Source organism: Coregonus clupeaformis, chromosome 16 (assembly GCF_020615455.1).
Source record: "Coregonus clupeaformis isolate EN_2021a chromosome 16, ASM2061545v1, whole genome shotgun sequence".
Taxonomy (NCBI): Eukaryota; Metazoa; Chordata; class Actinopteri; order Salmoniformes; family Salmonidae; genus Coregonus; species Coregonus clupeaformis.
This window is the reverse complement of record NC_059207.1, coordinates 27,155,097-27,299,275: the sequence shown is the minus strand read 5'-3', so window position 1 is coordinate 27,299,275 and position 144,179 is coordinate 27,155,097. Positions and strand designations below refer to the sequence as shown.

At 43.8% G+C, this 144,179-nt stretch overlaps 4 protein-coding genes across 8 annotated transcripts; 2 read left to right on the top strand and 2 right to left on the bottom strand.

The window, feature by feature from the left end:
- Window positions 1-35,528: 35,528 nt before the first annotated feature.
- LOC121584637 (cell surface hyaluronidase-like) lies at window positions 35,529-78,212 on the bottom strand. The gene is made up of 24 exons (XM_041900637.2): window positions 78,020-78,212; window positions 75,679-76,008; window positions 75,328-75,468; window positions 74,568-75,135; window positions 66,729-66,898; window positions 65,762-65,950; window positions 62,465-62,634; window positions 61,160-61,369; window positions 60,531-60,736; window positions 60,032-60,101; window positions 58,937-59,065; window positions 57,294-57,382; window positions 54,756-54,887; window positions 54,338-54,373; window positions 54,051-54,206; window positions 49,613-49,790; window positions 39,658-39,873; window positions 39,324-39,535; window positions 38,665-38,847; window positions 38,222-38,444; window positions 37,995-38,096; window positions 37,551-37,696; window positions 37,344-37,450; window positions 35,529-37,118 (listed from the first exon to the last, which is right to left on the bottom strand). Exons 2-24 carry the CDS (start codon window positions 76,001-76,003, stop codon window positions 36,925-36,927), a joined length of 4,152 nt encoding a protein of 1,383 aa, XP_041756571.2. The 5' UTR covers window positions 76,004-76,008; window positions 78,020-78,212; the 3' UTR covers window positions 35,529-36,924.
- Window positions 78,213-87,016: 8,804 nt separating this feature from the next.
- Window positions 87,017-105,744, bottom strand: LOC121584634 (alpha/beta hydrolase domain-containing protein 17B). Of its 5 annotated transcripts, none has more exons than XM_041900634.2 (5): window positions 105,352-105,744; window positions 99,839-100,317; window positions 89,646-89,825; window positions 88,628-88,885; window positions 87,017-88,421 (listed from the first exon to the last, which is right to left on the bottom strand). In XM_041900634.2, exons 2-4 carry the CDS (start codon window positions 100,303-100,305, stop codon window positions 88,660-88,662), a joined length of 873 nt encoding a protein of 290 aa, XP_041756568.1. In that variant the 5' UTR covers window positions 100,306-100,317; window positions 105,352-105,744; the 3' UTR covers window positions 87,017-88,421; window positions 88,628-88,659. The 5 variants fall into 5 exon arrangements, with proteins under 5 accessions (XP_041756568.1, XP_041756569.1, XP_041756570.1 ...); XM_041900635.2 differs by having other exon boundaries at window positions 87,017-88,418; XM_041900636.2 differs by having other exon boundaries at window positions 88,825-88,885.
- A 302-nt stretch (window positions 105,745-106,046) lies between these two features.
- On the top strand, window positions 106,047-111,894 carry LOC121584101 (uncharacterized protein C9orf85 homolog). The gene is made up of 4 exons (XM_041899932.2): window positions 106,047-106,230; window positions 106,445-106,551; window positions 106,855-106,968; window positions 111,367-111,894. Exons 1-4 carry the CDS (start codon window positions 106,129-106,131, stop codon window positions 111,575-111,577), a joined length of 534 nt encoding a protein of 177 aa, XP_041755866.2. The 5' UTR covers window positions 106,047-106,128; the 3' UTR covers window positions 111,578-111,894.
- A 5,402-nt stretch (window positions 111,895-117,296) lies between these two features.
- Window positions 117,297-142,015, top strand: LOC121584633 (guanine deaminase). Its single transcript, XM_041900631.2, has 14 exons — window positions 117,297-117,480; window positions 118,152-118,240; window positions 118,355-118,526; window positions 122,086-122,173; window positions 123,650-123,755; window positions 131,447-131,474; window positions 131,688-131,795; window positions 131,971-132,078; window positions 133,961-134,058; window positions 134,528-134,595; window positions 140,248-140,394; window positions 140,817-140,938; window positions 141,165-141,192; window positions 141,436-142,015. Exons 1-14 carry the CDS (start codon window positions 117,352-117,354, stop codon window positions 141,504-141,506), a joined length of 1,362 nt encoding a protein of 453 aa, XP_041756565.1. The 5' UTR covers window positions 117,297-117,351; the 3' UTR covers window positions 141,507-142,015.
- Window positions 142,016-144,179: the final 2,164 nt, after the last annotated feature.

The window sequence follows — 144,179 nt, the reverse complement described above, 5'->3', positions numbered from 1 at the left end:
ACAGCTAGCAGGGAGCACAGTTGTAGTTTGCGTGTGCTAGCGGGCCGGGGCTGGCAGATGGATCTTCGTGGTCATCGCAACGGGAAGCCTGTTGAAACCACATCAGACGATTTCGTCGGCAAACCAGTCGTGTTGGATCGGCGGGGCTCAGTGTCAACACTAGGAGGTCCCGTCCTGTTGACAGAGAGTTAGATAGCCGGGAGATGGGCCTGAGGCTAGCTCAAGGCTAACTGGTGCTTGCTATAGGGCAATGGTAATTAGCCAACAACAGGTTGCAGCTAGCTAGCTGGTTGCGATGATCCGGCGCTAGGGTCCAGTGATTCCGGCAGAAAGTCCAATAAGCTCTGGGTCGATAGCACACTGTGCAGACTGGCCGACTAATTGTCCAGGCTAGAGCTAGAGCTGGCTGGTGGATAGTGTAGGCCACGGACAATGGTGAAGACGCTAACGGTGACTAATAGCAAGTAGCCATTCAGTTGCAGCTACACTAGTTTCAGCTTAAGGTTCTTGATGAAAGTTATAAAGAAATAATAGAATCCTTTCCACGTTGGGTGAGGCGGGTTGCAGGAAAGTATATTTAGTTAAAGAATGAAAAGTAAAAATTGAGAAATATATACAAAATAGACAAAAAAACAAGAAACGGGATATTTACACAAGGACAATGAATAAAACCGCGACCGCACTGCTACGCCATCTTGGATTTCAGTCTTACATTGAAGCAACTGTACATTCCAGACAATATGCTACACCATATGTTGATGTACATGTAGATGTACTGCACACAGAGACTAATGGCGGAATTATATGTAGGGAATGCAAGAGATTGCATTTATCTCATTCCATTAATGAGTAATGTTATTTTCCCCTAGAAGAAATTCAATTGGCTCCCTGATTAATAGGATACTGTTTCCAGGTCCATGATTACTTCCTCAACCTGAAATCTAAATGAGATTCTGAGAGAAGAAGAAACATGTAGCCTACAATGAGTTGTAGGCAATACTGGCAGTATAACAAAACACTTCAGAAATTGCTTTCATGCTTTCTAATTTTTAAAAAGAAGTACAGAGATATTATTATATTTTTGCATATTGAGTGTTGTGGATTCACTTAGCAACAAGCATCTATTAATGTCATCAGCAACGTGAAACAACACAACAGTTACAATATCCAATAACAATCCAATTACGTATTGTGATACTGGTGCAATTTATATTACAGCACAGAATGACTCTGGAACAGTAATGATCAGGCCTTTGAAACAGGAATAACAACAAGCTTTCATGTCTAAAATTGTGCTACTGTGCACAACACAATTTTTACATGTTAATAATGTATCGCAATACGATTTATAACCAGATCCTGCCTGACAGCAGAATTATTATAGCCCAAATCCGTCTCACACCTACAAGGTAACCGCTTACCACTTGGCCCAGTTACCACTTGGGTTTATGGTAGTAATACACCAGCTCTGGTTGCCATACCTAAACCAGATCTTCGTCATGTAAAGACTTTCCCTGGCAAGGTAGATGTGGCCCACAGTCATACCTCAAGCCAGAGCTGGCCCATAAGCTAAGTGCCAACCCTCCCCCAGTACGCATCTCCCACATTCGGACAAGATCTGGGCTATATGACGTGATGCGATGCCAGATCTGGCCATTAGTCATCTGCTGTCTAGGCTAAAGAGTATGAATGGCTAAAAACCAGGGGATTTGTACAGTCTTCTTACAGCAGTGTATCATCAGAGTGGTTGGTGATGGGGCAGGAAATACACAGTGAGAAACAGGAACTGTGTTCCTACCTTCATCTCTGTGCACAGTGGCGTCAAAACTCTTCTGCTGTGGGTTTTCCTCGTCATGGTCCTCTGAAAGACAACAATAGATATCAACAGAAGGTGGGGTTGAAATAAAGAAATTAGCAGTGACTCATCAGCTATAAACCATTTGGTCATTTTTCCTCACAGCATTTTTCTACAGTAAATAGCTGTTGAAAACAAGTCAGTTGTTTAAAAACGGGTCTAAAATAGCCCTCATCTCAATATCACTGACCAATTTGATCTCTTTAAGACTTTTAAAACTTGACTTCACATACTTGAAGAGACAAAGCAAGAGAGGGAGAAAATACTAGTTTTCAGTAGACACGCCACTCAAGTCAACAGTCAGAACCTGTTCAAAAGTTTGGGTAAAAAGTTCTGGCTCTTAAACTAAAAACTTTACTCTGCAGCACGACTCATTCATGCTTATTTAACTCAGAAGGCAGTCTATGGAATCTCATAACCTGTCTTAGTGCCACTGTGCATCACAGGGGTTTATCTGAGCTACCAGCATTAGAAGGTAAACATTGTATGTTGTAAACAGAGCATTTGAGTCAAGTCATAACCTACACACAAAAAACAGATCATATACAACTTATTAGTCAACTATAAAACCTCTGTACCATCTAAATGTCATGAAACTGAAGTTTTGAACGGCATTGTACTTGCATTATAAGGAGAACGAATGACTGGGCATACATTTGTGAGTTTATGGCTATGCTAATAATGTGTGTGCGCCTTGACAATGAGGCCTCCCTCACCTGAAACTGATCTAATCCTGACTTGACTTGATGACGACACTGAATGGATTTCATTGTATCGTTGATTTCATTATGTGTGCTTGGCTTTCCTGCCGAGGTAGGCTTTATTGACAGCTCAGAGGTCATATCTCTGACACTGGGGCACTGATCACAGGGTGTTCTGGTGGAAGAGATTGCCCACGCCACATCTCTTCTCTTCTGATCTCAGTATTCATGAGTCATGCCCACACCAAAGAAGAGAGAGATGTATGGACATTTCTTAGAAATGTTATTTATTTAGCAGTCATTCTTATCCAGAGCAATTAGGGTTAAGTGCCTTGCTCAAGGACACATCGGCAGATTTTCCACTTAGTCTGCTCAGGGATTTGAACCAGCAACCTTTCGGTTACTGGCACAACGCTCTTAACCACTAGGCTACCTGCCGTATGAAAAGACAGGCGCTCATACGGCAATTAGTAATAATATTATACCATATTAATATTGGGCTAACTCTGAGTAGTGATGCTGAGGGGGCGTTTTCAAACCTCAAAAGTAGTCTAATGTTACGAGAAATCCACGTCCCATGCAATCAGTTGTGCAGATCCAGCTATATTACTCAGCCCCGAATAGATGGAAAAGTATTACAACTAAATAAAATCAGGATTGTGCCATATAGTTGGATCCACACAACACATGGCCTGGAATGTGTATGCATCTCAACAGAGGTCTGAAAATGGACGAACTTTGATTTTGGAGTGAACTGTCCCTTCAATTTCAAGTAGGCCTAATCATTGTATACATTTTGATAACATTCATCCTCTTCTTGATCACATCCTCTTTCCCTGTCTTCTGTATTTTGTTATATTATCCATCCTCTCCCTCTGAGTGTTAGCTCTCTCCTTTGGCTGAAATTGTCTTATAACCAAGACCCAATTAATGCTCTGCCCCTCACCCAAATGCTCAGGTATTCCAAGGAGGAAGGGAGATGGAGATTACTATATGCAAATACCTGTTCAATAAATTCAGAGGCATGTTCCGTTTCAGAAGCCAATGCATTGTGTTAAATGGTTGTATTTCATTAAGATGGGCTTTCTCTCATGCTGCCTATTTCACTTTCTTCTTTCTCCTGGTTACTCACCTTGTCTGACAATTTTTCTTCTCTCTCACTCACCCCATATTATTGACCCTCTCCCTCCCTCTCCCCCTCCCCTCCTCTAAATTCATAAAACCAGCAGATTGTTATTCTCCTCATTCATCACCGGTAGGAATTTAAGAAGAGAGAAAAATACAATCTAGAGGAATTAGGGACATCATTTGACAAGGTGTGTGTGTGTGTGTGTGTGTGTGTGTGTGTGTGTGTGTGTGTGTGTGTGTGTGTGTGTGTCTGTGTGTGTGTGTGTGTGTGTGTGTGTGTCAGAGAGAGTTGACTCATGTATTTACACAAGGATAATTACCCTCTGTCTCCTCTTATACACCAGGTTTAATTGGCACTTCCTCTCCCTACATGATAAAAAGGTTGTGGATGCATTTTTAAGCAGGCTGTAGCCATCAATAATTCACATGAAGCATCGACAGACGACAGAAGTGTGTGTGTGTGTGTGTGTACATGTAATTAATATTGAGAAAAAAAATCAAGGACGTTTAGCGGTGGAATCATCATTATTTCTCATTTAAAGGAGAAACAGACAAAAAGGCAAAAACCCTGTTTCCTAGGTTTCCAACCACCACATATTGAGACATCCCTTCTCTTTGTCCATCAAGATGGCATTGAGGTCTAGACACACACAAGAGCAAATTGTCACGGTTTCGGCCGAGGCTGCCTCTCTTCCTTGCTCGGGCAGGCTTCGGCGTTCGTCGTCTCCGGAATACTAGCTGCCACCGTTGTATGTTTCATGTTCGTTTGGTCTGGTCTGGTTTTGTACACCTGTTATCGTTTAGTGTCATTAGTGTCCTATAAGTTCTCGTTGGGTTTGTCTAGTGTTGTGTGTGATTGTTTTCACTGTCGTGCGTTTTGCTAGTGTATATACATTTTGCTCGGTTGAGCTGTTCTCCATTGTATTGGAGTATTTTGTCGCACATGTGTAGTGCGCCCGTTTTATTTTCGCCTGCGTGCGGAGTTCTCGCCTCAGGGCATTTATTTCGTGCTTGTGTTTTGTGCAAACCACTAAAGTCTTTTGGACTTACTTTTTGCGTCCTGCGCCTGATTCCACCACCACACCCACCTACAGCAACACTGACAGAATCACACACCTGCTCGAATGGAATCAGCAGGAGCCGCAGCAGCACAGGAGACGTTGGAGGACAGGGTCCGGGAGCAGAATGACCAGATCCTGCGGATGGGGGCCGCACTGCAGGAGGTGATCACCACCCTCCAACGATGGGAGACCCGAGGGACACCCCCAACGCCATTTTCCCTGCCCTCACCATCGGCAAGCCAGCCCATTCCCGCTCCGGAACCCAGAGGAGTTCGACTCTCGCTCCCGAGGGCCTACGATGGGACCGCTGCCGGGTGTCAGGGCTTCCTTCTCCAGGTGGAGCTTTACCTGGCCACCGTGCACCCGGTGCCCTCGGGCACGAGAGCGTGTCCGCCCTGATCTCCTGCCTTTCCGGCAAGGCGTTAGAATGGGCCAACGCCGAGTGGAGGAGAATAGACGCTACCACCATCACGTACGACGAGTTCTCCCGCCGCTTCAGGGCGGTGTTTGACCATCCCCCGGAGGGGAAAGCGGCGGGGGAGCGTCTGTTCTGCCTCCCGGCAGGGGAGAAGGAGTGCCCAGGAGTTCGCTTTGGAATTCCGTACTCTAGCGGCGGATGCAGGGTGGAATGAACGTGCCCTCATTGATCACTACCGCTGTAGTCTACGTGAGGACGTCCGTAGGAGCTGGCCTGTCGGGACACCAGCCTCTCGTTCGACCAGTTAGTCGACATGTCCATCAGGCTGGATACCCTGCTAGCTACCCGCGGACGTCCCGAGGGGGTCCGTCCATTTCACCCTCCAGCGCCTCCGAGCCGTGCCCCATGGAGCTCGGGGCGCTGGGCGCTAGAGAGAGGAAGGTCGGAGTACGAGGGGGTCCATCTCCTGCACCAACTCTGGTCGGGGAGGACACACCGCGGCTAGGTGCTGGGGATGGCCTCCTAGGGGAGAAGACGACAGGCCCCGCACTGGGGAGCCCTTCCAGGTGAGTAGGCGCCCCACTCACCCAGAGCTCTCTGTTGCGCACTTTTGTATACCTGTGCGTTTTCCACAGGTCGCACCTCATTCCCAGCATAAGGCGCTGGTAGATTCAGGCGCGGCTGGGAATTTTGTTGATAAGAGATTTTGTTTAGCCTTAGGGATTCCCCTTCTCCCTGTTGACGTCCCCTTCCCCGTTCATGCCCTAGATAGCCGTCCGTTGGGTGCGGGCTTGATCAGGGAGGTCACGGCGCCACTTAGGATGTGTGCGCAGGGGGGTCATCAGGAGATGATCCAGCTATTTCTGATCGACTCGCCTGCGTATCCGGTGGTGCTGGGCATGCCCTGGTTGAGTACCCAGAACCCGTCTATTTCGTGGCAGGAGAGGGCTCTGATGGAGTGGTCTGCCCAGTGTGTGGGTCGATGTTTAGGCGTTTCCGTAGGGGCTACCTCGGTGGAGAGTCCAAACCAGGTGCCCGCACTGCACGTTCCCCCTGAGTATGGGGATTTGGCTATTGTGTTCAGTAAGTCGAGGGCGACGCAGTTGCCTCCCCATAGGCAGGGAGATTGTGCGATAGACCTCCAGGCAGGAGCTGCGCTCCCACGGAGCCATGTGTATCCTCTGTCTCAGGAGGAGAAGAGAGCTATGGAGACTTACATAGATGAATCTCTAAAACAAGGATACATACGGCCCTCCACTTCCCCTGCGTCCTCGAGTTTCTTTTTTGTGAAGAAAAAGGATGGTGGGTTACGCCCGTGCATAGATTACCGTGGTCTCAATCAGATCACGGTGAAGTACAGTTATCCACTCCCGCTGATTGCGACCATGACGGAGTCATTGCACGGGGCGCGTTTCTTCACTAAATTAGATCTCAGGAGCGCGTACAACTTGGTGCGCATTAGGGGGGCGATGAATGGAAGACAGCCTTTAGTACCACCTCGGGCCATTACGCAGTATCTTGTCATGCCATACGGGTTGATGAACGCTCCTTCAGTTTTCCAATCATTCGTGGATGAGATCTTCAGGGACATGCAGGGGCAGGGGGGTGGTCGTGTACATAGATGACATTCTCGTGTACTCGTCTACCCGAGTCGAGCATGTGGCCCTGGTGCGCCGAGTGTTGCGGAGGCTGTTGGAGCACGACCTGTATGTTAAGGCAGAGAAGTGTCTGTTTTTCCAGGAATCGGTCTCCTTTTTGGGTTATCAGTTGTCTGCGTCAGGGGTGAAGATGGAGGTAGACCGGGTGTCAGCCGTGCGTAATTGGCAAACGCCAACCACTGTGAAGGAGGTGCAGCAGTTTTTGGGGTTTGCGAATTACTACCGGAGGTTTATCCGGGGTTTTGGACAGGTGGCAGCTCCCATAACGTCTCTTTTGAAGGGGGGTCCGGTGCGTCTGCAGTGGTCAGCCGAGGCAAACAGGGCGTTTGGGAGGCTGAAGGACCTGTTTACCTCGGCCCCGGTGCTGGCGCATCCGGATCCCTCTTTACCATTTCAGGTAGAGGTGGACGCGTCAGAGGCCGGTATAGGAGCCGTGCTTTCGCAACGGTCCGGCGCGCCACCTAAACTCCGACCCTGTGCTTTTTATTCCAAGAAGCTCAGTCCGGCGGAGCGAAATTATGACGTAGGGGACAGGGAGCTGTTAGCCGTGGTACAGGCCCTAAAGGTGTGGAGGCACTGGCTTGAGGGGGCTCAACACCCTTTCCTCATTTTGACGGACCACCGTAACCTGGAGTACATCCGGGCAGTGAGGAGACTGAACCCTCGCCAGGCGCGGTGGAATATGTTTTTGACCCGGTTCGTATTTAAGATCACGTACATCCCTGGGTCACAGAACGGTAAGGCAGATGCACTGTCTCGGCGGTATGACACAGAGGAGAGGTCCGTGGAGCCCACTCCCATACTGCCGGAATCTTGTCTGGTGGCACCGGTAGTGTGGGAGGTCGATGCTGAACTCGAGCGGGCGTTATGCACCGACCCTAGTCCACCTCAATGCCCGGAGGGTCGGAAGTACGTTCCGCTCGAGGTTCGGGATCGATTGATCTATTGGGCTCACACGTCACCCTCCTCTGGACACCCTGGTATCGGCCGGACAGTGCACTGTCTTAGTGCTAAGTACTGGTGGCCCACGTTGGCGAGGGATGTGAGGGTTTATGTTTCCTCCTGCTCGGTGTGCGCCCAGTGTAAGGCGCCTAGACATCTGCCTAGGGGTAAGTTACTACCCCTGCCCGTTCCACAACGACCATGGTCTCACCTCTCTGTGGATTTCATCACTGACCTTCCTCCTTCACAGGGGAATACCACTATACTGGTCGTTGTGGACCGGTTCTCTAAGGCCTGTCGTTTGCTCCCTATGCCGGGCCTTCCTACTGCCCTGCAGACCGCCGAAGCGCTATTCACCCATGTGTTCCGGCACTAAGGGGTACCCGAGGATATTGTGTCTGATCGAGGTCCCCAATTTACCTCCAGAGTCTGGAGAGCTTTTTATAGAGCGGTTGGGGGTCTCGGTGAGCCTCACCTCGGGTTACCACCCGGAGAGTAATGGGCAGGTGGAACGTGTGAACCAGGATGTGGGTAGGTTTCTTAGAACATACTGCCAGGACCGGCCGGAGGAGTGGGCAAGGTACGTTCCCTGGGCCGAAATGGCCCAGAATTCCCTACGCCATTCCTCCACTAACCTAACCCCTTTCCAATGTGTGTTAGGTTACCAGCCGGTTCTGGCACCTTGGCAGCAGAGCCAGATCGAGGCTCCTGCGGTGGATGAGTGGGTGCGGCGCTCGGAGGAGACATGGAACGCTGCACATGTCCACCTGCAGCGGGCCCTCCCGTCGTCAAAAAGGCGAGCGCCGATCTCCACCGCAGTGAGGGACTGGTGTACGCACCTGGTGATCGAGTCTGGCTCTCTACCAGAAACCTGCCCCTCCGCCTGCCCTGTCGGAAACTGGGTCGGCGGTTTGTAGGGCCATTTAAAGTCCTGAGAAGATTGAACGAGGTGTGTTACAGATTACAACTACCTGTTGAGTATAAAAGTATTAACCCCTCGTTCCATGTGTCTCTTCTCAGGCCGGTGGTAGCTGGCCCACTCCAAGAAAATGAGATCAGGGAGACTCCTCCGCCCCCATTGGACATCGAGGGGGCACCGGCGTACTCCGTGCGGTCCATCTTGGATTCGAGACGTCGGATGGGGGGTCTCCAATATCTAGTGGAGTGGGAGGGGTACGGCCCGGAGGAGCGGTGCTGGGTGCCGAGGAGAGACATTTTGGACCCGTCTCTCCTGACGGAATTCCATCGTGGTCACCCGACGCACCCTGCTCCGCGTCCTCCTGGTCGTCCCCCGAGGCCGAGTCGGCGCACGTCTGGAGCCGCGCGTCAAGGGGGGGGTACTGTCACGGTTTCGGCCGAGGCTGCCTCTCTTCCTTGCTCGGGCAGGCTTCGGCGTTCGTCGTCTCCGGAATACTAGCTGCCACCGTTGTATGTTTCATGTTCGTTTGGTCTGGTCTGGTTTTGTACACCTGTTATCGTTTAGTGTCATTAGTGTCCTATAAGTTCTCGTTGGGTTTGTCTAGTGTTGTGTGTGATTGTTTTCACTGTCGTGCGTTTTGCTAGTGTATATACATTTTGCTCGGTTGAGCTGTTCTCCATTGTATTGGAGTATTTTGTCGCACATGTGTAGTGCGCCCGTTTTATTTTCGCCTGCGTGCGGAGTTCTCGCCTCAGGGCATTTATTTCGTGCTTGTGTTTTGTGCAAACCACTAAAGTCTTTTGGACTTACTTTCTGCGTCCTGCGCCTGATTCCACCACCACACCCACCTACAGCAACACTGACACAAATATGTTTATTTTTATATACACTGAGTCTTATATGTTCAATAATGCTTTGTTTAATTGATTGAACAAACTGTTTTGTACATATATTGTGTACATATATACAGTACCAGTCAAAAATGTTGACACACCTACTCATTCCAGGGTTTTTCTTTATTTTTTACTATGTTCTACATTGTAGAATAATAGTGAAGACATCAAAACTACGAAATAACACATAGGGAAACATGTAGTAACCAAAAAAGTGTTAAACAAAATATATTTTATATTTGAGATTCTTTGCCTTGATGACAGCTTTGCACACTGGGCTCCCGAGTGGCGCAGTGGTCTATGGCACTGCATCTCAGTGCTTGAGGCGTCACTACAGACCCCCTGGTTCGATTCCAGGCTGTATTACAACCGGCCGTGATTGGGAGTCCCATAGGACGGCGCACAATTGGCCCAGCGTCGTCTGGGTTTGGCCGGTGTAGGCGGTCATTGTAAATGAGAATTTGTTCTTAACTGACTTGCCTAGTTAAATAAAGGTAAAATAAAAACACTTGACATTCTCTCAACCAGCTTCATGAAGTAGTCACCTGGTATGCATTTAAATTAACAGGGGTGCCTTCTTAAAAGTTAATTTGTGGAATTTCTTTCCTTCTTAATGCGTTTGAGCCAATTAGTTGTGTTCTGACAAGGTAGGGGTGGTATACAGAATATAGCCCTATTTGGTTTAAGACCAAGTCCATATTATGGCAAGAACAGCTCAAATAAGCAAAGAGAAATGACAGTCCATCATTACTTTAAGACATGAAGGTCAGTCAATACAGAACATTTCAAGAACTTTGAATGTTTCTTCAAGTGCAGTCGCAAAAACCATCAAGCGCTATGATGAAACTGGCTCTCATGAGGACCGCCACAGGAAAGGAAGACCCAGAGTTACCTCTGCTGCAGAGGATAAGTTCATTAGAGTTACCAGCCTCAGAAATTGCAGCCCAAATAAATGCTTCACAGAGTTCAAGTAACAGACACATCTCAACATCAACTGTTCAGAGGAGACTACGTGAATCAGGCCTTCATGGTCGAATTGCTGCAATGAAACCACTACTAAAGGACACCAATAAGAAGAAGAGACGAGCAATGGAAATTAGACCGGTGGAAATCTGTCCTTTGGTCTGATGAGTCCAACCGCCGTGTCTTTGTGAGACGCAGAGTAGTTGAATGGATGATCTCCGCATGTGTGGTTCCCACGTGAAGCATGGAGGAGGAGGTGTGATGGTGTGGGTGTGCTTTGCTGTCAGTGATTTATTTAGAATTCAAGGCACACTTAACCAGCATGGCTACCACAGCATTCTGCAGCGATACGCCATCCCATCTGGTTTGCTCTTAGCGGGACTATCATTTGTTTTTCAACAGGACAATGACCCAACACACCTCCAGGCTGTGTAAGGGCTATAATTAGAACATCACCTGCACACCCTTTTTTTACCTTGCTTTTATCTGCTCTGTTTTGTCTTTCACGTCTTAGTTGGTGTGAATAACATGTATTTAATAAAACCTAAAACCTCTCTCCCTCTCCCCTCCTTCTATTGATATTGCCATTTCTCTGAAATAACTTTTGAAAGTAACTTTCTCTGAAAAACCGTTTGTGACAAAACATCTCTAAAGTGACTTTACAATAGAAGGAAGAGGCTCATTAGACCCATGAAGCTAAATTTGATTACATTTCACTGCGTTGAACTGAAAGCTAACTAGCTGTCACACTTGATGTTTGTTATGAGGAGCCACCAGAGTATTTTTTACCAGTGACACTACTCTCTTATCCTCCAGCAATACTGTGAGAGTTGGTCTGTTTGACAAGATCCCTAATTACAGCTAGCTGATGACACATTAAATAGTTTTAAACTCAGAGATTGTGGGTGTGTCTATATGTCGGTGTGTGTACATGTATATGCGTGCATGCAACTCACTGTCACTATGAGAGACACTAACAAGGGATTGCTCATCTGTATCGAGGCAGCCAGAGACATGTACCCTAACTAATTAATAAAAGGGAATTGAGAAACGTTGCAGATGTACTTTATATTGGACTGGAATTTATCATTAGGGTTCATGTCAATACACTGACAACTAGGCTTAGGTTTCATGTCATCACAACAAAAAACCTTGTTCCTAAAAATTAGGGAGGTCTTCTCTGTTTCTCTTTTTAAAAAGCATACCCACTGTTAACTTTTTGCATTGCAAAATAAATTTGACACCAATGCCATAATGTATAAACCTTGTTATGGGTGAGGACTCACAAGGACGGGTGAGGACATTGCTACCATAACAAATCAGTATAAAATGTGCTTTCATGAAATAGATAAACACTTTATATCAATGTTTGGTCTAATGCATGATGGTCACCTGCACCGTGACACACGTTTATAGCAATCTAACCTAATGTAGCAGGCATAAAAGAAACGCCTGAGCAGCGTTTGTTTCTTTCTGGTCCTAACAAGAATAGAAAACAGTCAGGGTAGGTTCTGTTATGCACTGTTGAACCAATACAGTACATATGGAGGAGGAGTTAAGTTGGAGTGTCACCTTGTTACCGTCCAAAAGGGGAAGTCGCGTCACAGGCTCTCTTTCCATTTCCATTGAAAACCGGTTATAACCGACCCCACTGAGGGTGATAACAATCAAACTCAGCAGAGCCAATATACCTCTCAAATTGAAAAATGAAAATTTCAAGGAAAAAAGAGAGATGATTCCTAAGGAAACAGAGGAAAGAGAATAGTGAAAATTGCAGCATGACAAAAAGTCACTCTCACTGGATGTTAATAGGAAGATTACTTTTAGATCGTGAAAATGTCGACCATACATGTCAAATTTCAATACTGGCCGATGTCATAACGTGGGAGGATGTCTTCTCTCGAATGAGCCATTGATCATATTTTTGTGATATTCCTACCTTGAGAAATGTATAATTTACAGTGTAACAGAGGGTTCACCACATTTCTCCTATTTTTCTGCTTCTTCAGTCCAGGGAGCATTTCGTTGCAAACTTCTGACTCCACTCTGTGAAGCACACAATCTGCAGGTTGAACATGGTTGTAGATTGTAGACTATTAGTCGTATGTACATTATACACCATCCAACGAAATGCTTACTTGCAGGTCCCTTCTAGAACAATGCAACAACAATAACAAATAATAAAATATAGTAATACGAACATAAAGTCAATGGCTCAGTAGAATAAAATACATTTTCTTTCAAGTATAATACAGGAAGGCACAATTTATATGTACCAGGGAAGGGGCTATTGGGGGGGCAAGTGTTTACATTGTGCAGTATTAGCAATAGTAAATAAGAGTCTGTAAGCAGCACTTGTGATGTGTGTGTAAGTGTGAGTCAGTGTGTGTGTGTGTGTGTGTGTGTGTGTGTGTGTGTGTGTGTGTGTGTGTGTGTGTGTGTGTGTGTGTGTGTGTGCGTAAACGATGGCATGTGTGCTAAGGTGCGGGGAGTCAGTGCAGGTGGTCAGTCCCGTTCAAGTGTTCAGCATTACTGTTCCGTACTGTTCCGTTTTCACCATCCACTGGAGGGCCTTGCGGTCTAGGGTGGAGCAATTCCCATACCAGGCATTGATGCAACTGGTCAGGACGCAGTAGTATTTGGTGAGAAGCTGGGGTGGCATGCCACATTTTTTCAGCCACCTTAGGAAGTAGAGGCACTGTTGCGCCCTCTTGACAAGAGTGGTGGTGTTGTTGGTCCATGTCAAATCATCAGTGATGTGGACTCTGAGGAAATGAAAACTACCGACTCTCTCTACTGCAGTCCCGTTGATGTGGATCAGGCGTGTTCCCTCCTCTGCTTCCTGAAGTCAACAATCAACTCCTTTCTTTTGCTGACACTGTGGGGAAGAGGTTGTTGTCCTTGCACCACAATGCCCATTCACATACAGTGAGGGAAAAAAGTATTTGATCCCCTGCTGATTTTGTACGTTTGCCCACTGACAAAGACATGATCAGTCTATAATTTTAATGGTAGGTTTATTTGAACATTGAGAGACAGAATAACAAAACAAAAATCCAGAAAGACGCATGTCAAAAATGTTATAAATTGATTTGCATTTTAATTAGGGAAATAAGTATTTGACCCCTCTGCAAAACATGACTTAGTACTTGATGGCAAAACCCTTGTTGGCAATCACAGAGGTCAGATGTTTCTTGTAGTTGGCCACCAGGTTTGCACACATCTCAGGAGGGATTTTGTCCCATTCCTCTTTGCAGATCTTCTCCAAGTCATTAAGGTTTCGAGGCTGAAGTTTGGCAACTCGAACTTTCAGCTCCCTCCACAGATCTTCTATGGGATTAAGGTCTGGAGACTGGCTAGGCCACTCCAGGACCTTAATGTGCCTCTTCTTGAGCCACTCCTTTGTTGCCTTGGCCGTGTGTTTTGGGTCATTGTCATGCTGGAATACCCATCCACGACCCATTTTCAATGCCCTGGCTGAGGGAAGGAGGTTCTCACCCAAGATTTGACGGTACATGGCCCAGTCCATCGTCGCTTTGATGCAGTGCAGTTGTCCTGTCCCCTTAGCAGAAAAACACCCCCAAAGCAAAATGTTTCCACCTCCATGTTTGACGGTGGGGATGGTGTTCTTGGGGTCATAGGCAGAATTCCTCCTCCTCCAAACACGGCGAGTTGAGTTGATGCCAAAGAGCTCGATTTTGGTCTCATCTGACCACAACACTTTCACCCAGTTCTCCTCTGAATCATTCAGATGTTCATTGGCAAACTTCAGACGGCCCTGTATATGTGCTTTCTTGAGCAGGGGGACCTTGCGGGCGCTGCAGGATTTCAGTCCTTCACGGCGTAGTGTGTTACCAATTGTTTTCTTGGTGACTATGGTCCCACCTGCCTTGAGATCCCTGACATCCTTGGAGAGCTCTTTGGTCTTGGCCATGGTGGAGAGTTTGGAATCTGATTGATTGATTGCTTCTGTGGACAGGTGTCTTTTATACAGGTAACAAACTGAGATTAGGAGCACTCCCTTTAAGAGTGTGCTCCTAATCTCAGCTCGTTACCTGTATAAAAGACACCTGGGAGCCAGAAATCTTTCTGATTGAGAGGGGGTCAAACACTTATTTCCGTCATTAAAATGCAAATCAATTTATAAAATTTTCGACATGCATTTTTCTGGATTTTTTTGTTGTTATTCATTCTCTCACTGTTCAAATAAACCTACCATTAAAATTATAGACTGATCATTTCTTTGTCAGTGGGCAAACGTACAAAATCAGCAGGGGATCAAATACTTTTTTCCCTCACTGTACCTCCTCCCTATTGGCTGACTCGTCGTTGTTGGTTATCAGACTTACAACCATGGTGTCGTCAGCAAACTTGATGGAGTTGGTGTCGTGCAAAGCCACGTTGTCGGGGGTGAACAAGGAATTCAGCAAGGAGCTGAGGACACACTCCTGGTGGGCCCCTGTGTTAAGAGTCAGTGTGGAGGAGGTGTTGTAGCCAATCCTAACAGCCTGTGGTTTGCCCGTCAGGAAGTACAGGATCCAGTTGCAGAGGGTACTGTCCAGACCCAGGGCTCTGAGCTTGGTGATGAGCTCAGAGAGAACAATAGTGTTGAATGCTGAACTGTAGTCAATGAACAGCATTCTCACATAAGAGTTCTTCTTGTCCAGATGTGTTAGACTGTGTGAATAGCAATGGAAATGGCATCTTCCATGAATCTGTTGGAACATTAGGAAAATTGGAGTGGGTCTAGTGTGCCTGGCATGCTAGCCTTGATGTGGGCCATGACCAGCCTCTCGAAGCCCTTCATGATGACAGGGGTGAGTGTGACGGGGCGACAGTCACACTCACCCACCTTGGTTTTCTTGGGCACTGGAACGATGGTGGTGGAGACAACGGCCTGGGACAGGGACAGGTTAAAGATGTCCCTCAGCTGGTCAGTGCACACTGAGGACACGGCCAGGGATGCCATCTGGTCCGGTGGCTTCATGAATATTCACTCTTTTGAGAGTTTTCCTCACGTCAGCCTTGGAGAGTGAAAGCACCTGGTTGTCTGGAGCAGCGAAAGCCTTCCTGGATGGCTCGGTATTGTCTGCCTCGAAGCGAGCCTAGAATTTGTTAAGCAGGTCTGGGAGGGAGGCTTCGGTGGGCACCACTCAGCTAGATTTGCCTTTGTAGTCCGTGATAGCCTGTAGTCCTTGCCACATGTGTTGTGAGTCTGTGTTGTCGAATATCGATTCAAGTTTGAGTTTGCATCGTCTTTTTGCGTCCCTAATGGATTTGCGGAGCTCGTACCTGCTTGCCTTGTACGCACTGCGCACCAACGAGTCGTCGGGGTTCGTTCTGCTGACATTGAATTTTGCAGTATGGGCTCTCAGCATGGTACAGATTTCTCTGGGTTTTTGGTTGAGGTATGTCCAGTTTATTATTGTGGGTACAACATCATCAACACATTTAATAATGAAGCCTGTCACTAGCGATGTACAGGATATTCCTCAATGTTGATGGATGAGTCCTGGGTGGATGAATCTTTGAACATATTTCAAGCAGTATTCTCAAATATGTCGTGCAGCATTGAGTCTGCCTCCTCTGTCCAGCGCCTCACTATTCTCTGTGTTGGCTCCATCTTGAGTTGCTGCTTGTAGGCTGGGAGTAGGAAGAAAGAGACTTGATCTGATTGGCCAAAGTGGGGGGGAAGGAAGGCTTTGTATACGTCACAGATGTTTGTGTACACATGGTCCAGAATTTTTTTTCCTCTCGTAGGGCAGGATACATGTTGGTGATACTTTGGAATAATTTGTTTTAAATTTGTTTGGTTAAAATCTCCTGCAAGATTTAGGCAATTTTACAGCTAACTAGCTACTTCACATACTGATATTGACTTTGGTATTATTGTGTGTAGCTACGTTTGCTAGCTAGCCAGCCTATAGAGAGAGCATTGCATTGTTTGCGGAGTTGTGGGTTGTGGGTTTTGTGGGCATTGTGGGTTTTGTAGTCGACAACAAAATGAAACACATTTTTCCCAAATATTGTTCTCACATATTAGTGTTATTTAACATTGTAAATTATAGGAATTAGTGGTTTAGGTGGATTTTTCCTTTTACTTAAGGGCTTGTTATAGAAAATGATTGTGAAATAATATATATATATATATATATATATATATATATATATATATATATATATATATATATATATATATATATATAGAGAGAGAGAGAGAGAGAGAGAGAGAGAGAGAGAGAGAGAGAGAGAGAGAGAGAGAGAGAGAGAGAACTGTATGCTGTTTGGAAGAAACACTCACAAGGGGGATCTTGGTGGCTTGATAGGTACATGTACAGTGAGGGAAAAAAGTATTGAGAGAGGAACAAAAAAAGATTGAGAGAGGGGAGGAGGATTGTCAATGATTTATACAGACAGAGCATATGTTGTTGGCCACCTCACCATCCAACAGCCAACAGATGGAAAATTAGATAAAGCTATAATTTATTCACCAGTCTTACCATGACCTGCTTGGTATCATTATCACTATCTAGTACACACAGGCTAGGCCAGTACCTACACTCTTAGAGAAAAGGGTACCAAAAGGGTTATTTGGCTGTCCCCATAGGAGAACCCTTTGTGGTTCCAGATAGAACCCTCTGTAGAAAGGGTTCTACATGGAAACCAGAAGGGTTCTACCTGTAACAAAAAAGAGTTCTTCAAAGGGTTCTCCTATGGGGACAGTCGAAGAACCCTTTAAGGTTCTAGACAGCACCTTTTTTTTCTAAGAGTGTACAGCTATTAAGTCAACTTTATTCAACCGTCAACTGTCAATTTTTTTACCAGTCCATCACAACAACAAAGTACAGTACAGCTAAATACAATGATCATTTAACAGACCGTCATATCCAGCAAGGATAGTTCGCTACAGCATCAACTTACGGCTAGGTGCAGCTATTCATGTCCACACACCATCTCTGACCTTTTAAGCAGTTATAAACAGATCCAACAGCCACGGCAAGTTAGTGTAACCTATACTGTACACAGTATGGCTAGCCAATATCCTTGAATTACTGTATCAGTCCAAGCAACCAAAGAGATTCTCTTGCCAAATTCCACCATGACCTCCTAAACTACCCAAAAAGCCAAGTCACAATCACAACAGATGAACACGATCTTGAATTATTTATGAGAAAGCCTAATAAACTAAAACGAATAAGCCTACTGAAAATATATCAATGTGGTTATTCGCAGAGAAATATTTTTCTCTAACACAATAGCAAATTAACAGTAGTCTAATGTTCGACCACTTTGTATTTTCCTCTTCCTTTGTCCATCCAAAATGGCACATCTCTTACCGTTTCAATGGTCTGTGAGTGACCGCTGACTTTTCTTCCTGCTTTTCTTGAGTGACCTCTGAATATTATTGTCAAAGAATACTTTCTTTGCTGAAGGAAATGCCCCCCCTCCTGCCCCCCAAAAATGCCACTCTACAATTTCAATGGAGAGAGTGGCTCAGTGAGAAGATGTCTTTGTCCAGGAGCCACAGGTAAGTAGTCCCTCGATTTCCTCTCTTCTACTGGGAAAGTGCTGGAGAACGAGGCATGACGCACATGTGTGTAAGATAGCAACACTGTCAACCTGGACTTGTACCCCCTCCTTCGGGGTCACGACACCACACTGGGGCCCAGGAGACTAGAACCCAAACACCTTCACACACCCCGTGCACACCTCTCCACAGAAAACAGCTTATCACTTCACCTCAAATGATGATGAAAACAATGCCCAGGAGGATGATGGTGGTGATGATGACGATGATGATCCTGTCACTCTTCCTCAAATGATACGATAAATCTCCTCTGTTCTCCCTCATTGGTCAAATTGAACCGTTTGTCTGAAGATAAAAATGACAAAGGTCAAAGAATTCAGAGAAAGATAATAAAATAAAGAGAGGGAGACAGAGAACACTTCTCCTGTCTGTCTATCTGTCTGTTGGACCTCACTGGCGTGTGACCCGCAGAACGTCATTGGGGGAGGCACCTGAGTCACCAGCGGTGGCACCACTCTGTTCTGGGGAATGTTGAGCAGGGTGGGGGGGCGGGGTGATGTGATGTGAGGACCAGAAGAGTCCGGATCCTTTGAGCATCTCCCCGGTGCAGGTTGCTAGGTGAGGGAGTTATAAAGCTCCCCCCTGATTGGGTGGGTAATGACGGCAAATAAAATAAAGTAAACAGCAGGAGGCTAATGAGTGCTAATTTAGCCTGCGTTCCGTTATGAATTAATGACGAGATCCCACTGACGCCAGGGCAACATCGGGATGGGGGTCTGCTGGGGCGACTGAAGGGCCCATGTGATCACTTTAAGGCCAGGGGGGTAGAGCTCTGTTGTCTGGATACTGAGGAATGATGGCCCCCCTCTCTCTTCTCCTCTAGTCAATATATCTCCATCTCTTCCCTCAACCCCTTGTCAATATCCACCACCTCTCCGAATTCCTGTCCTGTACTCTCTCTTCTACTAACTCTGAAGTTTTCAGTTGCTTCTCATTGCCCCCAACATTTCAATCATCCTATGTCATTCTTATTCGGTCTCCCTCTTTCCTTTCCACCCTCGACCCACTCCTTCTGTCTCCCCCCCCCCCTCCGTTGTCACGGCCTGTCCGTTCTCTGACAGGTCCACAGCAGACTGATTTGGCACGCCTGTCACAACCAGAACCCAGACTTAGGCCCATTCACTGCCACACTACTTCTTTAGAGCCATTACTCATCCTCAAGTCAAATGGACCACACACTAAAACCCCACAACTTTACTCTTATCTGTGATACCTTAACCAAAGAACTGACAGTCAGTCTCCACTCGCCTTTGCACAAGTAGACTTAGATGCAATCAAGCAAGGTAAGTGTGTATGTGTGTGTGTGTGTGTGTGTGTGTGTGTGTGTGTGTGTGTGTGTGTGTGTGTGTGTGTGTGTGTGTGAAATAGAGGTTTGAGAACAGACCTGAAAATCTCTCCCTTAATTAATGTCTAAACATTTTGACGAGGTTAGTTATTCGCCCAAGAACCTCAGAACCATGAAGAAATCTTAAGGAACAGACAACACTACATTGAAGTGTAACAATTAGGCCTATACCATTCAATTATGCCCCAACCGGCAGTGAGGGGGTGGCTCTCTCCAACGTCATGATTACAGTTTCCTCCATACAACACGGAGGAGAGATAATGAGAATCCTTACACAACCCACCATTTTACCACTTTAAACTGCTGGCTGATTGGGTCCTGAGTTTGAGGGGGTAAATAATTGCCAAACAGCCTTGTAGCACACCACACACATTATTACAGAACACAGTTTCCCTTCTCACAACTGACTCATTTTAATCTAGTTTCACTAGTGGGCTCAATGATGTGACAGCCTGCGGGACTCTTGTGAATGAATGACCAGGGAGTGTCGCGAGTACTCAAGTACTCGATTCAAGGTTTGTATTCGATAGCTAATACGACTCCAACACCATCATTAAGTTTGCCGACGACACAACAGTAGTAGGCCTGATCACCGACAACGATGAGACAGCCTATAGGGAGGAGGTCAGAGACCTGGCCGTGTGGTGCCAGGATAACAACCTCTCCCTCAACGTGACCAAGACAAAGGAGATGATTGTGGACTACAGGAAAAAAAAGAGGACTGAGCACGCCCCCATTCTCATCGACGGGGCTGTAGTGGAACAGATTGAGAGCTTCAAGTTCCCTGGTGTCCACATCACCAACAAACTATCATGGTCCAAACACACCAAGACAGTCGTGAAGAGGGCACGACAAAGCCTATTCCCCCTCAGGAGACTGAAAAGACTTGGCATTGGTCCTCAGATCCTCAAAAGGTTCTACAGCTGCACCATCGAGAGCATCCTGACTGGTTGCATCACCGCCTGGTATGGCAACTGCTCGGCCTCCGACCGCAAGGCACTACAGAGGGTAGTGCGTACAGCCCAGTACATCACTGGGGCCAAGCTTCCTGCCATCCAGGACCTCTATACCAGGCGGTGTCAGAGGAAGGCCCCCAAAATTGTCAAAGACTCCAGCCACCCTAGTCATAGACTGTTCTCTCTGCTACGACATGGCAAGCGGTACCGGAGCGCCAAGTCTAGGTCCAAAAGGCTTCTCAACAGCTTCTACCTCCAAGCCATAAGACTCCTGAACAGCTAATCATGGCTACCCGGACTATTTGCACCCCCACCCCATTTTTTTACGCTGCTGCTACTCTGTTAATTATTTATGCATACAGTAGTCACTTTAACTCTACCCACATGTACATATTACCTCAACTACCTCAACTAGCCGGTGCCCCCGCACATTGACTCCGCACCGGTACCCCCCTGTATATAGCCTCCCTACTGTTCTTTTATTTTACTTCTGCTCTTTTTTTCTCAACACTTTTTTGTTGTTGTTGTTTTATTTTACTTTTTTATTAAGAAATAAATGCATTGTTGGTTAAGGGCTGTAAGTATGCATTTCACGGTAATGTCTACACCTGTTGTATTCGGCGCATGTGGCAAATATATTTTGATTTTATTTTATTTAATAATCGAATACAAGTACTACACAATTTAAAATGTGCAAATATTTAGGAGATTTAAGTCTAACAGTGTTTGTGGAGTATGTAAAGTGCCGTGAAAATATGTAAATGCTGTTTCAGTTGTCAGAACAACCAGTAATTTGAACAACCGATGGCATTATGCAAACTTTTTGCCTTCAACCCTATTTCACGCTAACATGCAAGTACTCAAAATTATTTTCATGACAGTACTCGAACACAAGACATTCTTTAAAATGCCCATCCCTAGTAATGGCATCATACCTGTGATGGCTGGTGTTTTGCCAGTGTGTGTCACACACTGTACGTGGCTCTTCAGTTGGTGAGGGAGCAGCCATATCTGATGCTTCTGAGTATCTGGAGGTGGAGGGTAGTTGTTGTGGAGACGTGTGGATGAAGTCCCTTGATGAAGAGCCATGCTGAATCTATGCTGCTGTTCACTCCCACTCCCCTGAACACCTGGTGCAGAGAAAGAAACCAGGGTCATTAGCACTGGTGAGGACTAAAGCCAAGGTTTAAAAGGAATGGTGAGAAAAAGACCAACAAACTCCTAAATTCAGCGACTTTATGACTGTGGCCAGGTTTGTTTTAGACATCCCACTGGGCACAGACGTCAATTCAACATCTATTCCACGTTGGTTCAATGTAATTTTGTTGAAATTACGTGGAATCAATGTTGATTCAACCAGTGTGTGCCCAGTGGGATGTCTAATCTACTGTAGTCGGCAGTTAATAATAGTCAGGGGTAGGGTTGCAAAATTCCGGTAACTTTCCTAAAATCTTCAGGTTTCCCAGAAATCCCGGGATTTCCTGCAAGATTTGGGGAATCTTCCAACCAGGATTTCTGGAAAACCTTGTAATTTTCAGAAAGTTACCAGAATTTTACAACCTAGTCAGTGGGACATATCTTAGAATGAGGGAACCTACAGCTTCAGTTGGTTATATCACTGGAAATAGAAAGACACAATTATTTAGATAGACATGCCTAGATCTAGCCTAGATGCCGAGACATCCCATCCATTAAAGACATATTAACTATAAGATAGACGGTACTCCTTACATCTTTGGATCAATACATGGATAGCTACATGAGCTACTGATTCTGTACTCTTTCTTCAATCATAGTCATAAAAAAAATATTCCCAGGGTTGTATAAATGGCCTATTCCAGAGAACCTGGCCAATCGTGGCTCTGTGTGTGAGAACAGTCAAATGGCCGTTAGCCATAGCAAAATGATGAGATAATATTAGGAATAATGAGATGATTAAATGGCTGAATTGCCTTTGCTCTGGGAGCTGATTGGGGCCGTGAGAGGGAGGGCCTGATGGAGACCCCAAGACTGCAGGAGAGCCTGGTCACTGTTCTGACTGGCTCTGGAACCTATAATCAACACCATGTGTAGGCTCTTTTCTCTTTCTCGGTTACACGTGGTCTGCGGTTGTGAGGCCATTTGGAGGTACTGCCAAATTCTCTAAAACGACGTTGGAGGCAGCTTATGGTAGAGAAATTAACATTCAATTCTCTGGCAACAGCTCTGGTGGACATTCCTGCAGTCAGCATGACAATTGCATGCTCCATCAAAACTGGCATTGTGTTGTGTGACAAAACTGCACGTTTTAAAGTGGCCTTTTATTGTCCCTAGCACCTGTGTAATGATCATGCTGTTTAAGCTTTTTGTGCATATGGAACATTTCTGGGATTTTTTATTTCAGCTCATTAAACATGGGACCAACACTTTACATGTTGCTTTTATATTTTTGTTCAGTGTTTGTTTGGGATAAACATAGTGCAGCTAATGGTGGTCTCTATCAGAGGGCTGGGAAAGGGATTCGGCTGACAGGTAGATTGGGACATTGATTGGATGGTTTGCTGTTTCAAATTTCAGATTGGATTTACAGATCTGATGTCTGAGTTGGTAGAATACATTATTCACACAAAATAGTGACATACTGTAGATGTCCTTATGGAGAAAATCACAAAAACCCTTCTTTCAGCATTGTCGACAAAGAGCAATGACAAATACTAACATTTTTATTCAGTTACTGCTGGCCTAATAAACTGGTCTCATCATGTTTAAGGACAGGGTAAAGTATTTAACACCCTGAGCACCTTTCAGCTACACTGGCTGTGCTATAAGTGTCTAATGCCTCTCCATTAGCAGGTAGATAAGGTTAATGCACTGGCTAATGGGGTAGGGGAACTGATGAGGCATTTGAAGTTAAAGGGTAATTGAGTAGCCCTGTCTCTCTCGCTCTCACACACTGTGTGTGGGTTTGTGTGTGTGTGTGTGTGTGTGTGCTTGCGGGCTCTGAAGAGCAAATGTGAGTGTAAATCGTACAAGATTTGTATTTCTTTTTTTTTATTGAATTAAATGTATTTAACACAACTACAATATAATACAAAGACAACATGAATGTCTGCTCCCATCAGTGGGTGCGTTTGCCCCCACCCGCCCCGAGACGCTGGCAATTAGTCAACACTCAACCCCTCTGACGTCCAAAACTACAAAAACTGAGTCTCTCTCCTCTGTTCTCATCCTCCTAGCTGCCTTCGACCCCGTGAACTATCAGATCCTCCTCTCCACCCTCTCTTGGATTGCATCCTACCTGGCAGGCCGCTCCTACCAGGTGACGTGGAGAGGATATGTGTCTGCACCATGCACTCTCACTACTGGTGTCCCCCAGGGCTCGGTTCTTGGCCCTCTTCTCTTCTGTCTATACACCAAGTCACTCGGCTCCATCATATCTTCACATGGTCTTTCCTATCATTGCTATGTGGATGACACTCAACTACTTCTCTCCTTCCTCCCTTCTGACACCCAGGTGGCGACACACATCTCTGCGTGCCTGGCAGAGGTCTCAGCTTGGGTGTCGGCCCACCACCTCAAGCTCAACCTCGACAAGACGGAGCTGCTCTTCCTCCTGGGATAGGCCTGCCCGCTCCAATACATCTCCATCACGGTTGACAACTCAACGGTGTCCCCCTCCCAGAGTGCAAAGAACCTTGGCATGATCCTGGACAATACCCTGTCATTCTCTGCAAACATCAAAGCAGTGACTCGCTCCTGCAGGTTCATGCTCTACAACATCCGTAGAGTACGATCCTACCTCACACAGGAAGTGCCGCAGGTCCTAATCCAGGCACTTGTCATCTCCCGTCTGGACTACTGCAACTCGCTGTTGGCTGGGCTCCCCGCTTGTGCCATCAAACCCCTGCAACTTATCCAGAACGCTGCAGCCCGCCTGGTGTTCAACCTTCCCAAGTTTTCCAACATGCCACTGGCTTCCAGTCGAAGCTCGCTACAAGACCATGGTACTTGCCTACGAAGTAGAAAGAGGAACAGCCCCTCCCTACCTTCAGGCTATGCTCAAACACTACACCCCAACCCGAGTACTCTGTTCTGCCACCTCTGGTCTCTTGGCCCTCCACCCCAACGGGAGGGCAGCTCCCGCTCAGCCCAGTCCAAGCTTTTCTCTGTCCTGGCACCCCAATCCTGGAACCAACTTCCCTCTGAAGCTAGGACAGCAGAGTCCCTGCCCATCTTCCGAAACCCTACCTCTTCAAAGAGTATCTTTAAAAAAGCCCCTCTCACAGCACCTCCCCTCACTTACTTTTTTTCCCCCTTACTAGCTCGGACTTTGCTGATAGCTACATTATTTAAGATAAAATGTACATACTATGACTGTGATATGTGGTTGTCCCACCTACAGTGGGGGAAAAAAGTATTTAGTCAGCCACCAATTGTGCAAGTTCTCCCACTTAAAAAGATGAGAGAGGCCTGTAATTTTCATCATAGGTACACGTCAACTATGACAGACAAAATGAGGAAAAAAAATCCAGAAAATCACATTGTAGGATTTTTAATTTATTTATTTGCAAATTATGGTGGAAAATAAGTATTTGGTCAATAACAAAAGTTTCTCAATACTTTGTTATATACCCTTTGTTGGCAATGACACAGGTCAAACATTTTCTGTAAGTCTTAACAAGGTTTTCACACACTGTTGCTGGTATTTTGGCCCATTCCTCCATGCAGATCTCCTCTAGAGCAGTGATGTTTTGGGGCTGTCGCTGGGCAACACAGACTTTCAACTCCCTCCAAAGATTTTCTATGGGGTTGAGATCTGGAGACTGGCTAGGATACTCCAGGACCTTGAAATGCTTCTTACGAAGCCACTCCTTCGTTGCCCGGGCGGTGTGTTTGGGATCATTGTCATGCTGAAAGACCCAGCCACGTTTCATCTTCAATGCCCTTGCTGATGGAAGGAGGTTTTCACTCAAAATCTCACGATACATGGCCCCATTCATTCTTTCCTTTACACGGTTCAGTCGTCCTGGTCCCTTTGCAGAGAAACAGCCCCAAAGCATGATGTTTCCACCCCCATGCTTCACAGTAGGTATGGTGTTCTTTGGATGCAACTCAGCATTCTTTGTCCTCCAAACACGACGAGTTGAGTTTTTACCAAAAAGTTCTATTTTGGTTTCATCTGACCATATGACATTCTCCCAATCCTCTTCTGGATCATCCAAATGCACTCTAGCAAACTTCAGACGGGCCTGGACATGTACTGGCTTAAGCAGGGGGACACGTCTGGCACTGCAGGATTTGAGTCCCTGGCGGCGTAGTGTGTTACTGATGGTAGGCTTTGTTACTTTGGTCCCAGCTCTCTGCAGGTCATTCACTAGGTCCCCCCGTGTGGTTCTGGGATTTTTGCTCACCGTTCTTGTGATCATTTTGACCCCACGGGGTGAGATCTTGCGTGGAGCCCCAGATCGAGGGAGATTATCAGTGGTCTTGTATGTCTTCCATTTCCTAATAATTGCTCCCACAGTTGATTTCTTCAAACCAAGCTGCTTACCTATTGCAGATTCAGTCTTCCGAGCCTGGTGCAGGTCTACAATTTTGTTTCTGGTGTCCTTTGACAGCTCTTTGGTCTTGGCCATAGTGGAGTTTGGAGTGTGACTGTTTGAGGTTGTGGACAGGTGTCTTTTATACTGATAACAAGTTCAAACAGGTGCCATTAATACAGGTAACGAGTGGAGGACAGAGGAGCCTCTTACAGAAGAAGTTACAGGTCTGTGAGAGCCAGAAATCTTGCTTGTTTGTAGGTGACCAAATACTTATTTTCCACCATAATTTGCAAATACATTCATTAGAAATCCTACAATGTGATTTTCTGGATTTGTATATCTTTTTTGTGTACCTATGATGAAAATTACAGGCTTTTTAAGTGGGAGAACTTGCACAATTGGTGGCTGACTAAATACTTTTTTTCCCCACTGTAGCTATCTTAAGATGAATGCACTAACTCTAAGTCACTCTGGATAAGAGCGTCTGCTAAACGACTAAAATGTAAATGTAAGTCTCCTTTGAAAGTTTGAAACATTCTTCACATTACGTGTTTACAAAGAACTCAATAGACTAATATTATTTAGTATTTTGTTGATGTTTCTTTGATTTGAGCTAAGACAGTTCGATAAATTATCAACTGTAGCCCTTTCCCGCAGGCCCCGTGTAGCTCAGTTGGTAGAGCATGGCGCTTGCAACGCCAGGGTTGTGGGTTCGATTCCCACGGGGGGCCAGTATGAAAATGTATGCACTCACTAACTGTATGTCGCTCTGGATAAGAGCGTCTGCTAAATGACTAAAATGTCAAATGAATGACCAAAGCACCCTCTAGTGGCCTCATGGGTAAAATGTTATTAATATTTTCCATAATTTCATAATGAATAAACATAATTTTTTTCGGGAAAATCTGGTGTTTCTATGTCAAACGGTTTTGTTATATTTCAGTCTTCTGGGATGTATATAACGTGTAATATTGGGATGCAAATTAAAAATTGTATAAATGTCAACTCTATATCCAGTGTTTGAGGTGTATACTTTTGTTTCAAAGTAGATTTGTTTAAGACCACAAAGAAACTGATTTAGCCCACTGGAGTAAAAGGTAATGGCTGTGTGACTTTGATGTTCCATTTTGCTCCCAGTGCAGATATACTTCCTGAAGAATCAATCTTGAGATTCATGACATCACTGTTTTATAGTTATTTATTTTAGCCTAATCTGTGTAATGGGATAAGAGGATTTCTGCTTTGACCATATGACAAGTCTTACAACATTGTACACTGCTTTGTGTGGGTTGGCTACAGCAGGTTCTCTGACTACCATAATCATAATGCCATTATGTGCCCTGTTCCAGAGAACAACCCTTCACTGACATTAAGCAGAGAAGAGATTTACATTACCCCTCAGTGTGGCATGTCCACGGGTGAGGGGGTGCCATGGAAACGCACCCCTGTGTTGCTGTCAGAACCATTTAATTATTCAGGACCTCACACATCAGCTAGGAAACTCGTAACCCACTGCCTGATGCACTCACAAATATGCATACATCAAATCAAATTGTATTTGTCACATGCGCCGAATACAACAGGTGTAGACCTTACAGTGAAATGCTTACTTACAAGCCTTTAACCAACAACACAGTTTTAAGAAAAATAAGTGTTAAGTAAACAATAGATCAAAACAATATTAAAATAACAAATAATTAAAGAGCAGCAGTAAAATAACAGTAGTGAGGTTATATACAGGGGGTACCGGTACAGAGTCAATGTGCTGGGGCACAGGTTAGTCGAGGTAATTGGGGTAATATGTACATGTAGGTAGAGTTAAAGTGACTATGCATAGATAATAAACAGAGAGTAGCAGCAGCGTAAAAGAAGGGGTGGGGGGGTGGGGGGGAACAATGCAAATAGTCCGGGTAGCCATTTGATTAGCTGTTCAGGAGTCTTATGGCTCGGGGGTAGAAGCTGTTAAGAAGCTTGGCCCCAGTGATGTACTGGGCCGTATGCACTACCCTCTGTAGTGCCTTGCGGTCGGAGGCCGAGCAGTTGCCATACCAGGCAGTGATGCAACCAGTCAGGATGCTCTCGATGGTGCAGCTGTAGAACTTTTTGAGGATCTGAGGACCCATGCCACATTTTTTCAGTCACCTGAGGGGGAATAGGCTTTGTCGTGCCCTCTTCACGACTGTCTTGGTGTGTTTGGACCATGATAGTTTGTTGGTAATGTGGACACCAAGGAACTTGAAGCTCTCAACCTGCTCCACTACAGCCCCGTCAATGAGAATGGGGGCGTGCTCGGTCCTCTTAACAACCTAGCAACAAATACAGACACTATTAGCAGCCTACAGGAGTGTTTCCCAACAGTATATATTTTTGTTGTGGCCCCGGACAAGCGCACCTGATTCTACTTGTTGAATCAGGTATATGAATCAGGTATTTTGAATCAGTTGAATCAGGTATTTTTGGCTACAAAAAAAATTGTGCTGTTGGGGGTACCCGAGGACCAGAGTTGAGAAACACTGGCCTACAGTATAGAAATAGCTTAGCTATGAATACCATCACATTGTCTGGACCTGGCAGTCTCTATGGGGGTGCCACAGGGTTTAATTCTCGGGCCGACTCTATTCTCTGTGTATATCAATGATGTCGCTCTTGCTGCTGGTGACTCTCAGATCCACCTCTACGCAGACGACACCATTTTGTATACATCTGGCCCTTCATTGGACACTGTGTTAACAAACCTCCAAATGAGCTTCAATGCCATACAGCACTCCTTCCGTAGCCTCCAACTGCTCTTAAACGCTAGTAAAACTAAATGCATGCTCTTCAATCGAACGCTGCTTGCACCCGCCCACCCGACTAGAATCACTACTCTCGGCGGGTCTGACTTAGAATATGTGGACAACTGCAAAAACCTAGGTGTCTGGTTAGACCGTAAACTCTCCTTCCAGACTCACATTAAGCCTCTCCAATCCAAAGTTAAATCTAGAATCGGCTTCCTATTTCGCAACAAAGCCTCCTTCACTCATGCTGCCAAACATGCCCTCGTAAAACTGACTATCCTACCGATCCTTGACTTCGGCAATGTCATTTACAAAATAGCCTCCAACACTCTACTCAGCAAATTGGATGTAGTCTATCACAGTGCCATCCGTTTTGTCACCAAAGCCCCATATACTACCCACCATTGTGACCTGTACGCTCTTGTTGGCTGGCCCTCACTACATATTTGTCGCCAAACCCACTGGCTCCAGGTCATCTATAAATCACTGCTAGGCAAATCCCTGCCTTATCTTAGCTCATTGGTCACCATAGCAACACCCACCTGTAGTATGCGCTCCAGCAGGTATATCTCACTGGTCATCCCCAAAGCCAACACCTCCTTTGGCCGCCATTCCTTCCAGTTCTCTGCTGCCAATGAATGGAACGAACTGCAAAAATCTCTGAAGCTGGAGACTTATCTCCCTCACTAACTTTAAGCATTAGTTGTCAGAGCAGCTTACCGATCACTGCACCTGTACACAGCCCATCTGTAATTAGCCCACCCAACTACCTCATCCCCATATTGTTATTTATTTTGCTCATTTGCACCCAAGTATCTCTATTTGCACATCATCTTCTGTACATCTATCATTCCAGTGTTAATACTAAATTGTAATTATTTTGCACTATGGCCTATTTATTGCCTTACCTCCATAACTTACTACATTTGCACACACTGTATATAGATTTTCTATTGTGTTCTTGACTGTACGTATTGTTTATCCCATATGTAACTCTGTGTTGTTGTTTTTATCACACTGTTTTGCTTTATCTTGGCCAGGTCACAGTTGTAAATTAGAACTTGTTCTCAACTGGCTTACCTGGTTAAATAAAGGTGAAAAAATAAAAAGTAAATAAAAAACATATGAGTGGAGATATATCAGTGTTTCCATGATAGTCTAAAGGAGAATGAAATGTCCAATAAATGGATGAAAATGTATGTAAATTAGGTATCTAGTAGTTTACCGGTAATTACAATAATATACAGTCGTAGTCAAAAGTTTTGAGAATGACACAAGTATTGGTCTTCACAAAGTTCGCTGCTTCAGTGTTATGAGATATTTTTGTCAGATGTTACTATGGTATACTGAAGTATAATTACAAGCATTCCATAAGTGTCAAAGGCTTTTATTGACAATTACATTAAGTTTATGCAGAGTCAATATTTGCAGTGTTGACCCTTCTTTTTCAAGACCTCTGCAATCCGTCCTGACATGCTGTCAATTAACTTCTGGGCCACATCATGACTGATGGCAGCCCATTCTTGCATAATCAATGCTTGGAGTTTGTCAGAATTTGTGGGGTTTTGTTTGTCCACCCGCCTCTTGAGGATCGACCACAAGTTCTCAATGGAATTAAGGTCTGGGAAGTTTCCTGGCCATGGACCCAAAATGTCGATGTTTGTTCCCCGAGCCACTTAGTTATCACTTTTGCCTCATGGCAAGGTGCTCCATCATGCTGGAAAAGGCAAACTGTTCTTGCATGGTTGGGAGAAGTTGCTCTCGGAGGATGTGTTGGTACCATTCTTTATTCATGGCTATGTTCTTAGGCAAAATTGTGAGTGAGCCCACTCCCTAGGCTGAGAAGCAACCCCACACATTAATGGTCTCAGGATGCTTTACTGTTGGCATGACACAGAACTGATGGTAGCGCTCACCTTGTCTTCTCCGGACAAGGTGTTTTCTGAATGCCCCAAACAATCGGAAAGGGGATTCATCAGAGAAAATGACTTTACCCCAGTCCTCAGCAGTCCAATCCCTGTACCTTTTGTAGAATATCAGTCGGTCCCTGATGTTTTTCCTGGAGAGAAGTGGCTTCTTTGCTGCCCTTCTTGACACCAGGCCATCCTCCAAAAGTCTTCGCCTCACTGTGCGTGCAGATGCACTCGCACCTGCCTGCTGCCGTTCCTGAGCAAGCTCTGCACTGGTGGTGCCCTGATCCCGCAGCTTAATCAAATTTAGGAGACGGTCCTGGCGCTTGCTGGACTTTCTTGGGCGCCCTGACACCTTCTTCAGAACAGTTGAACCACTCTCCTTGAAGTTCTTGATGATCCGATAAATGGTTGATTTAGGTGCAATCTTACTAGCAGAAATATCCTTGCCTGTGAAGCCCTTTTTGTGCAAAGCAATGATGACGGCACGTGTTTCCTTGCAGGTAACCATGGTTAACAGAGGAAGAACAATGATTTCAAGCACCACCCTCCTTTTAAAGCTTCCAGTCTGTTATTTTAACTCAATCAGCATGACAGAGTGATCTCCAGCCTTGTCCTCGTCAACACTCTCACCTGTGTTAACGAGAGAATCACTGACATGATGGCAGCTGGTCCTTTTGTGGCAGGGCTGAAATGCAGTGGAAATGTTTTTTGGGGATCATTTTCATGGCAAAGAGGGACTTTTCATCTTATCACTCTTCATGACATTCTGGAGTATATGCAAATTGCCATCATCAAAACTGAGGCAGCAGACTTTGTGAAAATTAGTATTTGTGTCATTCTCAAAACTTTTGACCACGACTGTACACTACATGAGCAAAAGTATGTGGACACGTGCTCGTAAAACATCTCAATCCAAAATCATGGGCATTAATATGGAATTGGTCCCCCCTTTGCTGCTATAACAGCCTCCACTCCTCTGGGAAGGCTTTCCATTCGATGTTGGAACATTGCAGTGGGGACTTGCTTCCATTCAGCCACAAGAGCATTAGTGAGGTCGGGCACTGATGTTGGGCGATTTGGCCTGGCTCACAGTCGGCTTTCCAATTCATCCCAAAGGTGTTCGATGGGGTTGAGGTCAGGGTTCTGTGCAGGCCAGTCAAGTTCTTCCACAACAATCTCGACAAACTATTTCTGTATAGACCTCACTTTGTGCACGGGGGCATTGTCATGCTGAAACAGGAAAGAGCCTTCCCCAAACTGTTGCCACAAAGTCTAGATTGTGTAACATTAAGATTTCCCTTCACTGGAACTAAGGGGGCTAGCCTGAACCATGAAAAACAGCCGCAGACCATTATTCCTCCTCCACCAAACTTTACAGTTGGCACTATGCATTCGGGCAGGTAGCATTCTCCTGGCATCCACCAAACCCAGATTCGTTCCGTCAGACTGCTAGATGGTGAAGCGTGATTCATCACTCCAGAGAACGCGTTTCCACTGCTTCAGAGTCCAATGGCGGCGAGCTTTACACGACTCCAGCCGACGCTTGGCACTGCATGCGGCTACTGGGCCATGGAAACCCATTTCATTAAGCTCCTGACGAACAGTTCCTATGACGGTGCCACGTTGAAAGTCACTGAGCTCTTCAATAAGGCCATCCTACTGCCTGTGTTTGTCTATGGAGATTGCATGGCTGTGTACTCGATTTTATATACCTGTTGATGAAATAGCCAAATCCACTAACTTGAAGGGGAGTCCACATACGTTTGTATATATGGTGTAGTTTCTATATGACTAAAATACTGTATTCATCAGTGTATAGTCTAATATAAAACATGTGGTTGCCTTTCTTACTGGCAAAGACAAAAGATAACCCCATGTTGCCACAAGGTACACTCTGATGCTATCTAGAACCTAAAAGGATTCTTCGGCTCTCTCCATAGTTGAACCCTTTGAAGAACCCTTTTTGGTTCCAGGTATAACCCCTTTGATTTCCTTTCCACAGAGGGTTCTACATGGAACCCAAAAGAGTTCTACCTGGAACCAAAAAGGGATCTCCTATGGGGACAGAAAAAGAACACTTTTGGAACCCTTTTTTCTAAGAGTGTAGGTATAGGCCTAGCCTGTGTGTGTGTGTGTGTGTGTGTGTGTTACAGTATTCTACATGGCATAATCTTCAGTGCAAATGTGTTGTTGTGGGCAGGGGCTGCTGCCCACAACAACACACACTTAAACTTGCACGTGACATGACTACCATGTAGTATTTTTCTCTAATTATATTCACACTGAATTTAAAAGCCTAATTGGAACCTTAGCAACAGAACATTCACGATTAGGAGGGCAATTAGACTACAAATGATTTGATCTACCTCATTTACATTTTCAAAAAAGTAAGTAAAAACACAATTGTAGGCATAGAGCCTACTAGCTGTATTGGAAATGTCAAAATATAGCCTGCCTATGAAATGTTTAGGCCTACACCTGCGCTCAACTCACAGGTTTAGCGCTTATTGTAATGGAAGACCGAATTATCAGCAGCTAGGTGTTGCTTCTGTGAATGGTGGCCATTTTGACAGTTACGGAGAACTGCAATACTTCAAAAGCCCTACTACAGAGAAAAGAACCAGTAAGTACATAGCTGCCTAGCTAAATTACATATTTTCACCTTTCCAGAGGTTGTTGGTCTTCTCCTCTCAGCTCCCCAGTCTTCCTACAATTCAGTGCTCAAATTCTTCATGCAATCAGAGGTTCGCGCTAAACTATAGATGATGTAGGTGTGCGGATGGGCGGACAGAAATTACGAATTACGTGACAAAAAGGCCATTTGGCGCTAGATTGACCTCAGTTTGTTCCTATTAAAAAAAAGCTAGTAATGATTTAAAAAAATACTTATAAAAAACTATGATGGCATCATTGCAGGGCCAGATTAGCGAACGGGCATGGACCTCCAGAGGTGCCCCTAAAGAACGGGCACAGACCTCCAGACACCCCCCCACCCCACAAATCATGTGTAGGCCTACCGTAATTTAAATTGTAGGCTAAACCTCAGGAGTTATTTTCAATTGAAGTAGACTGCCTTACACATCCAAAGCATAGACCTATGGGGATCCAAAGCCAGTTACAAACTTTCTAAAAGCATAACACATTTTTCTCAATGTTTATTTCAGACTAATGCATGAAGCGAAACCAATTCTCAATGCTTTGTATGTTTTCTTTTATAGTGCTCATTCTGTAGAGGCCACCTCGCCTGTTTGTAGACGGATAGGTTTATCATCTTTTAATTGGCTAATGTTTTTCTCCTAAAATGATTTCGAGATGTTATCTAGTCTATTTTATATAATAATAATATTTTATCATATACCTAGAGGCTCAAAACATATCTGTACAATCATAACGTCTGCCAGTCCAATTGTCACATTTTCACTGAGATTCTTTGAGTAAATTTAAGATAATATGACAACTCTGTCTTGACTACACAGTCACAGTAGTAGCACGGCTCCTGTGTGACAAGTTGATAGAGCATGGCGCTTGCAATGCTGGGGTTGTGGGTTCGGTTCCCACGGGGGACAAGTACAAAACTGTAAGTCACTCTGGATAAGAGCTTCTGATAAATGCTTGAAATATAGCAGGACCCATCAATCACAAATTAAGCTTATTTATGGATTGGCAGCCATGACCAGTTCAGCCAGAGATCCTCTCTCTCTGTGTGCCACACTTATGCAGGTCAAATGACTGTGACTTGTGAACCAATGCAGGTATATAGCATTGATTTCAATGGTCTAGTGGTAGCGCTGGCGACGGGGGAGTTCAAGCCCCGTCTCGGCCTCTTGCCGCTCTACCACGTTTCTTCCTCTCTCCTTTCCTACTATCATTAAAATATTAAAACTTTGGCCTCCTGAGTGGTGCAGTGCTAGAGGCGTCACTACAGACCTGGGTTCAATCCCAGGCTGTATCACAACCGGCTGTGATTGGGAGTCCTATAGGGTGGCGCACAATTGGCCCAGCGTCGGGGGGGTTTACCTGGCTCATCGCACTCTAGCGACTTCCTGTGGCGGGCCAGGTGCCTGCAGGCTGACCTCGGTCGTCAGTTGAACAGTGTTGGCTCCGACACATTGGTGCGGGTGTTAAGAAGCGCGGTTTGGCGGGTAATGTTTCGGAGGATGTGTGACTCAACCTTCGCCTCGTGAGACGTTGGGGAGTTGCAGCAATGAGACAAGATCGAAAAAGGGGGTAAAAATAAAGACATTTAAAATACATATATATATGAAACCTTCAAAAATAATTGGCCAATATGTATTCAAAGGTTCAGAATACTGCTTTGAACAATGAATGATCCCACAATAAGTCTTTATGTCAGTTCTCATAGGAATTTCATATTACATCTGCAGCATGAAAACACATGTTACAGATTGATGGCATGGTAGGTCCCGTGTAGCTCAGTTGGTAGAGCATGGCACTTGCAACGCCAGGGTTGTGGGTTCGATTCCCACGGGGGGCCAGTATGAGAAGAAAAAAAATGTATGCACTCACTAACTGTAAGTCGCTCTGGGTAAGAGCTTCTGCTAAATGACTCAAATGTAAAATGTAATGGGTTTAGGCTAGATAGGACTTCCTAACTATTGGTACAAGCCTACCCCCAAGTGGTAAGATTGTAAAATAGCAGTACATCTTTAGAAATGCACTGTTCTTGATCGTCTCCCTACCAAACCTTTCTTGCCATCTATAACCCAAGTCTACTCTATACAGCTGCCCCATTAGTCTCATTGGCTAGATCCGAGATTTCAGTAATCTGATTCCTTTGTGCATAACATTAAGTCATCCTAGAGGCATCCTTGATTTTGTTGAATACATCAGCAAAAATAATGACAAGACAATGATGACAGGACACTTCATCACAAAGTTATCATCTCTGCAATTTCAGAAGAGCACTGACGATGTGAGAATTCAAATATAAAAGGTTTGATTAAAGAAATAAACTGTCATGAGTATAGTGATTCAACATTTCAAATACAACTCACCCCAAATTGAAAGGCACTCTCACACAGTATACACACACACACCATTGACTGCTTCTCAATATTTTCATCCACACCACCAACACTTTTAAAACACTAATTCCTTTTCAAAGAGCTCAATTTGGAGAGTGAATCTTAAAAGCATTGAGGGAGAATTTTTTTTTGCATAACAAAGAAACTCTTATTTACAACAGTACAGTGGTTAAAAAGCAAATCCTTTTCTTTGGAGGATCTCTCACAATGGTTGCATTAATTTTAGCTCGTCCAGGGCACTGTGTAGGTGGAGTTTGCACATTTTTGTCTATTTCTTAGATCCTAAAGTGAAATCTTCACCGGGCGAGCTGAAATGAATGCACCCAATCACATACAGAAAGTTACTAATCACCAGCACAGTGGGGGAGCCCTGCTCAAATCACCTGCTGAGGCCACAGAGGTACAGTAAGCCTTGGTTTTGGTATGGACTACTAATCTGTGTTCGTGTTAAGGCTATGTTCACCTTGTAAAATGTCCCCCTGAAACACATACTTTTGGCATTTATATGTAATAAACAACATACATGGCCATACTAAAAGGTAAATTAGTAGAAAAAGAGAAACAATCCATCTCTGCTACACACATAGCCAGCCCTAGGGGAAAGTGGCACTGTGTAGAGATCAAATAAATATGGAACAAAAAAGGACACATCCTGGGAAAAAAGGTTTGTTGGAAACACAACAATCTCAACGGAATCCCATACAAAATGTTTTCATTATAATACAGCTGCCCTTAACAGATCAAGTCGCTGAACAAAATGCCCCCTGGGACGTGCAAAAACAGCAGAAAAAAGTGAGCGAGGAAACAGACAGAAGAAAAAAAAAGAAAGTGTGTAATAGTGAGTGTTTTTCCTTTGGTTTGCTTTTTCAGTTTCCTTCTTAATTATGTGTTTCATCTATGGATGTGGTGAGCAGCAGACAGGTCAAACGCTGGCCTGAGCCAAAAACCCATCAGGGGGAACTGGATAGAAGTGACAGACCACACAAGTTTGATGTGGTTACTTAATTTGTTAATTTGCTCGTATAGTTCCATTCTGGGTCCATCCCCGTTTATTCCCAGTTCTAATTTGTTCAAATATAACTCACACACACACACACACACACACACACACACACACACACACACTTAATTAACCCCCAAAATAGTAAATATCTTTGCCAATAAAATAATAAATAAAAGTTCAGCAGTTCACATTCATTTGCTGGTTGGTTGTGTTTTGGGTAAATTGTGTTCACATTTGTCATTGTGGTCCTGTGGCGGCCCTCAGTAGCTCCAGGTCTCTGCGTGTGCTGGGCTGTGTGCAGCCGTAGGCCTCCAGGCCCAAGGGGAGGTAGCGCTCCTGCAGCCCCAGCCCCTCCTCACCCTGCCCAACCAGGATGGAGGCCCACGGAGGGGGGGCAGAGCCACCCTGGAACCCCCAAAACACCAGGCTCTCTGTGAGAGAAACACAGTGTCATGTGGAAAATACTGTAATGAGGTGAGCAGAGAAAGAAGAAAAAGTATACGTCGCAGAGAAAATACATAGTTAAGAGAGACAGCAGGAAGAGGAATGAAAGAGGAAAAAAACTGTCACGAGATACAGAGAATTGTATAGAAAAACCAGACCTGGCCTACGGTAATAGCAACCGCGAGAGGGAACCATTTGAGAGTGACACCTACCTTTACCCTGCAGATCTGCTGCCTTAGCCATGCCCAGGGGGACAAGATATCGTGCAACACTGACCAAGCCATCGGGCTGCCCTCGTGTTCCCAGAAGCACTATAGACCTAGTCATGAGAAAATATAACCAATTATGATTCATCGATTCACCATCAAGTCAAACGCCTGATCAAACCAACCAGCAAGGGCCTAATTCTTCCCCCTCACCTCTTTGGTAATCCAGTTTTAAGATACTGCTCCATTTTGGGGTCCATTTTGGGGAAAGATGACTTCTTTGTGACTTTTCCAGAGCAGGCGTCAACAGAGACCAGGAAGATGCCTGGCTGTGTGAAGGAGAATGTCTCACTGTTCACCTGAGAGAAGGTGTTGTAGAAAAGTGGGTAAGAGATACGCTGGCGTGCTACAACCACAAACCGATTAAAAACATGGGTGGTGCTTTTGTATTTATCAATAGTGTGCATACTATTAATAAATGAGTATTCCATTCATAAACATTTATAATGGCTGTTTGATGGAAGTTAAACAACAGCAGCACACCAACAACATGCAAACAACAGTCATTATGCACACTGTGATTCTGTGACACCGGGACACTGTACTGACCAAGAGATAATGTAATACTTTGTTATATTTAAAATTTGTGGCACTCACAGTGATAAAGGACTGTGTGTCGCCACTCTGCTGCTCCTTGCTGCTGAGCGATTTGATCTGAGTTTGGAGGTAGGAGTTCCACGGGTCACTGGAAAACACCAGCTACCAGAAAACACACAGATTAAAGCTGGGCTTTTATGTCAGATAACACAACATGAACTCATTCCTTTTCCAATAGAATTGCATACTAATGGAACAAAGACAATGTGGGGGGCTAGTAGGCTAACCTGGGAGGCACCACAGTCCCTGCATGGTTGGGTGCTGAGGGTGGGCATGGCGACCACTGCCGAGGGAGTCTTGGCGTATTTGGGGTAGGCCTTGGCTGTGCAGTTACAGGTCAGTTTGGAGGACGATGTGCTGGCCATCACCTTCACTCTCTCACAGCCCTTAACCGAGCAGTAACTGTGGCCATCGCGCCTCTGCCTCGCCCGCAAATACAGCCACAGCAAGCTGGGAGAGGAGAGGCCGGTGTCAATCGAGAGAGTGGTGCGGGAGAGCGAGACAGACAGAGGGGCGAATCCTAACGTAAGCAAAATGTTCACTTAAAAATGTTAGTCTCCTATTTACTTCAATTCAATGTATGACTAAGTAAAAATTATAGAGGGAGAGAGAGCTATAGTAGATATAGCCATATGGATAGAGAGACATTAGGGTATAGTGACTGTCTCACCCCACACTGCGGTCAAAGAAGTACTTCCTCTCCAGCAGCCTCTTCTCCAGTTCGGCGAGGGAAAACACAGGCCCATAGTCGGTGATGTCGTCGAAGATGTTGCTCTGGCGGTCATTGATGTCAGCCATGACCTGGAAGGTGGTGTCGGGTGGGTAGCAGAGACCCACCAGCACCCAGTCACCTCTGGAGAGAGAGGAGGAGCCAACAGGTGACAATGAAGGTTAGAGATCTGGCTTACGAACTGACAAACATATCCTCTTATCGCACACACATTCAAACACACAGTAGAAAAAAAAGAGACCTCCAGACCCAGATCTCACACTCACACTCACACTCACACTCACACTCACACTCACACTCACACTCACACTCACACTCACACTCACACTCACACTCACTCACACTCACACTCACACACACACACACACACACTCACACTCACACACTCACACTCACCCTCACACACACACACCACACACACATCACACACACACACACACACACACACACACACACACACACACACACACACACACACACACACACACACACACACACACACACACACACACACACACACACACACACACACACACACACACACACACACACACACACACACACACACACACACACACCAGTCCCAGTGTGCCACTCACTGGTTGAAGTTTATGAGGGAAAGGACAATCTCTCTGGGAGCAGGGCCGTCCCAGTGCAGGGTGTAGCTCTTGCTCATCATGACGATAGGCTGGTACTGCTGGGACAGCGCCCCCTGGCTGTTAATACCCCTCAGCACCAGAGGAGCCTCGGGGTACTCATCTCTACTGATGGACAGACTGAGGCTGCGAGCACCCTGGGTCTGGATATACACCTGGAGGACACACATTAGAAAATGATTGACCAATAGAGTTTGGTCACTTCTATGCATTGTATATCCTAAGCAATGAATAAAGTCAATGGTGATAGGCATTAGGGCCACTGTCCCATCCGTACCTGAGAATAGGTGCCACTGCAGACCACTCCGTTCCACTGGGTGACGTTGACACAGCCGGGGTGACGGATCAGGTAGTTGTCTGCTCTGCCCACATACGTGTCCCTGTAGCCCGTCACAGAGCCGTCCACGTCATGGAAGATAGAGTTCTTATCCCCGTCCAGATCATTCTCTTCGAACCACTGGCCCGGACGCCCGAAGAATGCCCTCAGACCCACCTGTCACAGACAATAGGTTTAAAAAGACAGACATAACACAACCAGCGACTAACAAAGATATGTATGGCCTAGAAAGTGATGACGCGCAATTTGGTGTGCAGGTTTCCTAACTTTGATCTTGTAGGTCTACAGTATTTGAGAGTTGAGCCCTAGGACCATGACTCAGGACTACCTGGCCTGATGACTCCTTGCTGTCCCCAGTCCACCTGGTCGTGCTGCTGCTCCAGTTTCAACTCTTCTGCCTGCGGCTATGGAACCCTGACGTACGTGCTACCTTGTCCCAGACCTGCTGTTTTCAACTCTCTCTACCGCACCTGCTATTTCAACCTCTAAATGCCAGGCTATGAAAAGCCAAGTGACATTTACTCCTGATGTACCGACCTGTTGCAACCTCTACAACCACTGTGATTATTATTTGACCCTGCTGCTCATCTATGAACGTTTGAACATCTTGGACAAAAACGTAACCTTAATGGCCATGTACTGACCATAATGGCCATGTACTGTTATAATCTGGCACAGCCAGAAGGGGACTGGCCACCCCTCAGAGCCTGGTTCATCTCTAGGTTTCTTCCTAGGTTTCTGCCTTTCTAGGGAGTTTTTCCTAGCCACCGTGCTTCTACATCTGCATTGCTTGCTGTTTGGGGTTTTAGGCTGAGTTTCTGTATAGCACTTCATGACATCTGCTGATGTAAAAAGGGCTTTATAAATACATTTGATTGAATGTATGTTAAGGTTGTTTCATTAATATAGACCGTAGCAAAACGTTCCTAATGAATTCAACCCAGGTGTCAGAGAAGAGCGTTCAACAGAAGTCCTTAAAAGCCATTTTGAAAAGGGATATTTTGAGTTGAGTCAAGCTTGAAAAAATTGAGTTGAGCTTGTCACCACATCCCCGACACTAGAGGGCACTCCAATTCAGAATGACTTTCATCAAGAACCTCCCCCTCGCTCTCCCCATCTCTCAGCATGGGGTCTCCACCCCACCACTAGTTCCAGTAAAGTGCCAACTCAGTAACTCTGAGCTCTCTGTTGTGTTGCAGGACAACAGAACCAACAGGCAAAAAGGAAACAGACGGAGGGAAAGAGAGCATGCAGGAAAACAGTGTCTGATCCCTGCACTTCAAAATCAAAGCTGTCAATGTAAACACAGGAGGCACAGAATCTAAACTAGGTCCATCAGAACGGAATTATGACAATGTGCAAACAAGCAGACAGAAGTTTCAGATGGTTATTTTGCCTGATTTGGCAAAGGAAAATTCCATAGACACTAATGTTTCAGTCAGTAACCTTTATCAAATCAAATCGTATCAAATAAAAGTTTATTGGTCACGTACACAGTGAAGAAAATGTTATAGTGGATGCAGATAAATGCTTATGTTCCTAGCTCCAAACAATGCAGTAAAATGTCAAACAAATAATACAAATAATAATAAAACAATTACAAATTGAAATCTTTAAATGTCGGAACAAATCCAATGAATCCAAATAGCACTGTAACAGTAATGCAATCTGTACGTATACAGTCGGAAGTTTACATACACCTTAGCAAAATACATTTAAAAACTCTGTTTTTCACAATTCCTGACATTTAATCCTAGTAAACATTCCATGTTTTAGGTCAGTTAGGATCACCACTTTATTTTAAGAATGTGAAATGTCAGAATAATAGTAGAGATAATTATTTATTTAAGCTTTTATTTATTTCATCACATTCCCAGTGGGACAGAAGTTTTTGGTAGCATTGCCTTTAAATTGTATAACTTGGGTCAAACGTGTAGGGTAGCCTTCCACAAGCTGGGTTTGTAGGCCTCCTTGCTCACACACGCTTTTTCAGCTCTGCCCACAAATTTTCTATAGGATTGAGGTCAGGGCTTTGGGATGGCCACTCCAATACCTTGACTTTGTTGTCCTTAAGCCATTTTGCCACAACTTTGGAAGTATGCTTGGGGTCATTGTCCATTTGGAAGACCCATTTGCGACCAAGCTTTAACTTTCTGACTGATGTCTTGAGATGTTGCTTCAATATATCCACATAATTTTCCTTCCTCATGATGCCAGCTATTTTGTGAAGTGCACCAGTCCCTCCTGCAGCAAAGCACCCCCACAGCATAATGCTGCCACCCCCATGCTTCACGGTTGGGATGGTGTTCTTCGGCTTGCAAGCAACCCCCTTTTTCCTCCAAACATAACAATGGTCATTATGGCCAAACATTTCTCCAAAAAGTACGATCTTTGTCCCCATGTGCAGTTGCAAACCGTAGTCTGGCTTTTTTATGGCGGTTTTGGAGCAGTGGCTTCTTCCTTGCTGAGCGGCCTTTCAGGTTATGTCGATATAGGACTCGTTTTACTGTGGATCAAGATAATTTTGTACCTGTTTCCTCTAGCATCTTCACAAGGTCCTTTGCTGTTGTTCTGGTATTGATTTTCACTTTTCGCACCAAAGTACGTTCATCTCGAGGAGACAGAACGCGTCTCCTTCCTGAGCGGTATGACGGCTGCGTGGTCCCATGGTGTTTATACTTGCGTACTATTGTTTGTACAGATGAACGTGGTACCTTCAGGCGTTTGGAAATTGCTCCCAAGGATGAACCAGACTTCTGGAGGTCTAAAATTCTTTTTCTGAGGTCTTGGCTGATTTCTTTTCATTTTCCCATGATGATGTCAAGCAAAGAGGCACTGAGTTTGAAGGTAGGCCTTGAAATACATCCACAGGTACACCTCCAATTGACTCAAATGATGTCAATTAGCATTTCAGAAGCTTCTAAAGCCATGACATCATTTTCTGGAATTTTCCAAGCTGTTTAAAGGCACAGTCAACTTAGTGTATGTAAACTTCTGATCCACTGGAATTGTGATACAGTGAATTATAAGTGAAATAATCTGTCTGTAAACAATTGTTGGAAAAATTACTTGTGTCATGCACAAAGTAGATGTCCTAACCGACTTGCCAAAGCTATAGTTTGAAAACAAGAAATGTGTGGAGTGGTTGAAAAACCTCCTGTAGCTCAGTTGGTAGAGCATGGCACTTGCAACGCCAGGGTTGTGGGTTCGATTCCCACGGGGGGCCAGTATGAAAATGTATGCACTCACTAACTGTAAGTCGCTCTGGATAAGAGCGTCTGCTAAATGACAAAAAATGTAAAAACGAGTTTTAATGGCTCCAATCTAAGTGTATGTAAACTTTCGACTTCAACTGTATACACCGGATGAATATACTAAGAATGATATAGGGTGAGCTATGTAAAAAATCCAGTAATAAATAAATAAATATACATATATATACAGTGGGGAAAAAAAGTATTTAGTCAGCCACCAATTGTGCAAGTTCTCCCACTTAAAAAGATGAGAGAGGCCTGTAATTTTCATCATAGGTACACGTCAACTATGACAGACAAAATGAGGAAAAAAAATCCAGAAAATCACATTGTAGGATTTTTAATGAATTTATTTGCAAATTATGGTGGAAAATAAGTATTTGGTCAATAACAAAAGTTTCTCAATACTTTGTTATATACCCTTTGTTGGCAATGGCACAGGTCAAACGTTTTCTGTAAGTCTTCACAAGGTTTTCACACACTGTTGCTGGTATTTTTGCCTATTCCTCCATGCAGATCTCCTCTAGAGCAGTGATGTTTTGGGGCTGTCGCTGGGAAACACAGACATTCAACTCCCTCCAAAGATTTTCTATGGGGTTGAGATCTGGAGACTGGCTAGGCCACTCCAGGACCTTGAAATGCTTCTTACGAAGCCACTCCTTCATTGCCCGGGCGGTGTGTTTGGGATCATTGTCATGCTGAAAGACCCAGCCACGTTTCATCTTCAATGCCCTTGCTGATGGAAGGAGGTTTTCACTCAAACTCTCACGATACATGGCCCCATTCATTCTTTCCTTTACACGGATCAGTCGTCCTGGTCCCTTTGCAGAAAAACAGCCCCAAAGCATGTTACCACCCCCATGCTTCACAGTAGGTATGGTGTTCTTTGGATGCAATCAGCATTCTTTGTCCTCCAAACACGACGAGTTGAGTTTTTACCAAAAAGTTCTATTTTGGTTTCATCTGACCATATGACATTCTCCCAATCCTCTTCTGGATCATCCAAATGCACTCTAGCAAACTTCAGACGGGCCTGGACATGTACGGGCTTAAGCAGGGGGACACGTCTCGCACTGCAGGATTTGAGTCCCCTGGCGGCGTAGTGTGTTACTGATGGTAGGTTTTGTTACTTTGGTCCCAGCTCTCTGCAGGTCATTCACTAGGTCCCCCCGTGTGGTTCTGGGATTTCTTCTCACCGTTCTTGCGATCATTTTGACCCCCACGAGGTGAGATCTTGCGTGGAGCCCCAGATCGAGGGAGATTATCAGTGGTCTTGTATGTCTTCCATTTCCTAATAATTGCTCCCACAGTTGATTTCTTCAAACCAAGCTGCTTACCTATTGCAGATTCAGTCTTCCCAGCCTGGTGCAGGTCTACAATTTTGTTTCTGGTGTCCTTTGACAGCTCTTTGGTCTTGGCCATAGTGGAGTTTGGAGTGTGACTGTTTGAGGTTGTGGACAGGTGTCTTTTATACTGATAACAAGTTCAAACAGGTGCCATTAATAGAGGTAACTAGTGGAGGACAGAGGAGCCTCTTAAAGAAGAAGTTACAGGTCTGTGAGAGCCAGAAATCTTGCTTGTTTGTAGGTGACCAAATACTTATTTTCCACCATAATTTGCAAATAAATTCATTAAAATCCTACAATGTGATTTTCTGGATTTTTTTCTCAATTTGTCTGTCATAGTTGACGTGTACCTATGATGAAAATTACAGGCCTCTCTCATCTTTTTAAGTGGGAGAACTTGCACAATTGGTGGCTGACTAAATACTTTTTTTCCCCACTGTATATAAATACATAAATGGTGTGCATAAACAGTGTAACTATCATCAGACAGCTGATGTTCTGAAACAGCTGATGTTCTGAAAGAGCTGCACAATCTGGACCCCTATAAATCAGCTGGGCTAGACAATCTGGACCCTTTCTTTCTAAAACTAGCCGCCGAAATTGTCGCAACCCCTATTACTAGCCTGTTCAACTTCTCTTTCGTAATGTCTGAGATCCCCAGAGATTGGAAAGCTGCCGCGGTCATCCCCCTATTCAAAGGGGGTGACACTCTAGATCCAAACTGTTACAGACCTATATCCATCCTGCCCTGCCTTTCGAAAGTTTTTGAAAGCCAAGTTAACAAACAGATCACCGACCATTTGAATCCCACCGTACCATCTCCGCTATGCAATCCGGTTTCGAGCTGGTCATGGGTACACTTCAGCCACGCTCAAGGTCCTAAACGATAGTATAACCGCGATCGATAATAGACAGTACTGTGCAGCCGTTTTCATTGACCTGGCCAAGGCTTTCGACTCTGTCAACCACCGCATTCTTATTGGCAGACTAAATAGCCTTGGTTTCTCAAATGACTGCCTCGCCTGGTTCACCAACTACTTCTCAGATAGAGTTCAGTGTGTCAAATCGGAGGGCCTGTTGTCTGGACCTATGGCAGTCTCTATGGGGGTGCCACAAGGTTCAATTCTTGGGCCAACTCTTTTCTCCGTGTATATCAATGATGTCGCTCTTGCTGCTGGTGACTCTCAGATCCACCTCTACGCAGACGACACCATTTGGAATATACGTGGCGCTTCATTGGACACTGTGTTAACAAACCTCCAAACGAGCTTCAACGCCATACAACACTCCTTCAGTAGCCTCCAACTGCTCTTAAACACTAGTAAAACTAAATGCATGCTCTTCAATCGAACGGCTGCTGGCACCCGCCCACCCGACTAGAATCACTACTCTCGACGGGTCTGACCTGAAGTATGTGGACAACTACAAATACCTAGGTGTCTGGTTAGACTAAACTCTCCTTCCAGACTCACATTAAGAATCTCCAATCCAAAGTTAAATCCAGAATCGGCTTCCTATTTGCAACAAAGCCTCCTTCACTCATGCTGCCAAACATGCCCTCGTTAAACTGACTATCCTACCGATCCTTGACTTCGGCGATGTCATTTACAAAATAGCCTCCAACACTCTACTCAGCAAATTGGATGTAGTCTATCACAGTGCCATCCGTTTTGTCTCCAAAGCCCCATACACTATCCACCACTGTGACCTGTACGCTCTTGTTGGCTGGTCCTCATTACATGTTCGTCGTCAAACCCACTGGCTCCAGGCCGTCTATAAATCAGGGCTAGGCAAATCCCCACCTTATTTTAGCTCATTGGTCACCATAGCAACACCCAACCGTAGTATGCGCTCCAGCAGGTATATCTCACTGGTCATCCCCAAAGCCAACACCTCCTTTGGCCGCCATTCCTTCCAGTTCTCTGCTGCCAATGACTGGAACTGCAAAAATCTCTGAAGCTGGAGACTTATCTCCCTCACTAACTTTAAGCATCAGTTGTCAGAGCACCTTACCGATCACTGCACCTGTACACAGCCCATCTGAAATTAGCCCACCCAACTACCTCATCCCTATATTATTATTTATTTTGCTCATTTGCACCCCAGTATCTCAATTTGCACATAATCTCTTGCACATCTATCATTCCAGTGTTAATACTAATTGTAATTATTTTGCACTATAGCCTATTTATTGCCTTACCTCCATAACTTGCTACATTTGCACACACTGTATATATACAGTGGGGGAAAAAGTATTTAGTCAGCCACCAATTGTGCAAGTTCTCCCACTTAAAAAAGATGAGAGAGGCCTGTAATTTTCATCATAGGTACACGTCAACTATGACAGACAAAATAAGAAAATAAATTCCAGAAAATCACATTGTAGGATTTTTAATGAATTTATTTGCAAATTATGGTGGAAAATAAGTATTTGGTCAATAACAAAAGTTTCTCAATACTTTGTTATATACCCTTTGTTGGCAATGACACAGGTCGAACGTTTTCTGTAAGTCTTCACAAGGTTTTCACACACTGTTGCTGGTATTTTGGCCCATTCCTCCATGCAGATCTCCTCTAGAGCAGTGATGTTTTGGTGCTGTCGCTGGGCAACACAGACTTTCAACTCCCTCCAAAGATTTTCTATGGGGTTGAGATCTGGAGACTGGCTAGGCCACTCCAGGACCTTGAAATGCTTCTTACGAAGCCACTCCTTCGTTGCCCGGCGGTGTGTTTGGGATCATTGTCATGCTGAAAGACCCAGCCACGTTTCATCTTCAATCCCCTTGCTGATGGAAGGAGGTTTTCACTCAAAATCTCACGATACATGGCCCCATTCATTCTTTCCTTTACACGGTTCAGTTGTCCTGGTCCCTTTGCAGAAAAACAGCCCCAAAGCATGATGTTTCCACCCCCATGCTTCACAGTAGGTATGGTGTTCTTTGGATGCAACTCAGCATTCTTTGTCCTCCAAACACGACGAGTTGAGTTTTTACCAAAAAGTTATATTTTGGTTTTATCTGACCATATGACTTTCTCCCAATCCTCTTCCCATTCTCATCGACGGGGCTGTAGTGGAACAGGTTGAGAGCTTCAAGTTCCTTGGTGTCCACATCACCAACGAACTATCATGGTCCAAGCACACCAAGACAGTCGTGAAGAGGGCACGACAAAGCCTATTCCCCCTCAGGAGACTAAAAAGATTTGGCATGGGTCCTCAGATCCTCAAAAAATTCTACAGCTGCACCACCGAGCATCCTGACTGGTTGCATCACCGCCTGGTATGGCAACTGCTTGGCCTCTGACCGCAAGGCACTGCAGAGGGTAGTGCGTACGGCCCAGTACATCACTGGGGCAAAGCTCCCTGCCATCCAAGACCTCTATACCAGGCGGTGTCAGAGGAAGGCCCTCAAAATTGTCAAAGACTCCAGCCACCCTAGTCATAGACTGTTCTCTCTGCTACCGCACGGCAAGCGGTACGGAGTGCCAAGTCTAGGTCCAAAAGACTTCAACAGCTTCTACCCACAAGCCATAAGACTCCTGAACAGCTAATCATGGCTACCCGGACTATTTGCACTGCCCCCACCCCATCCTTTTTACGCTGCTGCTACTCTGTTAAGTATTTATGCATAGTCACTTTAACTCTACCCACATGTACATATTACCTCAACTACCTCAACTAGCCGGTGCCCCCGCACATTGACTCTGCACCGTTACCCCCCTGTATATATAGCCTCCCTACTGTCACTTTATTTTACTTCTGCTCTTTGTTTTTCTCAACACTTTTTTTTGTTGTTGTTTTATTCTTACTTTTTTTGTTTAAAATAAACGCACTGTTGGTTAAGGGCTGTAAGTAAGCATTTCACTGTAATGTCTGCACTTGTTGTATTCGGGCGCATGTGACCAATAAAATTTGATTTGATTTGATTTGATTTGATCATCCAAATGCACTCTAGCAAACTTCAGACGGGCCTGGACATGTACTGGCTTAAGCAGGGGGACACGTCTGGCACTGCAGGATTTGAGTCCCTGGCGGCGTAGTGTGTTACTGATGGTAGGCTTTGTTACTTTGGTCCCAGCTCTATGCAGGTCATTCACTAGGTCCCCCCGTGTGGTTCTGGGATTTTTGCTCACCGTTCTTGTGATCATTTTGACCCCACGAGGTGAGATCTTGCGAGGAGCCCCAGATCGAGGGAGATTATCAGTGGTCTTGTATGTCTTCCATTTCCTAATAATTGCTCCCACAGTTGATTTCTTCAAACCAAGCTGCTTACCTATTGCAGATTCAGTCTTCCCAGCTTGGTGCAGGTCTACAATTTTGTTTCTGCTGTCCTTTGACAGCTCTTTGGTCTTGGCCATAGTGGAGTTTGGAGTGTGACTGTTTGAGGTTGTGGACAGGTGTCTTTTATACTGATAACAAGTTCAAACAGGTGCCATTAATACAGATAACGAGTGGAGGACAGAGGAGCCTCTTAAAGAATAAGTTACAGGTCTATGAGAGCCAGAAATCTTGCTTGTTTGTAGGTGACCAAATACTTATTTTCCACCATAATTTGCAAATAACTTCATTAAAAATCCTACAATGTGATTTTCTTGATTTTTTTTCCTCAATTTGTCTGTCATAGTTGACGTGTACCTATGATGAAAATTACAGGCCTCTCTCATCTTTTTAAGTGGGAGAACTTGCACAATTGGTGGCTGACTAAATACCTTTTTTCCCCACTGTATTTTCTGTTGTATTTTTTTGACTTTATGTTTTGTTTTACCCCATATGTAACTCTGTGTTGTTGTTTTTAATCGTACTGCTTTGCTTTATCTTGGCCAGGTCGCAGTTGTAAATGAGAACTTGTTCTCAACTGGCTTACCTGGTTAAATAAAGGTGAAATAAATCAATAAAAAAACTAAAATGCAATGTACAGTAGTAGAAATATTAGAATACAGTATTTAAATACATAGTACAAAACCCCATGGCAAAATGGATGGAATTGCAGGAATTTAGCTTCCGGACCAGAGTCCGGATATAATTATCACACATATTCTTATCAGACTTATTTTTCGTAACATCATTATTACGTCAGTATTTGAGAACAAGAGAGAAGAGGCAATGGCCCTTCTCCCGAAGTGTGCACTCAAACTCCCCCTCATGGATTTAAAAGGAAAGCACTCACTGGTGTAAGGAATACGGCAGAAACTCCCTCCACCGTGCTTGCACCAATTCAATGCTTTTCAATGTATGAGGGGCAGAGAATGAGTGTGCACTTCCAGGATGAAAGGTGGAGTGATGTGCTAGTTACTCACAGTGGGCTGGAAGCTGAGCTTGGACAGGTTGTTGCGAGGCGTGAGCTGCCAGGTGTTCTTTAGGTTGAAGCCCACCGCACTGGTGAAACGCTCCGTCGTTGGGATGTAATTTCGGAACGTGCTCTGGGTGATCCGCACAGGACCGTCGTAGATCTGGAAGCCGCGGATCGGGAACGTCCTTTGGAAAATCAGTGTGAGAGTCACACAACAAACATGAACTATAGTCACAACGAGCTAACACAAACAAAACATGGAACTTCCACAAATGTCACGTTACATTCAAGACAGGATCAGCTGATCCAAGGCATCTACACTGAGTGTACAAAACATTAAGAACACCTGCTCTTTCCATGACAGACTGACCAGGTGAATCCAGTTGAAAGCTATGATCCCTTATTGATGTCACTTGTTAAATCCATTTCAATCAGTGTAGCTGAAGGGGAGGAGACAGGTTGAAGAAGCCTTGGAGACAATTGAGACATGGGATTGTGTATGTGTGCCATTAAGAGTGTGAATGGACAAGACAAAATATTTAAGTGCCATTGAACGGGGTATGGTAGTAGGTGTCAGGCGCACCGGTTTGTGTCAAGAACTGCAACACTGCTAAGTTTCTCGCGCTCAACAGTTTCCTGTGTGTATCAAAAATGGTCCACAACCCAAAGAACATCCAGCCACAAATGTTCTATAGGATTGAGGTCAGGGCTTTGTGATGGCCACACCAATACCTTGACTTTGTTGTCCTTAAGCCATTTTGCCAAAACTTTGGAAGTATGCTTGGGGCAATTGTCCATTTGGAAGACCCATTTGCAACCAAGCTTTAACTTCTGAACTGATGTCTTGAGATGTTGCTTCAATATATCCACATCATTTTCCTTCCTCATGATTCCATCTATTTTGTGAAGTGCACCAGTCTCTCCTGCAGCAAAGCACCCCCACAGCATGATGCTGCCACCCCCGTGCTTCACGGTTGGGATGGTGTTCTTCGGCTTGCAAGCAACCCCCTTTTTCCTCCAAATATAACAATGGTCATTATGACCAAACAGTTCTATTCAGATCTATTGTTTCATCAGACCAGAGGACATTTCTCCAAAAAGTACGATCTTTGTCCCCATGTGCAGTTGCAAACCGTAGTCTGGCTTTTTTATGGCGGTTTTGGAGCAGTAGCTTCTTCCTTCCTGAGCAGCCTTTCAGGTTATGTCGATATAGGACTAGTTTTTCTGTGGATATAGAAACTTTTGTACCTGTTTCCTCCAGCATCTTCACAAGGTCCTTTGCTGTTGTTCTGCTATTGATTTTCACTTTTCGCACCAAAGTACGTTCATCTCTAGGAGTCAGAACACGTCTCCTTCCTGAGCGGTATGACGGCTGCGTGGTCCCATGGTGTTTATACTTGCATACTATTGTTTGTACAGATGAACGTGGTACCTTCAGGCGTTTGGAAATTGCTCCCAAGGATGAACCAGACTTGTGGAGGTCTACCATTTTTTTTCTGAGGTCTTGGTTGATTTCTTTAGATTTTCCCATGATGTCAAGCAAAGAGGCACTGAGTTTGAAGGTAGGCCTTGCAATACATCCACAGGTACACCTCCAATTGACTCAAATTATGTCAATTAGCCTATCAGAAGCTTCTAAAGCCATAATATGATTTTCTGGAATGTTCCAAGCTGTTTAAAGGCACAGTCAACTTAGTGTATGTAAATGTCTGACCCACTGGAATTGTGAAACAGTGAATTATAAGTGAAATAATATGTCTGTAAACAATTGTTGGAAAAATGACTTGTGTCATGCACAAAGTAGATGTCCTAACCGACTTGCCAAAACTATAGTTTGTTAACAAGAAATTTGTGGAGTGGTTGAAAAACAAGTTTTAATGACTTCTGACTTCAACTGTACGTACATATCCCAACCAGAAGCCATGGATTACAGGCAACATCTGCACTGAGCTAAAGGCTAGAGCTGACCCTTTCAAGGAGCGGGACACTAATCCGGACGCTTATACGAAATCCCATTACGCCCTCCGCCGAACCAACAAACAGGCAAAGCATCAATACAGGACTAAGATCGAATCCTACTACACCGGCTCTGACGCTCGTCGGATGTGGCAGAGTTTGCAAACTATCCCGATTACAAAGGGAAACCCAGCCGCAAGCTGTCCAGTGACGTGGGCCTCCCAGACAATTAAGCCTTCTATGCTCGCGTCGAGGCAAGCAACACTGAACAATGCATGAGAGCACCAGCTGTTGCGTACTCAGAGCATGCACTGACCAGCGGGCAAGTGTCTTCACTGACATTTTCAACCTCTCCCTGACCCAGTCTGTAATACAAAAGGAACACCTACCTGAGAATGCTGTTAATTGATTACAGCTCAGCGTTCAACACCATAGTGCCCTCCAAGCTTATCACTAAGCGAAGTACCCTGGGACTGAACACCTTCCTCTGCAACTGGATCCTGGACTTCCAGACGGGCCGTCCCCAGGTGGTGAGGGTAGGCAACAACACATCCACCACGCTGACCCTCAACACGGTGGCCCCTCAGGGGTGCGTGCTTAGTCCCCTCCAGTACTCTCTGTTCACCCATGACTGCGTGGCCACGCACGACTCCAACACCATCATTAAGTTTGCCAACGACACGACGGTGGTAGGCCTGATCACCGATGACGATAAGACAGCCTATAGGGAGGAGGCCAGAGACCTGACAGTATTGTGCCAGGACAACAACCTCTCCCTCAACGTGAGCAAGACAAAGGAGCTGATCGTGGACTACAGGAAAAGGAGGACCGAGCACGTCCCCATTTACATCGACAGGGCTGTAGAGGATCTGGTCGAGAGCTTCAGGATCCTTGGTATCCACATCAATAAGGATCGATCATGGTCCACAACAAGATAGTTGTGAAGAGGGCACGACAACGCCTATTCCCCCTCAGGAGGCTGAAAAGATTTGGCATGGGTCCTCAGATCCTCAAAACGTTCGACAGCTGCACCATTAAGAGCATCCTGACTGGTTGCATCACTGCTTGGTATGGCAACTGCTCTGCATCCGACCTCAAGGCGCTACAGAGGGTAGTGAGTACAGCCCAGTACATCACTGGGGCCGAGCTTCCTGCCATCCAGGACCTCTATAAAAGGCTCCTTAACAGCTTCTACCCCCAAGTCATAAGACTGCTGAACAGTTAATCAAATGGCTACCCGGACTATTTGCATTGACCGCCTTATTTTAATCGTATTTATTATATATTTTTTGCACCGACTCTCTTTCACAGGCTTGATGTACACTCACTGGACTCTACCACACACATATTACACTGACACTACAACACACACACACATATTGATGTCACACACACATTTCTTCACATACGCTGCTGCTATTCTCTGTTTATTATCTATGCATAGTCATTTTACCCCTACCTAAATGTACATATTACCTCGACTAACCCGTACCCCTGCACATTGACTCGGTACCGGTACCCTTGTATACAGCCTCGTTATTGTTATTTTATTGTGTTACAATTTTTCCTTTAGTCTATTTGCAAATGTTTCTTACTTTTTTTAAACTCTGCATTGTTGGTTAACGGCTCGTAAGCATTTCATGGTAAGGTCTACACCTGCTGTATTTGGCGCATGTGACAAATAACATTTAATTTGATCAAATCTGATTTTAAACCTAACCATAACCTTAACATTAACTACACTGCTAACAATAATGCCACACCCTAACCTTAAATTAAGACCAAAAAGCACATTTTAGTTTTCATGAATGTTTTACAATATAGCCAATTTTGACTTTGCAGCTGGCCCATCTAGCGGAAATCGCTCAGTTCTTCCACAAGGACAAGAGTCATCCCAATAAACGTTCAATGCTCTCTCTTTTTTTTCTACTGAAAAAAACGTTTAAAAACATTTTCCGTTACATACCTTAATGAACCCGAGCCAGAGGACCGGCTCTGACTGTGGGTGGGTGGGTTACAGCCTGCTCCCTGTCCCTGATCCGAGTGCTCCTCCGCAACTGTTCTCCGTGACTGACTGACTGTTTCCCAGACTCTAATTTCTCATTGATGACTGTAGTCCCCTGTAGTTCAGTTGGTAGAGCATGGCGCTTGCAACGCCAGGGTTGTGGGTTCGTTTCCCACAGGGGGCCAGTATGAAAATATATGCACTCACTGGATAAGAGCGTCTGCTAAATGACTAAAATGTAAACGACTGTAAGCAACGCTTTGATTTTTTTTCTTTTCTTTCAGTCATTGTTTATCAAAGGCGGCTTACTACGCGGATGGAGGAAGTCGGTTTTCAGGAAATACAGAAGTGATTGAAACACTGCAAAACCATTCATCCTATTACAGGAAGTTAGTCAAAGCAGTACTTCCCCTCCAAGAGCAATGCACCTCTCCAACACTATCTACAGTTTTTTTATTACAGTATTTCTTTCACACACACACACCTGTTCCTGGGTAGTGTCCTCATCTTGCCGTCTGCTCCTCCCTGGCCCCAGTACTTGTTCTGGCCTCCATTGAAGCCACGGTTCCGGCTCTCTCCCACAAACAGAGACTGAGTCACTTCCTGACTGGAACCCTCGTCCTTGGGATAACTACCGTCACTGACGGAGGGAGAGGAAAGGGACAGGATGTGTTTTTGAGCATAAGTGTATGTGTATAGGTGGTGGGGGTGTTATGAATGTACAGACAGACACACAAGTGTAGAAACAGACACAGGAGCCTTGGTACATACCTCGCAAAGGAGAGTCCCACCCCATTGTCTGCAAATCTATAACCAGAGAGAATTAACGTATCATTCATTCTGCATTGCGATGTGCACTGTTTGAGAGCTCCACTGAGTAGGGCTAACCCAGCAGTGGAGGAGTCACCAGTTCAATGTCATCCATAGCCTTGAGGACTGAGAAAGAGGAACTCCTGGCCCTTTGCCTCATCCGAGATGGCCACTTGTTTATATGTTAGCATAGCATGCTAACTACTAATTCTAATGTAAGTTGCTATAGTAACTCCTGAGACACTCTTCTCTTTGTGAATCATACAGGGAAATGGAAGAGAGAATCCATGAGATGTGACTACTGCACAGCACATTGATGAACAATGATACAGTAACCACATTCATCATGGGCTCAATGAGATGACATCACAGCACTCACCCAGAGTTCTGAATGGTAATGTCACCGCCACGTATCCAGGCTCCGAGGTCGTTGTTCTTAAAGGCGATGAGTGTGTCGATGAGAGCAGCCACCCGCGGCTGGTTTGGGTCTGCATTCTCATGTGGACGGAACCTGATCCACGTGTATTATGAGTATAGAAACACACATACACTCTCGATCTGACACACAACACTCTTAGAAAATACCCACAGACAAACACTACACACACACACAATCTCAGTCCTCACCTTCACACACAACCACTAAACACACACACACAGCATGGGCAGTGGTCTTAGAGGGCGTAAGCTATTTTCCTTCCATCTGTTGAAGCAGAGACTTGTATTTGGACAGACTGCTGCAGAGTGGAAACTATCTGTGGAGCCTTGTTTTGTCTGTAAACACAAACCTGCCAGACCCTCCAGAATACTGTACAAGGAGAGTACAGACCAGTACAGACTATCCAAGTCCAGTACAGACCATACCATATAAACTACAGACCATCTAAGTGCTGTACAGATAGATACTAACTAACCATGAAATCTTCATTTAAATCAGAACCAGCCTTTTGATCTGACATAACAGGTTTATATTTACCAATACCATATGTTGGTGTAGAGGAAATAATGCGTGTGGTAGAAAAACAGGTGCAAAAATAAGTGAAAACCAAGTTGCATTGGTTAAATCAAGTAGGTAAGTAGAATCAGGTGGGTAAATAATTAGCTATCAAATGAACCAATCAAAGGAGAGAGCGTTAGGAAAGAGTTTGGGCTGGACTGATAAATAGAGATAAGAAACCTGGTCAGTTTGGTGTTACCCATCCAGGTGAATGTACTCCTGAGTGTACTCCTGAGTGGCGCAGTGGTCTAAGGCACTGCATCGCAGTGCTAACTGTGCCACTAGAGATCCTGGTTCGAATCCAGGCTCTGTCGCAGCCGGCCGCGACCGGGAGACTCATGGGCGGCGCACAATTGGTCCAGGGTAGGGGAGGGAATGCCCGGCAGGGATGTAGCTCAGTTGATAGAGCATGGCGTTTGCAACGCCAGGGTTGTGGGTTCGATTCCCACGGGGGGCCAGTGTAATTTATTTTTTAATTTTTTTATGTATTCACTAACTGTAAGTCGCTCTGGATAAGAGAGTCTGCTAAATGACTAAAATGTAATGTAAATGAATGCAAAGCACACCATGCAGAGAGGAAAGGAGATCTCAGAGGACATCAGGACGAGGGTAGTGAGAGCACATCAGTCTGGAGAAGGCTATAAAATCATCTCAAAAATATTTGAGCTCCATCAGTCCACTGTGAGGCAAATAATTTACAAATGGAGAGCATTTAACATGACAGCAACTCGGCCTAGATGTGGACGCCATTCCAAAATATCCCCAAGAGTCACAAGAACAATAATAAATCAGGTAAAAGCCAACCCAAATATAACATCTAGAGATTTGCAGACCTCCTTTGCTGCATCTCAGGTAACTGTGCATGCTTCAACAATAAGAACACTGAATCGAAATGCCATTCATGGGAGGGTTGCTAGGAAGAAGCCTCTGCTGTCACAAAATAACCAAACTTTGCCAGAGACCACCTGGACAAACCTGAAGGTTTCTGGAAGTCCATTCTCTGGACTGATGAGTCCAAAATTGACCTTTTTGGTCACAATCAACACTGCTATGTTTAGCGAAAACCCAACACGCCTACCACCAAAATAACCTTATCCCAACAGTCAAGCATGGTGGTGGGAATGTCAAGATCTGGGGCTGCTTTTCCTCCTCTGGACCTGGACGACTCCACATGATTAAGGGAACCATGAATTCTGAGGTGTACCAGGAGATTTTTGAACAGAACGTCAGGCCATCAGTCAAGGAGCTAAAGCTGGGCCGAAAATGGGTCTTCCAACAAGACAACAACACAAAGCATTCAAGCAAATCTACCAAAGAATGGCTCAGGAGAAAGAAGATTTGTGTTTTGGATTGGCCAAGTCAAAGTCCTGACCTAAATCCAATCGAGATGCTGTGGCAGGACCTGAAGCGGGCAGTTCATGCCAGACACCCTCAAACCTCACTCAATTGGCTGAGTTCTGTAAGGAGGAGTGGGCAAAAATCCCTCAAAACAGATGTCAGAGACTGGTTACTGGCTATAGGAGACATTTAGTCCAAGTTATCGCTGCTAATGGAGGTGCCACAAGCTATTGACGGAAGGGGTTCACATATTTTTGCACACATCAAATCTGAGTTTCTGTTAAATAAACCACTTGTTAAATAAACAATACAAATATCATATTTTTTGGTTTCTGTCATTTACTTGGAATGTCTTTAGATAAGGATTTATTTTAATATTTTATAGCAAAATAATGACCAGCCCTGTAGGGTTTACATACATTCAAGCAGCACTGTATATAGACAATTATTGATCCAAACGATTGATCACTGCATGTCGAAATTTAATTCTGTGTGACCAGCACAGAAAAACTGACTAGTTCGCCCCTTTCGTAACATTTCCTGTGCATTCTAAATGCAATGTAGTTTGACCTGTATTCTTACCTGGCGTTGTTGTCCAGACACAGGTACTCCCGGGGGTCTGCAGCACTGGCATTGGTGGTCTTCACACCTTTATCAATGAAGAGCCCAGCCTGGGTAACACAAACAGGTATGGGAACTACTGTCACAAATAGGGACTTAAAGGCACAAACCTTCATTCGTTTTTCAGTGAAACGGCAGCCCCCCCCCATAAAGGAGTAGGACAGTTTTACATGTTTTTCATGTGAGTGTCGTAATAGTACACAGTAGCATCTCTGTAAAACAGATATATTGTCAAATGTATGAGATTTAAGAGTGTAGTGTGTAATGTGCAGTTCAAGTGTGAATGCAATGCAATGAGACTGTGTATATACCACAGGTATAAACAGTGAATTCAGAAAGTATTCAGACCCCTTGACTATTTCCACGTTTTGTTACGTTACAGCCTTATTCTACAATTTATTAAATAGTTTTTTTCCTCATCAAACTACACACAAGAAATGTTTGCAAATATATTAAAAATAAAAAACAGAAATATAACATTTACATAAGTATTCAGACCCTTTACTCAGTACTTTGTTGAAGCACCTTTGGCAGCGATTACAGCCTTGAGTCTTCTTGGGTATGACGCTGCAAGCTTGGCACACCTGTATTTGGGGAGTTTCTCCCCTTCTTCTCTACAGATCCTCTCAAGCTCTGTCAGGTTGGATGGGGAGCGTTGCTGCACAGCTATTTTCAGGTCTCTCCAGAGATGTTCGATCGGGTTCAAGTCCGGGCTCTGGCTGGGCCTCTCAAGGACATTCAGAGACCTGTCCCGAAGCCACAAGAACAATATATTTTGGACTCATCGGTCCAGAGAATGGACTTCCAGAAACCTTCAGGTTTGTCCAGGTGGTCTCTGGCAAAGTTTGGTTATTTTGTGACAGCAGAGGCTTCTTCCTAGCAACCCTCCCATGAATGGCATTTCGATTCAGTGTTCTTATTGTTGAAGCATGCACAGTTACCTGAGATGCAGCAAAGGAGGTCTGCAAATCTCTAGATGTTATGTTTGGGTTGGCTTTTACCTGATTTATTATTGTTCTTGTGGCTCTTGGGGATATTTTGGAATGGCGTCCACATCTAGGCTGAGATGCTGTCATGTTAAATGCTCTCCATTTGTAAATTATTTGCCTCACAGTGGACTGATGGAGCTCAAATATTTTTTAGATGATTTTATAGCCTTCCCCAGACTGATGTGCTCTCACTACCCTCGTCCTGATGTCCTCTGAGATCTCCTTTCCTCTCTGCATGGTGTGCTTTGCATTCACCTGGATGGGTAACACCAAACTGACCAGGTTTCTTATCTCTATTTATCAGTCCAGCCCAAACTCTTTCCTAACGCTCTCTCCTTTGATTGGTTCATTTGATAGCTAATTATTTACCCACCTGATTCTACTTACCTACTTGATTTAACCAATGCAACTTGGTTTTCACTTATTTTTGCACCTGTATTTCTACCACACACATTATTTCCTCTACAATTGGAAGAGCTCTTACTACTTTGTGTATGTGATCCCTGTGGGAATTTAATTCCAAGATCTTAGTGTTGTTAGCGCCATGCTTTTACCAGCTGAGCCACACAGAACCAGTGTGTTTGTCTTTTACACAGTGCTGCCAGTGAGTGGTACCTTAAAGTTGGAGTGCACACGGTTGTTGTAGAAGATCCCCAGCGGGGTCAGCTCTGCCCGGGTCTCTGGAACCAGCCCATGAGAGTCCCCCGTGGATGAGCTGTGGAACACATACCATATCCCAGCATCCTTTAGGATGACATGGGGGAGGAAAATGAGAATAAGAATAATAGAAAGTGGCTTTGACAATGGAGTGAAAGAATAATGATCCTCGAGTAATAATCAATCAAATGTATTTATAAGCCCTTTTTACATCAGCAGATGTCACAAAGTGCTTATACAGAAACCGAGCCTAAAACCCCAAAGAGCAAGCAATGCAGATATAGAAGCACAGTGGCTAGGAAAAACTCCCTAGAAAGGCAGGAACCTAGGAAGAAACCTAGAGAGGAACCAGCCTCTGAGGGGTGGCTAGTCCTCTTCTGGCTGTGCCAGGTGGAGATTTTAAAGAGTACATGGCCATTAAGGCCAGATCATTCTTCAAAATGTTCATAGGATGACCAGCAGGGTCAAATAATAATCAGTGGTTATAGAGGGTGCAACAGGTCAGCACCTCAGGAGTAAATGTTTGCTTTTCATAGCCGAGGATTCAGAGGTCGAGACAGCAGGTCTGAGAGAGAGAGAGAGAACTGCACAGAGAGAGTACTGTCATTGAGTACTGCACAGGCACATTGATACAATGGTGCTTGAACTAAAATAGTAAGGTCTTGATGTTTAACTTTATCTCCTGGTTGAAGCCATCATTTATTGCGGTTGATGTAAAAGTAAGAACCCAATATCTCCCCAGATTTATCACATCATCACATGAGATGAACCGGTAAGCCACAGCCTTAGATCCTTATGAGTGGCTAAACCATAAAGCTGCAGTTCATAATTCAAACAACAACAAAATGCCCAAAGCAGCTGAGCAATGGGCTGGAGATTTCATAGATAGAGCTATGGATATAAGGACTGACCATCCATGAGATCAAAAAGATAATGAATGATGTCTGGGATGGGATGGTGGGGGCAGCCTCACCAGATGTACAGTCTCAGTCCCCTGCTGATCGTTATTCATTCATTATTAAACAGTGTTGTTTTGTTGGTTGGCAGTCATACCTGGGAGCCAGCAGCAGCGTTGCTTATGAGGTTATTATTGGGGTTGGCGATCCAGAACGTAGACACTGCCCTAAAACAAACACACACACACCGAGCAGACACAGACAGACACACACACACACACACACACACACAGGGAGGATGAAAGGGCATTAGAGGAGATGTCTCCAGGCTAACTGATTGTTAATATCAAGATCTATTAATTTAATAAGAACAGTGACTCCTGTTATCCATGGAATAATCCACCTCTCCCACATAAATCCTGTACAGGGACAGTTCTGCCAACACACACACGCACACGTTCTCTCTCTCTCTCTCTCACACACACACAGTCCTCAAAAAAATGCAACTGATGCTCCCCAAACAGACCTCCTTTTCAACCTCCCCCAGAAACAGAAACACATCCCATGCAGCAGGGTGGTTGTTTTTGCAGGGATAAGATGGCCCTATCACTCTCACACAGAGGACATGAACCCTTTGTCTTCTCTCAAGGTCTTACTTGCACTCCATGCTCGGTGAAGGCGTGTAGTTCTTGAACACTTTGTCTCGGATGCTGGTGCACATGGTCTCGTTGCGGTCGGTGGGCAGGAGCGTTCCCGGTCGGGTCAACAAACCCAGGTTGTGGAAGAATGTGTTCCTCTGCTCTATCCCGTCCTCCAGGAAGAAACAGTGACCCAGGGTGTCATAGCCCACAGTGTCCTTCACCTGGGGAGGAGAAACATTTGGGAAACGTTCAACACCAGAGACACGAGCAGAGCAGGAAAGCAGCTTGGAGTTGCTGCATCATGTTATCTGAATGTTGGTCGATTCACTTCAATGCATTTGACATGAATTTATTTAATGACTGGCGTCATATGGTCCTCATTTCCCCAAGTTTTATCATCACACATACGGCACATACACCAAGGCTGGAGTCAATTAGAATTTAAGACAGTCAATTCATGAAGTAAACTTAAATTACATCTATTTTCAATGACTTATCAATAAACTGAGAAGTAGAAGCAATTTATTTCAAAAGGTTTTTCCATTTTTGAATTTTAAATTAAAATCACTTCCTGAATTGACTGCCTTCAATTGACCCCAGCCCTGACACACATACAGCACACACACACACACACATACACACACCAGCAGGCCGTTGGTGGCGTGGATGGTGATGCAGCGGGAGAAGGAGTGGTGGATGGAGAGGCCGTCCACGTAGGCTGGTTCCCGGTAGCCTCCTCGCCAGTCAACGTCCCCACAGCGGTGGAAGTGGAGCGGGTAGCGGCCCTGCTCCTGCTGCCCCATGTTCCTCAGCTCCACGTGGGACAGGTGCACCGAGGTGAAGTTCCCAAATATCTGAGGAGAATTGGGGTAGAGAGAGAGAAGAGTAAGCTGTGCTGTGTGTATCATATTACTCTGGTTCTGTTGATCTATTGATGGTTCTAGTTTACAGTTACATCTGTTGATAAATGGAAGATCGTGCAAAAACTGAGATGATCTGAGCACAAACAATGCTATACAGAGAGAGAGAGAGAGAGAGAGAGAGAGAAGACAGAGACACACACAAATATGGCCTAATGAGCAAATAGACACTAACACATGCAGTAAACTCAGGGAGGTCTGTCTTAGGTATATGGCCTTTTCCACATTCTGTTTTGTGTTAAGGAGATATTGGCCAATCCCTCAAGCTAACTGAAACTCACTCATTCACTCAACCAAACTCACACACTACACTTGGACAGAACTCTCTACAGTCAAGTAACAAGGGTTTTTCCATTTACTGCAAAGGGGCTGCTTACATAAGGCAAGAGGAATGTTATTATGTATTTATCAGAAGGGAGCATGAGTATGTAACACATTATACAGAGCAAATATTGTACTTGTGCAGCACGGACACAGAGAATGTGTGTGTGTGAGGGAGGGGTGTGTGTATTGACGTTGGTCTGAGTAAGTGTTTGAGAGTGACTGAGGTTTGTGTGCTCAGTGGGGGTTTGAAATATACAGAGTAAAAAAGAACAAAGAATTACTATACTGAAACACAAAACATTAAGAGTAGTGAGTGTTGTTCATCCATGCCCCCTCTCTCTCTGAGTGGTCCCTGGGTTGTGTTCATTAGGGCATGCAACGGAAAACATATGCAACCAACATTTTTAAAACCAACATTTCTTATTGGTAGTTCCTCCCTGTTTCTGTCTGTTTTCTTCAATTAGGTGCCTAATGAACATTACATGTTGTTATATCATGTGTGAATGCTGAATGTCCTCAGTCATTCAGCATCTGCTGAATGCTCTAATGACCCTCCGCCACAGCAATATGGTAATGTTCAACATGATTACACTAGACTGAATGGCATTAAATAAGCATTTAACTCAGGCTGAAATGCACAGGGCAGGCTCAAGGTTCAACACAGACCCTATACTCACAGTTACACACTGTTACATAAGCACACACCTTGATGTGTCCGCCGTATGTGTCGTGGCCAAAGAACTGGCACCAGTTGTTTCCATAGCAGGTGTTTTCCATCTCCCCATAGATTAGTATGTTCCTGCTGAGCAGTGCCACCTCCGCTCGCATGTCCACCCCGTCCACAATCTCCCCCATATGACCAAACTGGGGCCTCCCTGGGAGGGGGGGACACATAAAACACATACTTTATAGCATATACCATTGTCATATATCAATAAAAGCATGTTAACATTTAGACATACATATTAATATTATATTTAAAAGTGTTCATATTAACAACAGTCAGCCAAATACACTGCTCAAAAAAATAAAGGGAACACTAAAATAACACATCCTAGATCTGAATGAATGAAATAATCTTATTAAATACTTGATGTGAATGTGCTGACAACAAAATCTCACAAAAATTATCAATGGAAATCAAATGTATCAACCCATGGAGGTCTGGATTTGGAGTCACACTCAAAATTAAAGTGGAAAACCACACTACAGGCTGATCCAACTTTGATGTAATGTCCTTAAAACAAGTCAAAATGAGGCTCAGTAGTGTGTGTGGCCTCCACGTGCCTGTATGACCTCCCTACAACGCCTGGGCATGCTCCTGATGAGGTGGCGGATGGTCTCCTGAGGGATCTCCTCCCAGACCTGGACTAAAGCATCCGCCAACTCCTGGACAGTCTGTGGTGCAATGTGGCGTTGGTGGATGGAGCGAGACATGATGTCCCAGATGTGCTCAATTGGATTCAGGTCTGGGGAACGGGTGGTCCATAGCATCAATGCCTTCCTCTTGCAGGAACTGCTGACACACTCCAGCCACATGAGGTCTAGCATGGTCTTGCATTAGGAGGAACCCAGGGCCAACCGCACCAGCATATGGTCTCACAAGGGGTCTGAGGATCTCATCTCGGTACCTAATGGCAGTCAGGCTACCTCTGGCGAGCACATGGAGGGCTGTGCGGCCACCCAAAGAAATGCCAGCCCACAACATGACTGACCCACCGCCAAACCGGTCATGCTGGAGGATGTTGCAGGCAGCAGAACGTTCTCCACGGCGTCTCCAGACTCTGTCACGTCTGTCACATGTGCTCAGTGTGAACCTGCTTTCATCTGTGAAGAGCACAGGGCGCCTGTGGCGAATTTGCCAATCTTGGTGTTCTCTGGCAAATGCCAAACGTCCTGCACGGTGTTGGGCTGTAAGCACAACCCCCACCTGTGGACGTCTGGCCCTCATACCACCCTCATGGAGTCTGTTTCTGACCATTTGAGCAGACACATGCACATTTGTGGCCTGCTGGAGGTCATTTTGCAGGGCTCTGGCAGTGCTCCTCCTTGCACAAAGGCGGAGGTAGCAGTCCTGCTGCTGGGTTGTTGCCCTCCTACAGCCTCCTCCACGTCTCCTGATGTACTGGCCTGTCTCCTGGTAGCGCCTCCATGCTCTGGACACTACGCTGACAGACACAGCAAACCTTCTTGCCACAGCTCGCATTGATGTGCCATCCTGGATGAGCTGCAGACTCCGTCTCATGCTACCACTAGAGTGAAAGCACCGCCAGCATTCAAAAGTGACCAAAACATCAGCCAGGAAGCATAGGAACTGAGAAGTGGTCTGTGGTCACCACCTACAGAACCACTCCTTTATTGGGGGTGTCTTGCTAATTGCCTATAATTTCCACCTGTTGTCTATTCCATTTGCACAACAGCATGTGAAATGTATTGTCAATCAGTGTTGCTTCCTAAGTGGACAGTTTGATTTCACAGAAGTGTGATTGACTTGGAGTTACATTGTGTTGTTTAAGTGTTCCCTTTATTTTTTTGAGCAGTGTATATGGTTGTCACTATACAGTAGATCTAGATATTTAATTTGATGGGGCCATGTGACCTTAATCCCAAACAGAACAACGTCAGCACCTCTCTTTCTCTCAATATGGCAAGCCAACTGGTGCCAGTGCCAACCACAGGAATTGTGCTTCACCTCGCAAACATGGAGGGAGAGAGAGAGAGAGAGAGAGAGAGACACAGCCCTTTCTCCAGGAAGGGGAGGTGGCTTGTCGACATTGGAGCAGTGGGCCAAAACAGAGGTGTTGACAGACAGGGGACTACACAGGGTGGAACGCCAGACCAGATTACAACCCAACTGGTCTCTGTTACAACCAGGTTAAGATGTCCTTTTCATAACAACTTTTTTCTGGTTGCTTTTGCTAAAATTAACAAAAATTATTTACAACCAGCATACAATCTGACCATGATGTCATTGCAACCAGTTTTGCTCGCTGGGCTTTTGACACCATGGACAGTTTACAAAACCGCAGAAAACAGGGAGATAGAGGGAGGGACGGAGAGAGAGAGAAATAAATACATCTGAAATGTCTATATTTTTTACAAACTTTTGTGAGTGTAATGTTTACTGTTAATTTCTTAAACTCAGAGAAAAAGGGAATGAGCCAGCAGGCCCCCTGTTTACCCCAGGTAAAACCGTGGGGAGTGGAGCTGAAATTAAGAGAGAGAGACAGAGAGTGAGAGAGACAGAGAGAGAGAGTCTGCGAGAACTATACAGACTTACAGGCAATTTTCTTGCCCAAAATTGAAAACAAATACAAACATTTTGAAACCAAAACAGAAAAGGAGAAAATCTAATATCTATTGGGAGGTTAACCCCTTTGTGCCATATTAGCTACAAAATATGTAGCTTCCTGCCACACCCATAGGGACAGCCAGTGGAACGACCAATCAGAACAATAACAACGCTACCTGTGTCTTTCTCACTATTTCATTATTGTCCTCATTAATGTCTTACTGTAGTGTCCTGTTCATTGTTACTACTCATTGAGTATTATTATTTTTCCTATGATTATCTATCTGCGTCATCATTGATTTGATATGTTGTCTATATGTTTGCTTTGGCAATGTACTGTATGTGGAAACACTTACCATACCAATAAAGCCATTTGCATTTGAGAGAGAGAGAGAAAGAGAGACAGAGAGTGAGAAAAGAGAGAGAGAGAAAGCGAGAAAAGAGAGAGAGAGAGCCAGACAGAGCGAGAGATATCATTGATCACCACCATCCCATGTAGGAGAAAAGCCTGATTCCCAGTCTCTTCCCAATTGTAATTTATAGAAGATGTGAAATGAAAGACCATGGCTCAAGATTTATAAATAAATAATTATACTTATTTTTATATCATACCATATCCAGTTAAAAACACAGCAGTGATACTCAATATCAGAATTAAAGTAAGCCCCCATAAATGTACAAACACATAAACTACTTTCGTTTTCACTCACCTTGAACTCTAACCTGTCTGCTAGTGCAGTGGGGGCAGGGGAGGAGGGTGAACTCCTCTGCCTGATGCATGGAGTAGTCAGTACTGGCAACCACAACATGGTTCCCGGGTTGCCAGGTGTGTACATCTTCCAGCAAGTTGAGGACTACCTGGTCCACAGCATCCACCTGGAACCCAGATATTGGAAATCCTGGAGGAGCATAGATAAGATCTGTTGCATTAGCAGTTTTCTACTGCATACCAAAGAACTAATGGCGGAAACAGGATCTAGAGTCACAAAAAGTGAAATTTTACAGGCAATTTGCCTAAAAGTAAGGATTTGAGTGGTTTCATGAGATAAGAAATCTGAACCATACCATACACCAAACATTCAAGCTAAAAGTTTAACCAAAACAATAGCAAACTTCCATAGTGTATCTTGAACTGACACTGTGGACCAGTGAAGTGTGAGGGTATGGCTGTATGAGAACAAACATCCCAGCTTACAGGACATGACGGTGCCACACCGAAACCCAAACTCCCTCCTGGGGAGCTGCTGTTTGCCCTAGTGACAGGAGGACCCTGCCCGTACACACTCAGGAATGCTCAGTCCAGCTGATTGATCTTGCCTGTAAACACTAACCACTTGAACCCCACACACACACACCATCCAGGAAAAGCTGCAAGGTCAGAGAATCTGAGTGTATGCTTTGCTTTTACATGGCATTCCTGACTATGTGAAGGGCCTAATATGACCAGTTCAATGAACAAACAATCAATGACATACACAAGTAAACGAGCACCTACAATCATGCTGATCTCCTTAGACAATATTTGTGATATTGGGTTACCAATGTGGTAACACTTTACTAAAGGTACAATGCACTCCAATGCGGTTATGGACATTTTAAAAGATAACAAATATAACAAGTTATAAACCATTCTAGCTGCAGGTTTTAAGTAAAGCCAAACTGGTTATAATGACCCACCATTCCTCCATTCGCTGTAGGCTGTGACAGAGAAGCCGACCCCGTCAACAGTGGTGAAGTTCTGCCGGGCCAGCGCCTTTCCTCCCGTGTCATGGTTCTCGTGTTCCCGCACGTCCTCGGAACACGAGCCGTTCCCTCCACCAATAACAGATACCAGTGCCCAGGCCTGCCTATGGACAGACAGAGTTTGAGCTTTAGAAGTTGTTAAGAAATCGAGGTAACACTTAAAGCATCCAAGCAGATATGCTTTATAACTTGTTATAAGCAGGTATGAGCCTTTTTATTGTCTTATAACAAGGCTTGTTGTTATGTTATTTGTCTCTACACTCTTAAAAAAAAAATAAGGTGCCATCTAGAACCTAAAAGGGTGCTTCAGCTGTCCCCATAGGAGAACCCTTTGAAGAACCGTTTTTGGTTTCAGGTAGAACCCTTTCCACAAAGGGTTCTACCAGGAACCAAAAAGGGTTCTCCTATAGTCCCAGTCGGTATTCACGTAATAATAAGGAATTCCCCTTGACCATGCCCACAAATTGAGGAAAACAAACATTATTTCCTATTGTAAAAAAGGCAACTTCGTAGTCGACTTTTTGTTATAAAGAAATAACAAAACATGCCGAAAAGCTGCTGTGTTGTTCAATATATATGTAACCAGGTAATAAATCCCAACCTATGGATCGCAACGCTCCCACGTAGGGAAATAGAGCCTGTGAGAATAGCCCTGTGGCTTCAGGCTATTGGGCATGGGAGTGGGAAATGTGGGGACCCGGTGTCCAAGTAGGCTACACGTAGCTATGTGTGTGGATTGGAAAACATTTAAGACACAGGTAAGACATTTAACTTGTTTAGTATAGTCTGTTTGTAACTCCACTCATTACTTGTAGCTGTATAGTCTTTTTTTTGTGTTGTTGGTCTTGGCTAGCTAGCTAGCACCCACATGGCTGCTAGCACCATCAGAAAAAGGGGGATGAGGGAAGCCCTACAATATAACGTTTTTCTAAGTAGTGAGAACACTCAGGAGCAGGCAATGTTGAAAAGTCATCTTTAGACATGTATTTTTCTTTAAATGTAGTTTTGAAATTGACTAAAACAAGCAGATGACAAGAAAATTGTGTTTGAAAAAGGTCAAGTTTTTGCTGTGAGTCAATGGGGTAACCTAGGTAACCACAGGTTATTTTCCCCACAGGCGGGCAGGGCCGCGACGTTCAATTAATACTGTCTGGGACTATGGGGAGAGCCGAAGAACCCTTTTGGAACCCTCTTTTCTAAGAGTGTATGCATAACATTTTTTAACTGCACACTATTGTAGTCCTGTAGTGACCACTGTAGAGAAAGCATTGGGAGTATCAACAGGACAACATTCTTTTGTAAGATTTAGCAGCTGTGTAAGGGCTAGTCAAGCAAAGGGTGTGACTGAACTGACATGAATAGCCTGTGTGTGTGTGGTCATCACATTCACCTCAATCATATAGACTGAGAGTTGGCATCAGAAAATGTGGGAAGTGTTCGAACGAGATAGCGGTGGATATCTCAGTCCACCACACCACCATACCCACAAGGCAAAACACAATCCGCCTCTGAAGTGGAGATAAGTCTATCAATCCCCTGGTTCAAGGCTTGGGTGTGGAGCAGGGGTCATGCAACTCTGGACCAGTGAAGGGTGTAGAGTGAAATGTTGGTTTGTCAGCATCAACACAATGTCAAAACAATGTTACTCCTTAAGAGTCTATTAAGCTAGAGATATCAGTTTCTTTTCATGGGCTGCATCCGCCTATGTCGGGCTTCCGCATCTGCGGTGGAAGATGGCCGAGCTACAGCGGTGTTTGTCAGACAATGAGACATCCCGAAAACCTGACTTCTCACGAAAACGTCTGTAGCGTCCGAATATGACCATTCTACGGAAAGATGACACTCTCACGAACACAATGGTGTTCTCTGTTTTGCTTTACAACCTCCCACAAGTGTCACGGGATTCGTCTGAAGGGAACCCATACAAATGAATGGAAGTATGGAGGTAGTTTTGTGCCAACAAAAATAAGGGTTTAAAATGTATTTCAAATGTAACCCCTTATTTTGTTGCCACAAAACCACCTCTATACTTGTGTAAATATATATTTATTGCACTTTCTTATTTCTCCTAGATATAGGACAGACACTTCAAAACCTTATTCCATATGATTTATTTTTTGACTGTCTTTTTATGCCATTTATGAATGTGTTATTCAATGGGTTTTAATCGGCTATAGTATTAAAGGCCAAATTCAATATTTTATGAAATAATGTTTTGATTTATTTTTATACATAAAGGGGTCCTATAATTCCAAATCAAATAGCTAAATGATCCATGGTATGACCATCTTAAAACATTCCATATGTTAGCATAGTAGAACCTCCCCAATGGCTTAGACTTTTAAACATCAAGTAAGCTTTATGCACCGTCATCAGGCGACCTTTAGAGGAATTCTCTCTTCACAATCACACGACCTTTCAAGTCATTATCTTCAACCATCACTTACCCTTTTCAGGCGTGGTAACCTTTTTAAAACCTTTCCCCTTGCATTACCTTTTTAAAACCTTTCCCCTGTACTGCTTTTAGCTTCACATCTGAAGGGCACTCCACGCAATGACGTCTGGAAGTAGGCCTGACTGTCAGCTCTCTGTTGAGGCTGGTCCTAACGACACAATCACGGGCCAATACGCCATTCAGCAGATCAAAGAGCCTCTCTACCATTTACCCGCTGAAATACAAACAGGAACCATCTGTGAAAGCACCATGTCCTCCCTGCAGCTATTTCACTCAATTTGTGTGTGTGTGTGTGTGTGTGTGTGTGTGTGCGAGAGAGAGAAAGAGAGAGAGTCCGTGAGAGAGACTGCGTGTTTGTTTTCACCTTTTTTCCCAGAACATCCTTAATTGCCTGACACGTCACTCAGTCTTTTAACCGGCTCTTTGTTTTGGCCAGTAATGGCCGTTTGGACACTAGATGAGGTCACGCTACTACAGTCCATCAGAGCTCTGTCCTCTCAGATCACATAGATTACACATTACCAGCAGGTAGCAGGCACGGGGCAGGGACAGACAAACCATTTGATGTGGGGCAATGGTCATTACCAATGTTCCCTCTAATTTTTTCGGCACTGAGTAAATTTCAGGTCTGCTGAGCGCAAACTTGAACGTTGTGAAAATTCTGTGCAACTTCTGGCGTGCGTTTATTGTGAACACTGAGGCTGTATCCGCTTTAAGTTACAGTTATAAAAGTGGCCAAGTAGGCTACTGTGGCTATTTGATCATAATGTAGGCCTATCAAAGTGGCTTACCATCAAAAACAATGGAGAAAATGCATCCTGTAACATTTTAACATGGATATAACTGTTATATCATTTAGCCTACAGTAGCAGCCAATGTGTGGTGTTCAATGTAGGCCTACATTCCGTGAGACTTTTGGAAAAAATATGCACGGCTTGACATTAACCTATTTAGGTGACTGAAAATGTGTTTGATGCAATAAACTATTTTACAAAATAATGTTCATTAATATTCCCATACCATTATTACAGAGAATCAGACATTATGCTACCCTCTGCCTATTAGCTACTTAGCTTATTCAAGCCTGTCTCAAAATATAACACTGCCCCTTTAAGACATAAACAATTATATTTACCCAACTCGCTTTTCAAAGATGGCTAGAAATGCACACGTTTTGTGCTCTTGTAGGAAGCAAACACTACCCCATTGCTGACTAGAAATGAGCTATAAATGGGCTAATAACTCACTCACTAGCAAAGAATATGAACAAATGTGCACACATGGCTACATGCAGCTCTCGCTTTCATCTCAAAACAAGCGCATCTACTCAAGACCAGTCATGCTGTAAACACAGTCCAGTTCAAAGTGAATGGCACAGATCCATATATGGCAATGGTCTATTTGCATATAGGGATACTGCAGCTCTGATTGGTTATGCCGCACCGGTCTGTAGAGTACGGGCTGAGTGTGCCTGTCAATGCAATAGAATCCTACTCCGGTGCGTTCTGCCTACAACAAAATCTCATTAGCATCGAATAGCCCCCGCGATATGCAACTTTTCAGGGAAGTTGGGAACCAATATACACAAGCAGTTAGGAAAGCAAAGGCTAGCTTTTTCAAACACAAATTTGCATCCTGTAGCACTAACTCCATAAAGTTTTGGGACACAGTAAAGTCCATGGAGAATAAGAGCACCTCCTCCCAGCTGCCCACTGCACTGAGGCTAGGAAACACTATCACCACCGATAAATCTACAATAATCGAGAATTTCAACAAGTATTTTGCTACGGCTGGCCATGCTTTCCACCTGGCTACCACTACCCCGGCCACCAGCTCTGCACCCTCCGCTGCAACTTGCCCATGCCCTCCCTGCTTCTCTTTCACACAAATTCAGACAGCTGATGTTCTGAAAGAGCTGCAAAATCTGGATCCCTACAAATCATCTGGGCTAGACAATCTGGACCCTTTCTTTCTAAAACTAGCCGCCGAAATTGTCGCAACCCCTATTACTAGCCTGTTCAACCTCTTTCGTATCGTCTGAGATCCCCCAGAGATTGGAAAGCTGCCGCGGTCATCCCCCTCTTCAAAGGGCGTGACACTCTAGATCCAAACTGTTACAGACCTATATCCATCCTGCCCTGCCTTCGAAAGTTTTTGAAGGCCAAGTTAACAAACAGATCACCGACCATTTCGAATCCCACCGTACCTTCTCCGCTATGCAATCCGGTTTCCGAGCTGGTCATGGGTGCACCTCAGCCACGCTCAAGGTCCTAAATGATATTATAACCGCGATCGATAATAGACAGTACTGTGCAGCCGTCTTCATCGACCTGGCCAAGGCTTTCGACTCTGTCAACCACCCCATTCTTATTGGCAGACTAAATAGCCTTGGTTTCTCAAGTCACTGCCTCGCCTGGTTCACCAACTACTTCTCAGATAGAGTTCAATGTGTCAAATCGGAGGGCCTGTTGTCTGGACCTATGGCAGTCTCTATGGGGGTGCCACAGGGTTCAATTCTTGGGCCGACTCTTTTCTCCGTGTATATCAATGATATTGCTCTTGCTGCTGGTGACTCTCAGATCCACCTCTATGCAGACGACACCATTTTGTATACATCTGGCCATTCATTGGACACTGTGTTAACAAACCTCCAAACGAGCTTCAACGCCATACAACACTCCTTCAGTAGCCTCCAACTGCTCTTAAACACTAGTAAAACTAAATGCATGCTCTTCAATCGAACGCTGCTGGCACCCGCCCACCCGACTAGAATCACTACTCTCGACGGGTCTGACCTAGAGTATGTGGACAACTACAAATACCTAGGTGTCTAGTTAGACTGTAAACTCTCCTTCCAGACTCACATTAAGCATCTCCAATCCAAAGTTAAATCTAGAATCGGCTTCCTATTTCGCAACAAAGCCTCCTTCACTCATTGCTGCCAAACATGCCCTCGTAAAAACTGACTATCCTACCGATCCTTGACTTCGGCGATGTCATTTACAAAATAGCCTCCAACACTCTACTCAGCAAATTGGATGTAGTCTATCACAGTGCCATCCGTTTTGTCACCAAAGCCCCATATACTACCCACCACTGTGACCTGTACGCTCTTGTTGGCTGGTCCTCACTACATATTAGTCACCAAACCCACTGGCTCCAGGCCATCTATAAATCACTGCTAGGCAAATCCCGCCTTATCTTAGCTCATTGGTCACCATAGCAACACCCACCCGTAGTATGCGCTCCAGCAGGTATATCTCACTGGTCATCCCCAAAGCCAACACCTCCTTTGGCCGCCATTCCTTCCAGTTCTCTGCTGCCAATGACTGGAACGAATTGCAAAAATCTCTGAAGCTGGAGACACTTATCTCCCTCACTAACTTTAAGCATCAGTTGTCAGAGCACCTTACCGATCACTGCACCTGTACACAGCCCATCTGAAATTAGCCCACCCAACTACCTCATTCCCATATTGTTATTTATTTTGCTCATTTGCACCCCGGTATCTCTATTTGCACATCATCTCTTGCACATCTATCATTCCAGTGTTAATACTAATTGTAATTATTTTGCACTATGGCCTATTTATTGCCTTACCTCCATAACTTGCTACATTTGAACACACTGTATATATATTTTCTGTTGTATTTTTGACTTTATGTTTTGTTTTACCCCATATGTAACTCTGTGTTGTTGTTTTTTATCGCACTGCTTTGCTTCATCTTGGCCAGGTCGCAGTTGTAAATGAGAACTTGTTCTCAACTAGCTTACCTGGTTAAATAAAGGTGAAATAAAATAAAAAAATAAAAAATTCATAGTTAGTTTTGCATACTAGCATAGTTTGTTTTGTTTCGGTATGTTGCACTGAAAGTGGCTTATATTGGCAATTGCCACAGTAGAGGGAAACGATGATTGATGATTGTTGCCGTTTGTTTCCGGGTTCACCTGCAGGACCCTGAGGGGCATGGTGGAGATAGGAATGCCCATAGGCACAGTATACGTGAGTGTGTGTGTGTGTGCATGGGAGTGCCTACATCGAACACATTTCCTGTGGGTAAAAAAACATTTCCTTTGCGCATTTCCTGGTGCTCTCCTGCTCTGTCCTCTCCTGCCCAGCCAGATTACATCCAGGGTTGTGTTCATTAAGCAGCAAAAGACACAAAACTGAAAAAAACTGATAAGGACTACCTGGGTGCCGTAATGAACACAACCCAGATTACCTCCTGCCCAATACTTTCAATCATGTCTCCCTTAGTCACATTAAGACAGCATGACTGCAACTAACACAACAAGGCTCACATTACAATGGATTCTCAAATAAGCTGGACCCTGCTAGCTAGCTCACACATACACACTACGCACAGACACAAAGACAAACATACTATGCACAGACAAACACAGACACACATACTACTCACAGACAAACACAGACACACATACTACGCACAAACACACAGACACACATACTACGCACAGACAAAATCAGTGTGTAATCAGAAAGCATAACAGCCCCTGTTTATCATGTCTAGGTAGCTTAACTGAATTGTGATCCATTTATAAAAGTGTCACGCTATGGGTTTGATTGGATTTGGTGCTGGGGACCGCAGCGTTGCCTTGGCGACAACTCCATATGTGAAACGTGACACTGTGGACTGGTGTGGTTTGGGTTTGAGACCAGAAAGCTGCCCAGGCCAGACATGCCCAGCAAATAACTAAAAACCAAAATGTTCCATTGGGTTAAGTGTGTGTGTGTGTGTGTGCGCGCGCATAAGGCTTCCTGAGCTCTGTGTCTAAAACGATGAGATGCTCAAACTAAAGTATTTGAATGGTTTTACAGCAGAGCACCAAAAAATACCATATGGTGTACTATCAATTGTACTGTATACAAGTCACTGGCATTGCTAAAGATCTGCATTCAAATGGACATGATGTGTGTCCCTCTGTGTTCAGGGGACAGTGTGTTTTTGACCTGTTCGGGAACTCTGTGCAAAGGTGAAAACTACAGAGTCAGCTCATTTTGAACAAATCCTGGAAGCACGCCTGCTTATCCCTCCAGCCGTGCACTTTCTGCCGGAATATGGAATATGGAATCCCCCCCATGAGATGGGTAGTATAAACCGTCACACAGCGCTCCAGTAACGCAGCTACAGATGGAAAACTATTAGAAGTTCCTTTAATGATGCGCTACACACTGTAAAGCTCCCAAATTAGATTATTCTCTTGCACCACCTACGACTCCTTCTCTAGTCATCGTCTGTCTATTCTTTACCAAATTGATTTGGTAATATTCATATTATATTTAACTGTATTTTTACCTGTATTTGAGGTCATGGACGTAGGTACTACCCAGCAGGCTCTGGATGGTTCTCTTGGTCTCGTCCAGCAGGTTCTTGACGGCAGAGTCTCCCACGGCCAGCATGACGATGCGCCCTGCAGGCAGCGACTGGAGCAGCTGCATGAGCCGCCGGCTGTCGTTGCGTGACTCATGTGTGTCGTAGCGCTCGGTGAACAGAACGGCAGCTGTGTCCTGGTCCACCACACGCAGGTTGATGCCACGGCTAAAGTTGCGCTGAAAGGCGTAGCCCCCCGTGGCTAGGCCTGAGGAGGGGACGCTGCGGGTCAGGAGGGTCCACGACAGCCTCTCTGCCCCGTGAAGCTCCAGGGTTGCGCCTCCACGCACCCCGATGAACTTCCGGCCCAGTTCTGGTACTTCCGCTACGGCCTTCTCGTCTGAACGGCCCAGGAGGGTGATGGTGGCCCGGGAGCGGTAGCGGCATTTGGGAGCACCGATGTGCAGCGAACCCCCGTCTTCAATCAGCACATTACGCGTTCTGAGAGTGATATTTTTGGAGCCCTCTGTATTGTCTGCAAAGACCAATCGGCCTGTGGGGAGACAGATATAGGCTAAAACATAAAACAATCACTTCATCAGAGGCCGTATTCTTAATGATACTTTCTAGAGAATGCCATATTATCCTCAACTTAATCTCGGAACCTAGTGCCAAATATTGCATGCTCTGACTATTTACTTCTGGGGTTGAAATGTGTTCAGATCAGAGAGAGGACCTAACCTACCTCCTGATTGGATGGTTAGCGAGTAGAAGGTCGCAGAAGAGACCAATCGAAACAGATCTCCCCCCCGGACGACCATGGCCTTCTCTGGGTTGTGACCTGGGTTCCAGCTGCTCAGGGAGGGGCTGTGGTCTGGACAGTTCTCTGTGCACACAAACAGGACCAATCAAAGACAACGTCACATCACTGACACAGCACATAGATAGAGAAGCTCTGAGATAGAGCAAAACAGGGTATGATAGAAAACTATAGCCAATGACCTATGAGTACTGTTGAGCAATGGGCCTAAGTAACTTAGCCAAGTCCGTATTAACAGCTCATAACATCCTTATACTCACAAAAACACACACTCACCGTCCAACACGTCTCCACTGGTGAGGCTGAGGATGAGGATGAGCGAGAGGAAAAAGGCCCCCAGGGAGACACCGAAGCAGATGAAGGTGTTCTTCCTCCGACTCTGAGCACATTCCCGGTGATGGCCCTCCTCTGATAGGTTAAAGGTCGCCAGGCACTCAGGAGGCGGGCCAATGGGCTTCGGAGGGGGAGGGGGAGGGGGTGGGGCCTTTGCCGGAGGCGGGGAACGGACAGGTACAACCCTGCCTGGGACGTATCCTGGCGACCGGAGGTTACCGTTGGGCGGCGCCACAAAGACGCGACCGGGTCCATCGCTCATCTGCATGGTATCTGAGAGAGAGAGAGAGACTTTACTGTTTACCCCAGGTAAAACTGTGGGGGGTTTATCTGAAATTGACAATTAATCTGTCCATCCAGGACAATCCCCTGGGATTGTTTATTTAGAGGGAGTGACCTTGTCTGCCTTTGTCCAGAGAAATGAAGGAGATTTTCAATGGATTTCTACATTCTGAAGCCATGTTAAAATAGCAGACAGATGGCACCAATTAGAGTGCTAGAGGAAAATGCCCCCCTCACACACAAACACTTCGAGCACATAACGCACAAGAACACACACCCAGAGGAAAGGAAATGACACTACTAAAAACGAGTCTGTGGCACTCCTCTCCAAAACTCCCTTTTTGACACCCCTGACACAGCCCTGTCAGCACCAGTCCCATGCATGAGCATCCAACTGTATTCTTTCAATGGGAGGAACATATTACCTATATATGTATATCTGCTTCATACAATCAATACATTCCTTCTATCAGAAATTCTTCGACAGACCACCCTTTAAGTATGGCCACAGATGTGACCCACCCAACTAAGGTACAGAGAGAGTCGAGTGATAGTCTGAAGTAAGCACAGGTGGGCCTATCACTCTGTGTCACTGTTCTGCCCTTGTAGCCATGCTGGTTTAGCTGAGGTGCACAGTTTGTGTTCAGAGCAGCACAAAGACTAGAGGAGCCCTCTTTTCTTTGGAATAATGACTCAGCCTTTCAGTCCTTAGATTGAATCTGGTAAACCTCGCAATTAAAGCTTGAGTCTGTGATAAAAATACAAAATAAAACAGGGCAATTGTTTTGGTATTTAGCTGAGGAATGGGGTTAAGGAACTGTAACCCCTCTTAAAATTAATAGACAGCGCTCTATATGCAAGGACTGACAGTCCACGACATCTAAGAGATCGTTTTAAACATATTTTGTTGTTTGTAAACAATCAAGTAATAAAACCTAATATTTTTGGTTGTGTTCATGACAGACATGCTAAGCTCATGAGGCATTTATAAATTCTTCAAGAATCAATAGGTTTCAATCAAGAATTTAAATGACCATTGAACAGTATCCCAAATCCCAGGATATAAAGCTTTAACCACAACAGTTAATTAGCTAGCCAGTTAGCCTATCACACTGCAATAACACTGTACAACTGAGGTAAAAAATAATAATAAAATATATGAAATGGAAAATCCTACAAACTATCACTCATAGCACAGTACCACCTTTATTATTGCAACCATGTTTCAACCAAAGATCTTTATAAGGTCAAACTGTAACCTGTCAACTAAGTGAAACTCCATCAGGTATGACCATCAGTGTATGCTCTCTCCAGGCTATTGGTATGGGTTTTATACAATACCCTTAATAAAATAAATTGAGCTGCACACTCATACATTTTTTTGTGAATAAAGGTACGTGGTGGAGCTTATGAGTGTGCGGCCTCTATTTCTTTTATACCGACTTTTTGCGGCTCTGCACCCCACTTACAGATCTGCGTTTGATCACACTTGACTATACAATAGTGGGATCAATCAAATCAAATACCTATTAATGGTTTGATTGGATTGGTTGATAAATTGGGTGAACAGTAGGCCTTCATCAAATGTCATGTCATCATGTACAAGACATGAAAGGATTAAAGAAGCTGACTGGGGTAATCACACACCTCTGCAACCAAGTAGAGTGAAATACAGTGAAATAGTAGAGTAGCATGAAAGATGTAGGGATGGATTTTGGTCACATTTCTATTTTAAACACTGCTTTACTGGCACACTGTCTCCACATACAGATGGCAGAGACGTTGCATCATTGCATACACACATTAAGTAACTTTTGAACAACATGTAACTTTTGAACAACATGGGTTTGGTTTTATTTTTTTAAAGCAAGACAGCACCAAGCACCCCAATCACACAGCAGCTAGGCTACACTACAGACCGTTTGCTAAATACTTCTATGAAATATTCTATCATCACACAGGGCTGATAGTGGTAGCATTGAAACAATGTGAGGTCTCCTACCTTTCACGGGATTACTCTGTGCCTTCACTGGCCATTCGCTCTCTTCCACACAGCAAGCGTTGTTACGATGCGTTGACTGACGGAAGTCACGGAACGAATAATTAGACAAATCTATAGTTTGCGTTGTGTGTCCTTTTTATACTTTTACATGGTGTTTTCTTTCGGGGCTGTAGAATGCCAGCCCCAGTCCCAGGCGCGGTTTGGAGAGGAAGTGAGGGGAGAGAGTACGGGCTCGTGGGAGGGGCTTGAGTTGACTCGCACTGCCGCCGCCACCTGCTGTAGCGCGAGCGGAGGACAGAGCACATGGCACAGGCACTTGGCCAGGGATTCAGAGAAAACGCATAAATAATTAACGGTAAATAATAAACGGTCAAGTGGAGGACTAGATAAATATATTAAACCCTAACCATAGTCTTATCAGTTCAACCCATAACTAAACATACACTAGCTCCGATCATCTCCAACCCCTAGGCTATCAGAACCCAAACCAAGGCCCAACTTTATTTCCACATCTAATCCCAGGGCAGCCTAATTTCCAACCCCAATCCAAAATGTGAAGACCGATTTGAGAATAACAACCTTGGCTAATGCAGTCTATTAATCTACTATCATCATATACTGTATGTGTCAAATCCGAGGGCCTGTTGTCTGGACCTATGGCAGTCTCTATGGGGGTGCCACAGGGTTCAATTCTCGGGCCGACTCTTTTCTCTGTGTATATCAATGATGTCGCTCTTGCTGCTGGTGACTCTCAGATCCACCTCTACGCAGACGACACCATTTTGTATACATCTGGCCCTTCATTGGACACTGTGTTAACAAACCTCCAAACGAGCTTCAATGCCATACAACACTCCTTCCATAGCCTCCAACTGCTCTTAAACACTAGTAAAACTAAATGCATGCTCTTCAATCGAACGCTACTGGCACCCGCCCACCCGACTAGAATCACTACTCTCGGCGGGTCTGACCTAGAGTATGTGGACAACTACAAATACCTAGGTGTCTGGTTAGACTGTAAACTATCCTTCCAGACTCACATTAAGCATCTCCAATCCAAAGTTAAATCTAGAATTGGCTTCCTATTTCGCAACAAGGCCTCCTTCACTCATGCTGCCAAACATGCCCTCGTTAAACTGACTATCCTACTGATCCTTGACTTCGGCGATGTCATTTACAAAATAGCCTCCAACACTCTACTCAGCAAATTGGATGTAGTCTATCACAGTGCCATCCGTTTTGTCACCAAAGCCCCATATACTACCCACCACTGTGACCTGTACGCTCTTGTTGGCTAGTCCTCACTACATATTAGTCACCAAACCCACTGGCTCCAGGTCATCTATAAATCACTGCTAGGCAAATCCCCGCCTTATCTTAGCTCATTGGTCACCATAGCAACACCCACCCGTAGTATGCGCTCCAGCAGGTATATCTCACTGGTCATCCCCAAAGTCAACACCTCCTTTGGCCGCCATTCCTTCCAGTTCTCTGCTGCCAATGACTGGAACGAACTGCAAAAATCTCTGAAGCTGGAGACTCTTATCTCCCTCACTAACTTTAAGCATCAGTTGTCAGAGCACCTTACTGATCACTGCACCTGTACACAGCCCATCTGAAATTAGCCCACCCAACTACCTCATCCCCATATTGTTATTTATTTTTGCTCATTTGCACCCCAGTATCTCTATTTGCACATCATCTCTTGCACATCTATCATTCCAGTGTTAATACTCAATTGTAATTATTTTGCACTATGGCCTATTTATTGCCTTACCTCCATAACTTGCTACATTTGCACACACTGTATATATATTTTCTGTTGTATTTTAGACTTTATGTTTTGTTTACCCCATATGTAACTCTGTGTTGTTGTTTTTTATCGCACTGCTTTGCTTTATCTTGGCCAGGTCGCAGTTGTAAATGAGAACTTGTTCTCAACTGGTTTACCTGGTTAAATAAAGGTGAAATAAAAATATATAAATAAATGTAGCGATGTATTCGGAGGTAACCCATCGACCGGGATTCAAACTCAGGTCCGACTGTCAACCCAATACCTTAGCCATTATGCCAAGAGATCCAAACCCATTGACAAGGTTGCTAGGTGTTGCGTTAAGGTCGCTACACTACCCCCTTCCTTCAGGTGCTATCTTGTCCCTACACTTCTCTAAACCAAGTCCCTCACATCAAGTGTACATGCCTCTGCTATGGCCTCACTCGCCATCCCACTACTAACACGAATGTAGTGAAAAATTCACGCATGCAAGAGTACATTTTAGTCATGTAGCAGATGCTCTCATCCAGAGTAACTTACAGTAGTGAGTGCATACATTTTCATTCTTTTTTGTACTGCTCCCCCGTGGGAGTCGAACCCACAACCCTGGCATTGCAAGCACCATGTGCTATCAACAGCACACAACTGACAGGAATGACTCCTGGGTAAATGTCCTGATACAGTGGGGGAAAAAAGTATTTAGTCAGCCACGAATTGTGCAAGTTCTCCCACGTAAAAAGATGAGAGAGGCCTGTAATTTTCATCATAGGTACACGTCAACTATGACAGACAAAATAAGAAAAGAAATTCCAGAAAATCACATTGTAGGATTTTTAATGAATTTATTTGCAAATTATGGTGGAAAATAAGTATTTGGTCACCTACAAACAAGCAAGATTTCTGGCTCTCACAGACCTGTAACTTCTTCTTTAAGAGGCTCCTCTGTCCTCCACTTGTTACCTGTATTAATGGCACCTGTTTGAACTTGTTATCAGTATAAAAGACACCTGTCCACAACCTCAAACAGTCACACTCCAAACTCCACTATGGCCAAGACCAAAGAGCTGTCCAAGGACACCAGAAACAAAATTGTAGACCTGCACCAGGCTGGGAAGACTGAATCTGCAATAGGTAAGCAGCTTGGTTTGAAGAAATCAACTGTGGGAGCAATTATTAGGAAATGGAAGACATACAAGACCACTGATAATCTCCCTCGATCTGGGGCTCCACGCAAGATCTCACCCCGTGGGGTCAAAATGATCACAAGAACGGTGAGCAAAAATCCCAGAACCACACGGGGGGACCTAGTGAATGACCTGCATAGAGCTGGGACCAAAGTAACAAAGCCTACCATCAGTAACACACTACGCCGCCAGGGACTCAAATCCTGCAGTGCCAGACGTGTCCCCCTGCTTAAGCCAGTACATGTCCAGGCCCGTCTGAAGTTTGCTAGAGTGCATTTGGATGATCCAGAAGAGGATTGGGAGAATTTCATATGGTCAGATGAAACCAAAATATAACTTTTTGGTAAAAACTCAACTCGTCGTGTTTGGAGGACAAAGAATGCTGAGTTGCATCCAAAGAACACCATACCTACTGTGAAGCATGGAGGTGGAAACATCATGCTTTGGGGCAGTTTTTCTGCAAAGGGACCAGGACGACTGATCCGTGTAAAGGAAAGAATGAATGGGGCCATGTATCGTGAGATTTTGAGGGAAAACCTCCTTCCATCAGCAAGGGCATTGAAGATGAAACGTGGCTGGGTCTTTCAGCATGACAATGATCCCAAACACACCGCCCGGGCAACGAAGTAGTGGCTTCGTAAGAAGCATTTCAAGGTCCTGGAGTGGCCTAGCCAGTCTCCAGATCTCAACCCCATAGAAAATCTTTGGAGGGAGTTGAAAGTCCGTGTTGCCCAGCGACAGCCCCAAAACATCACTGCTCTAGAGGAGATCTGCATGGAGGAATGGGCCAAAATACCAGCAACAGTGTGTGAAAACCTTGTGAAGACTTACAGAAAACGTTTGACCTGTGTCATTGCCAACAAAGGGTATATAACAAAGTATTGAGAAACTTTTGTTATTGACCAAATACTTATTTTCCACCATAATTTGCAAATAAATTCATAAAAAATCCTACAATGTGATTTTCTGGAGAAAAAAATTCTCATTTTGTCTGTCATAGTTGACGTGTACCTATGATGAAAATTACAGGCCTCTCTCATCTTTTTAAGTGGGAGAACTTGCACAATTGGTGGCTGACTAAATACTTTTTTCCCCACTGTAGATACTTTTGTACCTGTTTCCTCCAGCATCTTCACAAGGTCCTTTGCTGTTGTTCTGGGATTGATTTGCACTTCTCGCACCAAAGTACGTTCATCTCTAGGAGACAGAACGCGTCTCCTTCCTGAGCGGTATGACAGCTGCGTGGTCCCATGGTGTTTATACTTGCATACTATTGTTTGTACAGATGAACGTGGTACCTTCAGGCGTTTGGAAATTGCTGCCAAGGATGAACCAGACTTGTGGAGGTCTACACATTTTTTTCAGAGGTCTTGGCTGATTTCTTTCGATTTTCCCATGATGTCAAGCAAAGAGGCACTGAGTTTGAAGGTAGGCCTTGAAATACAGCCTATCAGAAGCTTCTAAAGCCAAGCTGTTTAAAGGCACAGTCAACTTAGTGTACAGTCGTGGTCAAAAGTTTTGAGAATGACACCAGTATTGGTCTTCACAAAGTTCGCTGCTTCAGTGTTATGATATATTTTTGTCAGATGTTACTATGCTATACTGAAGTATAATTACAAGCATTCCATAAGTGTCAAAGGCTTTTATTGACAATTACATTACGTTTATGCAGAGAGTCAATATTTGCAGTGTTGACCCTTGTCACGAATTCAGCCGAGGCTGCCCCTCCTCCTTGCTCAGGGAGGCTTCTGCGTTTGTCGGCACCGGAGTACTAGCTGCTACCGATCCATGTTTCTACAGTGAGGGAAAAAAGTATTTGATCCCCTGCTGATTTTATACGTTTGCCCACTGACAAAGACATGATCAGTCTATAATTTAAATGGTAGGTTTATTTGAACAGCGAGAGACAGAATAACAACAACAAAATCCAGAAAAATGCATGTCAAAAATGTTATAAATTGATTAGCATTTTAATGAGGGAAATAAGTATTTGACCCCTCTGCAAAACATGACTTAGTACTTGGTGGCAAAACCCTTGTTGGCAATCACAGAGGTCAAACGTTTCTTGTAGTTGGCCACCAGGTTTGCACACATCTCAGGAGGGATTTTGTCCCACTCCTCTTTGCAGATCTTCTCCAAGTCATTAAGGTTTCGAGGGTGACGTTTGGCAACTCGAACCTTCAGCTCCCTCCACAGATTTTCTATGGGATTAAGGTCTGGAGACTGGCTAGGCCACTCCAGGACCTTAATGTGCTTCTTCTTGAGCCACTCCTTTGTTGCCTTGGCCGTGTGTTTTGGGTCATTGTCATGCTGGAATACCCATCCCCGACCCATTTTCAATGCCCTGGCTGAGGGAAGGAGGTTCTCACCCAAGATTTGACAGTACATGGCCCCGTCCATCGTCCCTTTGATGCGGTGAAGTTGTCCTGTACCCTTAGCAGAAAAACACCCCCAAAGCATAATGTTTCCACCTCCATGTTTGACGGTGGGGATGGTGTTCTTGGGGTCATAGGCAGCATTCCTCCTCCTCCAAACACGGCGAGTTGAGTTGATGCCAAAGAGCTCCATTTTGGTCTCATCTGACCACAACACTTTCACCCAGTTCTCCTCTGAATCATTCAGATGTTCATTGGCAAACTTCAGACAGGCCTGTATATGTACTTTCTTGAGCAGGGGGACCTTGCGGGCACTGCAGGATTTCAGTCCTACACGGCGTAGTGTGTTACCAATTGTTTTCTTGGTGACTATGGTCCCAGCTGCCTTGAGATCATTGACAAGATCCTCCCGTGTAGTTCTGGGATGATTCCTCACCATTCTCATGATCATTGCAACTTCACAAGGTGAGATCTTGCATGGAGCCCCAGGCCGAGGGAGATTGACAGTTATTTTGTGTTTCTTCCATTTGTGAATAATCGCACCAACTGTTGTCACCTTCTCACCAAGCTGCTTGGCAATGGTCTTGTAGCCCATTCCAGCCTTGTGTAGGTCTACAATCTTGTCCCTGACATCCTTGGAGAGCTCTTTGGTCTTGACCATGGTGGAGAGTTTGGAATCTGATTGATTGATTGCTTCTGTGGACAGGTGTCTTTTATACAAGTAACAAGCTGAGATTAGGAGCACTCCCTTTAAGAGTGTGCTCCTAATCTCAGCTCGTTACCTGTATAAAAGACACCTGGGAGCCAGAAATCTTTCTGATTGAGAGGGGGTCAAATACTTATTTCCCTCATTAAAATGCAAATCAATTTATAACATTTTTGACATGCGTTTTTCTGGATTTTTTTGTTGTTATTCTGTCTCTCACTGTTCAAATAAACCTACCATTAAAATTATAGACTGATCATTTCCTTGTCAGTGGGCAAACGTACAAAATCAGCAGGGGATCAAAAACGTTTTTCCCTCACTGTATGTTCTACTTGTTTTGTCTGTATTGGTCTCACCTGTTTCCCATCATGTAATTATGTCTTCCCTATTTAACCCTCTGGCTCACACTGTGTGTTGTGCGTGTTTGTTCATGTTTTGGTTGTCGTATGTGAGTGGGTTTGTTCCTCCCTGCGTGGAGGTATGTTCATTAAGATACCTACGAGTAAAGTACGTTTTTCGATTAGACCTGTGTCCTGCGCCTGACTTCGTCCTACCGCATTACACTGACGACTTGACAACCCTTCTTTTTCAAGACCTCTGCAATCCACCCTGGCATGCTCTCAATTAACTTCTGGGCCACATCCTGACTGATGGCAGCCCATTCTTGCATAATCAATGCTTGGAGTTTGTCAGAATTTGTGGGTTTTTGTTTGTCCACCCGCCACTTGAGGATCGACCACAAGTTCTCAATGGGATTAAGGTCTGGGGAGTTTTCTGGCCATGGACCCAAAATGTCGATGTTTTGTTCCCAGAGCCACTTAGTTATCACTTTTGCCTTATGGCAAGGTGCTCCATCATGCTGGAAAAGGCATTGGTCGTCACCAAACCGTACTTGGATGGTTGGGAGAAGTTGCTCTCAGAGGATGTGTTGGTACCATTCTTTATTCATGGCTGTGTTCTTAGGCAAAATTTGTGAGTGAGCCCACTCCCTTGGCTGAGAAGCAACCCCACACATGAATGGTCTCAGGATGCTTTACTGTTGGCATGACACAGGACTGATGGTAGCGCTCACCTTGTCTTCTCTGGAAAAGGTGTTTTCCGGATGCCCCAAACAATCGGAAAGGGGATTCATCAGAGAAAATGACTTTACTCCAGTCCTCAGCAGTCCAATCCCTGTACCTTTTGCAGAATATCAGTCTGTCCCTGATGTTTTTCCTTGATAGAAGTGGCTTCTTTGCTGCCCTTCTTGACACCAGGCCATCCTCCAAAAGTCTTCGCCTCACTGTGCGTGCAGATGCACTCAAACCTGCCTGCTGCCATTCCTGAGCAAGCTCTGCACTGGTGGTGCCCCGATCCCGCAGCTGAATCAACTTTAGGAGACGGTCCTGGCACTTGCTGGACTTTCTTGGACGCCCTGACGCCTTCTTCACAACAATTGAACCTCTCTCCTTGAAGTTCTTGATGATCCGATAAATGGTTGATTTAGGTGCAATCTTACTAGCAGCAATATCCTTGCCTGTGAAGCCCTTTTTGTGCAAAGCAATGATGACGGCACGTGTATCCTTGCAGGTAACCATGGTTAACAGAGGAAGAACAATGATTTCAAGCACCACCCTCCTTTTAAAGCTTCTAGTCTGTTATTCTAACTCAATCAGCATGACAGAGTGATCTCCAGCCTTGTCCTCGTCAACAATCTCACCTGTGTTAACGAGAGAATCACTGACATGATGGCAGCTGGTCCTTTTGTGGCATGGCTGAAATGCAGTGGAAATGTTTTTTGGGGATTAAGTTCATTTTCATGGCAAAGAGGGACTTTGCAATTAATTGCAATTCATCTTATCACTCTTCATGACATTATGGAGTATATGCAAATTGCCATCATCAAAACTGAGGCACTGGAATTGTGATACAGTGAATTATAAGTGAAATAATCTGTCTGTAAACAATTGTTGGAAAAATTACTTGTGTCATGCACAAAGTAGATTTGCCAAAACTATAGTTTGTTAACAAGAAATTTGTGGAGTGGTTGAAAAACGAGTTTTAATGACTCCAACCTAAGTGTATGTAAACTTCCGACTTCAACTGTATGTGTATTGATTTCAGGCGTCAACACCCTGCCCCTCAGAACACTATCATCAAGGGCCAGAAAGTAGACACTGTAGACAACGACAAGTATTTTGGCACAAATTATTGATAACTTTGAGCGTAACACTGACACGTGTAAGAAGGGCTAGCAACACCTTTTTCTGTCTCAGGTAACTGGCAAAGTTCCAGGTAGAGAGGTCCTTGATTACACTTTTATAAGTTGTACATAGTGTTTAAAATTTTATTTTATGCACTAGCTAGAAATAGTGAAAGTGGGCAGTAAGATCACAGGTGTCCAGCAGAGTAGTCTGTCTGATCTGTACAACACAAGTGGTGAGGAAGGCAGAATCCATCCTGTCTGACTGTGCCCACCCCCCTACACCATGAGTTCCAGGTCTGGCTCCCAGTTTAGATTCCCAACTGTTAAGACTAACAGGCACAAGCACTCCTTTACCCCAAGGCCATTGCCCTTTTGAATACAGGGAAGAGGAGGTAGGCTAGGGATGATGAGGATGATGATGACGTTGATGTTTTTGTTAGTACATTGTTGATTTTTGTTCACGAGATGATCTAAGAATGCACAGAGCACTTCACTTATTAGGCAACTTTTGCTTGCTATACTTTTGTACTGCTGCTAATGTCGATCACTAGAAGCCTACTGTATATATTTCTATTGATGGCTGTCAGCCCTATGACTTGATGGACTAACCCAATGTATTACCTAGAACTGTGTCATTGTGATCCATGTGGATTCTATATGTTCAATGTTATTTATGCTCCTATGCTGAAAAACCAATTGCCCTCTGGGACAATAAAGTTGAAACTTGAACTTGCCCTCTACCCATTCAGTACACAAGCAAAAAAGATCAGGCGTATTTTTTGTTTCGTTTTTATTGTCTATATTCATTTTATTATAACTATTATCAAGATCATGTTATATAATTTCCTTCAGTAATGAAACTTCTTAGAAAATAATAAATTACATCGATCTGGGTGACCAGATAGAGTTCAACAGTCATCGGAATAATTCAAAATGGTCTCACCACAGATGGATGCCTAATTCTCATATGAACAGTTAAAGTACTAATAATAACTTACATTTAGATATTACAGAGGTTAGTGAAAGAAATACAAATGTCCAGTACAAACATTTTTATAAAGTCAAAATGGATGGAAGTATTAGTACTATCTAACAACCAATCCTAACAATTATTGATTACTCTAGTAACATCAACAACCAATCCAAATATTTCAGTTAATCAGACTGTACCAATCAGACCTGGAGGTTTTCAGTAGCACCCATGGGCTTAAGCTAGACAGCATTTACCCAGCTAAAAGTAAGAAAACACTAGCCTATCATAGCATGCAGTAGCGCTTAACATCTGCTTCTATAGGCTTAGTCAGTGCCCTACTAATACAATAAAGTATGTGATTGGTAAATGTTTCACCTTGTTCAGCATTAATAGTGTTTCTCAAAGTAAACAAAGGCGCCGAAATACCATGCAGTCCATCAGATATCATAAGAGTTAAGACAAAAGCAAAAAGTGTGCAAAAAAGAAGAAAGCGTCCAGTTGTGTCCTCGGTAAAACAAAGCTGTCATCAAAACATTTCCCAATCAAGCATTAATGACTTACACTGTTTTTCTATGCTTTCTAACAGCATCAGTGGCATGACTCTTTATTACATAGCTTGATTAAGAGCTACCAGGTGTACAGGCAGTTTGTATACAAAAGAAATATCTAGAAATACTATTCCTCTGAATTGGTAAATAAGCATTATTATTAATGTTACATGTACATTATACATCTTTAATTGGAACTATCCAGCATGTCACTGTGGTCTTAAAAACACATCTTTCTTCATACTACAATGGAGTCGTAGTAGCTTTACTAAAAGAATACATGAAAAACAACATAGTAATAACAACAACAAAAAAACTGTACATTTATACAACTGGAGATATTTCTACAATATAGTTGCGTGCCATTTTCTTCAATATGCTGAACTTTTGGCAACACTGGCACTTCTATCTTAAATATCAGAGTTGTCTCGTACAGTTCCCAGTCACGTGATACATGCAAACTTTATATATTAAAAAAATAAACAAATACACAATAACAACAAAATATCCATGTTGACCACATTGAATAAGACTTGGCTCCTTAGTCAAGATGGACTGGGATGAGTGGCAGTCCAGTCTTCCATCCAGCATGGCTGCTCCACACAAACCTCTCAGATATGCTCAAAAGTCCTTACAATGGACCAGGACCGCATTCTTCTGAAAGGCAGAAAATATGTGACACACACACACACACAGAATCCCACCTCCACTGCTCTTCTATGCACAAAACACACATAATCCCCTTGAGCACATATCTGTCCATCCAACTCTCCCACACACTCACAGACACATGCGCACATTGTGCAATTTCAAATTATATATAAAAAAAATATTTAAAAAAGGATGGTATTTCAAAAGCTCACAGTTGCAGCAGGTGAGTGACTGAGGGGGGAAGTCAAGTTGACAAGTTGACGAGCTCATGGGCCACAAACTGTTTCAAGCGCTCCAGGTACTGTCCATAGAGCTCGACATCGTTGTGGCCGGCGCCCTCCACCCACAGGGGCTCCACGGGCCTCTGGCAGCGCTCGTACAGCGCCAGGCCGTGGGAAAAGTCAATCACCTCATCCTCTGTCCCGTGAATCACCAGCACTGGAGACGTCACCTTGGAGATCTTGTCAATACTTTGAGGCAAGGCGAGTTTAGATGGACGGATGCACCACGCACGAGGGACGGAACACAGAGGAAAGAGGAAGGGAAGTGTTAGGCAAGTATAATTTCCAAGCAATGATGAAACAGATGACAGGAACAGGATTTAAAATAACCCAATGTGGTCATTTCAACAGCAGGCAGTTTACCCTTTTAGACTTGTCAACAGCGCAATTCTCTAGGGCTGGCACAATTACTGTATAACCAACAGTTATGAAAATAAAATGGCCATCTAAAAAAATAAAATTAATGGGTACAATCGCAATGGCCGCCTGGTATTGTGTTGCAATAATTTCCATGGTAATGTAGTAGGCTCATGCAATGGAATGTATTTTTTGTAATGTCAATTGAGTTGAATCAACATATCACAGCACATATTGATGGGTACACTTCCTGCTTTGCTCTATGGGTACACTCGCAATGGCCACCAGTCCACCCATTATGCCATCATTGACTTGAATGGGGACACCTGTTCTATTCATTCCATTTCTATGGCAGCACATGCAGTCAGGAGTGGAGGAGATGAGAAAATACGCACATTTCCAAAGGTTATTTGAAGGGTTATAATGGTGACCACAGTCATTTGGCTGACCAATAACCGTCATCCAAAATTCCATGACAGTCACAGTCCTACGATTCTCCATAACCTGGCAGTAACCAAGGACCACCAGATGGAGCATTTGAGTTCAGAGTGACTCAAACATGACTGCTTTATGCTGTGTGTGTGTCACTCACTTGGGGAAGGCGTCAAAGCAGTAGGTTTTCTTGGTGTCTGGGAAGGCCACTCTCATGCCAGAGGTGAGGGGGGAGTGCAGGACGACCGCGGCGCTCTCGTAGCGTGCCGCCAGGTCCACGGAAGGGACTGTACCGATACTCTGACCATACACGATCACGGTCTCTGGCCTAATACCGTACCTGGGGGCAGAGACACAGAACACTCTCAGGTTAAACATTATCATCAGCTACACAGCATCAATTTCCTGATACCATGAGTAAGGACCATGACAAGGTAGGATGTCGATGATAAGAATGTAGACCTAGTCAAGATAAGGATGATGATGACATAGTCACAGTTATTCAGTCAGTCTCTATTAACATGACCCAGTCACCCCACTCAGGTCAGAGGTTCAGTAGTCAGGAGGGAGCGGAAGTCTAGGATCAGTCGGTGTGGGAGCATTGACATGTCAATAAGGGGTGTGGTGGGACAAGCAGAAGACCAAAGAAAAAGAGAGATACAGATAGAAAGAGAGGAGAAGAGAGCGAGAAAGGCATTCCACTGCTGATTATGGAGAATGTGACCAACACAGCCAGTCAGCTGACTTCCCCGGCTCTAAACCGCTGCAGGACTTATCACACAAACACCACCAGTTCTACCTAGCCTAACCTAGCCTGGACTGTACAAGACATATGATGGGTGGAGGCTCACAGGAGGTCCCAATAGGTCAAAACCTTCTGATGACAGAGTGGACTTAATAGGCGCACAGTGCCCATTGGAACTAGCCTATATTAAGAACTAGAATCCTGAAATGTGGGTGAGGAATTTTTAATTCAGCCTCTTCTTTGCAGGCAACTGTTCTGAGCACCAGCATTCCCACATAAACAGTGAAACAGTAGGCCTGGATTTAATCTTTAGCCTATATCAAATGCATCTAATGACAGGCTAGCCAGGCTATAACAGGCTGGCCAAAACCTAAGATATCAAAAGGTTGTCAAAACACACTGTGTGTAATGTTTATAACAACAGTTAATGTAAAACATATGATATAAAGTACAGTCAGGGACTGTAACACTAGTGGATCAGGTGATATGAATGCAAGTGACTTTGTGTGTGTGTGTTACCAGGCCAACTTAGGGCATGAACTCACTTCACCTCCCTGAGCACGCTCCATGGTTACACAAGCTCTCCACTACCCAATCATAAATGTATTCCCTGAGTCCAATCCAATCTATAATGCAGGCAGAGAGAGAGAGAGAGAGAGACAGAGACAGACAGAGAGAGAGAGAGAGAGACAGAGAGAGACAGAGAGAGAGAGAGAGAGAGAGAGTGAGAGGGAGAGAGAAACAGAACCACTGTCAATAGAGGTCAAGGGGGAAGCAGCTAGGCTATAAGATAATTAGGTCTCGTGTTCTTTGTGTTCTATACTGGGTCATATTTTTTACTGAAGAGGACATGGTGCTACGTACGTTAATAGCTGCTCTCTCTCCTGCCCCCAGTCATGTCAATCGGAACTGAAGATCGAGTGGCTACACTCACTATGACTCTGAGGACAGTGCTGCCATTGTGTAGCCCCATACCCATACCAAATGACATTACAAATGACTTACTGTGTTGGCTGCCATCACCACTATGGTGCGTGCGATCTAGGCTGCGCGCGTGCGTGCGAGCGATCTAGGCTGCGTGCGTGCGATCTAGGCTGCGTGCGTGCGTGCGATCTAGGCTACGTGTGTGTTTGCTGCTGGCTGAAGGGACCTTCATTTAGTCTCCAATCAATAATATGATTGATCAGGAAGTTTGTTGTTTTCACTTCCTGAGGCAGAGGCTGCAGTGGGTCTCCGTCTGAAACCTCATTGGAAATCTGTTGCTAGGCTACCAGTCAATATTAGACTTGGAAGGATTGACTGCTGGAACATGGCCAAGTGAAAAGAAAATGAAACAGCACTATTCTATAGGAGTGGACAGCCCTCACAGCGACAGCAGGCTTCCACTGACAAAACCCAACCCTTTTAGTTCCAGAAATACCCTCCCCCACTCCCTCCCTCCCTTCTCCCTCCCTGGTTATGGGCCTCAATGCAATAACACTGATACTGGCTGTACGCCCTATACCCTGCCATATACAGTTAAAGTCGGAAGTTAACATACACTTAGGTTGGAGTCATTAAAACTCGTTTTTCAACCACTCCACAAATTTCTTGTTAACAAACTATAGTTTCGTCAAACCCAGTGCCTCTTTGCTTGACATCATGGGAAAATCAAAAGAAATCAGCCAAGACCTCAGAAAAAAATGTGTAGACCTCCACAACTCTGGCTCATCCTTGGGAGCAATTTCCAAACGCCTGAAGGTACCACATTCATCTGTACAAACAATAGTACGCAAGTATAAACACCATGGGACCATGCAGACGTCATACCGCTCAGGAAGGAGACGTGTTCTGTCTCTTAGAGATGAACGTACTTTGGTGCGAAAAGTGCAAATCAATCCCAGAACAACAGCAAAGGACCTTGTGAAGATGCTGGAGGAATCAGGTACAAAAGTATCTATATCCACAGTAAAACGAGTCCTATATCAACATAACCTGAAAGGCCGCTCAGCAAGGAAGAAGCCACTGCCCCAAAACCGCCATAAAAAAGCCAGACTACGGTTTGCAACTGTACATGGGGACAAAGATCGTACTTTTTGGAGAAATGTCCTCTGGTCTGATTAAACAAAAATTGAACTGTTTGGCCATAATGACCATCGTTATGTTTGGAGGAAAAAGGGGGTTGCTTGCAAGCCGAGGAACACCATCCCAATCGTGAAGCACGGGGTGGCAGCATCATGCTGTGGGGGTGCTTTGCTGTAGGAGGGTCTGGCGCACTTCACAAAATAGATGGCATCATGAGGAAGGAAAATGATGTGGATATATTGAAGCAACATCTCAAGACATCAGTCAGGAAGTTAAAGCTTGGTTGCAAATGGGTCTTCCAAATGGACAATGACTCCAAGCATACTTCCAAAGTGGTGGCAAAATGGCTTAAGGACAACAAAGTCAAGGTATTGGAGTTGCCATCACAAAGCCCTGACCTCAATCCTATAGAAAATGTGTGGGCAGAACTGAAAAAGCGTGTGCGAGCAAGGAGACCTACAAACCTGACTCAGTTACACCAGCTCTGTCAGGAGGAATGGGCCAAAATTCACCCAACTTATTGTGGGAAGCTTGTGGAAGGCTACCCGAAAAGTTTGACCCAAGTTAAGCAATTTAAAGGCAATGCAACGAAATACTAATTGAGTGTATGTAAATTTCTGACCCACTGGGAATGTGATGAAAGAAATAAAAGCTGAAATAAATAATTCTCTCTACTATTATTCTGACATTTCACATTCATAAAATAAAGTGGTGATCCTAACTGACCTAAGACAGGGAATTTGTGCTACATTTACATTTACATTTTTAGTCATTTAGCAGACGCTCTTATCCAGAGCAACTTACAGTTAGTGGGTGCATACATTTTGTGGGAAACTAACCTACAACCCTGGCGTTGCAAGCGCCATGCTCTACCAGCTGAGCTACACGGGGCTGAACTAGGATTAAATGTCAGGAATTGTGAAAAACTTAAATGTATTTGGCTAAGGTGTATGTAAACTTCCGACTTCAACTGTATGTACCAATAAAGTGTGTGTGTGTTCGGTCAAAGCTGTCTGCTGACAGTGTGGGACACACCTGCTGACTCATGACTGAGTCACCTGAACACTCAGGTAAGACAGGACCTCACCCTGCACCAGAACATAGGAACACACACAAAGTCCTTCATAGTCTTTCCAGCTGTGTGTGTGTGTGTGTGTGTGTGTGGAGGCTGCTCTGTTCTTGTGCTTTGTGTGCCATTTTCCTCTCTGAAATCAATTCAAATGCAATTGAAAATCACATCAAACAATTCTCATCAAAACAGTATCTTGCTTTTAAAACTCACCTCAATGTGATTGATCAATTTGAAGAACAAGTTCAACAACAGGTTGAAACGGAGTGAAAAACATGTTGTTTCAAAGCCTAACAACTAAAATGGACAGCACTTTCTAAGGTGATGACTAATTCAAAACATCCATATGCATATTAGAGCTTATGCATTAGCATAGGCCTATATATGAGCCCAAGCCCGAAAAAAAAAAAGATTAAAATAAGGATTGTGTCGTTATACAATACATAGCCTACCGCATATTACACATGGCAGAAAACTATTTTTTATTTATTTTTTAATACTGATTTCTTTAGACCTGCCTAAAATAAATCATGGATTTATTATGATGGTGTATATTAGACTTTTTAAAATGTAAACGTTCCAAAGCCGTGCATCAACGGCTTGTACATGGCTTGTATGCGTGGAGGCCTGGAGATGCTAAACATGTTTATGTTAATTAAGGGTCAATTACCGTGATACCGGCAGACTTTTGCATGACAATAACCGGCTGACAAAATTTCATGACCACCACAGCCCTATCGCCAGCCCTCATTTAATTTGCATGAGGAACACACTTACATAAAACAGACAGCGGCAGGATGCTAAAGGGGAGACATGGAGAGAGAGCTTTTTGATATGATAAATAGAAACAAGTTAATTCACGTTCAAAGTCAGTAGGCCCACAGCTTTCTTTCACACAAGCACACACATGCCACACACATCTCATCTCATATAGGCTATGACCTGTAGTCAACCACAGGCAAAACACACTCATGTAGTGAGTCAAGTCTATCATACCTGTGTCTGTTTGAACCCAGTGAGTTTAGTTGTGTGACTGTTTGCATCGTTGTGATCAGATGATTGACATTTGACAGGCAACTGGAATTCAAGTCAAACACAGGGCAGTGAAACACAGGACCAAGATTAACCATCTGACTGTTAAATAAAGGAGGCCAGGGCTCCCTGTAGAATGGAGAATAAGATCACATGTTGCATTGATAATTGGGTCTGGCAGTGGCATGGCTAAGAGGCAGCAAGGTGGAGGTAAAGTTCCCCATTGCGCTGATCTGAGGTCTGTGTCTTTTTGCCCTCTTTATGGTTACGAATAAGGCTTGTGGGAAGGGTGGGATGATCTTGGATCTGCCATTAGGGTCAGCTTCTACCTTGAGGGTGTCAGTCAGTTTGGCAATTATGGGACAGAAATTACATGGATCTTTGGATTACCAGTGGATGGGTGACAGTGCGCCAGAACCTGGCATAGATTTGGGGTGGAATGCTATGTGATGTTGGAGACACCAAGCACTGGCCAGTTGAAAACGTGCAGGGTTTGAAGCACCCGAATCGGGCACAGAGCGAGGCTATACTAAGCCTTGGGCCAAATTAAAAGTAGCACAGCCTCGTCTCGCCTGATAGTGTATATTAGGCTATTGTCAATCAACATGGACTACAAACCCCACCACCCATGTTGTGCTGTCTCACGGTTCTCTTCTCTGGTTCTGACCAATGGGAGCCCACGCTGGTAGATGGGATGCCAGTGCTTTAACTGTTGATGCTGCTTCATTCTTCATACTTAATGAGATCTGTTATGGAATTTGCAATGCAAAGAGGAGCTGTCTGTCCCACAGACGTCCAAACTATCATAGCCTTCAGGCATGGAAACCGGCAGTGACTACTCCTCACTCATGTGCAGTTTAACACTGCCAGAGAGAAAGCTCTGCTGATCAGTGTCACATTACTGTCTGAAGCCATAAGCCAGATTGTGATGTTCAGTTCAATATTGGCTTCCTGAATATTTAATCCTTATCTATGGAGCTACACTGAAGTGGCAAACACAAAACACCCCTAATAGCTAATGGTGGTGCAGCCATGCAAATCCAGACAACCCACCCAAAGCCACAGTTAAAGCCACAACAATCCTTAATTCGTTTTTTCAGTCTAAAGCAGTTCTGCCACTGGGTCAAAAGCGGAGGGATGGGCTTGTAGAAATGTAACTATTCTCAAATAGGCTAGCCTACATAAAATGAATCTTTGGACGCAAGAACTGAGAGTCCATGATAACTTCAATATATAGGGCTAGTTCCTGTATTTGTAATTTAGGCCGACTGTATTTTATTTTAATTTTTTTATTTCACCTTTATTTAACCAGGTAAACCAGTTGAGAACAAGTTCTCATTTACAACTGCGACCTGGCCAAGATAAAGCAAAGCAGTGCGATAAAAACAACAACACAGAGTTACATATGGGGTAAAACAAAACAAAGTCAAAAATACAACAGAAATACATATAATATACAGTGTGTGCAAATTTAGCAAGTTATGGAGGTAAGGCAATAAAATAGGCTATAGTGCAAAATAATTACAATTAGTATTAACACTGGAATGATAGATGTGCAAGAGATGATGTGCAAATAGAGATACTGGGGTACAAATGAGCAAAATAAATCACAATATAGGGATGAGGTAGTTGGGCCGTCTAATTTCAGATGGGCTGTGTACAGGTGCAGTGATCGGTAAGGTGCTCTGACAACTGATGCTTAAAGTTAGTGAGGGAGATAAGTGTCTCCAGCTTCAGAGATTTTTGCAATTTGTTCCAGTCATTGGCAGCAGAGAACTGGAAGGAATTGCGGCCAAAGGAGGTGTTGGCTTTGGGGATGACCAGTGAGATATACCCGCTGGAGCGCAGACTACGGGTGGGTGTTGCTATGGTGACCAATGAGCTAAGATAAGGCGGGGATTTGCCTAGCAGTGATTTATAGATGGCCTGGAGCCAGTGGGTTTGGCGACGAATATGTAGTGAGGACCAGCCAACAAGAGCGTACAGGTCACAGTGGTGGGTATTATATGGGGCTTTGGAGACAAAACGGATGGCACTGTGATAGACAACATCCAATTTGCTGAGTAGAGTGTTGGAGGCTATTTTGTAAATGACATCGCCGAAGTCAAGGATCGGTAGGATAGTCAGTTTTACGAGGGCATGTTTGGCAGCATGAGTGAAGGAGGCTTTGTTGCGAAATAGGAAACCGATTCTAGATTTAACTTTGGCTTGGAGATTCTTAATGTGAGTCTGGAAGGAGAGTTTACAGTCTAACCAGACACCTAGATATTTGTAGTTGTCCACATACTCTAGGTCAGACCCGTCGAGAGTAGTGATTCTAGTCGGGTGGGCGGGTGCAAGCAGCGTTCGGTTGAAGAGCATGCATTTAGTTTTACTAGTGTTTAAGAGCAGTTGGAGGCTACTGAAGGAGTGTTGTATGGAATTGAAGCTCGTTTGGAGGTTTGTTAACACAGTGTCCAATGAAGGGCCAGATGTATACAAAATGGTGTCGTCTGCGTAGAGGTGGATCTGAGAGTCACCAGCAGCAAGAGCGACGTCATTGATATACACAGAGAAAAGAGTCGGCCCAAGAATTGAACCCTGTGGCACCCCCATAGAGACTGCCATAGGTCCAGACAACAGGCCCTCCGATTTGACACATTGAACTCTATCTGAGAAGTAGTTGGTGAACCAGGCGAGGCAGTCATTTGAGAAACCAAGGCTATTTAGTCTGCCAATAAGAATGCGGTGGTTGACAGAGTCGAAAGCCTTGGCCAGGTCAATGAAAACGGCTGCACAGTACTGTCTATTATCGATCGCGGTTATAATATCGTTTAGGACCTTGAGCGTGGCTGAAGTGCACCCATGACCAGCTCGGAAACCGGATTGCATAAGCGGAGAAGGTACGGTGGGATTCGAAATGGTCGGTGATCTGTTTGTTGACTTGGCTTTCAAAAACTTTTGAAAGGCAGGGCAGGATGGATATGGGTCTGTAACAGTTTGGATCTAGAGTGTCACCCCCTTTGAAGAGGGGGATGACCGCGGCAGCTTTCCAATCTCTGGGGATCTCAGACGTTACGAAAGAGAGGTTGAACAGGCTAGTAATAGGGGTTGCGACAATTTCGGCGGCTAGTTTTAGAAAGAAAGGGTCCAGATTGTCTATCCCAGATGATTTGTAGGGGTATTAGCCACATCACATTATTAAATCACTCCGCAATCATATTCCATTCCAACAGTAAGTCTTTGTGTTCTTCATATTTCTTGTGTGTTTTTTCTAGTATTACCTTGTTATTTATTATTGCATTGTAGGGTTTGTTGAGTTTGAGTTTGTAAGAAAAGCATTTCACTGTACTTGCGCATGTGACATTAACTTGAAACCTTCCTTAGTTAGTTAACAGGTAGCTAGCCTATATGATGGGCCATGAGAAATCATGAGAAAACCCCCATATATATATATATATTTTTTTTTTATAGATGACCCAGACACACACCAAAAGCTAGAGCACGACCGATATGCGTTTTTTGGGTCCGATACGGATTCCGATTTTTGGGGTACAAAACTTACCGATACAGATATATCTGTCGATATACTGTTTTACAGCAGGGAAATGAAAGTCAAATTTTTTCACACCGAGTTCTCATACATTACTATCCAAAAAAACTACTGTCCATGAAATATTCTTCAAATGTTGATTTCTTACATTGTGACAATAATGGCACATCATGAGAATGGCTGCAAGTGTCCAGAGAAGTTTGAGATGAACTTTTTTCACCCTATGTATTGAATATCCGTCAGTGGAATTATCGCTCGATATCAATTTATTGGCAACAGAGACAGTCGCAGCTTCAAACAGAAAGCAGTGTGCAGCATATGAATCAGATTTCAAAAGCAGGGCAGAGGGGGAGGTCATAGAGGACAAAAGGGGGGAAGAGAGGAGGACTGAAGCAAGAGAGAGAAATCAGGTCAGTGTGTCCAAGAAACAAAAACTGTTGGCTACCATAGCAATAAAAGGATTGTGTAATTTACAATCCAATGAAATCATCAGAAGATGTTAATGTTTTTTCTCCTACTCTTCCATCTCTCTCTAACCCCACCCCCATTCCATCTCTCTCTAACCCCACCCCCATTCCATCTCTCTCTAACCCCACCCCCATTCCATCTCTCTCTAACCCCACCCCCATTCCATCTCTCTCTAACCCCACCCCCACCACATGGAGGATAATTCAATCAAGCCTGATTCTGTTGTGCTTTGACGTAATTACATTTTAAAGCTGATTTTCTGAGCCGGTCACGGGTGACAGTGTGTGTGTGCGTTTCCACAGGACTGTGGTTGTTTCTTGTGTGTGTGTGTGTGTGTACAGCTGGAGAAGGAACAAGTAGGCTAAGACGAGAGGAAAATGGCACACAAAGCACACACACACACAGGTAATATGTGTAGCAACAGAAGAGAATGGCTACAGTCAAAAGGATGTGAGATTTGCAGGACAACCACACATATGGGTTTCTCAGCCCCAGCTACAGTATGTCCTGCTGTATGCTTGCTAGTCCCTGTATGGTAATCGTTTCCTGTTTAACTTTACTCCCAGACCTTATATGGAAGACCACTTGTTCTAGTCAATGTCATCACGGTGGGCAATTTGGGCCAGAGTGGCACTGTGTTACTCTCTTCCTGTTTGTGTCTTTGGATGGTCCTTCCATTCTCTGACTCATTTGTTTGTTGCTTTGATTTGTTGTCATAATTCAGGAAATAAGTCTGGATGAACTTTTATTCCCCCCAAAACTGTGCATAAACAATATGTAGCCTAAACATATCGCATACGCTCGGACACACTCATAAAAGACAGCTGAGAATGAAGGACAGGACAGAGGGGAAGGCATTGGTAGTCAACCCTGTGCAAATTAACCACATAATCCACAGAGGGAAGTGTGTGTGTGTGTGTGTCTGTGTGTGTGTTGGTATGGGACCCCACCTGGGACCCAGAGCAGAGCTGCCAGTAAATGCTAGCAAGAGAAAATAAAACGGGAGAGGGGGAGGTCATAGAGGACAAAGGGAGGAAGAGAGGTTGAGAGAAGCGAGAGGGGAGTGAGAGGGGAGTGTTGGAGACTAGAGGTTACGTGGGGATCGATTCATTGATAGATGGATGGAGGGCCAGAGGGATGGCGAGAGGAACTGATGAACAGAAAACCATTGCCTTGGGGGCGGCCGGGTAGAGGGTGGAGGAGAAAGCCCCTAGCCTACACATTTTCGAACACATCATTCAATGTAACGAAAAATAAATGCCGTCTCCACCTCGCTTTCCAACTAAAGACGTTTAAGCCATGGATCGAGCTTTAGGTGGAAAGATAGTCAACAACTCTTGGTAGGACACATCAACGTCACAGACAGCCACTTCTTTGCCATCTCACTCCTCCACCATCACCTACCACATCCGCCCTCCCTCACTCACTCGTCCCCTTACTTACCGTGTCCTGAGGGCATGCCAGGCGGCGTCCACATCAGCGTACAGGTTCTTCTCAGAGGGTTTCCCCGAGCTGGCCCCGTAGCCTGAGTAGTCGTAGGAGAAGACGTTGCAGTTGATGCGTGAGCCCAGGCCGATGTAGAAGCTGCTCATCTGGCCCAGATCCACTGCATTGCCGTGTGAGAAGAGGAGTGTGAAGCGGGCGCTGGGCGAGCAGCGCACAAACATGCACGCGATGCGGTTGCCGCGTGAAGTGCGCGTCATGAAGCACTCGATGGCGTCCTTCTCACGCGCCGAGTATTGCCAGTCTGCCCGCTCAGACAGGTGCAAGGTCCAGCGGCTGCCGCTCTCGTCACACATGAGGGTGTAGGTGGGCTCCGGGGGCAGGAAGGCCAGCTTGGAGGTGATCTTGCTGGGGCATGGAGGGCAGCAGAACAGGCAGCACAGCTCACTCAGGGACAGGTGGTTCATCCTCAAACACTGCTGGGGGAAGGGGGAATGAGAGGAGACATCATTACCATTCACTACCATTTCCATACTTTACTTACCATTCACTATTACTAATGGGGTATTATTGTCATGGCACATTCACTAGCCTACATTAGATTGATCTCACCAAGACTGAGGACAAATGAAAGAGGGTTTAAGGTATGTGTGTGTTTGTGTGTGGTCTGTATGTGTGGTTAGGTTAATTGTCTAATTTCCAGCACACCCCAGTTATTGACAGCCATTTTCAAAGATATGCTCAGACACCGCCACACAGCTGTGACTCACGGCAGTCTCGACCACTGATGCATGCCTCCCACAAACAGACCAACAGACTGTGAGCCACATATGTTAAAGCCTGTAACCAGACTTCACCTCCGCTTAGACAGAAACCCCTTAACAGATATAGAGTCTTATCTAAACACATTGAGGCTAAAAATGTATTTGTGCTTCTGCGAACCCTGGGAATCAAGTCGACCTCTTGAGTAAAATGAGAAAAAGCTATAAAATAGCCTTACTGTGTTTAGGTTACTAGGCTGGTGTGCAGCGATTCTCAAAGCTCTCTACCCACCTTGTCTGACATATGGGTAAGTGGGAAATGCACATGAGCTGTGTGCCCTTAACACAAAGCTTGTTTTACATGCACTATCGATTCCCTTCTGCATGGCCTCCCTTAGCCCCGAGATCATTCGATAGCTATAGCACTGATGAGCATTTATTCTGTCTGCCTCAAAGTGTCAATCCTCAACTCTGTCCATTTCTATATAATGCTTCATTCTATAGCTAGAGGACTCCTGATATCTCCAGGAGTAATAAGTATAATTTTTTGTCTTAATCTGTTGTGTCTACACTACCGGTCAAAAGTTTTAGAACACCTATTCATTCATGGGTTTTTCTTAATTTTTTTACTATTTTCTACATTGGAGAATAATAGTGAAGACATCAAAACTATGAAATAACACATATGGAATCATGTAGTAACCAAGAAAGTGTTAAACAAATCAAAATATATTTTATATTTGAGATTCTTCAAATAGCCACCCTTTGCCTTGGTGACAACTTTGCACACTCTTGGCATTCTCTCAACCAGCTTCATGAGGTAGTCACCTGGAATGCATTTCAATTAACAGGTGTGCCTTCTTAAAAGTTAATTTGTGGAATTTCTTTCCTTCTTAATGCGTTTGAGCCAATCAGTTGTGTTGTGACAAGGTAGGGATGGTATACAGAAGATAGCCCTATTTGGTAAAAGACCAAGTCCATATTATGGCAAGAACAGCTCAGTCCATCATTACTTTAAGACATGAAGGTCAGTCAATACGGAAAATGTCAAGAACTTTGAAAGTTTGCAGTCGCAAAAGCCATCAAGCGCTATGATGAAACTGGCTCTCATGAGGACCGACACAGGAATGGAAGACCCAGAGTTACCTCCGCTGCAGAGAATAAGTTCATAAGAGTTACCAGCCTCAGAAATTGCAGCCCAAATAAACACTTCACAGAGTTCAAGTAACAGACTCATCTCAACATCAACTGTTCAGAGGAGACTGTGTGAATCAGGCCTTCATGGTCGAATTGCTGCAAATAAACCACTACTAAAAGGACACCAATAAGAAGAAGAGACTTGCTTGGGCCAAGAAACACGAGCAATGGACATCAGACCGGTGGAAATATGTCCTTTGGTCTGGAGTCCAAATTTGAGATTTTTGGTTCCAACCGCCGTGTCTTTGTGAGACGTGGTATACATTTACATTTTAGTCATTTAGCAGATGCTCTTATCCAGAGCGACTTACAGTTAGTGAGTGCATACATTTTATATATATATATATTTTTTAAAAAATCATACTGGCCCCCCGTGGGAATCGAACCCACAACCCTGGCGTTGCAAACGCCATGCTCTACAAACATCCCTGCCGGCCATTCCCTCCCCTACCCTGGACGACGCTGGGCCAATTGTGCGCCGCCCCATGGGTCTCCCGGTCGCGGCCGGCTACGACAGAGCCTGGATTCGAACCAGGATCTCTAGTGGCACAGCTAGCACTGCGATGCAGTGCCTTAGACCACTGCGCCACTCGGGAGACTACAGGTGAAGATGGCTATTTGAAGAATCTCAAATATAACATATATTTTGATTTGTTTAACACTTTTTGGGTTACTACATGATTCCATATGTGTTATTTCATAGTTTTGATGTCTTCACTATTATTCTTCAATGTAGAAAATAGAGAAAAACCCTTGAGTGAGTAGGTGTTCTAAAACTTTTGACCGCTAGTGTAGTACTGTCTTTTTGCTAGCTAGGGCCATCTACTTTAAGTGCTGCCTTGGTGTGTGAACTAATGACTGCACATAACTTGCTGTTGATCGTTGACACATCAACCAGGATTAAGGGGCAGGGCAATTTGTGACTGTTGTGGTTTTGGTAATCAGTGTCAGCGGCTGTCTAGTCGTCAAAACTAAGACCGTCGCTGAAACAAAGACGGTTCTGCTAATTTTGCTCGTTTGTAGCTTTGGCAACTATGTGTGTGTTTTCTATCCCAGTTCGCTCCTCTCCCTGTAGGCTTTACAGACGCTCCCCACCCCTTGGCTGCAACCCTTCTAATTTAGTGTACCCTGCGCGCACAACCCATGTGGAATTCCTGGTCTCTGGCAGCGTTCGGAACGGCCTATCTGTGGTCAAGAACACAGAGTTCATCTTAGCCTATGCTGCCCTTCAGTCCCTAGACTTTTTGGCCCTGACTGAGATATTAACCACCCTAGAGAACACTGCTACTCCAGCTGCTCTCTCTTCATCGGACTAGGTCTCTCTCATAGTCTGAGAGCATCTGTTCGTTGCGGTGGTGGCACAGGGCTGCTCATTTCTCCTAAGCATAGGTTTTCTATTTTCTCCACTCAAGCTTAACATTGTTGTCATCTATCACCCACCAAGTGCCCTTAGAGTTCCTTAATGAGCTTAATAAGCTCATTTCCTGACAACGGCTCACTGCTCTTCGTACTGGGCGACTTCAACCTCCCGATGTCTCCCTTCGATTAATTTATTTTCATCTCTTTCTTTCCCCTCCTTGCCTCTTTTGACCTCACCCTTTCCTAGTCCCTTCCCACTCAAGTCAGGCAATACACTTGACCTCATCTCTACTCGAGGCTGTTCGCCTACTAATCTCACGGCAACCCCCCTTCAGGTCTCAGATCACTAAATTGTTTCCTTTTCTGTCTCATTCTCCAACCCTAGCCACTCAGATGGTCATGCGCCATCGCAATCTTCGCTCCCACTCCCCTTTCCTCTTTATCCTTTATGAACCGAAAGGTTGCTGGGTCGAATCCCAGATCTGACAAGATAAAAGTATGTTGTTTTGTCCATGAGCAAGGCAGTTAACCCACTGTTCCCCGGGCACCAAAGACGTGGATGTTGATTAAGGCAGCCCCCCGCACCTCTCTGATTCAGAGGGGTTGGGTTAAATGCGGAAGACACATTTCAGTTGAATGCATACAGTTGTACAACTGAATAGGTATCCCCCTTTCCCTATCATCTCTCCCTTCTGCTAAATCCTTCTCCCTCCTTATTCTGCCTCCTCGACCCTATTATACTCCCTTTCCGCATCCTATGACTTGCACTGTCCCCTCCCCTCCTGCTCCGTGGCTGAGTGACTCATTGCAAGCTTACAGAACAGGGCTGCGGGGAGCTGAGCGATAATTGAGGAAAACTAAAGTTACGGTGGACCTATCATCCTTTCACTCCCTCCTCTCTACCTTCTCTTCCTCTGTATCCGCTGCTAAAGCCACTTTCTATCACTCTAAATGACAAGCTTCTGCCTCGAACCCTAGGAAACTATTTTCCACATTCTCCTCCCTCCTTAATCCTCTACCCCCTCCCTACTCCCTCTATGCGGACAACTTTGTCAACTTTGAAAAGAAGGTTGGCGACATCCCCTCCTCATTCACTCAGCCTATTGAGTCCACTGGTCCTACTCACACAGAACAAACCTTACGCCTTGACCTCTTTCTCCCCTCTCTCTCCAGATGAAATCCTGCGACTAGTGAGGTCCGGCCGTCCGACAACCTGCCCGCTCGACCCCATCCCCTCCTCTAGACCATGTCTGGAGACATTCTCCCATTCCTCACTTCCCTCATCAACTCATCTCTGACCACTGGCTGCGTCCCCTCTTTCTTCAAAATGGCCCAAGTCGCTCCTCAAAAAACCAACACTCAACCCCTCTGATGTCACTTATTTTCTTTCCAAAACACTTAAGCATGCTGTCTCTGACCAACTCTCTCAGAACGATCTTCTTGACCCTAACCAGTCAGGCTTCAAGACTGTTGACTCAACCGAAACTGCTCTTCCGTGTCAAGGAGGCTCTCCACACTGCCAAAGCTGACTTTCTCTCCTAGGGCAAAGAGTATATAAAATAATCCCACAGCACATCCCCTCGCACCCACTTTTCTTGTCATTCTTGCAAGCAATCTGGCCATCCAGAATCACAACAGGCTGAGTTCTGCCCCATGGAAGCTAGCACATCTTTTTCATGAGGTTGTCAGCCAACCCATCTATAAAAGCAATTCAGATTCTTGAGGACCCCATAACGTTACACATCAGCGAGGGTTTGTTTTAGAGACTATCCAAAAGGCCTGGCTATAGACATCCTGATACATTTAGCTATAACGTTAGTTTACAATGGCACTGAAGGTTTATCAATGCCTGTCAAGGAGTAGTCTGATTAATCAGGCTGTAATACACAATTAATTGGTATATACCGCCTGATTAATCTTTCTAGTCCGAGGTGCTTGACAGAATTGCTTCGTAGCGATTATATTAACATTAGCAAAAATAAATCGTCGGACCACCTTGCCAGCCTATGATGACTGAAAAGTAAAGTGTTCGGCAAAGGTACAGCAAACACTTCTGAGTAGAGAACTCCTTCCCCTTAAACGAAAGATAACTATTTCCTAACAGCCAATAATTTACGTTATTAGCGAGCTAATAGAGTCAATAGAAAAGCTTTGATACTAGCTAGCTAGGCTACCCGAAGAGGTTCACACACATACCTGGTAACGTTGCGAATTGTAGTTAGTATTTCGATTATTCTGGCGAGTAACTTAGCTAGCTAGCTGCCGTAGACAGATAACGCGTACAAGTAGCTAGCGTTAACCAGGCAGGTTGACTCGAATATCCCTTCGTCCACTCTGGTTAGCAGGGTAGCTATGTATCTTCTTGACGGGGCTTACACACGACTACAGTCTACCCAAACCAAGCTCCAACTGCTTGACACTCAGTCTTGTCCATGTGGTCCGGATATTCACTTAATTGCCTCCACAAGACGTATGTAAAACAAATATGCTATATAATGTTGACTTCAGTCACAGGTTCAAGCCTTGTAGCTAGCCCACTGTTGCTCGAAGACTATCTTCTCTTCGGGAAACGGAACAAATAAACATCGAACCCCGTAGTGACGCCCGTATGATTGAATTGGCTTATAAGAAAGCCAATTAGAAACGACTATTTTCTAACAGAGGCCAATCAGATTGCTCAAGGCGTTACCTCTTCCGGTATAGAATGACGTAATTATTTACATTTTTTGCGGAATGGGATAAGGGAAATGCGTTATCTAAAAGAGAAAGTGTAAATACGATATTTCAATTAGAACAATAATATATTCGCGTCTGGATTTTTATGCTATTAAACGCTGATACCACTGATTTTGTAAAGTTAAATTGTAGCTCTTTATTCGACGTCACTCATGACGAGGCATATTCTTCCGGGTTATTTTGTCATGCCATGTGTTGTGGTATGTGAGCTCAAGCGCTAGTTCTGTTTATATCAAAATGAGTTCTCAAAAAGGCAACGCATCTCGCTCACGAGGACAGAAGCACCAAAACACGACTGCTTACAAGAACGACAAATATGGAGCAAGTGTTCAAGTGAAGGTACGGTCTATGACTGACTGGCTAACGTTACATAGCGCCTTGCTTCATTACAAGACATGATGGCAGTGCGTTAGCAAAACAGTTGGCTAGCTAGCGAACCATTTGGATTCATTCTGTCTGGCAACTATGTCTACCATACGTATGGATAATGCTGGGCTGATTGTAGGTCTGTTTTACTTTTCCCTGTGTAAATCTGGTGCTGATGTTGTTGCAGATAGCAAACTCAAAGGTCCACAACGGATTGTGCCAACGCTGCAAGGAAGTTATTGAGTGGAAAGTCAAGTACAACAAATACAAATCCCTCACCCAACCTCGAACATGGTGAGTACACACACACGCTGAAAATGTATGCACTCAGTGTCGTTTGAGATAAAAACGTTTGCTAAGTGGCATATTAATGATTAATGATCCAATAGTGAGCCAAATAGAGGTAGGATGTACTCAGGTGCATGCATTTATCCCACTTATCTAGCCCGACAAAGCTCGCCGTCATTTTTACAGTTGATTATGTTTTACATTTTAGATTTATCAAGGGAAGCTTTTTTTGGATTTGAATGGGAGAAATGTTGGCTAGGGAAGGGGTGGAGAACATGGGTATTCAGGGGGTGTTTCTGTGTGTTTCAGTGTGAAATGTTCTCAGAAGACCGTGAAGGATGCGTATCACGTCATTTGTAAACCCTGTGCCCTGAAGCTGGAGCTTTGTGCCAAGTGTGGGAAGAAAGAGGACATCGTCATTCCGTGAGTGTTCCTACACTATGGTGTATGTGTGAGTCTAATGCCCACAAGCAGTGTGCTAAGCTGGCAGAGATGTTGCTTGGAAACAGTGATGTCTGTTTCTACTGCCGTCTACTGGGTGAAAACAAATAGTCCACATTTACCTTGTTCATTGTAATTTTTATTTTATTTTTTTATTTCACCTTTATTTAACCAGGTAAGCCAGTTGAGAACAAGTTCTCATTTACAACTGCGACCTGGCCAAGATAAAGCAAAGCAGTGCGATAAAAACAACAACACAGAGTTACATATGGGGTAAAACAAAACAAAGTCAAAAATACAACAGAAAAAAAAAAATATATATATATATATATATATATATATATAAATTATATATATATATATATATATATATATATATATATACAGTGTGTGCAAATGTAGCAAGTTATGGAGGTAAGGCAATAAATAAGCTATAGTGCAAAATAATTATAATTAGTATTAACACTGGGATGATAGATGTGCAAGAAATTATGTGCAAATAGAGATACTGGGGTACAAATGAGCAAAATAAATAACAATATAGGGATGAGGTAGTTGGGCGGGCTAATTTCAGATGGGCTGTGTACAGGTGCAGTGATCGGTAAGGTGCTCTGACAACTGATGCTTAAAGTTAGTGAGGGAGATAAGTGTCTCCAGCTTCAGAGATTTTTGCAATTCGTTCCAGTCATTGGCAGCAGAGAACTGGAAGGAATGGCGGCCAAAGGAGGTGTTGGCTTTGGGGATGACCAGTGAGATATACCTGCTGGAGCGCATACTACGGGTGGGTGTTGCTATGGTGACCAATGAGCTAAGATAAGGCGGGGATTTGCCTAGCAGTGATTTATAGATGGCCTGGAGCCAGTGGGTTTGGCGACGAATATGTAGTGAGGACCAGCCAACAAGAGCGTACAGGTCACAGTGGTGGGTAGTATATGGGGCTTTGGAGACAAAACGGATGGCACTGTGATAGACTACATCCAATTTGCTGAGTAGAGTGTTGGAGGCTATTTTGTAAATGACATCGCCGAAGTCAAGGATCGGTAGGATAGTCAGTTTTACGAGGGCATGTTTGGCAGCATGAGTGAAGGAGGCTTTGTTGCGAAATAGGAAACCGATTCTAGATTTAACTTTGGATTGGAGATTCTTAATGTGAGTCTGGAAGGAGAGTTTACAGTCTAACCAGACACCTAGGTATTTGTAGTTGTCCACATACTCTAGGTCAGACCCGTCGAGAGTAGTGATTCTAGTCGGGTGGGCGGGTGCAAGCAGCGTTCGGTTGAAGAGCATGCATTTAGTTTTACTAGTGTTTAAGAGCAGTTGGAGGCTACTGAAGGAGTGTTGTATGACATTGAAGCTCGTTTGGAGGTTTGTTAACACAGTGTCCAATGAAGGGCCAGATGTATACAAAATGGTGTCGTCTGCGTAGAGGTGGATCTGAGAGTCACCAGCAGCAAGAGCGACATCATTGATATACACAGAGAAAAGAGTCGGCCCAAGAATTGAACCCTGTGGCACCCCCATAGAGACTGCCATAGGTCCAGACAACAGGCCCTCTGATTTGACACATTGAACTCTATCTGAGAAGTAGTTGGTGAACCAGGCGAGGCAGTCATTTGAGAAACCAAGGCTATTTAGTCTGCCAATAAGAATGCGGTGGTTGACAGAGTCGAAAGCCTTGGCCAGGTCAATGAAAACGGCTGCACAGTACTGTCTATTATCGATCGCGGTTATAATATCGTTTAGGACCTTGAGCGTGGCTGAAGTGCACCCATGACCAGCTCGGAAACCGGATTGCATAGCGGAGAAGGTACGGTGGGATTCGAAATGGTCGGTGATCTGTTTGTTAACTTGGCTTTCAAAAACTTTTGAAAGGCAGGGCAGGATGGATATGGGTCTGTAACAGTTTGGATCTAGAGTGTCACCCCCTTTGAAGAGGGGGATGACCGCGGCAGCTTTCCAATCTCTGGGGATCTCAGACGTTACAAAAGAGAGGTTGAACAGGCTAGTAATAGGGGTTGCGACAATTTCGGCGGCTAGTAAGCTAAATAATAACTATGTTCTCATTTAGCATGTAATTTGTTGTTTTGAATGACCGCTATCAAAATACTGCATAACACTGTCCTTTTGGATTCAAGAAATGGTAACTACACTGAACAAAAACATAAACGCAACATGCAAAAATGTCAAAGATTTTACTGAGTTACAGTTCATATAAGGAAATCAGTCAATTTAAATAAATTCATTATACCCTAATCTATGGATTTCACATGACTGGGAATACAGATATGCATCTGTTGGTTACATATACCTTAAAAATAAGGTAGGGGCGTGGATCAGAAAACCAGTCAGTATCTGGGGTGACCACCATTTGCCTCATGCAGCGCGACACATCTCCTTCGCATGGAGTTGATCAGGCTGTTGATTGTGGAATGTTGTCCCACTCCTCTTCAATGGCTGTACGAAGTTGCTGGATTTTGGCGGGAACTGGAACACGCTGTCGTACACGTTGATCCAGAGCATTCCAAACATGCTCAATGTCTGGTGAGTATGCAGGCCATGGAAGAACTGGGACATTTTCAGCTTCCAGGAATTGTGTACAGATCCTTGTAACATGAGGCCGTGTATTATCATGCTGAAACATGAGGTGATGGCGGCGGATGAATGGCACGACAATGGGCCTCAGGGTCTCGTCACGGTGTGTCTGTGCATTCAAATTGCCATCTATAAAATGCAATTGTGTTCGTTGTCCGTAGCTTATGCCTGCCCATACTATAACCCCACTGGGGCACTCTGTTCACATACACGCTGTCTGCCATCTGCCCGGTACAGTTGAAACCGGGATTAATCCGTGAAGAGCACACTTCTCCAGCGTGCCAGTGGCCATCGAAGGTGAGCATTTGACCACTGAAGTTGGTTACGACGCCAAACTGCAGTCAAGTCAAGACCCTGGTGAGGACAACGAGCACGCACATGAGCTTCCCTGAGAAGGAAATTTGTGTAGTAATTCTTCGGTTGTGCAAACCCACAGTTTCATCAGCTGTCCGGGTGGCTGGTCTCAGACGATCCCGCAGGTGAATAAGCCAGATGTGGAGGTCCAAAATTTGAGAGAAGGTTTTTGTGTTTATGGAACATTTCTGGGATCTTTTATTTCAGCTCATGAAACATGGGACCAACACTTTACATGTTGCGTTTATATTTTTGTTCGGTATAGCATGTTCAAGGGATCGTTTAAAAAGAATGTTTACCACAGTCTTAAATGTTTTCTTACCTCGAGATTAGCTCTATGTCTAAATCATATTATAATAAAGGCATGAGAGACCTGCCCCACAGAATTATACTGCTCTCCACTGCTTTATTCAAATTATTATGAAATGTGTGTGTTGCAAGTGCGCAAATTCTGGTAACTTTAAATGGCCTTCAGTGGTGATACCCCTTTGTTCAAGTACTCTCATGAAAATTATTTTGAGTACTCATGTTAGCACTTTAAATCTGGATCAAATGAAATGTTATTTACATGTCTATAGCACATTTCTTACAACAAATCCATTTCAAGGTCCTTAACATATAGAAATTGGGCGTCAGGTAGTTTAGTGGTTAAGAGCGTTGTGCCAGTAACCGAAAGATCGCTGGTTCTAATTCCCGAGCCGACTAGGTAAAAAATCTGTTTGTGCCCTTGAGCAAGGCACTTAACCCTAATTGCTCCTGTAAGTCGCTCTGGATAAGAGCGTCTGCTAAACAACTAAAAATATATTTCACTGCACTTGACATGAACACATCTTAGTTTGAAAATGTCAGTGCTTATAAATGTAACCTATTAGTAATCCCTAATAATAACACGAGTGCATAGGGAAGACCAGGGAAATAACTGTCAGTTTCAATATCTCCAATCAGGAACTAGCTAGAATCATGTGATTCACTGTGCACATGCTCAATTTAGTTGCAAAGTCATGTGAAGAGTCAAGTCACTGTGCCACGCTCAGCAATTTTTTTAATTTTCTTATGTTCAATAAAAATGCATTCATTCTTGAAATGCATGTGTTAATTATAGTCATTAAAAATATATTTATGCTAAATTTTACCACAAACACTTACAACTGACCCTGACCACGGGGTCAATTGAAACATACTGTAACTGTCCTTGTTTGAGACAAAATCATGCATTCTGTTTGAGACAAAATGATAACTATATCAATTTGTAGCAGACAAATTGAAGTTGTTTGTATTAAGTGTTACAATTATCCCCGTATCCACTACTAGTTCAATAGGTTTTTGTGTCTCTGAATAACCACGTGTGCTGTTGGGCACTAGTACTTTCAGGTTGTAAAGATCAAAGGGTTCAATTTTTCATGATTATTTTTTTCATTCCGCTTCCACCTATAGGGTTAACACAAAGGAGGAAGAGGAGGAAGACCCCAATCAAAAGAAGACCGGACGCACTCGGAGGAAGAAGGACTTAGATGAGTTTGACAATGACAATGACTTTGGCGATTTGAGCAGTGACTATGAGGACTTTCCCAGTGACTCGGGTCTTGAGAAGGCAGGAGGCAAGGTCCCTATCCCTGACGTGGCACTTGTTAGTTTCAAAGACTAAAGACAGCTAAACCAAGATCACCCTAACTGTACCTCTCCTGTATTCATTGAAATGGATTAATATACTTATCCTCTGTGATTATACATACTTTTGCATAGAAGCCTCCACAGTAGATTTCACCACTCTAAAATACAATAGCCTACTTATATTTGGTGTTGGGACATTTAAATGGACAAGCCCACTTTCAATTAACTGTTTTATAATAAATCCTATGAGACATCAATTTTGTTCTGTTTTGATAGCTTTAAGGAAGCGTTATCCTGTCGTGTTTGAAGGACAATTGACAAGCATTACTGTGAATAAATTCATTATAGTGACCCCGCAGCTTTTCTCATTGAAAAAAGATATCCAGTGTATATAAATATAGTAATACACACACGTACACATACAGTGCATTCGGAAAGTATTCAGTCTCCTTCACTTTTTCCACATTTTGTTACGTTACAGCCTTATTCTAAAATGGATTAAGTCATTTCCCCCCCTCATCAATCTACACACAATACCCCATAATGACAAAGCACAAACAGGTTTTTAGAATATCTCATTTACATAAGTATTCAGACCCTTTACTCAGTACTTTGTTGAAGCACCTTTGGCCGCGATTACAGCCTTGAGTCTTCTTGGGTATGACGCTACAAGCTTGGCACACCTGTATTTAGGGAGTTTCTCCCATTCTCTGCAGATCCTCTCAAGCTCTGTCAGGTTGGATGGGGAGCATTGCTGCACTGCTATTTTCAGGGCTCTCCAGAGATGTTCGATCGGGCTTTGGCTGAGCTACTCAAGGACATTCAGAGACTTGTCCCGAAGCGGTGTGCTTTGGATCGATGTCCTGTTGGAAGGGTAACCTTCGCCACAGTCTGAGGTCCTGAGCGCTCTGGATCAGGTTTTCTTAATGGATCTCTCTGTACTTTGCTCCGTTCATCTTTCCCTCAATCCTGACTAGTCCCTGCTGCTGAAAAACATCCCCACAGCATGCTGCCACCACCATGCTTCACGGTAGGCATGGTGCCTGGTTTCCTTCAGACGTGACGCTTGGCATTCAGGCCAAAGAGTTCGATCTTGGTTTCGTCAGACAAGAGAATCTTGTTTCTCATGGTCAGAGTCCTTTAGGTGCCTTTTGGCAAACTCCAAGCGGGCTGTCATGTGCCTTTTACTAAGGAGTGCCACTCTACCATAAAGGCCTGATTTGTGGAGTGCTGCAGAGATGGTTGTCCTTCTGGAAGGTTTTCCCATCTCCACAGAGGAACTCTGGAGCTCTGTCAGAATGACCACTGGGTTCTTGGTCACCTCCCTGACCAAGGCCCTTCTCCGCCGATTGCTCAGTTTGGCCGGGCGGCCAGCTCTTGGTGGTTCCAAACTTCTTCCATTTAAGAATGATGGAGGCCACTGTGTTCTTTCGGGACCTTCAATGCTGCAGAAATGTTTTGGTACCCTTCCCCAGATCTGTGCCTAGACACAATCCTGTCTCGGAGCTCTACGGACAATTCCTTCGACCTCATGGGTTGGGTTTTGCTCTGACATGCACTGTCAACTGTGGGACCTTATATAGACAGGTGTGTGCCTTTCCAAATCATGTCCAATCAATTGAATTTACCACAGGTGGACTCCAATCAAGTTGTAGAAACATCAAGGATGATCTATGAAAACAGGATGAACCTGATCTCAATTTTGAGTCTCATAGCAAAGGGTCAGAATGCTTATGTAAATAGGGTATCTCTTATTTATATTTTTATTTTTTGTGCAAACATTTCTAAACCTGTTTTCGTTTTGTCATTATGGGGTATTGTGTGGAGATTGAGGGATAAAATGTATTTAATCCATTTTAGAATAAGGCTGTAAATGTAACAATGAAGGAAAAAAGTAAAGGGGTCTGAATACTTTCCAAATGCACTGTATGTCCCCACAAAAGTTTTGAGATTGATTCTGACAGTGAAGGTGTATTTTGTGTAATAAAACATTAAGAACACCTGCTTTTTCCATGACACTGACCAGGTGAAAGATATGATCCCTTATTGATGTCACTTGTTAAATTCACTTCAATCAGTGTAGATAAAGGGAAGGAGACAGGTTAAATAAGGATTTTTAAGCCTTGAGAAAATTGAGACAAAGATTGTGTATGTGTGACAGTCAGGGGGTGAATGATCAAGATAGAAAATGTAAGTGCCTTTGAACGGGGGCTGGTAGTAGGTGCCAGGTGCACCGGTTTATGTCAAGAACTGCAACACTGCTGGGTTTTTCACGCTCAAAAGTTTCCCGTGTGTATCAAGAATGATCCACCACCCGAAGGACATCCAGCCAACTTTACACCACTTTGGGAAGCATTTGAGTCAACATGGGCCAGCATCCCTATGAAACGCTTTCGACACCTTGTAGAGTCCATGCCCTGATGAATTGAGGCTGTTCTGAGGGTAAGGTAAGGGAGTGGAGGGGGTGCAACCCAACATTAGGAAGGCGTTCCTAATGTTTGGTATACTCAGTGTAGCTCTGTTTATAGATAATTATTTCATCTCTTTGCCATGGTGGGACATCGTCTTCTCTCAGTTCTGTCCCTTTCAGCGCTACAAGGCTAAGTGGACCATGTGAGTCATGCTAACTTGTTATCATGCTATTAACACAATTCATTGATGATCTTAGAGCAGGTTTTTAGTGCCTTTGGTAATGCTCACATGCGTTTGTTCTGCTTATTCAAACACACGTAATCGAAAACACATGATCGAAAGTCCAGTGACGTGCTCTGTCTAACTTAAAGGGACAGTTGACCGAAATAACAAAACTGTTTCCTTGCCTTGAAAGTCTAATATGCAAATGCAGTCCTTCCTCGAGCACGGTCTGCTTTAAAACACTACAATGATTAGTCTGTAAATGCTGCAAAGGCTGTCTTGCTGTCAATTGAAACCGTAGTGTGCATGTGCTTTGAAATATGAGTAGTGTTTAAATTAAGAATACTATTTTATTTACATTAATTCATGGCTGAAAGGTACTGTTACAGGCTTTGTTTTTCATTTTCGATTTCAAGGTTGGTTTTATTTAGGTGTGGACGCACGCTGATTGGAATCATCCTAGTTGGTCAGGATGTGTTGCACCTGTTGCCTCATTAGTTTCACCTATGCTGGCACAGGTGATATTCAAGAGCTGCACAGCCCATGCTTCAGTTGGCATGAGAGATGTTTGAAGAGCTACATGGCTGTTTAGCTCTTCCTCTAAGTTTGATCTTGTTTCCTCTGTTTGGCTTGCTCCACGTTTTGTTTTTACTCCCTAAATTGTTTTTTTTCTTCTTCTTTAGTTCGTCTATCATGCAGATCTAGTGGGCGTCCATGGTGGGGGTTTGTTAAGACCCTACTTGAGTTTGCTTGGCCAGCACCCTGTGAGTAAGGCACACCAATGGATGCCTTTCAGAACCCGTTTTAAAACCACACCCGCTTCGTTTTGGTTGTCAGTGGCTCATTTGTTAGATCCCTTTTTCACTGGAGTGATCTTTTTTTTGTTTCTTATTGTTGAACTTAACAGTACCCTTTTTTAATTTTTTTTATTTTTAGACAGTATTTTAAACTCCAAGCATAGCTGCGGGAAGTAGGGGTGCTGAGGGTGCTCCAGCACCCCCTGAAATCAGAATGTGAAAAATAAATGTATTTTTTTCACAAAAGTAGTACACTGGGCCTTTTAATAGTCCAGTATTAGTGGACCCATATAGTCATCTGTAGGTTGTGCAAATGTATTTATTTCAGCAACCCCCCCCCACCAACCACTTCCAGCAGGCTGACTCCAAGTATCTCACATTTTTAGTGCTCTCTGCTACTTTTATTATTTTTTCTCAATAATTATTTTGGATGCAGATTTAAAATGTATGCCAAACACCCCTCCCCAAAGAACCTTTCTATGAATTTAATTTCTGGACGATACAAAACAAACTTTGGGCCAAACTCACTTGGAATGCCCAGGGAGATTCAGTGTTGAAGCAGTGAGCTTTAGTGCTGAACCAGCAACTTGTTTGAAATTGTCTGGATTATGACATAGAAGTTGCTAAATATGATTGTCTTTTGGTTCATTTCATTTGAAGATGTTGGCCAATTTACATGACCTATTGGGCCATATCATATCGGCAGGTAGCTTAGTGGTTAAGAGCTTTGTGCCAGTAACCGAAAGGTCGCTGGTTCTAATCCCCGAGTCGACTAGGTGAAAAATCTGTCTGTGCCCTTGAGCAAGGCACTTAACCCCTGATTTCTCCTGTAAGTCGCTCTGGATAAGAGCGTCTGCTAAAATGACTAAGAAATGTAAAAAATATATATATATATATCAAGTACTATTAGTCATTAGCATCCTACCAATCTCTTGATAGTTTCAACCATATTTTGAAGCAATATATTTTATTTTGCTAACATTATTAAAATAACTTTACATTTTAGGTTATGATGGGGTTAGTCATATTAACTAAATGATGGGGTTAGTCATATTAACTTAATTCATGAGGCAGTTATAAGTGATATCCTTCTGCAACCAAGTGGCTACTATTGTGATGTTTTTCAGAGTTGGCATTTAATTAGTAACTTGACAATTTAACAGAATATTCAGTGTCTTTACCACATATCATTCGGTGCCCTTCCTAAGCCATTGGAAAAGCTCCTTGGTCTTTGTGGTTGATTATGGAGGTATACGCCTATTTAAAAATCATGTTAACACCTAGTACTACACACAGCTGGAATCCATTATGCAAGTTATTTGGTAAGCAAACTTGACTAAATAACTAATTTAGGCTTTCCGCAACAAAGGTGGTGAATATTTTTCAAGATATTTGTATACCTTCCCTCTCATTTACAATTGTGTAAAAAACTAAGCCTATATATACTCTCCTCTCACCTGTAACCATGTCTAAGCAGTCCTTGGAGAACACGTCTAGGCTATGCCAAAAATTGCTTATAGAGACTGGAGAGCGAAACTATCGTACGAAAATGAGTAATGCACCATTGCTCATGCAGAATAACCTATTTTGATAACCCTACTATAAACTAATAATAACAACAATTGCATAGAAGTTCCATTATTTTACAATCAACACAATTTGAACAAGACTTGTGTCTTAACAACTTATTGCGATGTAGGCTAGCTAGTTGTAGGCTAGATGTAGATTTGGGAGTGTGTAATAGCTTAATACCCTCATTGTACAAGGAGTTGTTTATTGTAAAGATAGACTACATCTTGGCGACCTACATCCGGTTCTGAACCGAGTTAGCGTTGATTGCGTTCGTTTTGGAACTGGCTTGCCTCCCAGGTGTCCCGTTTTGGACTGCGAAATCGGCTCAAAACAAAAGTTCTGTAGAGTATGAGTAGGATTTTGTGTTCACATGCAAATTAAACCACTTAATCTGCCTTTCCAATGAAAACTAGTTTGAAAATGCTAACATATTTTATGGAAAAGAGATGTACATTTCTGAAAGATGCATCATGCTACCTTGTTGACAACATGACCGAGTGGCGCTGATTAGCCTATACTGTTCGATTTGAGAAATGCGCTCCTCCCTCACCGCTTTTGTCCATTCACGACACGGGCCATAGCCCGGTGCACTTAATCAAACTCCCTCAATATGTGGAGAAAAAAAAAACCTGCTATTGCTGTCCATGTGGGCGCACGCTTATTGGCCAGTCCCACTGTGCCTACAGGTGGAGTCGCGCCAATTGGTGCGCAGATAACCGCCCACTATCCTCGCCGAGGATAAAATCGTAACGTGATTAATTTCTATAATCAAACTGCCGGTCCCTGCTCTTTGACCTGTACAGAGATGACGAGCTTCAACGAATCCGCTGTGGGAATTGCGCACGTCTACAGGGGGACATTTGTGCACTCCACCTATCACAAAGCCGTGGAAATTCTGGAGGATAGGCTACTGGGAGTGGACACGGAGGGGAAGGTCTGTCACAGAAGGAAGTTGTGAAACAGTATTTTAATATATCTTACGAGCATCATACATTATTTCAATTAATTTAGAAATAGGCCTATGTAGGCCTAAAAACGTTGCATTTTAAACTTGATTACCCTACTTTACATAGGCATAGTACACTTACATGTTTTTCTACTCTTTTATCCATTATTTATTTGTTGCCGGAGTCTATACATTTTACAAACATGCATAGGCTCGGTAAATATTTTCAAAATACTGTAATGACAAACCTTGGCAAACAAAAAAATTCCCCCAAGCCAACATTTTATTCGTTTTTTTTTTGTGTGGCCTACACAAATAACATTTACTTCAAAAGAAGACAAACCAGTTTCATTTGATCCGTTATAATTGTGTGGCGTGTAACTCGAGTAGAACTAGGGTTATTCCGTGACAACTGTCACAAAAGTTGTGAAATGTAGTCAGACTGTGTAGCAATATATTGCTTTGTCATGCATGTGATGCAAGATGTGTAATCTGATGCCTTTCTTAATTGCACCTGATGTGTTACAATAGCTCACTTAACAATATATGGATACATTATATTTAAATGAATTGATCACCTTGTTGAGTCTAGCTGGCTCTGATTGTCTCCCTGTTGCTCTAATCAGTACCTTGTCTCTGGTTGGTTCTCATGTTGACAGATTGCTTTCATTGGGAGTGGGAAGGAAGTGGACAGTCTGTCACAGAAGTGGGGTTTTGAGGCGTTGGCTGTTACACAGCTTGGTCAGCAGTGAGTGACGAGTCCTTTCTATGAGAGTAACACTGATTCCAAATAATTCACTACATCTGTTTGTGACAGAACACACCCCAGTTATTATCCTAAAGCCCATTTTGTTGTCTGTAGTGAGTTCTTCATGCCAGGGATGGTGGACACCCACATCCACGCATCTCAGTACAGCTATGCAGGCACAGCCCTTGACCTGCCCCTGCTACAGTGGCTCAACATGTACACCTTCCCAGTGGAGGCCCGCTTCAAAGACCTGGATTTCGCCTGCAATGTCTACACCCATGTCGTGGTGAGCTGTCTGAGCCACACTAACACACCTCAGCCCATAGAAGTCATCAGTGCCCTGTTCAGTATGCACCAAATGCAAGAAAACAAACTGAAACAGGGACTACCTGAACTTGTCTAATAAGAAACACTCACAAAATGTTTTAAAATGTGTGCCGTTGCACATCCGAATGAACATGACCCGCTAGTAGATTTCAGATTAGCATAGAAGATCCTAGACAATTCTTATCTCCATTTCCTATTTTAAATGTTTGTAAGACTAACGTTATAATTTTTAAAGCCTTGTGTTGCAGAGGGTAATATGGCAGTGACAAAGGACACGCAGGAGCAGCAAACTTTGGCATTTTCTCTCACTTTTCGGAATTCACTGCTGGGCAGGGAGAGGAACACCAATGTGTTGTAATTGGTTGGATGTCGTGGCAAAGGAAGGCCAATAACAAACGGCTATGGCCTTTTACTAAAGGTTAATAAAGGGATAGTTTACTTTTGTGAAGTTTTAGCTTATTAAACAAACCTGCAGTGAAGCAAAAACTATTACTGCACTATGGGCCCGATTCCGATTTAGGAAATTAAGCCTTTCTTACACATGCCTTTCCTACGCACTTCTTAGTAAGGTGTGTGACAGGCTTTTCAGAAGTGGTTCCCATGCACGCGCTAAATACAGTGGGGAAAAAAAGTATTTAGTCAGCCACCAATTGTGCAAGCTCTCCCACTTAAAAAGATGAGAGAGGCCTGTAATTTTCATCATAGGTACACGTCAACTATGACAGACAAATTGAGATTTTTTTTCTCCAGAAAATCACATTGTAGGATTTTTAATGAATTTATTTGCAAATTATGGTGGAAAATAAGTATTTGGTCACCTACAAACAAGCAAGATTTCTGGCTCTCACAGACCTGTAACTTCTTCTTTAAGAGGCTCCTCTGTCCTCCACTCGTTACCTGTATTAATGGCACCTGTTTGAACTTGTTATCAGTATAAAAGACACCTGTCCACAACCTCAAACAGTCACACTCCAAACTCCACTATGGCCAAGACCAAAGAGCTGTCAAAGGACACCAGAAACAAAATTGTAGACCTGCACCAGGCTGGGAAGACTGAATCTGCAATAGGTAAGCAGCTTGGTTTGAAGAAATCAACTGTGGGAGCAATTATTAGGAAATGGAAGACATACAAGACCACTGATAATCTCCCTCGATCTGGGGCTCCACGCAAGATCTCACCCCATGGGGTCAAAATGATCACAAGAACGGTGAGCAAAAATCCCAGAACCACACGGGGGGACCTAGTGAATGACCTGCAGAGAGCTGGGACCAAAGTAACAAAGCCTACCATCAGTAACACACTACGCCGCCAGGGACTCAAATCCTGCAGTGCGAGACGTGTCCCCCTGCTTAAGCCAGTACATGTCCAGGCCCGTCTGAAGTTTGCTAGAGTGCATTTGGATGATCCAGAAGAAGATTGGGAGAATGTCAGATGAAACCAAAATAAAACTTTTTGGTAATAACTCAACTCGTCGTGTTTGGAGGACAAAGAATGCTGAGTTGCATCCAAAGAACACCATACCTACTGTGAAGCATGGGGGTGGAAACATCATGCTTTGGGGCTGTTTTTCTGCAAAGGGACCAGGACAACTGATCCGTGTAAAGGAAAGAATGAATGGGGCCATGTATCGTGAGATTTTGAGTGAAAACCTCCTTCCATCAGCAAGGGGATTGAAGATGAAACGTGGCTGGGTCTTTCAGCATGACAATGATCCCAAATACACCGCCCGGGCAACGAAGGAGTGGCTTCGTAAGAAGCATTTCAAGGTCCTGGAGTGGCCTAGCCAGTCTCCAGATCTCAACCCCATAGAAAATCTTTGGAGGGAGTTGAAAGTCCGTGTTGCCCAGCGACAGCCCCAAAACATCACTGCTCTAGAGGAGATCTGCATGGCGGAATGGGCCAAAATACCAGCAACAGTGTGTGAAAACCTTGTGAAGACTTACAGAAAACGTTTGACCTGTGTCATTGCCAACAAAGGGTATATAACAAAGTATTGAGAAACTTTTGTTATTGACCAAATACTTATTTTCCACCATAATTTGCAAATAAATTCATTAAAAATCCTACAATGTGATTTTCTGGATTTTTTTTCTCATTTTGTCTGTCATAGTTGACATGTACCTATGATGAAAATTACAGGCCTCTCTCATCTTTTTAAGTGGGAGAACTTGCACAATTGGTGGCTGACTAAATACTTTTTTCCCCCACTGTATATGTAATTCAACCGCTGAAAACCCTCCCACTTACTGGCCAACAGATTTTCTCATGGAGTTTTCATTCAATAGTACATTTATCTTAAGCCATCCCTTTAAATACATTGTACCTTTTAGTTTAAAGTTTGTCGACAGACTCACTAGAATATATGGAGAGAACGGGTTCAGAATATTAGAGATCAATGAAAGAAATCCATCTAAATATATGCATATTTGTCTCAGTTTCAGCACCAGTTGGTAGATTTAAAAATGCTCTGATCTTGTAGATTATTTAGGGTTAGGAAAGTATTTAAGAATCATAAAAAAACAGGTCTGGAGAGCCTTTACGCACGAAAGAAAGAAAAGTGTTTTGATTCATTCTGAAAATTGCCACATTCAGTTTTCTAACCCAGGGTAATGTTGGAAGATTAGTGTACAATAGTAGGCTATACCCTTGTCTATTGCCTGCACTAACCATGGAACTGTGTAATGACAAGTACTACGCCTTCTGTCGGGTTCAAACTGTTAGGGCTTAGTCTGCGCTCCGCTCCATAACGATTGAATTAGCCTACATGTCATTTTTAAAAAATATTATCAACTGTTACTAATGATTCTCAGCAACAACCACACGGCTGTGATGACGTTTATAGAGGAAGCAAATGAAGGTAAACTAAACAATGTCATTAAATGGAATGATAATGTAGTCTATACCAACTGAAGGGAACTAACAGTGAATTGGCAGTTGAACATGAGTTGTTATTAGGCCTACTGATGGTCGAAACTGATGGTGGCTAATATTTAACATGGAGAAAAGTGTTATTTCTATTGGAAAAAATGAAGTTGATGCGTTTCCACTTGGAACCGGTAGGTTCGCTAGACCTTATTCATGGTTTCCTCGCGCGTAAAGGTGGTGGAATTATTTGGGAATTAAGTCAAAGTCAGAATACGGCGTATCTGTAGACACACCTCCGCCACACCTTCATTTATTCGATCTCCACCAAAAACGAATAGCAGGTGAATAGCATGATATTCTCATGCTTAAGTTCAAGGTCAGAATACGCAGAGAGAGAAGTGCATAAAAGGGAATTACGTTCCATTTACTCGTGCTTAACTCGGGTCGGAATCGGCCCTATATCTTTAAGGTTGCTTCCTTGGCTACCATAAGGAATGCTCACGGAGTGGGACAGTGGCATAGAAAATCTGAAATCCAGATACTGTTACACACAGTAGGCTTGGGCAGGTGACATTGCAGTGAGAGATGGGTATGTATGAGCAGGCCCTATTTGAAAAGAGTCGAATACTAACGCAATACTTGTCTATTTCAGAAAAGAACCCTGAGAAATGGTACGACTACGGCCTGTTACTTTGCCACCATACACACCGACGCTTCTCTACTGCTGGGCCAAATCGCAAGTGAGAAAACACACACATAAACGTGCACACACACACACTCTACTGCTCACTTGCACATTTGCCGAGGTCAAAGTTAGCCCAGACATTTGTGTGATCTTAATCAGAGTGGTTGTACTTTGAACTTTGACCTGTTTCCAGTGGTCTCCTCTCCTGTGGATAACTCTTGTGTTTATTACGTAAGTATAACAATTGATGAGAAAGACATAGAGAGAGGAAGGGAAGGACATGTTAGATAGTAAAATAGTATAGGACATTATCTAACTGGACCTAAACATGAACCTTAGTCACAAAGTGTACAACTGTACCTGGAATATACACACACACACACATTATTTTATTATTATTTATTTTAGTCATTTAGCAGACGCTCTTATCCAGAGCGACTTACAGTTAGTGAGTGCATACATTATTTTTTTATTTTTCATACCCCCCGTGGGAATCGAACCCACAACCCTGGCGTTCCAAACGCCATGCTCTACCAACTGAGGTACATCCCTGCTGGCCATTCCCTCCCCTACCCTGGACGACGCTGGGCCAATTGTGCACCGCCCCATGGGTCTCCCGGTCGCGGCCAGCTACGACAGAGCCTGGATTCGAACCAGGATCTCTACTGGCACAGCTAGCACTGCGATGCAGTGCCTTAGACCACATGCCTTCACTGCGCAAGTTGTTATGTAAAATTGTATAAATCCCAGTCTCTTGTTTAAAAGGGGAATGGAACTCCACTCCTCTTTCGTATGTTTTCATATTTTTTCTTTAGACAGGAAAGTAGGTAGACTGATAGCAGGGGATAGACAGTATCAAAGATGGCGGTGTGGGGATTCTAACCCTCGTCGCAGGAGGATACAATACAAGTGATCTGGAGGCGGCTGTCTTGACCGCTAGGCCAGCCTCTGGCACACATTCTCTATGCTTTGTAGTTAGGTAGTTGACAATGTTTAACTTCTTATGTCAGTGTGAGCCATCACTTGGGGGAGTCTAGTGTGAACGTTTTGTTAATTTGCTGCATGCCGTCTTTATGGTTACCCACTGTAATGAAAATTATTTTTACGAACACCAGCTCAGAACAAGAAATGAACATAGGGTATATTGTATGTGGAGGAGTGAGTAGAATTACTCACTTTCTCATCCATTAACTGTATGCCTGGAATGTTTATCCTTTGGTGGTTGCATCACTCCTCCTAAAAATAGTCCAGAGTTTGTAGTTTGGGAGGACACCAGAATTGTGTCATCACAACGTTAAAGCATTTTCTGCAGCACCCGCCTTTTGGTTCAATAGACTACTGTTAGCTTTAGTTTATTATTTAGGTTATTCCACGATGCTGACGAAGCCTAGTGACTAACATCACAAAGGTCACTAATGACTCCAGTCTGATACAGTCTTGACAAAGTGCTACTCATCACACCAAATGCAGCTGCCCTGACAGGTGATTTGACCGATATGGTGACCTTTGCCAATGTTTCTTGTCATTGCAGACGATTTTGGACAGCGTGCCCTTGTGGGCAAGGTGTGTATGGACACAAACAACTTTGTCCCACATTACAAAGAGACGCCAGAGGAGTCCGAAGGGGAAACTAAAAGGTAGGTAGGTAATAGATATGAGAGGGGGCAAGGGGAAACTAACAGGTAGGTAGGTAATAGATATGAGAGGGGACAAGGGGAAACTAACAGGTAGGTAGGTAATAAATATGAGAGGGGGCAAGCTGTATACAGTCGTGGTCAAAAGTTTTGAGAATGACACAAGTATTGGTCTTCACAAAGTTCGCTGCTTCAGTGTTATGAGATATTTTTGTCAGATGTTACTATGGTATACTGAAGTATAATTACAAGCATTTCATAAGTGTCAAAGGCTTTTATTGACAATTACATTAAGTTTATGCAAAGAGTCAATATTTGCAGTGTTGACCTGTCACGGATTCTGCCGAGGCTGCTCCTCCTCCTTGTTCGGGCAGGCTTCGGCGTTCGTCGTCCCCGGAGTACTAGCTGCCACCGTTGAATGTTTCTATGTTTGATTGCTTTTGTCTGTCTATTGCACCTGTGTCCGTTTGTGTCTGATTATGTGTTCTATAAGTTGCCTGTTTTGTAGTGGTTAGGTTGTGTGTTGTTATTCGCCTGTCCGTTAGTGCTGCGTGTTTTCTCTGTTTATTGTTTTGTTAGTTTACGCACAGTCTGCGTAATCGCTCGCCTCTGTTTGTTGTTTGAGGCCGTTCATTGTATTGTGCTTGGGTTTGCACTAGTAAACGTTGTTGGACTAAGCTTCGGTGTCCTGCGCCTGACTCCCGCACCACATTAACCTCAGCTAGTGACATGACCCTTCTTTTTCAAGACCTCTGCAATCCGCCCTGGCATGCTGTCAATTAACTTCTGGGCCACATCCTGACTGATGACAGCCCATTCTTGCATAATCAATGCTTGGAGTTAGTCAGAATTTGTGGGTTTTTGTTTGTCCACCCGCCTCTTGAGGATCGACCACAAGTTCTCAATGGGATTAAGGTCTGGGGAGTTTCCTGGCCATGGACCCAAAATGTTGATGTTTTGTTCCCCGAGCCACTTAGTTATCACTTGTGTACAGTAGTATGTATATTAGGATGGTTTGACAGTACCAGTCAAACGTTTGGACACACCTATTAATTCAAGGGTTTTTCTTTATTTTTACTATTTTCTACATTATAGAATAATAAGACATCAGAACTATGAAATAACACATATGGATTCATGTAGTAACCAAAAAAGGGTTAAACAAATCAAAATATATTTTCTATTTGAGATTCTTCAAAGCAGCCACCCTTTGACTTGATGACAACTTTGCTGTCATGACTTCCTCCGAAGCTGCCTCCTCTCCTTGTTCATCTTTTCACTCTTCATGACATTCTGGAGTATATGCAAATTGCCATCATCAAAACTGAGGCAGCAGACTTTGTGAAAATTAGTATTTGTGTCATTCTCAAAACTTTTGACCACGACTGTACAGTTGAAGTCGGAAGTTTACATACACTTAGGTTGGAGTCATTAAAACTTGTTTTTCAACCACTCCACAAAGTCGGTTAGGACATCTACTTTGTGCATGACACAAGTACTTTTTCCAACAATTGTTTACAGACAGATTATTTCACTTATAATTCACTGTATCACAATTCCAGTGGGTCAGACATTTACATACACTAAGTTGACTGTGCCTTTAAAGAGCTTGGAACGTTCCAGAAAATCATCATGGCTTTAGATGCTTCTGATAGGCTAATTGACATAATTTGAGTCAATTGGAGGTGTACCTGTGGATGTATTATAACGCCTACCTTCAAACTTGCTTGACATCATGGGAAAATCTAAATAAATCAGACAAGACCTCAGAATTTTTTTTTGTAGACCTCCACAAGTCTAGTTCATCCTTGGGAGCAATTTCCAAATGCCTGAAGGTACAACGTTCATCTGTACAAACAATAGTACACAAGTATAAACACCATGGGACCACGCAGCCTTCATACCGCTCAGGAAGGAGACGCGTTCTGTCTCCTAGAGATGAACGTACTTTGGTGCGAAAAGTGCAAATCAATCCCAGAACAACAGCAAAGGACCTTGTGAAGATGCTAGAGGAAACAGGTACAAAAGTATCTATATCCACAGTAAAACGTGTCCTATATCGACATAACCTGAAAGGCCGCTCAGCAAGGAAGAAGCCACTGCTCCAAAACCGCCATAAAAAAGCCAGACAACTTTTTGCAACTGCACATGGGGACAAAGATTGTACTTTTTTGAGAAATGTCCTCTGGTCTGATGAAACACAAATAGAACTGTTTGGCCATAATGATTATCGTTATGTTTGGAGGAAAAAGGGGCATGCTTGCAAGCTGAAGAACACCATCCCAACCATGAAGCACGGGGTGACAGCATCATGCTGTGGGGATGCTTTGCTGCATGACGGACTGGTGCACTTCACAAAATAGATGGCATCATGAAGAAGGAAAATGATGTGGATATATTGAAGCAACATCTCTAGACATCAGTCAGGAAGTTAAAGCTTGGTCGCAAATGGGCCTTCCAAATGGACAATGACCCCAAGCATACTTTCAAAGTTGTGGCAAAATGGCTTAAGGACAACAAAGTCAAGGTATTGGAGTGGCCATCACAAAGCCCTGACCTCAATCCTATAGAACATTTGTGGGCAGAACTGAAAAAGTGTGTGCGAGCAAGGAGGCCTACAAACCTGACTCAGTTACACCAGCTCTGTCAGGAGGAATGGGCCAAAATTCATCCAACTTATTGTGGGAAGCTTGTGGTAGGCTACCCGAAACGTTTGACCCAAGTTAAACAATTTAAAGGCAATGCTACCAAATACTAATTGAGTGTACGTAAACTTCTGACCCACTGGAAATGTGATGAAAGATATAAAAGCTTAAATAAATAATTCTCTCTACTATTATTCTGACATTTCATATTCTTAAAATAAAGTGGTTATCCTAACTGACCCAACACAGGGCATTTTTACTAGGATTAAATGTCAGGAATTGTGAAAAACTGAGTTTAAATGTGTTTGGCAAAGGTGTATGTAAACTTTCGACTTCAACTGTACATAATAAATATCTAAAGAATTAGAACAGGAGCTTTGAACAGGAAGAGTTTATGGACTCTCACAATGGCCTTTTGACTCTATCTCATGACTCAAGACTGTAAGGTGTAGTGGAAAATAATTTCCTTGGAGGAAGAGGACGGTAAACGTTTCTATTCTGTTCCATTTTATGATATTGTATTCTATTCTATATATAAGCAGGTGCTGGAAGCCTACATTTTGTGCACTTCTCTTGAATGCTCAAAGCCCTTTTCTGCAAATTCAACCAATGACCAAGAATAACATTATCATATTGCGTCAGATGGCTGGCTCTTTCTAGACTTTACATGAGTCTGCATTCCATAATGATTCAAATGGCTACATGTCCCAAATTAACTAATATGATCCACTATTGCTAGCGATCCTCAAGAACAACCACACGATCATGACAGAGGAAAGAAAGGTAAACTAACGATGTAATGGAATGATGCAAAATGTAAGGAAACTAACATTGAAGTCAGTGACAGTTATAAATGTATGTGGGTATAACTGACGGTGGCTACCAATAGTGGCTAATATTTAACATGATATAATTAAAACTTTATAGAAATCAGAAATTAACTCTGTAGGTTTGGCGCTATACTGTTATTTGTGTATGGCTACAGAAGCCTGTAGCTTGGGTCTCCACATTTCTTCCCTAGTTATTAGTCCTGCATTTCATAAACTTCACTGTGGAAAAGGTGAAATAGATCGAAAACAATTGTCATCTATATTTACAATCCTCTAATCCAAACAGCTTACTCATTTACCTAGCTCTTATCAATATATCTTATCAATTTGTAAGTTGCAGTGCATGGAGAATGGTGTTATTTCTATCAGAAAAAATAAAGTACAGTGGGGGGAAAAAAGTATTTAGTCAGCCACCAATTGTGCAAGTTATCCCACTTAAAAAGATGAGAGAGGCCTGTAATTTTCATCATAGGTACACGTCAACTATGACAGACAAAATGAGAAAGAAAAATCCAGAAAATCACATTGTAGGATTTTTAATGAATTTATTTGCAAATTATGGTGGAAAATAAGTATTTGGTCAATAACAAAAGTTTCTCAATACTTTGTTATATACCCTTTGTTGGCAATGACACAGGTCAAATGTTTTCTGTAAGTCTTCACAAGGTTTTCACACACTGTTGCTGCTATTTTGGCCCATTCCTCCATGCAGATCTCCTCTAGAGCAGTGATGTTTTGGGGCTGTCGCTGGGCAACACAGACTTTCAACTCCCTCCAAAGATTTTCTATGGGGTTGAGATCTGGAGACTGGCTAGGCCACTCCAGGACCTTGAAATGCTTCTTACGAAGCCACTCCTTCATTGCCCGGGCGGTGTGTTTGGGATCATTGTCATGCTGAAAGACCCAGCCACGTTTCATCTTCAATGCCCTTGCTGATGGAAGGAGGTTTTCACTCAAAATCTCACGATACATGGCCCCATTCATTCTTTCCTTTACACGGATCAGTCGTCCTGGTCCCTTTGCAGAAAAACAGCCCCAAAGCATGATGTTTCCACCCCCATGCTTCACAGTAGGTATGGTGTTCTTTGGATGCAACTCAGCATTCTTTGTCCTCCAAACACGACGAGTTGAGTTTTGACCAAAAAGTTCTATTTTGGTTTCATCTGACCATATGACATTCTCCCAATCCTCTTCTGGATCATCCAAATGCACTCTAGCAAACTTCAGACGGGCCTGGACATGTACTGGCTTAAGCAGGGGGACACGTCTGGCACTGCAGGATTTGAGTCCCTGGCGGCGTAGTGTGTTACTGATGGTAGGCTTTGTTACTTTGGTCCCAGCTCTCTGCAGGTCATTAACTAGGTCCCCCCGTGTGGTTCTGGGATTTTTGCTCACTGTTCTTGTGATCATTTTGTCCCCACGGGGTGAGATCTTGCGTGGAGCCCCAGATCGAGGGAGATTATCAGGGGTCTTGTATGTCTTCCATTTCCTAATAATTGCTCCCACTGTTGATTTCTTCAAACCAAGCTGCTTACCTATTGCAGATTCAGTCTTCCCAGCCTGGTGCAGGTCTACAATTTTGTTTCTGGTGTCCTTTGACAGCTCTTTGGTCTTGGCCATAGTGGAGTTTGGAGTGTGACTGTTTTGAGGTTGTGGACAGGTATCTTTTATACTGATAACAAGTTCAAACAGGTGCCATTAATACAGGTAACGAGTGGAGGACAGAGGAGCCTCTTAAAGAAGAAGTTACAGGTCTGTGAGAGCCAGAAATCTTGCTTGTTTGTAGGTGACCAAATACTTATTTTCCACCATAATTTGCAAATAAATTCATTAAAAATCCTACAATGTGATTTTCTGGATTTTTTTCTTCTAAATTTGTCTGTCATAGTTGATGTGTACCTATGATGAAAATTACAGGCCTCTCTCATCTTTTTAAGTGGGAGAATGTGCACAATTGGTGGCTGACTAAATACTTTTTTCCCCCACTGTAGATGTTCCACTTGGAACCGACAGGTTGCTAGACCTTATTAATTGTTTCATAGTGTGTAAAGGTTGGGGATTCATGAGGGAATTAAGTAAAGGTCAGAATACGGTGTATCTGTAGACACACCTCCGCCACACCTTCATTTATTTGATCTCCACCCCAAACAAATAGCGGGTGAATATTCTCATGCTTAAATTCATAAAAACGGAATTAGGTTCCATTTACGCACGCTTAACTCGGGTCGGAATCCCCCCCCCCCCAGGAACCAAACAGAACGAAACGGGGAGGAACCTACCTGAAGTTGTCCAATAGAAACATGTTTTCGTATATTTAAAAAACAAGACATTTTAGAGTAATTGGTTTCTGTTGCACCATTTTTTGCTACAGTGCAAAATGTTTCTACACTGCTCAAAAAAATAAAGGGAACACTTAAACAACACATCCTAGATCTGAATGAATGAAATAATCTTATTAAATACTTTTTTCTTTACATAGTTGAATGTGCTGACAAGAAAATCACACAAAAATTATCAATGGAAATCAAATTGATCAACCCATGGAGGTCTGGATTTGGAGTCACCCTCAAAATTAAAGTGGAAAACCACACTACAGGCTGATCCAACTTTGATGTAATGTCCTTAAAACAAGTCAAAATGAGGCTCAGTAGTGTGTGTGGCCTCCACGTGCCTGTATGACCTCCCTACAACGCCTGGGCATGCTCCTGATGAGGTGGCGGATGGTCTCCTGTGGGATCTCCTCCCAGACCTGGACTAAAGCATCCGCCAACTCCTGGACAGTCTGTGGTGCAACGTGGCGTTGGTGGATGGAGCGAGACATGATGTCCCAGATGTGCTCAATTGGATTCAGGTCTGGGGAACGGGCGGACCAGTCCATAGCATCAATGCCTTCCTCTTGCAGGAACTGCTGACACACTCCAGCCACATGAGGTCTAGCATTTTCTTGCATTAGGAGGAACCCAGGGCCAACCTCACCAGCATATGGTCTCACAAGGGGTCTGAGGATCTCATCTTGGTACCTAATGGCAGTCAGGCTACCTCTGGCGAGCACATGGAGGGTTGTGCGGCCCCCCAAAGAAATGCCACCCCACACCATGACTGACCCACCGCCAAACCGGTCATGCTGGAGGATGTTGCAGGCAGCAGAACGTTCTCCACGGCGTCTCCAGACTCTGTCACGTCTGTCACGTGCTCAGTGTGAACCTGCTTTCATCTGTGAAGAGCACAGGGCGCCAGTGGCGAATTTGCCAATCTTGGTGTTCTCTGGCAAATGCCAAACGTCCTGCACGGTGTTGGGCTGTAAGCACAACCCCCACCTGTGGACGTCGGGCCCTCATACCACCCTCATGGAGTCTGTTTCTGACCGTTTGAGCAGACACATGCACATTTGTGGCCTGCTGGAGGTCATTTTGCAGGGCTCTGGCAGTGCTCCTCCTGCTCCTCCTTGCACAAAGGCAGAGGTAGCGGTCCTGCTGCTGGGTTGTTGCCCTCCTACGGCCTCCTCCACGTCTCCTGATGTACTGGCCTGTCTCCTGGTAGCGCCTCCATGCTCTGGACACTACGCTGACAGACACAGCAAACCTTCTTGCCACAGCTTGCATTGATGTGCCATCCTGGATGAGCTGCACTACCTGAGCCACTTGTGTGGGTTGTAGACTCCGTCTCATGCTACCACTAGAGTGAAAGCACCGCCAGCATTCAAAAGTGACCAAAACATCAGCCAGGAAGCATAGGAACTGAGAAGTGGTCTGTGGTCACCACCTGCAGAACCACTTCTTTATTGGGGGTGTCTTGCTAATTGCCTATAATTTCCACCTGTTGTCTATTCCATTTGCACAACAGCATGTGAAATTTATTGTCAATCAGTGTTGCTTCCTAAGTGGACAGTTTGATTTCACAGAAGTGTGATTGACTTGGAGTTACATTGTGTTGTTTAAGTGTTCCCTTTATTTTTTTGAGCAGTGTATTTTGCTACGGTGCAACATTTTTCTATTTTGCTACAGTGCAACATTTTGCTACGGTGCAACATTTTTCTATTTTGCTACAGTGCAACATTTTGCTACGGTGCAACATTTTGCTATGGTGTGCGACTAATAAATACACCCCAGCAGTCTCTCAACTCCTGTCAAGAGTGTTTTGCTTGGTTGTGTCTGGTAATACAGCATTCTTCTGAAGAAGGAAAAAAAACGTGTTGATTTATTGTTTTGTGTTGCTCTAGGTTCATTGGTGAGCTCTTAAAGAAGAAGGTAAGACTCCTTTGCCTCGCTAGAACAGGGTGTTTCTAAGCCTAATAGAATGTAAGGGAACATGTACAAGTCAGTGGCAAACCCATGTAGGTATTGCATCCCATTCCCTCAATACAAAACCAAAATATCACAGGAACATTTGTGATCAGAATCTTTAAAAGGAGCTTTTTAGGGTGTTTCTCACTGGGTGTATTTCTGTCTTGTTTGGGGCAGTACCCCCTTGTGAGGCCAGTGGTGACCCCGCGCTTCGCCCCATCCTGCTCCTCCGCCTTGCTGGGTCACCTGGGAGAGATTGCCCAGAACAACCACCTGCACATCCAGGTGAGCCTTGCTAGCCTGTCGTCACGGCAACCAAGTAAAGAGGATCCCATTGAGTGTTGCTTTGAAGATAATGCTTTATTTATCTCTGACTCTCCATCTCTCTCTCTTGCTTTCATACACATTGATAATCACCTGAACATTCAAACAATTCATTGATCTTCTCTGTGATCCCCAGAGTCACATCAGTGAGACGAAGGAGGAGGTGAAGCTGGTGAAGGAGCTGTTCCCAGACTACGACTCCTACACAGATGTCTACCACAGACACAACCTTCTCACAGACAAGGTTAGCCCATCGCATGCACGCACACACAACCTCACCACAAGGACATTCCATGGATAATGAAGATCATAATATTGCTAATGATAGTGGTGGCGATAAGGATCATGATGATGATATTGGTGGTGGTGATAATTATGACAATGATGATTATACAGTGCATTCGGAAAGTATTCAGACCCCTTCACTTTTTCCACATTTTGTTACGTTACAGCCTTTACATTTTTATTTTTATCATCAATCTACACACAATACCTCATAATGACAAAGCACAAACAGGTTTTTTAGAAGTTATTGCAAATGTATTAAAAATAAACTGATCACATTTACATAAGTATTCAGACCCTTTACTCAATACTTTGTTGAATCACCTTTTGCAGCGATTACAGCCTCGACTCTTCTTGGGTATGACGCTACAAGTTTAGCACACCTGTATTTGGGGAGTTTCTCCCATTCTTCTCTGCAGATCCTCTCAAGCTCTGTCAGGTTGGATGGGGAGCGTCGCTGCACAGCTATTTTCAGGTCTCTCCAGAGATGTTCGATCAGGTTCAAGTCCGGGCCCTGGCTGGGCCACTCAAGGACATTCAGAGACTTGTTCCGAAGCCACTCCTGAGTTGTCTTGGCTGTGTGCTTAGGGTCGTTGTCCTGTTGGAAGGTGAACCTTTGCCCCAGTCTGAGATTCTAAGAGTTCTAGAGCAGGTATTCATCAAGGATCACCTTCCTGACTAGTCTCCCAGTCCCTGTCGCTGAAAAACATCCACACAGCATGATGCTGCCACCACCATGCTTCACCGTAGGGATGGTATTGGCCAGGTGATGAGCGGTGCCTGGTTTCCTCCAGACGTGACGCTTGGCATTCAGGCCAAAGAGTTCAATCTTGGTTTCATCAGACCAGAGAATCTTGTTTCTCATGGTCTGAGAGTCCTTTAGGTGCCGTTTGGCAAACTCCAAGCGGGCTGTCATGTGCCTTTTACTGAGGAATGGCTTCCGTCTGGCCACTCTACCATAAATGCCTGATTGGTGGAGTGCTGGAGAGATGGTTGTCCTTCTGGTAGGTTCTCCCATCTCCACAGAGGAACTCTGGAGCTCTCTCAGAGTGACCATCGGGTTCTTGGTCATCTTCCTGACCAAGGCCCTTCTCCCCCGATTGCTCAGTTTGGTCGGGCAGCCAACTCTAGGAAGAGTCTTGGTGGTTCCAAACTTCTTCCATTTAAGAATGATGGAGGCCACAGTGTTGTTGGGGACCTTCAATGCTGCAGAAATGTTTTTGTACCCTTCCCCAGATCTGTGCCTAGACACAATCCTGTCTCTGAGCTCTACGGACAATTCCTTCGACCTCATGGCTTGGTTTTTGCTCTGACATGCACTGTCAGCTGTGGGACCTTATATAGACAGGTGTGTGCCTTTCCAAATCATGTCCAATCAATAGAATTTACCACAGGTGGACTCCAATCAAGTTGTAGAAACATCTCAAGGATGATCAATGGAAACAGGACGCACCTGAGCTCAATTTCGAGTCTCATGGGAAAGGGGGATATCTAGTCAGTTGTACAACTGAATGCATTCAACTGAAATGTGTCTTCCGCATTTAACCCAACCCCTCTGATTCAGAGAGGTCTGAATACTTATGTAAATAAGGTATATCTGTTTTTTATTTGAAATACATTTGCAAAAAATTCTAAACTTATTTTTCGCTTTGTCCTTATGGGGTATTGTGTGTGTAGATTGATGATAATTATTTTTTAAATCAATTTTAGAATAAGTCTAATGTAACAAAGTGGAAAAAGTGAAGGGGTCTGAATACTTTCCCAATGCACTGTAATGATGTGGTAATGGTAGTAAGGATGATGATGATGATATTGTTGTTGATGATGATGATGGTTCACAGACGGTGATGGCTCATGGTTGTCACCTGACCGATGGAGAGCTGAAGCTGTTCAGAGAGACAGGGGCGTCCGTTGCTCACTGTCCCAATTCCAACATCTCGTAAGTGTTTTCTCCTTCTTCCCCACCTAAAGGCTGGGCCCTAATTGATGTGCTCTCTGACACCTGGAGTTGCATGGCAAATTGTCCAGGAGCACAAGGAAGACAAAGGACAATGCCAAAGATTTAGTCAGCCCTTCGACCTCTGAGGGGCCAAATTGTATCTCTGTTACAGTATCCAGAGGTCTGACTATTGAATGAGTGATAGAATAATGCTATATTATACATGTTTGGTATCTATTTGAAACTTGTTCACTGAGGATAACTCTGATTTTCTCTCTCTGTCTTTCTCTCTCTGTCTCTGTCTGTGTGTGTGTGCTATCTTGAGTGCTGATATGATATTTAGGATAACTGCTGAGTTCTTAACTGGATAGGGTCAAATATAAGAATCTGATTTATTTATAAATCCTCAGCCATGGTGTTTCACCCGTCCATATTCTCTCTCATTTCCCTCATTTTTTTCTCTCTCAAGGTTGTGCAGTGGTATGCTAGATGTGCGCAGGGTTCTGAACCACAAAGTGAAGCTGGGGCTTGGCACAGGTGAGTCCATGACAACACACTACAAAACATATACTTTTCCTGTTACCTGAGAGCACAGTGTTCTGTATAGTTTTTTTTAGCCTATGTGTACTGTATCCAAAAAACTATTACAATGTTGAAATATACCTGAACTTTCCATATTGGAAATTTGCAACTAAATCAAGGCAATCGTGATTGAGTTATATAATCTATGATCTGATGATGTGTCCAAGTGCATCTCAAGATGTATTGTTCAAATGGCACAGATTATATTATTTTGATGAAACGTTTTATGAAATATAGGCCTACTCTCATATTCTTACAATGAGTATTTTACATTCATTATGATTTTGAATGATCCCAATAGGTTTTTCTTTTTCATGTTAAATACTGTTGAAGTAATATGGCTACAGGTTCATCTGCCTCACCTAAAGCCCATTCTGGTGGGAAGCTGCTATAGACCACCAAGTTCTAACTGTCAGTATCTGGATAATGTGTGAAATGCTTGATAATGTATGTGATATCAATAGAGAGGTATACTTTCTGGGTGATTTTAAATATTGACTGGCTTTCATCAGGCTGCCCACTCAAGAGAGCTTCAAACTGTAACCAGTGCCAGCAACCTGGTTCAGGTATTCAGTCAACCTACCAGGGTAGTTACAAACAGTACAGGAATGAAATCATCAACATGTAGTGATCATATCTTTACTATTTCTGCAGAGATTTGTTTGAAAGCAGTATCCAAATCCATTGGATCTAGTAATCACAATATAGTAGCCATATCTAAGAAAACCAAAGTTCCAAAGTCTGGGCCTAATATTGTGTATAAGAGGTCATACAATAAGTTTTGAAGTGATTCCTATGTTGTTGATGTAAATAATATATATGTTGGTCCGTGGTGTGTAATGAGGAGCAAACAGACACTGCACTTGACACATTTTTTAAATGGCTTATTCCAGTTCCTAATAAGCATGCACCCATTAAGAAAATGACTGTAAAAACTGTTGAATCTCCGTGGATTGATGAGGAATTGAAAAATGGTATGGTTGAGAGGGATGAGGCAAAAGGAAAGGCAAATAAGTCTGGCTGCACAACCGATTGGCAAACGTATTGCAAATTGAGACATCATGTAACTAAACTGAATAAAAAGAAGAAGAAACTACAATATGACACAAAGAATGATAGTAAATTGCTTTGGAGCACCTTAAATTACATTTTGGGGGAAAAAGGCAAACTCAACTCCATCATTCATTGAATCAGATGGCTCATTCATCACAAAACCAACTGATATTGCCAACTACTTTAATGAATTTTTTCATTGCAAGATTAGCAAACTTAGCCATGACATGCCAGCAACAATTGCTGACGCTACACATCCAAGTATATCTGACCAAGTTATGAAAGACAAGCATTGTAATTTTGAATTCCGTAAAGTCTGTGTTGAAGAGGTGGAAAAATTATTGTTGTCTATCAACAATGACAACTTGGATGAATTATTTCTGAGGATAATAGCGGACGATATTGGCACTCCTATTTGCCATATTTTCAATTTAAGCCTACTAGAATGTGTGTGCCCCCAGGCTTGGAGGGAAGCAAAAGTAATTCCTCTACCGAAAAATAGTAAAGCCCCCTTTACTGGCTCAAATAGCCGACCAATCAGCCTGTTACCAACCCTTACTAAACTATTGGACCAGATACAATGCTATTTTACAGTAAACAAATTGACAACAAATTTTCAGCATGCTTACAGAGAAGGACATTCAACAAGCACAGCACGTACACAAATGACTGATGATTGGTAATAAAAATAATAAATTGATAATAAAAAGATTGTGGGGCCTGTTATGTTAGACTTCAGTGCAGCTTTTGACGTTATTGATCATAGTCTGCTGCTGGAAAAACGTACAGTGGGGGAAAAAAAGTATTTAGTCAGCCACCAATTGTGCAAGTTCTCCCACTTAAAAAGATGAGAGAGGCCTGTAATTTTCATCATAGGTACACGTCAACTATGACAGACAAATTGAGAAAAAAAAAATCCAGAAAATCACATTGTAGGATTTTTAATGAATTTATTTGCAAATTATGGTGGAAAATAAGTATTTGGTCACCTACAAACAAGCAAGATTTCTGGCTCTCACAGACCTGTAACTTCTTCTTTAAGAGGCTCATCTGTCCTCCACTCGTTACCTGTATTAATGGCACCTGTTTGAACTTGTTATCAGTATAAAAGACACCTGTCCACAACCTCAAACAGTCACACTCCAAACTCCACTATGGCCAAGACCAAAGAACTGTCAAAGGACACCAGAAACAAAATTGTAGACCTGCACCAGGCTGGGAAGACTGAATCTGCAATAGGTAAGCAGCTTGGTTTTAAGAAATCAACTGTGGGAGCAATTATTAGGAAATGGAAGACATACAAGACCACTGATAATCTCCCTCGATCTGGGGCTCCACGCAACATCTTACCCCGTGGGGTCAAAATGATCACAAGAACGGTGAGCAAAAATCCCAGAACCACACGTGGGGACCTAGTGAATGACCTACAGAGAGCTGGGACCAAAGTAACAAAGCCTACCATCAGTAACACACTACGCCGCCAGGGACTCAAATCCTGCAGTGCCAGACGTGTCCCCCTGCTTAAGCCAGTACATGTCCAGGCCCGTCTGAAGTTTGCTAGAGTGCATTTGGATGATCCAGAAGAGGATTGGGAGAATGTCATGTGGTCAGATGAAACCAAAATAGAACTTTTTGGTCAAAACTCAAAGAATGCTGAGTTGCATCCAAAGAACACCATACCTACTGTGAAGCATGGGGGTGGAAACATCATGCTTTGGGGCTGTTTTTCTGCAAAGGGACCAGGACGACTGATCCATGTAAAGGAAAGAATGAATGGGGCCATGTATCGTGAGATTTTGAGTGAAAACCTCCTTCCATCAGCAAGGGCATTGAAGATGAAAGGTGGCTGGGTCTTTCAGCATGACAATGATCCCAAACACACCGCCCGGGCAACGAAGGAGTGGCTTCGTAAGAAGCATTTCAAGGTCCTGGAGTGGCCTAGCCAGTCTCCAGATCTCAACCCCATAGAAAATCTTTGGAGGGAGTTGAAAGTCTGTGTTGCCCAGCGACAGCCCCAAAACATCACTGCTCTAGAGGAGATCTGCATGGAGGAATGGGCCAAAAAAACAGCAACAGTGTGTGAAAACCTTGTGAAGACTTACAGAAAACGTTTGACCTGTGTCATTGCCAACAAAGGGTATATAACAAAGTATTGAGAAACTTTTGTTATTGACCAAATACTTATTTTCCACCATCATTTGCAAATAAATTCATTAAAAATCCTACAATGTGATTTTCTGGATTTTTTTTTCTAATTTTGTCTGTCATAGTTGACGTGTACCTATGATGAAAATTACAGGCCTCTCTCATCTTTTTAAGTGGGAGAACTTGCACAATTGGTGGCTGACTAAATACTTTTTTTCCCCACTGTATGTGTTATGGCTTTACTCCCCCTGCTATATTGTGGATAAAGAGTTACCTGTCTAAAAGAACAGAGGGTGTTCTTTAATGGAAGCCTCTCCAACATAATCCTGGTAGAATCAGGAATTCCCCAGGGCAGCTGTATAGGCCCATTACTTTTTTCAATCTTTACTAATGACATGCCACTGGCTTTGAGTAAAGCCAGAGTGTCTATGTATGCGGATGACTCAATACTATACATGTCAGCTACTACAGCGACTGAAATGACTGCAACACTTAACAAAGAGTTGCAGTTAGTTTCAGAGTGGGTGGCAAGGAATAAGTTAGTCCTAAATATTTCTAAAACTAAAAGCATTGTATTTGGGACAAATCATTCACTAAACCCTAAACCTCAACTAAATCTTGTAATGTGGAAATTGAGCAAGTTGAGGTGACTAAACTGCTTGGAGTAACCCTGGATTGTAAAGTGTCATGGTCAAAACATATTGATACAACAGTAGCTAAGATGGGGAGAAGTATGTCCATAATAAAGCACTGTTCTACCTTCTTAACATCACTATTAACAAGGCAGGTCCTACAGGCCCTAGTTTTGTCACACCTGGACTACTGTTCAGTCGTGTGGTCAGGTGCCACAAAAAAGGACTTAGGAAAATTGCAATTGGCTCAGACAGGGCAGCACGGCTGGCCCTTGGATGTACACATAGAGCTAATATTAATAATATGCATGTCAATCTCTCCTGGCTCAAAGTGGAGGAGAGATTGACTTCATCACTACTTGTATTTATGCGAGGTATTGACATGTTGAATGCACCGAGCTGTCTGTTTGAACTACTGGCACACAGCTCGGACACCCATGCATACCCCACAAGACATGCCACCAGAGGTCTCTTCACAGTCCCCAAGTCCAGAACAGACTATGGGAGGTGCACAGTACTACATAGAGCCATGACTATATGGAACTCTATTCCACATCAAGTAACTGATTAAAAACAGATTAAAAAACACCTTATGGAACAGTGGGGACTGTGAAGCAACACAAACATAGGCACAGACACATGCATACACACACGATAACAAACTCACTATACACACACGTACACATGGATTTTGTACTGTAGATATGTGGTAGAGCTGGAGTTGGGGCCTGAGGGCACACAGTGTGTTGTGAATGTACAGTTGAAGTGGGAAGTTTACATACACCTTAGCCAAATACATTTAAACTCTGTTTTTCACAATTCCTGACATTTAATCCTAGTAAAAATTCCCTTTCTTAGGTCAGTTAGGATCACCACTTTATTTTAAGAATGTGAAATGTCAGAATAATAGTAGAGAGAATTCTTTATTTAAGCTTTTATTTATTTCATCACATTCCCAGTGGGTCAGAAGTTTACATACACTCAATTAGTATTTGGTAGCATTGCCTTTAAATTGTTTAACTTGGGTCAAACATTTCGGGTAGCCTTCCACAAGCTTCCCACAATAAGTTGGGTGGATTTTGGCCCATTCCTCCTGACAGAGCTGGTGTAACTGAGTCAGGTTTGTAGGCCTCCTTGCTCGCACACGCTTTTTCAGTTCTGCCCACACATTTTCAATAGGATTGAGGTCAGGGCTTTGTGATGGCCACTCCAATACCTTGACTTTGTTGTCCTTAAGCCATTTTGCCACCACTTTGGAAGTATGCTTGGGGTCATTGTCTGTAAACAATTGTTGAAAAAATTACTTTTGCAATGCACAAAGTAGATGTCCTAACCGACTTGCCAAAACTATAGTTTGTTAACAAGACATTTGTGGAGTGGTTGAAAAACAAGTTTTAATGACTCCAACCTAAGTATATGTAAACTTCCGACTTCAGCTGTATTGTAATGTTTTTTAAATTGTATGAACTGCTTTAATTTAGCTGGACCCCAGGAAGAGTAGCTGCTGCCTTGGCAGCAGCTAATGGGGATCCATAATAAATACAATTAGAGAACCCAAAACCTAGACGAAAGTTGCCGATTTCTAGTATCAAACTGGCTTGACACTGGAATGTTAGACTGATCTGATAGTTTATTTTAGCACACACGTGCATGTAATCTCCCGTTGGTATCGTTTTAAGAAAAACAGTGCTTATTTGTTGCAATTGTCTCTGTTTTAACACGTACATGCTTTTATCTGTGTATGCACCCGTGCGTGTGTATGTTTCCGGCCTTGTAGATGTGGCAGGAGGCTACTCTCCATCTATGTTGGATGCTGTGCGGAGAACGCTGGACACCTCTAAAGCCTTGACCATCCAGGACACCCAGTACCACACGCTCACCTTCGAGGAGGTCTTCAGACTGGCCACACTGGGAGGCAGCCAAGGTGGGAGACTTGGCTGGAGGGGTGATGGGGGTGGGGTGGAAGGGCCGTTATCACCGTCATTAAATCAATACATCAATCATCAGTTTGAAAGATCGGATACATGATGAACTATGAATTGAGACAGATGCATGCGCTCAAAAGTTACTTTTCAAAACGCCTGTGCTGCAGCATCGCTACATCGTTGATAGGACAAATTCTCTTGCAGGGTGACGTCAAGCAAACAAGATTGTTTGCAATCATCTAAACTGCAATGAAATGCATAGGAGACATTTCTGAAATATGTCCTTGACAGTGCAGGTATATCCACTGCGCTAAAATCAAAAAATGTTTTAATGCACCCAACGGTTTATTGATTTCTTGATTGATAAATGATGAATAATTGATTGCTATTCTGAGCTCTGGATTGATTGTTTGGTTTGTAGCCCTATCCCTGGATGAGCATACAGGAAACTTTGAGGTGGGGAAAGACTTTGACGCTCTGCGAGTGAATACGGATGCAGCAGGAGGACCCATTGACCAAATCAATCACGGGGAGGATCCTAAGGTAGGAACCAGAGCAATATGTTGCCCCTGTTGGCCTTCAATGGTGTTGAAATATCACAGCTGTTACTTGTTGAGTCATTCTATCTAAACCAAGTCAAACCAGGTCTTATTAAATGTGTGACTCGAATCAGACTTCAATCCAAATTATAGGATTCTAGTCCACAACTCAGGAAGTGACTGATTCACTCCCCCAACATGACATTCATCTTGGCTACATGTGATTTCAGGTGCTCCTGGAGAAGTTCTTGAATTTGGGTAAGTGTTTAATCTCTGTTACTGTCTCTCTCACACAATAGGTTACATGTATTCAGACTTTGGTGGTTGGGGCTATGATGTGCCATGAAAGTATTGTGGCGAATTCGGGGATAGCCCTGACCCGGACTCAAACCTGGGTCCTTGATTTCCTAAACTCTTGATGAGGTCGCTAAGCGTTGTAAGGTCACTAAAGCATGTTTATGTGATATTTTGTTCCATCTTTGTTCCCCCTTTCTCCTTCAGGGGATGATCGTAACATTGCGGAGGTGTACGTGGCAGGGAAGCGAGTGGTCCCATTCGTAGACAGACCATAGATTTGGGATTTGCTGCTGGCTTGTTGTAATCTGTACCCTCTACCAGTCTACCTGACTGCTTTTGTAATATGACAGGAGGTGATTGGAAAATGTATTCAACTGGAGGGATTATTATTACTGTATGTATGTGTGTTCAATCTCTAGTGTACTTACATACAGTACAATCCAATAGATGGTAGTGCTGTTAAGTGATACTAGCAAGAGCAGTGTGGAGGTTACTCTTTTCTTTTAAGTTATCACATTGTTTCATATGCACCTGGATCCTTTTTTAAATTTCAAAGTCAAGGAAAATGTTGAATTCATGTGTAGCTTTGTATGTGTCCAGCTTTAATTTTTTTGAAATGTAAAACCTGCAATGTAGCTTTAGGAGACATATTCTAATATACTGAGCCTAATACATGTAAAATGTATCTTTGTTGATTATGATCATTCAGTTTTGTAGCAAAAGCTACAAAGTAAAAGGGGGAAAAGATTTTAGAAAGATTTTATTAAAGAGTATTTGTATGATTTTAAGTCTAAATGTGTCTCTTTTTTAAAAACGTTTAACACATTATTGATAAGTCTCCATGATAAAACAATTTATTCTATGAAAATATACAATGCCCGCAGACCCACCTGCAGAGAGGCTGTGGTCCTCTGTAGCTCAGTTGTAACTCAGTTGGTAGAGCATGGCACTTGCAATGCCAGGATAGCGGGTTCGAATTTCACACCCACAAATAAACAGTTTATTGCCGTTTTATACAACAGGTGGGTCTAATCCTGAATGCTGATTGGTTAAAAACACATTCCAGCCGGTGTCTATTCCACAAGTTACCACCGGCTAAATCTATGACGTTAAAATGCCTATTTACTCTGTTCCATCTGACTGCGCAATCCACTGTCTCATCAGCCCAGCCAGACAATTTAAACTTGAACTCCACTACAAAAAGCATCTTGACGTTATCTCACATTTCTTTTAGACTAACATTTAGTTTTCAACAGCGGAGATTTTTATAAACCTTGCTGTCTGTCTCTCCGACATTTGCAACATTGTTTCAATATTCAAATTCGATCTCCAGCTGTCCCATAGTAATGAACGGGACGAGACAGACAGGCAGTGTTTCTCAGCCAGTCGAAATCATGAATCAGCTGGAATCATTTTTATGGATATACACAGTACAAAGAAATGTAAATTGAAAAAAGGTTAAATGAAACAAAGTGCAGCTAGTTTGCAGTCTTTCCAGCTTCAGTTTGAAGTGATTGTGTTAGCTGTGTTGTTGGTGGCTAGCTCCTCTGAACAACAGTGTCCTGACGAGAGAGCACATTTTCTATGTCAGGCAAAATCACCCATCATTAGCTCATTGTTATGGATGATGTATCTTAATAAATGAAAGCTAGAAAACAGCTTATGCAAATGCAGCTACTGTTGTTATTCTGGTTGCACTATTTGATGCGACTGTAAGTTAGCCGTAGTTGGCTAGCTAGCAGGCAAAGGAAAATAACGTTGCCAGCCAGTATGGCAATGGAACATTTAGAACGAACGACTGGGTCACGTCCATAGATACAGAACAAAAAGACTGAACGACTGGGTCGCGTCTCTTGCAACTGAACCGATAGAACGAACGACCAGCCGGCTTGGATAGAAACCCTAGATTTGTGTCGGGACTATATCTTGTGGAAGGATGAAGAAGTATGAATTCATCACTATTTCATCCTTCCATAAGAGATATTCCGGACCTACTTCGCAATCCACTGTCTCATCAGCCCAGCCAGGCAATTTATAAACTTGATCTCCACTATAAAAAGCATCTAGACATTATCTCACATTTCTTTTAGACTAACATTAAGTTTTCAACAGCTGAGATGTATATAAACCTCTGACATTTGCAACATTGTTTCAATATTCAAATTCGATCTCCAGCTGTCCCATAGTAATGAACATTTCACAAGACAGACAGGTAAGCAGCGTTTCTCAGCCAGTCGAAATCATGAATCAGCTAGTTTGCAGTCTTTCCAGCTTCAGTTTGAAGTGATTGTGTTAGCTGTGTTGTTATCTAGCTCCTCTGAACAACAGCGTCCTCGACTTCGTCTCAGGCCTAACAACATGTGCCAATATCCTCCAAACACCGGCTTCTCTGGCATTATCACTTAATTGTGCGTTTGTTCTATGAATGTGCTGTTTGTTGGCAACGATAGCCCTAACGTCAAAAGTTGCTTCAACGTAGCCTACAGCTGATAAGTGTTCTATTATGGACTTGTCCATATGAAGTCATGTGTAAGGCTATTGAAAGTTGTTTGTGTTGTGTAAACAACAGCATATCTTTACAATACCTGCAAGGACACAACAGTGCCATTATTCTAGACGACATCGTCGAATCAGCGAAACACCACCTGAGTCAGCAGAGTTAGAGATGTCTCTATTCTGTGCCATGATTGAGCTCAGGGCTGAGAAACGGGGAGTGAGGAAGATTTGAGGACGAGGAAGATGGGAGGAGGATGATGGTCACCCTCCCCCATTGACCCAGCTGTGTCTACAGAGATTATCCTTGGTATGACCAGGCAGAGAACATGAAGGAAGTGTGGGTCAAAGACAATGCCGACAACTACATGGACCAGTACTCCTTGAGATACGTCATGGGCCCCTTTTAACTTGCTGAGTGAGTCTGTCACGGGAACAGGAAGGGATTGTGTATG

Bases quoted from the DNA above. Each gene is read 5' to 3' on its own strand.
- LOC121584637 (XM_041900637.2), bottom strand. From the start codon at position 76,003: ATGCAGATGAGCGATGGACCCGGTCGCGTCTTTGTGGCGCCGCCCAAC. The intron at 75,469-75,678 runs GTGAGTGTGTGT...TTGTGTGCACAG, and splicing joins CAGTGGAGACGTGTTGGACG to AGAACTGTCCAGACCACAGC. The intron at 59,066-60,031 runs GTATGACTGCCA...GTCATCCTAAAG, and splicing joins ACGCTGCTGCTGGCTCCCAG to GATGCTGGGATATGGTATGT.
- LOC121584634 (XM_041900632.2), bottom strand. From the start codon at position 100,305: ATGAACCACCTGTCCCTGAGTGAGCTGTGCTGCCTGTTCTGCTGCCCT. The intron at 89,826-99,838 runs GTAAGTAAGGGG...CTCTGCCCCCAG, and splicing joins TGGCATGCCCTCAGGACACG to GTACGGTATTAGGCCAGAGA. The intron at 88,886-89,645 runs GTGAGTGACACA...CTTGCCTCAAAG, and splicing joins TGCTTTGACGCCTTCCCCAA to TATTGACAAGATCTCCAAGG.
- LOC121584101 (XM_041899932.2), top strand. From the start codon at position 106,129: ATGAGTTCTCAAAAAGGCAACGCATCTCGCTCACGAGGACAGAAGCAC. The intron at 106,231-106,444 runs GTACGGTCTATG...ATGTTGTTGCAG, and splicing joins GAGCAAGTGTTCAAGTGAAG to ATAGCAAACTCAAAGGTCCA. The intron at 106,552-106,854 runs GTGAGTACACAC...TGTGTGTTTCAG, and splicing joins CTCACCCAACCTCGAACATG to TGTGAAATGTTCTCAGAAGA.
- LOC121584633 (XM_041900631.2), top strand. From the start codon at position 117,352: ATGACGAGCTTCAACGAATCCGCTGTGGGAATTGCGCACGTCTACAGG. The intron at 122,174-123,649 runs GTGAGAAAACAC...TTGTCATTGCAG, and splicing joins ACTGCTGGGCCAAATCGCAA to ACGATTTTGGACAGCGTGCC. The intron at 134,596-140,247 runs GTGAGTCCATGA...CCGGCCTTGTAG, and splicing joins GAAGCTGGGGCTTGGCACAG to ATGTGGCAGGAGGCTACTCT.